At 44.7% G+C, this 120,485-nt stretch overlaps 1 protein-coding gene across 1 annotated transcript; it reads left to right on the forward strand.

Annotated features, from left to right (window-relative positions):
* The first annotated feature begins 18,645 nt into the window (after window positions 1-18,645).
* Window positions 18,646-99,870, forward strand: trim62.1 (tripartite motif containing 62, tandem duplicate 1). Its single transcript, XM_078558185.1, has 5 exons — window positions 18,646-19,616; window positions 81,742-81,837; window positions 85,831-86,087; window positions 88,050-88,165; window positions 94,483-99,870. Exons 1-5 carry the CDS (start codon window positions 19,212-19,214, stop codon window positions 95,031-95,033), a joined length of 1,425 nt encoding a protein of 474 aa, XP_078414311.1. The 5' UTR covers window positions 18,646-19,211; the 3' UTR covers window positions 95,034-99,870.
* The last annotated feature ends 20,615 nt before the right edge of the window (window positions 99,871-120,485 follow it).

The following is a 120,485-nucleotide window of genomic DNA, read 5'->3' on the forward strand; positions in this document are numbered from 1 at the left end:
CCTTATAATGGTGGACTACTTCTCCAGATGGATTAAGGTGAAGCAGCTGTATATGACTACCACAGAAGCTATAATTAATGCACTTAAAGAGATATTCACAAGACACAGCATTGCGGATGAGATGGGTCTGATAACGGCACATCATTTTCAAATGAATACTTTGTGCACTTCATCACCACAACTGGCTTCCACCACTGTACCAGCTCCCTAGATACCCACAGTCAAATGGGGAGGCTTAAAGAGGAGGCCGTACAGTAAGAACCCTCCTAAAAGGAAACGAGGGCTTCTCCACGGCACTGCTCATATACAGATCCATCCCTTTACAAGGGCGGCCTGTCCCCACCCAAACTGTTGATGGGCAGGAAGCTCTGCACACAACTTCCAATCCTGCTGAATAAACTAACAGGACTAACAACCAGGATTGGTAACCAAGGATTACCAGGACATCCAAGCAAGAAAGCAGTCCTATGGGCAGAAGCATTCTTCTGCCTACAACATAAGGTACTACACCAGACAGTTGCCACAATTACTGAAAGGTGACAAGGCCTGAATTAAAGGCCTTGAGAAAGAGGGTACCGTCATTAGAAAGGATGAGGACCAACCTCACTCCTACCTGGTTGGCACTGCAGAGGGCACAGTCAGGAGAAACAGGAAGAGTTTGAACCTCATCCTGTGACTGCCCTTCCCCACTATGCAATGGAAAGATATCGAGGAGCATACCCAGATGCCAGAACAACCTCCAAACCTATAGGAAGAACCAGCATTGACAGAGCATACCACTCCTCCGACAGTACAGCGAACGAGATGTGGAAGGGTTATGAGGCCCCCAGACTGCCTGAGCCTTTGAATTCAAGGACTTGAAGGGGGGAGATGGGGTAGTGATAATGTAGTAATGATAATGTGAATGTATGATAGCAATAACAATGTAAGACATAAAAAATCTATAATCAATTAAGATACATCAGATAAAGCCTTGGGGGGAGGTGTAGTATAAGGGTATGGCACATACAGGGTTAATGTGGGACAGAGTACTGCACCGCCCACACAGTGGTGTAAGAGAGCAAATGACCAGCACTCAGGGTCCGTGTGGCATTGGACAGAGCTACATGCAGACCCAAACATGGAAACAGCTCCTTCTTGTACCCTTGTAACTGGTTCTAGTAGTTAATAAAGACTTACAGTTAAACTACTTCAGATTATAAAGACTTCATTAAAACTGACTGAGATGTAACCAACACCTTACAACTGTGGTGAGCTGCCTTCTTCAACTGCTGCAGTCCATGTGATGTAGGTACACCCACAGTGCTGTTGGGGAGGTGGTTCCAGGATTTTGACCCAGCCTAAGTGAAGGAACTGCGATATAGTTCCAAGTCAGGATGGTGTGTGACTTGGAGGGAAACTTGCGGTGTTGGTGATCCATGCATCTGCTGCCCTTGTCCTTCTGGGTGGTAGAGGTCATGCTTTGGAAGGTACTGTTGAAGGAGCCTTGATGAGTTGCTGCAGTACATCTTGTAGATAGTACACTGCTGCCATTGTGCATCAGTGGTGGAGGGAGTGAATGTTCAAGGTGAGATGGGATGCAAATCAAGCAGGCTGCTTTGTCCTGGATGGTGTCAAGCTTCTTGAGTGTTGTTGGAGCTGCACTCATCCAGGCAAGTGGAAAGTATTCCATCACAATCCTGACTTGTGCCTTGTAGATGGTAGACAGTCTTTGGGGAATCGGGAGGTGAGTTACTCTCTGCAGAATTCCCAGCCTCTGACCTGCTCTTGTAGCCATGGTAAGATTGGCCCAGTTCAGTTTCTGGTCAATGGTAATTGACCTTGCTGTTGGTTCCTGTAATTCAGTCAGAGCCAAGAAGATATTAAAACCAGCTCACTGCTAGAAATTATATCCCAGTATAAACTGATACAAATCTTTGCTTGGACTCTGCTACCTCTGGGCATTTTGCTTGAGAGAGGAAGCAAGCAACACAGTTCAGGCAAAAACCGGCTATATGATGATTTCAGATTGTGTATCTGGTCCGTCTAAGTTTAAGTAATAAATTATGCAAATTGCACAAAGCTCCAAAAATGGCTTGGGAGTTGCTTACTAGCCTGGAGCTGTTCAACAATCTTTAAGTTCGAACTGACCCTCTGATTGGAAGGAAGCTATAGTATTTGTCATGCAATTAGCTAATCATTCACTTCTATTGTTGATGAGAATATAAAACAAAGCCACAAATATAAAAATTAAGTGTGTAACATGATTCAGAATAGAGATTGAACCATTTATTATTTTTATACCGAGCGTCAGCTTAGCGTACAGCTGTAAATTTTATTACTCTTATTTAATTTCTCATTCAGTCATATTCAATAAATTTTGGATGGTAATTAAAACTAAAACATAAGGTATCCTGTAGTTTCTTTTTGCTATTTCTTGTAGACACAAGAAGGATCATGAAGAGGCTTAGGCTATAGCCAGAATCAGAAGCAAATCTAAACAGGGTTTACTGTTATCCTGGACTTATTATTACACTAACCTAAATATCGGGACATGTGAACTCTGTTCAGAATATAAGGAGCAAGAAGAATCTTGTACGAGCAGTCAGAGACACAAAAATATGCCTACAATAAGTAGGATAAAAAGACCAAATGCATAATAGAAGTGTTTGATGTTTGGACCAGGAGATTCAATAACCACTGAAGAAATATTCTCTATCCAGCAAAATGATTGAAGGCATTCATTATGATGACAGATTTACCGCACTAGATTATGGGCATATTGATCTACTGGATGTAGTGCATACAATTGTTATTGCTACAGGAGCAGTCTTGCAAATGTGTATAAGCTGCTTTTATAAATGTGAGTTTAAAGCTTCAAGTCACCAAACAGATGCTGAAAGCAATGCTTCTGCATCTTAAATATATGGTGATATCCCACAACCAACTACATTGGCAATCTTAAGTATTGTGGGTTCACCAGTATGTCAGAAGTGGAGTGCTTGACTTCATGGTAGCATTGCTACCTCTGATTTGGAAAGTTCAACATTCAGACGCTGCTCCAAGCAGTCCTCAAGAATGGTGCCTTTAACTAGCTCCAAATTCTAGTTTGACATCCAGTGCAATACTCAAGGATGTGGATGGTTCTCTTTCATTGGATGGATTGTTAGAGTCAGTAAAACCCTGCCACTGTATAAGACTGACCACCACACCTGTTGGTGTGATGGCAGTTAAGGCCATGAAAGGAAGGTTAATGGTGACGGCCTGTCAGGCTGTTAATCAGCCTGCAAATCCTTCCATTATTTTGTCCTATTCTCCAAGGGAAGAATGTGAAGATATGATCAGAACCACCAGGGTGTCCAGTTCTTTATTAGCTTGGCTTTGTGTTGGGATCTTTATGTAGCGCATAACATCTCTCCTTCATAATATGATGTCCAATAGGTCCCATTTTTATGCTTAGGTTGGTGAGTGATTTATTGGTCTATCCACAAGAACTTATGAAGTAATCGAAAACCTGACAGAACTGAATGGTCATTAATCCAAGTGCAAATGCGACAGCAATTAAATCACTCACCCATTCAGTCCTTTCGCAGCACTTGGACTTTGAGATTAGCAACATTCCTCTTTAGGCCATTAGTTTTATAGTACCTTTCCTTCCTCCCCCGATTTTTCACTCCTTTTCTGAAAGTAATGGCTTTTTGCTCAGGTACAGTCCCATGGGTAGTGGCAGCTGTTCAGTACTACCTTCAAGTAGCCTTTTGTCATGCGTAAATTTAAATTGTGAGCATTGTCAGCCTATTCAAGTATCAGGGACATCACACCCAAGCAGGATTTTGATCTAATCTGGTGCTTTCACACTTGCACTTTCCTGAGTGACTGAATATTGACCAGAAGCAGCAAGAATGGCTGATTTCCACTCTCCCTAGCACAGGGGCAAATTGTAGCATCATTGCATCAATGATAATATTACATACATTGAGACTCACCAGTTCAGGGTTTGCAGCTGGTACTTCCGTCCAGAGCTTGCCTGTTCCATTGAAGAGTCATATGGACTCGAAATGTTAACTGTATTCCTCTCCACAGATGCTGTCAGATCTGCTGAGTTTTTCCAGCTATTTTTTATTTTTGCCTGTACAAGATTAGCTTGTTAAATTGCTGATTCCTGAATTAGGAAACTGGTGGTGAATCTGTCACACTGCCAAATAAACAGTGAAGTCAGGAGCATAGGAATATAAGACTTCCGAGGTCCTTCAGTTTGTTCCCAAAGTCCAAAAAATATTATGCCCCACTCTAATCCAATTTTGCTGCCCTTGAGGGAGCTCATTCCACACGTTCAACTCTCTGTGTAAAGTAATTAGGTCCACATCACTCAGCCTTCCTCTTCTGAACTTGAGTCCATGACCTTTGTGGAGAAGTTTTTTTTAGGATGAAGCAAGTGGTGGCAGGGTATCAGTACTGCTAGAACATTGGATTCAGAAGCCTGGGAAAAGCCATGTGACTAAGAGGACAACCATGCTTCTTGCTCCCAGGCCTCCCACATTGGTGGTCTGAACTGTTTGATCAGTGGTGTGTAAAAGTGGCTTTTTACATTTTCCTTCAACACCCAAGATGGGCTCCTGGCGTTGACGTGGTGGCTCCAGGGGAGTGCAGCTACCATTGGAACTCAGTGGCCAATTTGTCTTGCCATCTATGCCATGTTCTCATTGTCCACCACACTGTGTCACGTCACATCTCTATTCCTTTCAACTGGGGGAAATTCAGTAGTGTTTAAACTGAACTGCTGAAGGAGACATTCCCATGTCAATGACTTAATCATCTGAAAGGCATGAAATAATGTTGAGCCCTGTCCTGATGCTTTATACCTCAGGGGAACCTAGCTCCCAGTGCCTGGTTGTAGAATGGCACTAGTGCTGCTATGAGGGGTTGCATGTCATGGAACATGATCACACAATTTATAACTTTGAATTTATAGTTTAAATACCTGTGACCTGGGGATCGAGGCTTTGGGGAACCTGAAGCATTTTTAACAGAATTGTAGACTGCACATTCTTTTTTGCCCCAGTTATACCGCCTCTTCTACCAATGGGCACTAACTTCTATCTCAATCATGTTTCCATCCTTTATGTTTCAGCCCTATATTGTTAGGTGTTGGCAGTTTGTTCAACCATTGTGAATGTGAGGGCCCAGGAGAATGCATTACGTTCAAACCCACTTCTGCCTTTGTCAATGCCTGCAAATTGGTATATTTCAGCAGCGATTACTGGACAGTGACCAGGAACAAGAGGCTGGTTGACATTTTACCCTCGCTGCTGCTGCGACATCGAGACCAACCACATCGTCCAAGCCATTCCCCGGGTCTGAGTGATGAACTTTCACCTCATGTGGTGTGTGTGGCTCAGTTCAAACATCGGGCATTGCATTTGCTAACTGAGTAATCAGGGGAACCCCAGTTTAGTGGTTTAATCAAATTGTTAAGCTAATTGTATAACATCTTCTAGCTCCCCCATGTCACTGAAAAAGAATTGCCAAGATGAAAGATGCTCCCAAGCAGGTAAAGTATTGACACTGAAGTGAGATTGTAGAACACACAGGCCTTGGAGCTATTCCATCAGCTCTCTTATCTATGCACTACATGGACAGATATGTTATCTTGAGCTCCTCGAGGCCAGGCCTCATCCATCAGCTCCTTACAAAAAGTGTGTTTTATTTATAAGCCTCAAACCCTTAAAGGTATTCTACAGGATCTGATCTTGTAATGAGTTTAATTTGGTTTTGACATTTTAGCTTTGCTTCTGATCTACACGGAGGTCAATGTTCATGAGAGCAGACAGGAAAGTGGAGTTAAAGTCACAATCAGATCAGCCATGATATAATTGAATGGTGGAGCAGGCTCAAGGGGCCAAAGATCTACTCCTGCTCCTATTTCTTATGTTCTCATATTAACCTAGAGCATCATAATTTAATCTGAATTCTTTGTCTCAGCTCCAACCATGATCCCCATTGAGATCGATAACTTTTAGAAAGGGATTTGAATTCTAATATTGACTGACTCAAAGCATCAGATTTCACGTTTTCGGGCTTTTACTTTAACAATGAAATTGAAATCAACATCAACTAAACTTACATAGCCGGCAACTAATACACTAAACTACAGAAAAAAATAATCCCCTCTTAACTCCCTAACGCGACCGAAAATCCAACATCGTGTTTATACATTATACTGCACTCTCCACAGAACTTAGTCTCTACAGGCACCAGTCCAAAGTTACTCCCAGCTTCTAACAGGCTCACTTCTCCCTGTTTTGTTGAGTCATAACGTCCAGTGTCCGGTCAAAGTAATTTCCCTCAGTCTTCTGATAATCCTCGAATTGACTTCCAGCAGCAAGGCCCACTCCAGTGACTCCTTCTCCCACCATGCCAGGTAGAATCTTCCAGTGTCCTGAAATCTCTCCAGGCCCCATCTCTTTGACAAAGGAATGAGCAGATGCGTAATTGTTTTGGTCAAACAGTTAGGTTTTAAGGAGCATCTTAAAGGGGGAAAGTGAGGTAGAGAAGGCGAAGAGGTTTAGGAGGGAATTCCAGAGCTTAGGACATCAGCAGCTGAAAGCGCAGCTGCCAATGGTGGAAGGATTAAAATCAGGGATGCTCAAGTGGCCATAATTAAAGAGCTTAGATATTTAAGAGGACTGTAGTGACGGAGGGGTTCACAGAGATAGGGAGGGATGAGACCATGGAGAGATTGAAATATGGATGAGAACTGTAGAGTCAAGGTGTTGCTGAACCAGGAACCAATGCAACTCAGGAAGCACAGGATAAGTGAACAGAACTTTGTGCAGGTAAGGACATGGGCAGCATGGTTTTGGATGGCCTCAAGTTTAAAGGGGGAAGAACATGGGAGGCCAGCCTGGAGCGCATTAGAATAATCAAGTCTAGCAATTACAAAGGCTCAGATGAGGGTTTCAACAGCCGATGAACTGAGGCAGGGGCGGAGTCAGGCCATGCTACAGAGATCGAATCAGGCGGTCTTGGTGATGGTGCAAATATGTGATCGGAAGCCCAGCTTGGGGCCAAAAAAATTACATAAAGTTCACAAACAGTCTGGTTCAGCCTTAGACAGTTGCCAGGGAGAGGGATGGAGTAGGCGGTGAGGGATTGGAGTTTGTGTTGTACTATGCATTTAAGTGATAGCAGAATGCCATTGCTGGAAGGGAAGTGTGTCAAATGATCCAGTCTCAGTTTCACTTTGGCATTTGAGCAGACCACAGCACAGACAGCTCTGCTGTTGATGTCTTCAAGCTTTCTATTTTTGTATAAATGTTCCCATGTGCCTAGTTTAACGACATGAACCCACAACATGTTTACATAATCCCTAATGAGCAATTGCTGTTTTTATCATTATAACAACATGACATGGTGCTTAGTGGTGGTTAGATTGCAGTGCATAGCTTGTCAGTTCCGTGAGTGGAACAGTCGCTGAGAGGACCAACACAGGGTTAACTCAGTCGGGAAAGGCAAGGGAGGGAGAGTCAAACAAAAAAAATAAACAAAGCCATCATAAAAATTGGGACAGACTATGAAAGATGGTTTCAGGAGTTGCTGAACAATAAATTGAATAACACAAGGAGGAATGTCAAAGGGATATTATCAAAATGTCCACAAAATTCCCCAGATTGAATTGGGATGCAGTTGACCAAATGTCCAAATTCAAAATGTTTAAACAGCGCACAGAGCGATGGTTTCTTGATTCAGGTGTGTCTGAACCAGACAAGCAAGCCATAAAAATTCACATACCAATGGGAATGAAAGTCTACACAGGCTGAATACATCAGGATTAATAGAAGAAAAGCTAGAGATCCCAAAATGATATGGACTACATTGGAAGACCAGTTCAGGATCAAGTTAAGCTTCCATATTCATCGACTAGAGTTCATGTAATTTTGACAACAGCCTACAGAATCCATAAACCACTTTGTCAGCTGATGCAGAGAAAATATACGTACTATGATTTTTCAAACGCAGGTCTAGCAGACAGGATTGTTCAGTTGATGATCGCATCCACTCCCATGGAAGCATTCCAGAAGATCTGCTAGACAAGCCAAAAGCATATAGGATCAAAGAGCTACTCAAGCATGGACAGAAGTATGAAGTGATCCTCGCAGGTCGATGAAGCTTACAGGTCCTAAGCACCACCCCAATTGTTGACGCACTCACTAGAACATCTAAACTTAGCAAGAAGTGTGGAAGGTGTGGTCTTCTGTATGCTCCAAGGAAATGCCCAGCTTTCCATCAATTCTGCAAGTTATGTGGCAGAAAGGGCCATTGGCAGCAGCAGTGCACTAGAGCAAAGGCTGATGCAGCTACAAAGAGCCATGCAGTAATCCAAACAGACCATACACATCAGGTACCTTCAGGCAAGAAGAATGGCTCTCCGGCATCCTGTCAGAAACATATACATGAGATGATTGACAAACCAGAAAATGATGATGATATGAATGATGAGACGGTGAGTGGTGAACACAGGTTTCACACTACCAAGTTTGTGAAAAATAAAGATACTGTCACACCATCAGAAGTGTTTGCAAAGATTTAAATTATCTGCCCTAAGAAAATTGGCAACTATTCATTATTGGCCAAGATTGACACTGGGGAAGTGCTAACATCCTATTCCTCTGTTTCGAAAGGACATGTATCCACAGATGTGCAATGTCATGGCAAAACCTACTACTGCGTGACTTTCAGTGTACAACGGTTCATTAATTCCACGTGCAGGTTCCATAGTCCTGGAGTGCAAGTATGATCAATCCTCCAGGGTGTCATGTATGTTCTACAGCATGGAGACTAAAGGCCCAGCGATTGTAGGTCTATTGGCATTCTGTGACCTCACATTAGTGACAATCCATGGGATCAGTCAGACCTCACATGGCAGAGCAACCTCTGAGACCACTATACCCCTGACCTTCCCCTCTCCGACGCTGAACATTCAGTGTTCAGCAAAGGACTTAGTTTCATACGCTTACGCCCTCATCTCAAAGAATTTCGGGCTCGGCACGATGCTGAACTCTTCTTCCGCTGCCTTCGTCTCCATGCTCACTTCTTTGGGCAGGAGTCCTCTCCCCGTTCAATGGATCCTTTTACCCACCTCCAATATTCTCCCTCCACCTCGACCCCTCCCTCTGGATTCTTACCTTCTCTTGATCTTTTCATTGAAAACTGTCGGCGTGACATTAGTCGTCTCAATTTCTCTGCTCCTCTCACCCATTCTAACCTGTCTCTCTCTGAACTTACTGACTCCGTTCTCTCAGGTCCAACCCTAACATTGTCATCAAACCCGCTGACAAGGGTGGTGCTGTTGTTGTCTGGCGCACTGACCTCTACCTTGCGGAGGCTGAGCGTCAACTCGCAGACACTTCCTCCTACCTCTCCCTGGACCATAACCCCACCACTGAACATCAAGCCATTGTTTCCAGGACTGTCACTGACCTCATCTCCTCTGGAGATCTTCCTCCCACAGCTTCCAACCTGATAGTTGCCCAACCTCGGACGGCCCGCTTCTACCTCCTACCCAAAATCCACAAACAGGACTGTCCCGGCAGACCGATCGTGTTAACCTGTTCCTACCCCATGGAACTCATTTCTCGTTATCTTGACTCCCTTCTCTCTCCCCTTGTCCAGTCCCTTCCCACCTACATCCGTGATTCCTCTGACACCTTACATCACATCAACAATTTCCAGTTCCCTGGCCCCAACCGCCTCCTCTTCACCATGGACGTCCAATCCCTCTACACCTCCATCCCCCACCAGGATGGTCTGAGGGCTCTCAGCTTCTTCCTCAAAAAGAGGCCCAAACAATCCCCATCCACCACTACCCTCCTCCGTCTGGTTGAACTTGTTCTCACACTGAACAATTTCTCCTTTAACTCCTCTCACTTCCTCCAAATAAAAGGTGTGGCTATGGGTACCCGCATGGGCCCCAGCTATGCCTGTCTCTTTATGGGGTATGTGGAACATTCCTTGTTCCAGTCCTACTCCGGCCCCATCCCACAACTCTTTCTCCGGTACATTGATGATTACTTCGGTGCTGCTTCATGCTCTCGTCGGGACCTGGAAAAATTTATTAATTTTTTAACCGCTCCATCATTTTCACATGGTCCATCTCTGACACTTCCCTTCCCTTCCTTGACTTCTCTGTGTCAATTTCTGGTGATAGACTTTCCACCAATATCCATTACAAGCCCAACGACTCCCACAGCTACCTCGACTACAGCTCCTCACACCCCGCTTCCGGTAAGGACTCCATCCCATTCTCTCAGTTCCTTCGCCTCTGTCGCATCTGTTCTGATGATGCTACCTTCAAATACAGTTCCTCTGACATGTCCTCCTTCTTCCTTAACCGAGGTTTTCCACCCATGGTCGTTGACAGGGCCCTCAACCGTGTCCGGCCCATCTCCCGCGCATCCGCCCTCATGTCTTTTCTTCCCTCCCAGAAACATGATAGGGTCCCCCTCATCCTCACTTACCATCCCACCAGCCTCCGCAATCAAAGGATCATCCTCCGCCAACTCCAGCATGATGCCACCACCAAACACATCTTCCCTTCACCCCCCCGGCGACATTCCGTAGGGATCGTTCCCTCCGTGACACCCTGGTCCACTCCTCCATCACCCCCTACTCCTCAACCCCCACCTACGGCACCTCCCCATGCATACGCAAAATATGCAACACCTGCCCCTTCACTTCCTCTCTCCTCACCGTCCAAGGGCCCAAACACTCCTTTCAAGTGAAGCAGCATTTCACTTGCATTTCCCCCTACTTAGTCTATTGCATTCGTTGCTCCCAATGCGGTTTCCTCTACATTGGAGAGACCAAACGCAGACTGGGTGACCGCTTTGCAGAACACCTGCGGTCTGTCTGCAAGAATGACCCAGACCTCCCTGTCGCTTGCCATTTTAACACTCCACCCTGCTCTCTTGCCCACATGTCTGTCCTTGGCTTGCTGCATTGTTCCAGTGAAGCTCAACGCAAACTGGAGGAACAGCACCTCATCTTCCGACTAGGCACTTTACAGCCTTCCAGACTGAATATTGAGTTCAACAACTTTAGATCTTGAACTCCCTCCTCCATCCCCACCCCCTTTCTGTTTCTTCCCCCTCCCTTTTGTTTTTTCCAATAATTTATATAGACTTTTCTTTTCCCACCTATTTCCATTATTTTTAAATCTATACCTTTTATGCCCTTTTAGTCTTATTTCACCCCACCCCCACTAGAGCTGTACCTTGAGTGTCCTGCCATCCATTCTTAATTAGCACATTCTTTTAGATAATATCACCACCTTCAACACCTCTTTGTTCTTTTGTCTGTGACATCTTTTGATTATCTGCCCCTATCACTGCTTGCTTGTCCCTACAACCACCCACCCCCACTTCTCTCCCCCCCACCACCCCCACCTTAAACCAGCTTATATTGCACCCATCTCCTATTTTTACTTAGTTCTGTTGAAGGGTCATGAGGACTCAAAACGTCAACTTTGTTCTTCTCCGTCGATGCTGCCAGACCTGCTGAGTTTTTCCACGTAATTCTGTTTTTGTTTTGGATTTCCAGCATCCGCAGTTTTTTGTTTTTATCTCTGAGACTACCCCTTCACCTCAGTTCATGATGTAATATCAAAAAACCCAGAATGTTTCAACAAAATTGGCAGTTTCAAGGGAGCTGAAATGTTACGCTTGCAGGAGAATGCAAGTCAATCAATTGATCTGATACATTTTATGCAATGCAAATGCTGGCAGTTACAAGAAGAAACGGCGAAAGATTCACACTACAGAAACTGATGGAAACCATCATTGAAGGACAGCCTGATTCAATTCAGCATGTCCACAAACACATGAGACTATTTTGGCCTTATCAGGATGAGCGAGGCATCTCCCGGGAATCACTGTTAAAGGCAGGCAGGTCATCACATGGGAATCTTTGTGACCTGATATTCTTCAACAACTTCAGCATTCACACATGGGCATAGATCAGTCAAGAAGATTGCCAAGAGAGACAGTCTATTGCCTGGGTATGAACACTGACATTGTAGTCATCGTCAAGAATTGTGAGGCATGTCAAGAGTATATGCCAAGTCAGAACAAAGAACAACTGATTCCACATGAAGTTCCTATCCATTCTTGTTCCAAAATCATATCCGACCTCTTTCATGTCCATGGCACCGACTTCATCATCCTCGTCGACTACTTTACCAAGTACCCCATTATTTGACAATTGTACAATATGCCGAGCACACCTTCCACACCCAATCCAAGTGCTACCTTCAGTTTATTTGGTGTGCCTTAAGAGATTATTATGGATAACAGTCCATAATTTATTGGTAAGCCATTTCAGGATATGTGTGAGAATGGAATATCAATCACACTGCTTCTTCTCTCATTACCTGGGATCTAACGGCCTAGCTGAACAAATGACTCACATGGTGAAGTCCATAATTCTCAAGTGTAGAGAGGCCAAGCAAGATCTACACATTGCAATGTTACATCTGAGAGCAACATCTTTAAGTGCAACTATTCCATCACCAGCAGAGCTCATGTTTAGCAGACCAGTGTGTACCAATTTACCCACTCTTACTCATTCTACTCTCTCAGAAACTAGAGAACAACTTTTAAAACTGCGAGAGAAGATGACCAACATGCACAATAAACAAGCAAGTACAGAATTGCCAGGTTTACAGTTGGGACAACATGTTTGCAACCAGAATCTCACAGAAGGTATGTGACAACTAGCCAAAGTGGCAAGGATTTTTTTCGGAACCAAGATCCTGTGAAGTGATTGCACACAAAGGCGCAATGCTGAGCCATAACCAAAGACAAATCAGATCCATTCCAACTCCTCAACCACTGTACAGTCCTACTGCATCTAGGACAAGATCCCAAATGCAACCAGAAACAACATCCAAGAATGACAATCCGACAGATCACTGTGAGAAATTAAAGAAACCTCCAGATAAGGTTACCATTACAAGATCTTGGCATACCAGCAAATTACCTCTACACTTTAGAGACTCATAGATTCATCAGTTCTATACACTTATGTAATGGTAACTAAACATGAACATGTACTGTAAATAGTTCTATTTCATTGGTAGAGGGGAGGAAGAATTTTTAAAAAGAAACAGAGATGTTGTAATATGCCTTTAAGGGATAGCAGCATGACATCACTAGAAGGGAAGTGTGTCATGTGATCCAGTATTAGTTTCACTTTTGCTTTTGAGCAGATGCGCACACACACACACACACACACAGCTGTGCTACTGATGTCTTCAAGCTATCAGCCTTTGTATAATTGTTTCCATGTGCCAAGTTTAAATAAATGAACCCACAACATGTTTATATAATCCCTTATGAGTGATTGGTGCCTTTATATCACCATAAAAATGTGACAATTTATGGTGGTGACCAAAGACAATGTCTATCTAGGAGTGAGTTAGAGAGACCAGAGTCTAATTGGGGAGGAGAGTTCAGAAAGCTTATTTATAAAATAACGATACTCAACAGTGATTTATGCCTGAAATCTAAATGAGGAGTTCTGATGATTTATGTAAAAAGTAAGAGATACTTTGAGGAGCAAGGGAGATTACTTCTTCCCTACATCAACCAGCCATGACCCTTACAAGTGGACTTTATTTTATTCATTCATTGGGCATTTGGCAAGACCAGCATTTATTTCCCATCCCTAATTGCCCTTGAGAAGGTGGTGCTGAGCCACCATATGGAAACGCTGCAGTCCATCTGGTGTAGGTACACCCACAGTGCCGTTTCTAATGTCTACAGACCTATAGCAGGAAAAACATCCATAATTTGCCACATATTGATGCTAACCTAGTGTTACTATTCAGCAACATTTCAAGAGTTATTTGTGTCAAAAATTGTGCAGCAGCTAATGGTTTTAAGATGATTGTTCGGGCTGAGCTGAGGAGTTTTATTTTGCATTCAGATTATGCAGTGTCTGACCTGGGAATGTTACACATAAGCATACGAAAAATAATGGACAAGAAAAATGACATTGCTCCGCACAATGGCAGTGTCTTGTACATCATAATATATACACACCCCACTCCATGGTCCACCAGTTCATGTTTGATGAGTATTGTGGAGAAGCATTTATTAGTTTCTAACTTGAAAATCCTTGATGAGAGAAGAGAAGAGGGAACACTAAACAGCATCTTCACATTGGAAGTGCTTGATGGAACATTTTATAAGGCATTTTACCAAATATTTAACCCATGCTATATCTGTTCTGAGTGTTAGTTTGGATGATATGGTGGAACTTTATTCCGCATGCAACCCATAGGTAACCAGCTCCTCGTATTCCCAAGGGACAATGTTCTACTTTGAATAATCCAATGGTGGTAGAATTGGACAGAAAAGTCGATAAATGCCTCTTTCTCTTTACAAGGAATACAATCAGGAGGTTTTTTTGGGAGAAGGGAATAATAATAAATGAAATTACAATTGTTAGGTCAGGCCTGAAGTTTTTGGGAGGAAGACTGAAGATGTGAGGTTTTCTATACTTCTATAGAGTCCAGGGAAAGAATGATTAAGAGATACTACAATGAGTCGTAAGGGTGGAATTTCCTCATTGATGCTGCTGGCACGTGCCAGGAGACCATATCAAGAAAAGACAAACCCCAATGATTTTCTCTCTGTTAAAATTAATGGGCTGGAGATATGCAATTTCCTAAAACGCATCAAGAACACTGGAGTGGAAAACCTCTTCCTTGATTTCAAAATAGAGAAGTCGCAGAGAGATGAGAATTGGAGTTGGACAGTGCATTTGCAGCTAAGATTCTGCAAATGTATTTCTGCACTTAGTCCATGGGGATCCAAATATCAAATGCAAAGTGAGAAAAGCCTCCATTTCACAAGGAGATAGATCTTTACATCATTATGAGTGTAAATAGGGTAGAGGAGCAAAGGGATGAAGGAGTACAGAAGCACAATTTTACTAAAAGTAGTTACACAGGCTAATAAGCACATAATAAAAACAAAGCACTGGGATTCACTTCCAGAAGGAATGGGAGAGCTGAGATCTTATGTCAAACTTTTATAGAACATTAGTTAGGCGCACTTAGACTATTGTAAACAGTTGAGAACAATTCAACAGTTCAAGAACAGTTCTTCATATTATAAAAAAGAAAAGGTGCAAAAAAGATTTACAAGGATGATACCAGAACTGAGTATCTCACCAACAGCAATGACATTAATGACCAGGGTAACCTGTTTTAGTGACATTGCTTGAGGGATAAGTTTTGGCCAGGATACCAGGAGAACTCTTTTTCACCGAATAGTGCCATGGATTGTCTTGCATCCACCTGAAAGGCAGACATCTCATCCAATAGAAGACATCTCCAACAAGGCAGCACTCCCTCAGTCTCTAGAGTGGGAATTGAACCCAAGATCTTCTGATTCAGAGATGAAAGTGCTAATATTGAGCCAAGAGTGGCACCAAAACTTGAGGTTGATAATACCTAACCATTATTGTCTGATTTACCTTGTTTTTTCTCCTGGTTTTTCCAACTTTGGTGGTGCCCAGCCCAGTGCTAAGATCCCTGGCACTTCATTTCCCTTAAAAATAAATAAAAGCTCATGGTTTAGGGGGTAACTTATTGGCATGGATAGAAGATCGGCTAACTAACAGGAAGCAGAGAGTTGGCATAAATGGGTCTTTTTTCTGGTTGACAAGCTGTGATAAGTGGTGTGCCTTAGGGATGAGTGCAGGGGCCTCAACTTTTTACAATTTATATAAATAACTTGGACGAAGGTGACGAAGGAATTTTGCTAAATTTGCTGACCACACAAAGATAGGTAGAAAAGTAAATCGTGAAGAGTACATAAGGAGGCTACAAAAAGATATATGATGAAGAGTCATACGGGCTCGAAACGTTAACTCTGTCTTTCTCTCCACAGATGCTGCCAGGCCTGCTGAGTTTTTCCAGCAATTTTTGTTTTTGTTTCAGATTTCCAGCATCCGCAGTATTTTACTTTTATACAAAAAGATATAGCTAGGTTAAAGAGCTGGCAAATGGAGTATAATGTGGGCAAATGTGAAATCATTCATTTTGGCAGGAAAAATACAAAAGGAAGCTTATTATCTAAATGGTGAGATGGCAGAGCTCTGAGATTCAGAGGGATCTGAGTGTCCTAGTGCACGAATCACAAACGGCCAGTATGCAGGTACAGCAGGTAATTAGGAAAACTAATAGAATGTTATCATTGACTGTGAGGGGAATTGATTACAAAAGTAGGGAGGCTATGCTTCAGTTGTACAGGGCATTGGTGAGACCACATCTGGAGTATTGAGTACAGTACTGGTCCCCTTATTTAAAGAAAGATGCAAATGTGTTAGAAGCAGTTCAGAGAAGGTTTACTAGACTAAAACCAGGAATGGGCGGGTTGTCTTATGAGGGACTGGTTAGGCTTGTATCCACTGGAATTTAGAAGAGTAAGAGGTGACTTAATTGAAACCTTTAAGATCCTGAGGGATTTTGACAGGTTGGATATGGAGAGGATGTTTCCTCTTGTGGGAGAAGCTCGAACGAGGGGTCACGGTTTAAAAATAAGGGGTCGCCCATTTAAGACAGAGATGAGGAGAATTTTTTTCTCTTGGAGGGTTGTGGGTCTTTGGAACTCTCTTCCTCAAAAGGTAGTGGAAGCAGAGCTTTTGAATATTTTTAAGGCAAAGCTAGATAGATTCATGATTATCATAGGATGGAAAGGTTATCGGGTGGTAGGCAGGAATGTGGGGTTGAGGTTACATTCAGTTCAGCCATGATCTTATTAAAAGGTGGGGCAGGCTCGAGGGGCCGTGGCCTACTCCTGCTCCTAATTCGTATGTTTGTAAAATAATGCAGGGTTGGGCTCCAGGGACAACTTGTATGTGTTAGTCTCTGCTGGGTGTCTTGGTGGTATAATGTTGCCAGTATGTGGTGGCTATTAGACCATGAGAAGCTTTCCATGGCTAGTGACTAATTATTAGTATGAACTACATGGATGTTCCAGAGCACAGAGATCAGCCTTTTGGGATGGCAGGGGTTGGGGGTGGCGGGGGGAGGGGTGAGGTATCAGCTCTATCCACTGCTCAAACAATTCCATGTAGCCATTCAGGAGCTGACAGGAATGGAAACCGTAGTTAACACTTCCAATCCCTCACCTGAGGATACTGAGGCCAAATGCAGCATATTTTCTGCCGCTTAGCCAACTCAGCACAGACTAGGGATTGAACTAACAAACTTCCCTAACTCTGTGTCTCTGCTACATCCTGCTTTTAGCATGGGGAACAGCGTATTATAGGAGGTCTTGTGACACAATAAGTAGCGTCCCTGCCTCTAAGCCAGAAACTCTGAGTTCAAGTCCCACTCCAGGACTTAATGGCTAAGGAAGGTGTATTCCTTATGTGGCCAAACAGGTTGAGTACCTGCAAATCCTTCCACTGCACTTCAATAGCAGGCAGTAAGAGTGAGAGAGATTCCTGGTCAGCCATGTGATGGAAGGAACATTGGAGTCTCTATCATCACTATCTGTAGCTCCGGACTACAACGTGCATGTGCATGTTGCCGCAGCAACTCAGACTTCCTGCTTGTTATCTGCTTTTACCCATAGGAAAACATACACTTTATATGGCAAGAAATCCTGCTGGGCAAAGTAATTAATGTTTATAGCTTGTAAAATGTGCCTCTTAGATAAGAAGGGTCATGATGTTCTATATTAAAACCTCACTGTCCAAACCTGGTCTCCTTTTGTGGGCTATCAGTCAGGAATATCTCCAGCCAATTTAGGATGAAAATATTTAAATAAAATATTAATCAGCTGAGTCAGTGATCAAACTTTGTAGTGTCCTTGTCACATTGCATGTTGAATACTGTGGCCATCTGGTCATTAAGGAATAAGGGAAATTCTCAAGTGCCATGGGATTGATCTCAAGGAAGCAACTGAGATAATACATGGTAGATTCTTAAGGGAATGGGAAAAATAAACTCAGAGTATTACCTAAAATTAAATTGCCAAAGAGACACAGGTTCAAACTAGTAAAAAGTAAATTTAGAACTACAGCAGGTAATTCTTCTTCAAATTGAGAGTATTGGACATGTCTTAGCTATTTGGGAATTATTTTAAATATATCACGTCCTTCCATACTCTATTGTTTTCCAGCTGCATGTTTTTTTTGGGGGATGGTATTAAACTGTTCTAATAGAAGTCAGACCAGGGGTTAAATGCTGGCTTCAGAGACTCATCAAACGGGAGTATGATTGCAATAAAAACAGAAAATGCTGCAAAAACTCAGCAGGTCTGACAGCATCTGTGAGAGTTAATGCTTCGAATCCGTATGACTCTGTATGGGCTCTGAAAAAGGGTCATACGGACTCAAAGCTGGGGTTTTCCGGCATTTTCTGTTTTTATTTCAGATTTCCAGCATCCGCAGTTTTTTGCTTTTGTAGGAGTGTGATGGAACTGGGCTGTGATGCCTTCACAGTCGAATTGCAAGCCAGCACTCACTATTTGGCATCATCATGAAGAATGCTCCTTGGGAGTTCGGAAGCAGCGGATGGGCAACCCCTGTTTTGAGATTTTTTTCTCGCAAGAGGCAAGAGTAAAAAAAATCGGCAAAGTTAGTTGATCCGAGGAGATCCTATCGTATTGTTCCTGGGGCTTCCAAACTGGGAAGCGGGGACTCCAAGAGTGTGGAGTCATCGAGTCAGCCGCACATTCGCAGTCTGGGCTCGGACCCGGTTGAAGAATTATTTCTCCTTTTTTTTTGGAGGTAGCGAATCCGATTGCAACATTAATGTAACACAATAACACAATCGAGACGCAACCACTTCCTTGGGGGAGAGGGAAACGCAACCGAAGAAAAAGCCGCGGGAGTTTAACCTTCCAGCGCATTTCGTCCGGCTGGAAAGGGGAACTGTATCTGGCTTGATGAAGTTTACAATTCGAGCCTGAGATGATGCAAGAGGATGTCGTGGGGGTGCTTAAGGCTGAAGAGCTGGCTTCCCCACCTCACCCCCCTCTTCTCTGCTTCAGGTAGCAGTTTGGTGCTTCCCACAGGAACACTTCCTGGAATGAAATTGATCAGCAGTGAGGAGGATCGCGCGGAGAGAAATTGATACCAGACCGGGATAGAGGGAGAGCAGATCCTCACTTGCAGACGGGTCGAATAAACCAGCCGCCACCCTTTGTGCTCTTATGGCTTGCGGTCTCAAAGACGAGTTGCTTTGCTCCATCTGCCTGAGCATCTACCAGGATCCCGTGAGCTTTGGCTGTGAGCATTATTTCTGTAGGAAGTGTATCACTGAACATTGGAACAGACAGGATCACAGCTCCAGGGACTGTCCCGAGTGCAGGAGGATCTTCAGGGACCCTTTACTCTCCCCCAGCCTCAAGCTGTCTAACATCGTGGAGAGGTACAGCGCTTTCCCCCTGGACGCCATCCTGCAAGCCCAGAGGAACTCGTTTCCCTGTAAGGACCATGATAAAGTCAAGCTGTTCTGCCTGAATGACAAATGCCTGGTGTGTTTCTTTTGTGACGAGCCTGCTCTACACGAACAGCACCATGTCACCAACATCGAGGAATCCTTTGAAGAAATCCAGGTAAAGTTCGGCTAATGCCTCCGTGTTCCCCTGAATTGCCCAGTCTTAAAGGGGTTTCGATTTACAAAGGAAGGCCGGGTACTGTCACATGCAAGTGTCATGCTTTTTTCACCCATGTCGTTTGTAAATGTCATTTGTATCAGCTCGTTGTACAATATTTACTAAACAAAATCTAACTGGAGGGGCACTTTAAAACGCCGTCTTTTTGGGGTGAAGAGTCGTTGCCCAGAGATCCCTGGTAATCTGACGCATTGAATTGGGGGTGGGGTCGGGAACAAAGGTAACCCCACCATAACCTAAATATATCTTGTGAGGCAAATGTTTTACAGCCAGGGCTAACCGAGCATTGCAGAATCCAGCTAAGCCCATATTTAAAGGGGCAATGTCGCGATGAAAACTTGCCAGATTCCCCCCCGGAGGGGAGGAAGACTCCTGAATCAGATATGAGATGTGATTAGCAGGGTCAGCTGGGGATACTAAGTGACACTATACTTTGAGACACACTTTTCAGTAAGTTGCAACCTTTTTTAATGTCGCGTTTTGTTTGGATTTCTGCACAATTTCTGATCACTTTCATTTTTTGAACAATTATATGCCCCCTGTTTAGAAAATGCTGATAATTTGCTGGGGTGCTGTTTGTGACGGGGGTGCACAATGGAGAAATGATCACCTGGTATCTCACCCTGCTGGCCGTTTTTCGAGGCTGAACCTGTGGGTCAGGAAGCTACTTGAAATGGAGAGTTGTAAGCCCATTCTCAATCTCCTGTTCGTATCCAGGTAACCCCACATCAGGGATCATTGCACTCTGACCTTCGATGATTTCTCTTTTCCCTGCTCAAGGGGAGTTGAAGCCAATTGTGGTGCTTCAGCATTTGTACGGCCCCTTCCCTGACCCCAGGATGTCTCAGTGTTTCATAACCAACAAGGCACCTTTTATTTGAAGTGTAGTCACTGTTGTAATGTAGGGAATGTTGCTGCCAATTTGTGCACACAAACAGCAGTGCGATACAGAGAGAGATATCATAAAATTTTAGTGATTTTGGTTGAGGGATAAATATTGGCCAGGATACTGGGGAGAACTCTCCTGCTCTTTTTCAAAATAATGCCACGGGATCTTTTCCATCCACCTGAGAGGGCAGATGGGATGTTTAGTTTAACATCTAGTCAGAAGATATCTCTGATTATGTAGCACTTGATCAGCATCAGGCTAGATTTGGTGCTTCAGTCTCTTGAGTGGGGCTTGAACCCACAGCCGACTGACTGGAAAGCAAATGCTACTACTACTAAATTAGAGCTTTTTATTTATTCAGTTCATGGGATGTGGGCGTTGCTGGCTCAGCCAGCATTTATTGCCCATCCCTAAATGCCCTTGAGAAGATAATGGTGAGCTGCCTTCTTGAACTGCTGCAGTCCATGCGGTGTAGGTACACCCACAGGGCTATTAGGAAGGGAGTTGCAGGATTTTGACCCAGCAATAGTGAAGGAATGGCAATATAGTTCCAAGGAAGGATGGTGTGTGGCTTGGAGGGGAACTTGAAGGTGGCTGTGTTCCCAGGCATATGCTGCCCTTGTCCTTCTGGTTGGTAGAGGTCGCAGGTTTGGAAGGCTCTGTCGAAGGAACCTTGGTGTGTTGCTGCAGTGCATCTTATAGATGGTATACACTGCTGCTACTGTGCGTCGGTGTTGGAGGTGAGTAAATGTTTGTGGATGGGGTGCCAATCAAGCAGCTGCTTTGTACAGGATAGTGTCAAGCTTCTTGAGTGTTGTTGGAGTTGCACTCATCCAGGCAAGTGGAGAGTATTCCATCACACTCCTGACTTGTGCCTTGTAGATGGTGGATGGACTTTGGGGACTCAGGAGATGAGTTATTCACCACAGAATTCTCAGCCTCTGACCTGCTCTTGTAGCCGCAGTATTTATATGGCTGGTGCAGTTCAGTTTCTGGTTAATGGTAACTCCCAGGATGTTGATAATGGCGGATTCAATGATGGTTATACCATTAAACGTCAAGGGGAGACGGTTAGACCCTTACCTCCTGAAGATGGTCATTGCCTGACACTTGCATGGCACGAATGTAACTTGTCCTTAACAGCCCAATCCTGAACATTGTCCAGGTCTTGCTCTATATAGACACAGACTACTTCAGTATCTGGGGAGTCGCGAATGGTGCTGAACATTGTGAAGTGATCAGCGAACATCCCCACTTCTGACCTTATGATGGAAGGAAGGTCATTGATGAAGCAGCTGAAGATAGTTGGGCCTAGGACACTACCCTGGGGGACTCCTGCAGCAATGTCCTGGGACTGAGATGATTGACCTCCAACAACCACAACCATCTTCTTTTGTATCAGGTATGACTCCAACTGGCGGAGAGTTTTCCCGCGATTCCCATTGACTCCAGTTTTGCTAGGGCTCCTTGATGCCACACTTGGTCAAATGCTGCCTTGATATCAAGGGCAGTCACTCACACATCACTTCTTGAGTTCAGCTCTTTTGTCCATGTTTGAACCAAGGCTGTAATGACGTCGGGAGCTGAGTGGCCCTGGCGGAACCCAAACTGAGCATGTTATTGCTGACAAGTCAGCTAACTTGGCACAGACTGGAGATGGAGCCTAGGAATTTCTGAGCCCTGTTGCTGAGTTCTGCATTGCCTCTTTCTCTATGCACTTTTGAAAAAAAAAACTATTCTGTCATGGGATGTGGGCGTCACTGGCAAGACCACCATTTATTCCCCATGCTGAAGTGACCAGGTAAGGATGTCAGATTTCCTTTCCTAAAAGGCAATAGTGAACCAGATAAGATTTATAACTATTATTGAAGTTTCATGATCATTGTTACTGAGACTAGCTTTCAATTCCTGATTTATTTTTTATTAACTGCAGTTGAATTCCACCAACTACAGTCGTGGGATTGGAACTTATGTCCCCAGAGAATTAGCCTTGCCTCTAATTACTGGTCTAGGTGACATTACCACTACACCACCATCTCCTCCAATCCCTGATCTCAATTTCCACTGTATTAACCTTTTATTATTTTTAGTTTAATTAATGAATTGATGGGATTGGGTCATGGTTGATATTTTCATCTAGTTTTGCACTGATTCCATCAAAGTTACAAATTCTCTTTGGATCTTATTTTATGTCAGTAAAGTGGAATGTGCTGCCTGTTAATACCTGTAGTGGATGACACCAAAAAATTCGAATGTGGAATTTTACTTCATATTCATAACTCCTAAAAAATATATACCAAGGTATACCAGGTACATTGGAGTTACAGATAAATATACAAATAGAATCATGTAGCACAGAAGGAGGCCATTCTGACTCTTTGAACGAGCTATCTAAGATAGTCCAACTCCCCCTGCCCTTTCTCCACAGTGCTGCAGCTTTTTCCTTTTCAACTATTTATCCAATTCCCTTTTGAACGTTATTATTTAATCAATTTCCACCACTCTTTCAGATGGTGCATTCCAGATCACAACAACTGACTGCATTTTTTTTTTCCAAAAGAAAAATTCTCGTCATCTTTCCTCAGGTTTGTTTACCAATTACCTTAAATCTGGTAACTGATCTTCCTGCCAGTTCAAACAGCTTCTTCCTATCTGTTCTATCAAAACCCCTCATAATAGGGCAGCAAAAGACCACCACGTGCACAGAATCACAGAATTGTTGCAGTGCAAAGGAGGCCATTTGGACCATCACGTCTGCTCCGGCTCTCGAAATGAGTGTTATGACCTAGTGCCATTGCCCTGCCTTTTCCCCATACCACTGCACATTGTTTTATTCAAATAATCACCCAATGCCCTCTTGAATGCCTTGATTGAACCTGCCTCCACCACACCTCCAGGCAGCGCATTCCAGACCCAAACCACTCGTTGTGTGAAAAAGTTTTTTCTCACGTCACATTTGCTTCTTTTGCAAATCACGTTAAATCTGTGCCCTTTCATTCTAGATCCTTTTACGAGCAGGAACAGCTTCTCCCTATCCACTCTATCCAGCCCCCTCATGATTTTGAACATCTCTATCAAATCTCCTCCAATCTATCCTCATAGCTGAAGTTTCTCATCCCTGGAACCATTCTTGTAAAGGCACTAACTTGTTCGGTTCCATAGGTGTGAGCTGTCTTTGTTATCTTGTTATCCATTTGTCATGTGCCAGCCTGAATGATGAGTACTGGTAAATCATATGGCAACAGGAGACATTACAGTCGAACCTGATCTTAGTCTGTGTCCAACGAATTTTGGTTATTGATCTGAAGAGGAAAATCCCTGCCTATGTTTCTCTTAATTAGCCAAGAGCTAACAAATTTCAAAGGAGTGTTCTGATTATGGTTATGATTTAGATGAGCATTGACCAAGAATTGAGACTACTGGTCTGTATGATCCAGTTCCACAGCGGGCAGCACCAAGCCAATCGTGCCATTCGAGGAATGGTGCCCATTATATTTTGTAGCAGGTATCATAAAATTGTAACAAATTTCTTGGATTCGGGTGGTTAATGTAGGTGACCTTTTTGCTCTTTAATTGTATTATGTAAAACTATGAATGACCACTTCACTAGGTGCAGTGTTACCCTCCAGAATCACAGAATCACAGTGCAGAAGAAGCCCTTCGGCCCATCGAGTCTGCATTGACATGTGAGAAACACCTGACCTACCTACCTAATCCCATTTACCAGCACTTGGCCCATAGCCTTGAATGTTATGACATGCCAAGTGCTCATCCAGCTACTTTTTAAAGGATGTGAGGCAACCCGCCTCCACCACCCTCCCAGGCAGCGCATTCCAGACCGTCACCACCCCCTGGGTTAAAAAGTTTTTCCTCACATCCCCCTAAACCTCCTGCCCCTCACTTTGAACGTGTGTCCCCTCGTGACTGACGCTTCAACCAAGGGGAACAGCTGCTCCCTATCCACCCTGTCCATGCCCCTCATAATCTTGTACACCTCGATCAGGTCACCCCGCAGTCTTCTCTGCTCCAACGAAAACAACCCAAGTCTATCCAACCTCTCTTCGTAACTTAAATGTTTCATCCCAGGCAACATCCTGGTGAATGTCCTCTGCACCCCCTCCAGTGCAATCACATCCTTCCTATAATGTGGCGACCAGAACTGCACACAGTACTCCAGCTGTGGCCTCACTAAGGTTCTATACAACTCCAACATGACCTCCCTATTTTTGTAATCTATGCCTCGATTGATAAAGGCAAGTGTCCCATATGCCTTTTTCACCATCCCACTAACATGCCCCTCCACCTTCAGAGATCGATGGACACACACGCCAAGGTCCCTTTGTTTCTCAGAACTTCCTAGTGTCATGCTGTTCATTGAATACTTCCATGTGAAATTACTCCTTCCAAAGCATATCACCTCACACTTTTCAGGGTTAAATTCCATCTGCCACTTTTCTGCCCATTTGACCATCCTGCCTATATCCTCCTGTAGCCCAAGACAGTCAACCTCACTGTTAACCACCTGGCCAATATTTGTGTCATCCGCAAACTTACTAATCCTACCCCCGACTTAGTCATCTATTACGTTTATATAAATGACGAATAATAGGGGACCCAGCACAGATCCCTGTGGTACGCCACTGGACACTGGCTTCCAGTCACTAAAGCAACCTTCTGTCATCACCCTCTGTCTCCTACAACTAAGCCACTTTTGAATTCCCTTTATCAAATTACCCTGTATCCCATGTGCATTTGCCTTCTTTATAAGTCTCCCATGTGGGACCTTGTCAAAGGCTTTGCTGAAATCCATATAAACTACATCAACTGCACTACCCTCATCTACACACCTGGTCACCACCTCAAAAAATTCAATCAAATTTGTTAGGCATGACCTCCCTCTGTCAAAGCCATGCTGACTATCCCTGATTGAACCTTGCCTCTCCAAGTGGAGATAGGTTCTGTCCTTCAGAATTTTCTCCAATAGTTTCCCTACCACTGACGTGAGACTCACTGGCCTGTAGTTCCCTGGCTTATCTCTATAACCCTTCTTCAATAGCGGAACCACATTAGCTGTTCTCCAATCCTCTGGCACCTCCCCCGTGGCCAGAGAGAAATTAAAAATTTGGGTCAGAGCCCCTGCGATCTCCTCCCTTGCCTCCTTCAGCTGTCTGGGACAAATCATCCGGACCTGGAGATTTGTCCACTTTTAAGCCTGCCAACACCTCCAATACCTTGCCACTCCCTGTATCAATTTGCTCAAGAACCTCGCAGTCTCTCTCCCCGAGTTCCATATCTTCACCCTCATTCTCTTGGGTGAGGATGGATGTGAAGTGTTCGTTCAACACTCTACCGATGTCCCATAGATTGCCCCCTTGGTCCCTAATGGGCCCTACTCTCCATTTCCTGTTTTGTCTCCAGTACCAGATGCACCAACTGAGACAACCCTGTCATGTAAAGTATCCAGTATTAGAGCTGTCATTACTAAAAACCCTCCTCTGAAAGTACTTCCATTGGGTGCTTCTGAAGGAAATGAAGTTCCTGGCAAAGATAGACCCTTCTTAACAGAGGCACATGCCATGGGATCTGCCATTGTGGCACTGGCCACATGCAGGCTAAGGATTCAGTGTAGCCATACAGGCCAGTTATGCTCTTCTACCATTGCTAGCTGACAGAAACTTCCACCCTGATATTGAAAATGGTTTTGACCACAGAAAACAGCCACAAACACATTCTGCAATGCAAATTTGTGCTCTTTTTGCCAAATCCATCAGCATCTATTGTCGTCTTTTTTTTATTAAGGTGATGAACAATTAAGAATATCGGTAGATTTGACAGTTGGCTGCCTGTGTCCATCTTCTGATTTACAGAAGTCCTGATATAAGCAGATTATTTGCAGCTAAACTCTCTTGCCTAGCTCACATTCTTTCTTGATGCTGATAATCCTGAGATGTTCTATGTATGAAGGGAGGTTCATGTTAAAAATCAGTTTAGGGATGATGTGGCATGAATTTGCTGCTCTGCTACAAGGCACTTCTGCTGCCAACTCTGTGCCTCTATTGGTGCCCTGGAGCCAAATCTTCAAAGGTCCATTGTTGAACACAGTTGCAAAATGGTACATTAAGCCTTCAAAAGGTCCAGTGGGTGGAAGCAAACGAGCAAGACTGGTTTTTGTGGTTCATTCGAGCACTGCTCTCCTGATAGCCTAGTAACAATATGAAATAGTAACATAATCCTGCTACATTACTGAGTTGCTTCTAGTAGAAATGTGCCAACATTAAACAGGATCTCACGTCGCTCTTTGGACCTGCCCCCTTGTACTGCAACCATTGGAAGAATCTGACGTCCAAAAATAATAGTCATGAGTTGTCACTACTGAGGCCTCAACAATAATTTTCCACTGTGGAGGTGTGAAAGCTTTTGTTCTTGTGGGCTGCAAAGGCTGGGAGCCAGGGACTTTACACGCCCAGGCCCACACAAGTCAAACAGGCCAAATCAGTAAAACCTAACCTGGGCAAATTTGCTCTGTTTTTCAGGTTCCTCTCACTGAGAACATACCAATTCCACATTGTTTAATCTGCCAATAAAAAAGCCAGAGTTCGGATCTGTAGACAGGCCTGCAATCAGTATTCTTTTCAAGAGTTAATGATGCTCAGAGCCCCTACTTAAAAAAGGACACGCACCTACAGTCTATTTCCACACTTTTGACATCACACTTTTTAGATGCAGCATCCAGAAATCACAACTGTTGTTTCTTTTGCAAATAAAATATGCAAATCGTGAAAGCGAAGCTAATCATGAGCCTCTAATTGTCATCAGGATGTGCCTGATCATACTCCGTCTTGTGACTTTAAAGGGACAACTTACACTGCTGCACTTTAGCAGCCTAACAATAAACTGGGATATAATCCTCCAGTTGATTTTATTTTTAAAAAATCCTCCAGCTTTCTGTAAGCAATGCCACAGGCCATCCACGATATGAGCATAAGAATATAAGAACGTAAGAAATAGGAGCAAGAGTAGGCCATACAGCCCCTGAGCCTGCTCCGCCATTCGATAAGATCATGGCTGATCTTCAACATAAATTCCACTTTCTCATCCCCTCCCCATGTCCCTTGATTCCCCAAAGTCCATTGATGTCGTCCTTGATTATATTTAACTAATGAGCCTCCACAGCCCTCTGGGGTAGAGAATTCCAAAGATTCACAACCCTCTGAGTGAAGAAATTCCTCCTCCTCATCTCAGTCCAAAATGGCTGACCCCTTTTCCAGAGAATTGTCCTTCTAATTCTAGACTCCCTATCGAAGGGAAACAGCCTTTCAACATCTACCCTTCAAGTTCGACACTACAAGTTGATTCAATGTTTTCATAACTGTGCACGTGAGTGCTGCCAGAAAGGGTTCCTCCCCAGCTGGAGATTATCATTGAACCACTCTTTCACTTACCAATGATGAAATTGTTGACTTCCCCATTGCAGGAAGACTGAATCAAGTGGCAGGCCGCCCGGATACTAGTTCAGATCTGCTAATTGACGACTGGTTTATGTTGCATCAAATCAATTCCTCTTGGCTACGAGCACTGGCCCTGTGTGGACGGATTATGTACTCTTTCAACTGAGGCTCCACCTGCTGACAGGTGGTCAGAAAAGGTCCTGTGGTACTCTTTCAAAGATGAGTTATCTGCAGTGTTCTGGCCAATACTTATCCATCAAATCAAAGTCATTAAAACAGATTATCCAGTGATTGTTTCACTGATGCTTGTGGGAGCTTGCTGTGTGCAAATTAGCTGCTGCGTTTCCTGCATTACACTGGTGCCTATGTTACAGAGTAAGGTGGCTGTAAGGTGCTTCGGGGGCATCCTGAGGTGCTGAAAGGCACATATAAATGCAAATTTTATTTAGTTGGATCCCATGACTACACACACAGTGCATTCAGTAAAGGCTGGTTAGGTTGGTGCCCAGCTCCACTGCCTGTGGCAAGATAGAGAAAACCCTCCCATCAAGATGGTTTTCAGCATGACTTGTAACATTGGCACCATCTCAATTAACTTTTAGGGCCACTGGAAGTAATCGAGTTCTAAGATAGATGTCATATGATGACACTGCAACGTGGCCTGACTATTTGACATTTGCTGCAATAAAATTAAAGTTCTCTTTTCCTAATGGCTCATTTGGGAACCACAATATGGAGCTGAGCCACACAGACAAGGAAAGGCCCTTTAAGGTCACCAGTTTGTGCTCATTTATCTGATCTCAGCTGGAACAACAGTAATGAAGCTACAATTGATTTCAGTGCACTTGTAGCTAAGGGGATTACTAGCACTGGATAACTGTCCAGTAACCACTGCTGGACAGTTTTGCCTAAGTGCCAGGTCAGCAGGTGTAATGCCTTCAGTGATCAACATTGATTGACTGCAGTCACGTGGAAATTACCACTTGGCAGTGCACCACCTCCGTGCTTCTGGGAGCGGAACCCACATCTAGGGGAGGAGAATGGGGTTATAAAAGAAGAGGAAATTGACCCCCCACCCAGAAACGCTGCTTGGGCCCATGTGCTTAGAACATTGCTGGTTGGGCAAGTGTTTTTTTTCTTTGCAAATTTGTTTTCATTCAAAATCTCCAGGAGGAATTTTGGGGTCATTATATCGTGGAAGAAATTTGTACTTTGAAACCAGAATAGTGTTGACATTTTGATGTACCTGTTAGTTTGTGATTGTGGATTGATTCCAGCTGTTAACTGTACTGGAGGGTGCTTCTATGAGGTTTCCTGATGATGTACAGTCCTTTCTGTTAAAACGTCCTCGATGTGCTTTATTGTCAGTGTGATCTCTTTATGAGGGATGGAGGTTGCAGCCTTATAATTCCTCTGAGAAAGCCATAAACTGATACTTCTTGTTCTTTTTAATTACTCAACATTTGTAACAAAGTGCAACACAAAAATAACTGTGTTGCTCCCATCATTAGATTAAAATGAGAAAGAGACTTGTAGCCTTAAAACATCTCTCCAACAGCTCAAAGTGCTTTACATATGAAGTACATTGCAACATAATTGACTGTCTTGTAGGCAAAACACAGTCTTAAGTTGCAGTTAAAGCTCTACTCCAGGATTTGAGCGCGTCGTCTGGTTTAAGCTCCAGTGCCATTGGGTGGGAGTGTTACATTGATGACAATGCTTCCTTCGGATGAGACCTTAAACCAAGGCTTTGAGCGCTAATTAAAGTGGACATTAAAGATCCACTGGGATATTTGATAAGCTGGGCGAGATTGCTGATGTCCTGGCCAACATTCCCCCCTCAAACCACATCACTGAAAACGGATTTACTAACCATTTATCTAATTGCTGTTAGTGGGCTCTTCCTGTGCACTGCTGGGCTGTGCAGGAAGAAACATGGAATCTGCATGCAGGCTCATCACTGCACCAGGTTCCTTATCTAAGATGGATAAAAGTAATTTTTTTTGAAAGAAGACATTTTACGGTGATGCTTAATGATGTTGATTTGGTGCATAATATCTCTTTACCATATGCTGTGTCTGCTGTGCCAGAACTCCTGTGAGGCTACAGGATCTTGTGGGAGGAAGGGGGCGAACGAGCTTGCTCAGCAGGATTGTGTTTGTTTAGTTTTTTTCTCCCTCACACAGGCTGTGCTTAATCCTGAACATTTTCTTGTGCAAACAGCAGGTGTTTGGAATGAACCCTTGTTCGTTCTTGTGCACCGTACTGTGAGAGCTGACAGGAACAGGATACTCCCCAGTCTCTCATTTTCCCTCGAATTATTTATTTCCAATTTTCTCTGCCCCTCTGCTGAGGCCACTGAATCTTGCTTTGTCGGAATGCTTCCTTCTGTACTCGCAGCCCTTTTACTATCACAGCCAGGTGGCCATATGTGAACCGTGGCAATGAATGCTGACTGTGTAGGATACTACTGCCAAGAATGACCCTGTTCTCACCAAAAGACCACATCTTTCCTATCGCGGAGAACCTACTGTCTGCCAGCCCAAATGTATTACCTCCCCGTAGAGTGATGGGATTGAGGGATATGGAGTGAAGGTGACCACAAAAAGGAAAAACTTGCATTTATATAACACCTTTATCATATACTACAGCTGTCCCACAGCACTTAATCAGCAGGCCTCTTTTGAAATCACTTTTGTTTTTAAGTAGTTAGGGTCAGTAGTTAAGCCACAGTCCCACGAGGGACTGCAGACATCCCTCACCCTATTGGAGGGGGGCAATTGGTTACATAGTTTGAGGGGCACCATCCTGCATCAAACACAGGGTAGGCAGTGAGGTAGGTCTCAAATCTACCTTAGCCAGAACAGGAATTGAACTTATGCTATTGATGTTAATCTGAACCACACACCAGCCATGTAGTCAACTGAGCTAACCGGCCCCCTATGTAAGTGGATGTAGCCGCAAATTTGTTCACTGCAATGTACAAGGAGCTAGAGAGGAACTAATGACTAGTTAACCTGTGTTTTTGCAGTATTAGTTGTGGAATGAATGCCATCCAGGGAGAATACCTCGCTCTTGTTCAAAAAGCTCTTTTGCATCCAGTTGAATGGGCAAATTAGATCTCACTTTAATGTCTCATCTGAAGGATGGGACTTCTGTCGATGTAACCGTCCCTCAGTACTACACTGAAGTGTCAGCCAATAGCCGTAATGAAAATAAGAACTGGTGTGCTGGGTCTAATGCCCTGTTCCTATTCCGGAAAATTCTCGCGTTTTCTGTGGTGAAAGTGGCTTTTTTTTTTCGAAATGTAATGTCCTTGTTAGATAAATTAGAAATTAATTGCAAAACCCAGCTGCAATGCTGAGGGAACAACTGCCACTGTCTGTCTGTTATCATATTTTGAAAAGAATGTGGTTTGGAAAGAAGCAGTAATTAAAACTCAGGGAGCCAGCTGACATCCATAAACCATGAGAGTGCAGCTTGAGTGAAATAATGGCTTCTTTTGCGACCCAGCGATTAAATTAGGGCCTTGTCTCTAGCACTCAGGCAGACATTCCCTCTGTGTGCTCTGTGTCAAATACAGTGTTCCAAGTATTAAATTACTAAATGAGAGGCATTCAGCAGTATGGGAGAATGATTAAACAAATTGCTGTTGAAATGTTATTTTGTGAAGGAAATGTTTGATTCTGCATATGGGTTTTTCTCCTCCTTCCCTGATAGCACAGGCCTTCAATTGTGGTGGGGGTGTGGGGGTGGGGTAGTAGGGGTGTTGGGTGGGGGTGGGGAGGGGTGCCCACTTTCATGGATGACAGCTGCCCTCTGACACCCCACCCACTTGGCTATTCTTCCTACATGTTTGAAGATGGTGAGTGTTGGCAGGCTATTGGACCACGGGCAGCGCGGACAATTGGAGCTCAGTCTGATCATGGCCTCATCCAATATTTTTCAGTATTTTTTACAGTGGTGGTTCCCTGGATAGAGATTGGAAGTGGGGACCATAACTGGAATTCATTTTGGCATCCCTGACCAGACAGAGGGAAAGTGAGTCCTGCAGGAAATGGGTGTGGACAGGGTCGGAGTTAGTGCTATTCCTGATGAGGGTATACTTGCTGTCTAGATGGGCACTGAAGAATGGTATGTGTGTGAGGCGCTCGTGACTTACTGGCACCTGTGGAACCTGTACACAAGTGAGCATATCTGCCATCAGCAGAGGAGAGGAAATTGGAAGAAACAAGAAGAGCGGGATATAGTTAATAACCTTCCTATTGGGCCACTAACTGGGTGGTTGTGTTTGTGAATCTGCCTCCCTTTAAGCTCCGTTGCTCCAGGCAATGGAGCTGAAGTAATATTCCCCATGGAGAGAACAGAACAGCAGAGGGCAGGTCAACCAGAGACCTGCCTGCATAAATTGGCAGACCATGTCCCCGCTCTCTGAGTGTGAATGCATGAAGAGATGGGATGAAAGTAACAAACCCTAAGGGAGGAATCGTTCCAGATTTGCACTAAGTGTGGAAGCCAGCACGAAAACAGATGTTTTACCCGCTGGCCGCAGTGGTGGTTTTTCACGTCATATTGTCCCAATCCCGGCTCATTAGTCATGCATTCCCGGGAAGCATGCCATTTTGCTGGTGGGTGGCCTCCGAATTGCTTGTCATGCCAACACCTTACCGCTTCCTCCCACCTGGCACCACATTTAAAGTGCAGCCACACGCACACCGCTCGGTGCATTCAACCCAGGACTGCTGCACAGAAGACATGAAAGGCATGAAAACAGCAGCCTCCTGATTCAGTGATGCATCCCAGGGACACCTTCTGGACATGGTTGGAGCCTGCCGCGATCTCCTCTACCCCCGCTCTGACCGCAGGAGGCCCAGTAGTGTCACCACTCCTTGGGAGGCGGTGCCAGTGGTGGTCAGTGCCAACACTGCACAGAAGACGTTCACCATTCAGTGCAGAAAATGGATGAATGATCTCATCCATGCCGCCAGGGTATGGCAACCATCTTATCACTCTAAACTCACACACTCACAAGCCCATCACACATCCACTGGCATCTCACTTGCTGCCAGCTCAAGGGACATCGCCACCCATTCTCACACACGTACCCTCACATCTCCATCTGGCCTCGTCTCCTCTGGAGACTGCCTCCTCAACCCCCACCCTCTTGAGGCCACTTGCACAAATCAACATGTGTCTCACACACACACCCTGGGATACCCTCCTTCCCCAGTGGCCTCAGGCAAGGGAAGAGACGGTAGGATGAGGGCTGTGGGGGGATGATTCCAGCGAGCTGGGCTTATAATGATATGCAGATGTATTACAATGAAGTTCCCGACATGCAGCAGTGGGAAACGCGACCTGCCATTGACGGGCAGAGCAGATGATTGCAAACTGGTTTCACGATGTCCTGAAACCAATTTTTGGCCTTCCCGTCATATTGTCCGCTCATGCCCGCCATGACGCCCGACAACAGCGGGCACGGAAAATTCCGCCCTAAGTGTTATTACTCTGGGTTTCTATAAGATTTGATTTGGCACATGGGAAGGCCTGATATAGATGAAGATCATTGTCACCAGGACCACAATTTCCCGCCCCTTCTGGCATCAGGCGTCATGCGTCATGGCGGGCATGGGCAGACAACATGGTGAGAAGCCAAACATCGGTTTTACACCGTCATGAAACCAGTTTGTGATCAACTGCTCTGCCCATCAATAGTGGGCTGCTTTTCCCATCGTCCAGTGTCAGGAACCTAATTTCAATGCTTTTGCATCTCATCATCTTGCCTGCCCACTGGAATCATCCCCACCACGTTGAGTTTAGCCCCCAGGTCGGCGTGACTTCTGAATGATGAGATTAACAACAGCATTTAAAAAGTGTGCACCTGGCCAGGGCGCAGACAAGTTGCTTTTTCTTGGCTGGCTGACATTGTGGTGCCAGGGCACTGTGGTTGGGGTGAGGCAGTGGGGGCAAGGCAGCACGGTCTGATGGTTGTGCACAAGCACATGGGTTGTGGGGGGCGGAGGGAAGTGGCCACGCATTGGGGAAACCTAGTATAAAGTGAACATTCTTCCGCAGCTGAGACAGTTCAGGCGCAGCTACTTTGACATGATTGGAATTGGGCCTCTAGCTTATCTGCCCACTCAAGCAATGCAGAGGCATGAAAGTGTCACCAGATGCTCCTGAACTTTGCACCCCTTGAGCACAGACTGCAAACTAGCTTTTTAGGTGAGCTTTTTAGGGGGCTGCAGAACCATTGGGCGACTGGACAAGTTGTACAATCTCCTTGTGAAAGCTGGACATGGGGCAGTCACTGGTGAAGGCACCCGGAGCTCCTTGCAATGGCTTCAATAAGCTTTGGACCAGTATCCCCCGTGGTTCAAGCTAACAGTGCAGCCTTGCACTGCAGGTTTGGAGAATGCCTGCACCTGAGCTGAGAGCACAGCATCAGTCCAGTGAACAAAGCTCCCACTGATTGGTCAGGTGGAGTGGGTGGGGTTTCGGACAGCCAGGCAGCATACTGAAATCTGGTCATTCAAGTGGTGGCCAGCACTCTCCGGGATGTGCTAAAGAGTCTCGAGATGCAGCTGGAGCTACACACATAACCATGAGAGGTCTCTAGGAGACCAGTGCTAACCCACGCGTCTCTCTCTTTCATCCTGCAGGAGGAATACATCAGGAGCATGGAGCCTGGTGATCCAGCTGTATGCCTTATGGCTTACAGGGAGCAGAGACAAAGGAGAAGAGAGTGATGGAGGCGCCTGGCTGGGCAGAGGGAGGAGCAGCACCCTCAGGAAGAAGGGGCAGCTGGGGCTCCTGCGCATGCCAATGAAGATCCACAGTGAGCTGTCGCTGGTTGGTGCCTAGCTAGACCCAGAGTATACAGACGGTGCTCGTCATTCCTGCAGATGACTGAGAACCGGTGTTATTGAAGACTGCGTATGCCCAGGGAACTGGTCGATCACATATGTCACCTGTTGCAGGATTTGACGCCATGGGGACATGGAGGGCATCCACTGCCAGTGGCTGTGAAAGTGACCGTGGTGCTCAAATTTTACGCCAGTGGCTCCTCCTAGGACTCCACAGGTGACCTCTGCGGGATCTCGCAAGCCTCCACACACAAGTGTATCCAGGAGGTCATGGACGCCATATTCGCAAAGGCACAGAATTTGTGTATTTCACCCAGGATCAGGAAAGCCAGGAAGCAAGAGCGCTGGGATTTGCCCAGATCTCAGGTTTCCCACAGGTGCAGGATGCCATCGACTGCACTCACATGGCGCTCAGATCGCCAGGACAACAAGCTGTCAACTACGTCAACCACAAGGGCTTCCACTCACTGAATGTTCAGCTGGTCTGTGACCATCACAAACACATCCTACAGGTTTGTGCTGGTTCCCACTGAGTATCCACGACTCCTACATCCTCAAAGTCTCAGATCCCTGACAACTTCCAGGGTCCACAGAGGCTGCAGGTTTGGCTCCTCGGGGACGAGGGCTACCCACACAGAATGTGGCTGATGACACCTGTGCGGCAGCCTCAGACTGCAGCAGACAGAAGGTATAATGAGGCTTATGCTGCAACTTGCACTTTGGTGGAGAAAACCATTGGGATTTTAAAAATGAGGTTCTGGTGCCTGGATCCGTCTGGTGGGGCCCTGCAATACAGCCCACAGAGGGTGTCATGTATCATCATCCCCTGCTGTGCCTGTCACAACCTGGCGCTGCAACAGGGGGAGGAGCTCCCTGAGGAGGTGATGCAGGAGCTGCACGTCTCCTCCGATGAGGAGGATGCCGACAGGGATGAGGGTGATGAGGTTCTTGAAGGCGAGGATGATGGCAATGAGGCCATTGCGTTGTCCAGACAAGGCAGGCGCGCTTGGGAGGCCCTCATGGCCGCTAGATTCGTGGAGGATGATGACAACATGCAGTGAGCAGGCTCCATAGATCTCCATATTGCATCTGTGAACGTTTGATTCCTGTGTGGCTCATGGCAGCACACATACCCTCTGTGGTAAGGCTCCTGTCATGGAGATGCAGCAGGATACGTTCCAGGAGGATAATAATGCGTTGGGGGACACTCCACAGGTCCTCACAAAGCTTATGTGAATGTCTGACTCCTGTTTGGCTGATGGCAAATCGCTTGTGCTCTGCGAACAGGGTCATATCATGGAGATGCAGCGGGGAAACTTTAACTTCTCCTGATCCTATGGCATCCTTCATGAGCTGAACCCTTCAGGACCACGCTGTCACCGGACACAGATTGTCGGGGGTGGGGGGGGGGGGGCCAGCTGGATGACGTTATTTTCAAAGTGTGTGAGGACGTTGATGTCGGGAATTCCTCCACCAGTCTGCGACCTCTCCCTTTTATTGTGTGCCAGCTTGTCCTGCATGAATATAGATGGAGGGAGTGTAAGCAGGATGCCTGCCAGGCCAGGTGATAAAGATACCTGGCATGTGTGGGTGATGAGTGGTGCCATGGATGGGATGAGGACACGGTCCGTAGGGCTGATGAAGGTGTGTTTGAGAGAGAGTGAGTGGTGATGTCCCTTGAACTGGCAGTGAGTGAGATCCCTGTGGATGTGTGATGGGCTTGCAAGTGAGAGAGGTGGGAGTGATGAGAAGAGTGCTTTACCCTGGTGGAACAGAGGAGATCATTCATCCTCTTTTGGCACTGGGTGGCTGTCCTGTTTTGCAGGGTGTTGGTGTTGACCATCACTGCTACTGCCTCCCATGCTGTATTGGTGACCTTGCTTGCTGGTCTTCACCCAGAGCGGGGGTAGGGGACTTCATGGAGGGCCTCGACAACGCCTAGCAGGCGGCCGAGCAAGGCGTCACTAAATTTGAGGGCAACATGTTTCCTCCTTTTGGCAGCCATGAGTTTCCAGTAGCTCCCGATGCCTCCGAGAGTGCTAGCTCTGTGCAGGGGCGCCCTTTAAATATGGCATCCGGGTTACTGAAGGCCTGAGGTGATGGTGGGGCGGGCAAATCAGAGGAAGCCCTGCCAGTGATCTGGCATGTTTCCCAGAAATGCATTATTAATGAGACAGGATGCGCCGGGAATGGGATAACACGGCGTGAAAAACCACCAATCCAGCTGGAGGGTAAAACGTTCAATTCTCCTTCCGCTACCGCACTTAGTGCAAATCTGGGACGATTCTGCCTTAGGAATTCAATGAAGTGTAATGGTAGACTTGTATCATTTTAAACTGTAACCACATAATCTGTGAAATGTCCAGCTGTGCAATTGTAAATATTGCAGATGTGTGAAATTGGAAACAGAAAAAAAAACCGCAGAAAATGCTAGAATAATCCGCAAACACGTCACTCGCTGGCTGTTTCACCATTTAATTAGATCTTTGCTGATCTGTAGCTCAGCTCCATTATCCCTAATACAAAATCTGTTGATCGCAGGCTTGCAATCAGCATTTGTGCAATTGAAGGGGAAGCTTAAAAGTTTCAGGTCATGACTTCTGACAGGAAAGAGAGATGTTACAGATGAACAGCTTGTAACGAAGGACTAAGCCAGGGAAAAGAAGCAGAGCACTTAAAAAAAAAACGAGTAGTTTGTGATTAGGTAGAGGATAGCAGATCACTAAATGATTGATGATGGTGTGAGACAAAAGGAAGCAAAGACGATAGGAATTAAAGAAACAAAAATTTATTCAGGGGACGTGTGAATCGTTGCAGCAGACCAGCAGAGGAAGAGGGAAGCATGGTAAAGACTTCAGCGGCCAAGAAGTCATAACAGAAACAAAATGCAGGTAGATTACAACTGCTGTCCATTCAAACCATGTTATAATTATTAGAAGAGTGCATTTTGAGCTGTATACCACTATGGAGTACAGGTGGTTTGCAGGTCTGATACTGACTGAGAATAATCTGTGGTGATGAATTAAGAGTATTATGCAAGTGACTCAAGTGTGATGCGTTCCCAATAACGTATTGGCACAAATCACTCCTTTGATGGGTTTGATTCATCATTAATTGTAATGGTGGGCTGGATTGTATGGTGAGAATAACTTTTGAGGTACTGTACCGAATATGCATTAGAATTCCATCATTGTGACCATACTAAAACCAAAATTAGCTCAAGTATGAGTCTTCATTTTAAAATTGAGTGGCTTGATCAGTACAATTACTACCCAACCATTCAGTATTTTAAAACCTATTAAAACACATGTAGAAGCCTACATACTACATAAGGGAGCTTAAGTGTGCATTGTTGCACAATCAAGTTATAATCAACTGTTGAAGGGTTCAATGTGAAATAGTTCTTAATAGGACAATAGGGTTTGATTTTATTTGCCTCCTTTTTTCCCTGTCTCGGGACAATTTGATTATTTTGCTTTAAAAGCGGTGCACTCTGGTTATACTTTATAATTTACTATTTTTCTTAGGTTCATAGTTTGAGTTGCGTTTGAATTTTCAGCGCAGCATAATTTGTCCAAAAGCTACCTCACTGTTGCTCTGCCACATTGATCCCCTTCACTCCAGTTTACAGGCACTCTCCCCTCTGCCAGTCTCCCAGGGCATCCTGCACTCTTCCACCTCTTCAATTCAACATGATACTCTTCTTCACCTCAAACTCAATTCAACAGGGCCCTTCTCTCCCCACCTCCTACTTTCCACCACCCCCCCTCCACCCTCCCCTGCCAAAGTAACTACCTTGGCTTTTCCCCTCCCACCTTCCCCAAACTTCACTTTTAGTGTCTTCACTCCTTTTATCTTCATTCATTTTATCCCCTTTGCTTCCCTGTCCCCTCAATACTAATCTTGACAACCTGCAAACAGTGAAGGCAATTTAGCGGCTGAAACCTTTCCCAGTAGGAGTGTGACTCTGGTGAGAGAAATGTTGAGGATAGAGGGATGCTGCTCTGTGCTTATTGTCATCCACAAACGTAATTCTGGCCCTTAAGACTCTGATCATCAAATTCAAGTGTGGATGCTTGGCATGCATCCCAGAGTTGCACATGAAAAATGACCACTTGCTTGGGGTACTGGGGGCAGTTGGCATGTGGAAATGGGAGCCCAATGTGAGAAAATATGTCCAGGAGAGGAGGGAAACAGGAGAATAGAAAACCAGTGGTCTAACACAACCAGCCACAATTGTAGTCTCTACAAACTACCAGTAACCTGGAAACTGGAGTCAATAGATAGATGGAGCTGAAAATTCAGGTATTTTGTGTTTTTTGATTCTTTCATGGGATGTGGCTGTCACTGTCAAGGCCAGCATTTGTTGCCCATCTAATATTGCCCTTGAGAAGGTGGTGGTCACTGCAGTGGCATAGTAATGCCCACAATGCTGTTAGAAAGGGAGTTCCAGGATTTTGACCCAGTGACAGTGAAGGAACGGTGATATATTTCTGAGTCAGAATGGTGTGAGGCTTGGAGGGGAACTTGCAGGTGATGGTGTTCCCATGTATCCGCTGCCCTTGTCCTTCGAGGTGGCAGAGGTCATGGATTTGGAACGTGCTATTAAAGGCAGCTTGTCAAGTTGCTGCAGTGCATCTTGTATATGGTATGCACTGCTGCCAGTGTGGCGCCGGCGGGAGTGAATAGCGATGGGGTGTCGATCAAGCAACCTGCTTTGTCCTAGATGGTGTTGAGATTTTTGTTGTTGGATCTGCACTCAAAGTGGGCTGCTTTGCCCAGGAAAGTGTCAAGCTTCTTGAGTGTTGTGGGAACTGCACTCATCCATGCAAGTGGGGAGTATTCCATCACACTCCTGACTTGTGCCTTGTAGATGCTGGACAGGCTTTGGGGAGTCAGGAAGTGAGTTACTCGCCGCAGAATTCCCAGCCTCTGATCTGCTGTTGCAGCCACAGTATTTATATGGCTGGTGCAGTTTAATTTCTGGTCAAAGGTAAACCCCAAGATGTTGATAGTGGGGGATTCAGTGATGGTAATGCCATTGAACATCAAAGGGAGATGGTTTGATTCTCTCTTGTTGGAAGTGATCATTGCCTGGTGCAAGATGTTGGTAGATCTCTATCACTTCATTCAAACGTCTGATCGTAGGCAGCGAGTGTCAGCAGGGTATTCTGTTATGATAAGTAACACAGTCGAGCTTAAACATGACTTAATATTCACAGCTATTAGCTTTCCAGCAAAATAAACCCTGGCTGATTTGTTCGCTGTTTAGTTAAGAAGGCGGTGACCAATTATAATGCTCAACTACTGTCTTGGCTGAGATCAGATAATACTGTACAGCTGGGAATCAGGTCTGAGAGCCTCAGATCTGCAGGAGTGCATTGCTTTTGCTCCTTTTGAAGGTTAATTATAACCCTCATTGTGTCGATCTTCTCTTTACTTTCTTGCCCTGGAGAAATCAATCAGGTCCTTTAGTTTACAGTAATGTTAATGGATTCACATGATCAATGACTTGGCCACCATGAATAATGCCAACTCCAGCTATAAACTTTGTGACCTTTAGTGCATCAAGGCAGAAGTTTTGATGTTGCATCAGCTATCTTCCCTCTTTTCCTCTTCAACTTAACGATCATTTTGGCAGGAAATGCGCACTGCTTTTATTGAAACTCTTTCGAGTTATCAACAGTCACAGATTGCAACTCGTTCGAGTACAATCACAGTTCTTGGTTTCCGGGAGTGGGACATGAACCCACAACCCTCTGATTCAAAGGCGAGGGTGCTATGAACTGAGCCACAGCTGACACCTCCTGCTTTTATTGAAGTGGGTGGGAGAGGAGATCACACTTTATTGGTTCTAAGTTCTCACACCTGACTGGCTCCATTAAATTTTCTTCTGTGGAAAGGACACAAGAAAGATTTATTGCAACTAGCATAGAGCACTAAAATAAAAGCAAAATACTGCAGATGCTGGAAATCTGAAATAAAAACACAAAATGTCGAGAGAACTCAGCAGGCTGGCAGCATCTGTGGAGAGAGAAACAGAGTCAATGTTTCAAATTTCTCTCTCCACAGACGCTGCCAGACCTGCTGAGTTTTTACAGCATTTTCTGTCTTTATTAGCATAGAGCACTATTGGTTTGTAGGCAAGTCAAGTATGCCAGTGACATCTATAGTCTATGGGGGAGGTGGTGACATAGTGGTATTGGCACTGGACTGGTATTCCAGAAGATCCAGGGTAATTCTCTGGGGACCCGGGTTCAAATCCAATTTTATTGAATTTGAATTCAATAAAAATCTGGAATTAACAGTCTGATGATGACCATGAAACCATCGCCGATTGCCATAAAAACCCATCTGGTTTACTAATGTCCTATAGCGAAGGAGATCTTACCTGGTTTGGCCTACATGTGACTCCAGACCCACAGCAAATCCCCTCTGAACAGAGCAATTAGGGATGGGCCAGCAATGCCCACATCCCATGAATGACCTGATTTTGGCTGGGCTTTGTGTGCCTGGACAGGGAGAGGGAGAGAGAGAAGGGAAATCAGGCAGGATTCCTAAATGTGATTCAGTGGTTCAAATGTGATTCAGTTGTTCCTTGCTGAAAGATGGGGACAGATTCAGGCTGACCTACTTCCCATGGTTGAATAGCTTTCTGGCATTCACTGTCTACACTCATGTGCGGCTTGTCCACTTGAGTAAGTTATTGGTGGGCGGTCCACTGACTGAACTAGAGCAATCCTGGCAAGGTGGAAACCAGGAAAGTCATCTTGAATCTTAAATAGGTATTGGCTCTTTATGTTATTAGGTGATATGCTACTGCTGTCAGGCTCCTCATTTGCCATCTATCCCCATAATGTTTCATATACTTCAGAAGCATGGAATATGGTGTTTTTTCCCTTTTTTACCCTTACATGGGATGTGGGCATCACTGGCAATCCCTAGTTGCCCTTGAGCTGAATGGCTTGCCACACCATTTCAGAGGGCAGTATTGGCTGCCATATTGCTGTGGATCTGGAGTTACATGTAAGTCAGACAAGGATGGCAGGTTTCCTTCCCTAAAGGGTATTAGCAAACCAGGTGGGTTTTTATGACAATCAACGATAGTCTCATGGTCACTGAGACTAACTTCCCATTCCAGATTTTATTAATTAAATTTAATTCCACCAGCTGTTGTGGTGGGATTTGAACCTGTGCCCCGAGAGCACCAGGATTACTTTACCACTGTGCCACTATCTTGCCTATCATCGATTGTATATCCGTCATTAGGCCCTTTGTTAACTGGGCCATTATCTTAATGAAAATTTGTTTCTATAAATAAGGATTTGCCAATAAACAGTGTAACACTGTCAATCACATTGAAATACATCACTTCATTATTCAAGCACATGGCTGTGGCAAAAATGATTCAAGAGCCTTCATCTGCTGAGGAAGGGGTGGGGGGGAGAAAAAAACAGTAGTTTTACTGTTCCACAGCTGCAACAAGCCATGTCTGGTGTAGCGAACAGTTCAGAAACCTTATTGCAATGAAGATTATTGCTTGTGAGAAATAAAACTGCTGCAGTCCTTGTGCATGTGGAGCATTTCTCTGGATGGTGCTCTGTCTCAAGGCCAATTTCAGTAACATAAATTGTGCCTTGGGGGAGGTTTCACATTCCATCCTGTGTTCTCATTCTGGTTTCTGCCGTTCCAGTGCTGTAATTGTTAATGTCTTCGCCGAGGCTGCATTTTGCCATCTTCTCAACCTCCCTCCACCACCATTGATATGAACAGGTTGGGCCATGAATGTTCCTCTCCCCTGTTTAATTGAAGCAGATTGCTCAGACTCGCACATGAATAATGGAAACTTGGGTGATGTACTTACAGGATTGCCATTGCCTATTGGCACCACACGGCAGCCTGAGTCGACACCTTCAGGACAGGGGGTTAGAACATTGGTTAAGTAACACTGGGCGGAATCGTCCCAGGTTTGCACTAAATGTGGTAGCAGGCAGGTAAAACGACATTTTACCTGCTGGCCGCAATGGCGGTTTTTCACGCCCTATTGTCCCAAACCCGCCGCTTTAATTATGCATTCCCGGGAAGCACGTTATTTCCATAACGGGTGGGCTTTCATTCACCCACCATGCCATCACCTTGCCACTTCATCACGCTGGGCGCCATATTTAAAGTCTAGAAGTATGCACACCTCTCAGTGCTTCAAGCCCACGATTACTGCAAAGAAGACATGGCCCTGAAAAGTAAAAAGGCTGCAGCCCTCGGGTTCAATGACACGTCCCTCGAACGCCTTTTGGATGCAGTGGAGGCTTGCCGTGATGTCCTCTACCCCTGCACTGGCCGCAAGATGGGCAGTAACATCGCTAATCCGGCTTGGGAGGTGGTGGCAGCAGTGGTCAGCGCCGATGCCCTGCAAAAGAGGATAGCCACCCAGTGCCGCTACAGGATGAACGGTCTCATCCATTCATCCATTCCACCAGGGCAACTCGCTCTTCTCATTGCTCTCAAATCACACACTCACAAACCCATCACACATCCACGGGGATCTCACGCCTCAAGGGACAACACCACTAACTCTCTCTCTCACACACCCTCACATCTCCATCAGGCTCATACCTCTCAGAGGCTGTCCTCTCCCTCTGGAGCTCGTGTCCTCATCCTGTCCATGGCTCCACTCACCACACAACATTCCACGCAGTGCCATGTGTCCTGCTCACACTCTCTCCATCTGTTTTCATGCAGGAGAAGCCTGCTCACATCAGCAGGAAGAGGTCCCAGACCGGGGAGGGAGTGGCCCACATTAGGCCCCTCCCTCACTTTGAGGAGTGTGCCATTGTAATGACTGGTGAGGATGTGGACCGTGACTACGGTGACAGTGAGGTCGACGGTGAACACCCACGTGAGGATCCTGCACCACATCATCCCTCTCTCAACACAACTGTGAGTGCTCTCTCTCTTGCTTTTGACTCTGCTGCCATGCACTAATTATCTCGACTTTGATTCACAGGGAGCTCTGCCCAATGACCGACACCCTCAGCCAGCCAGTCCCTCAGCTCCATCCAGGTCCTCACCTCCAGCCAAGAGGACACCTCCTCGATTGAAGAGCTGGAAATAAGCAGCCTGGAAGACCTGTCACAGCGCTTACTCACACCCTCCACCAGTGCAGAGACACACACCTCAATGGGACCTAGATCTAGAACAAGCTCAGGTTCATAATCTGGTGGTCACCGCACAAACACATGTCCACAGCAGGAGGAGGCAGGTTCAGCCAAGCTCCCTGTCCCTTGGAGAACTGCTGGAGAAGAGGCATCTGTGAGGTTAGAGTCAGATGACGAACCTCTACATTCGGCCTTCCAACTCATCCTGGGGAGTCAGTAGGAAAAGTGGGAACATCACGCAGAGCTGTTGAATGCCTTCAACAGAGTGGCATGTGAGTCGGAGGAATGCATCCATCTGTTCTCTGATGAAGTGGTGCCCACATGCCTGTATGGAGGCCTCTATGGGGAGGATGGTGGACGCCATGGAAATCCTGGTCCAGTAGAACGGGGAGATGTATGCAGACCGGCACTCCATCGCTGGAGCCATGGGTGAGTTCCTGCAGTGGCAACGCGAGGGGGAAATGGGGCACCTCGACATCCCTCCAGGTGCTCCTTCCCCTCAAGGAGTCAGGCTGGGGCCCCCAGGCACCCGATGGGAGGAGGAGCGGCAGCTGGACACCCCTGGGTCATCCACTCAGGAACCTCCAGAGGCTGTCCTTTTATTCCGAGTTCCCTTTGTCTGTGAACCCCTCGACCTCGTCCTTTGTCACCACAGAGGGAGCAGCTGCCCACCGAGTGATTCTGGAGGGGGAAGTGTGAGTGTGGCAGGGCATTTCGGAGCCTTGTGCAAGCACTCTCCCACACATATCACACTCACTTTTTAAAGTCCTGAGCATTTTCAATGCTGCCTGCTGGGGTTCACTTCCGGTTGTCCATCTGAGCTGACCTGCATATCTGCCCACCCAGTGGTCACACTTCCATGGAGCACCTGATCTCGTCCACTACGACTCTCATTTCACTTTTGATTTTGACAGCATGGTCTGGATTTGGTTTTTCGTGTGCTTCCCCATCTTTTCCCCTCCCCGAGTCACCCATTTCCTTTAACTTATCACAACTGATCCCCCTGGCATCACCTTCCACCTCCCCTCCGTCACCTACCAGCCACAACCCTTTTCCTTCGGGGATGTCCAGGTGAATGCGCACATTCCCCACCAACCACCCTCGCTGCCCCTTCTACTGCTACCGTCCAACCCTCACCCTCCCAGCCTACTGCCTCATTCTGCCCTCGGTCATTTTCACCATTCCATTATACTATGTCCACCCTCAGTTTGCTTCCCAGGAGGCAGCCATGGACCCATCAGATCCCTCCCTTGCATGTTTACCTGGATATACACCCCCCCTTCTCCCACCCACCCCGGACCCCTTGCCCTCCAGAAGCCCTTACGCCCGCTCCTTAGTCCTCTTAACTCCTCCCAGACTCCCCACCCCGCTTAGTCCCTCCCCCTTCCTGACTCCCTCAGATACCCTTACTTCTTCCTCCACCCTTAGTCCTCACCCCCCCAACTCTTTCCTCCAGCCATACCTCTTCCTCTTCCTGTCTCCCTCAGACATCCTCACTTCTTCCTCCAGCTTTACTCCTTCCCCCTTCCTGACTCCTTCCTCCACCCTTACTACTTCATCCATTCTCAGTCCTTCCCTTCTCTGCACTCCTTCGCCCCCTCCCTCGGACTCCTTCCCCTCTATGCACTACTTCCCCCTTCTCTGCACTACTTCCTCCCCCTGGACTATCTCCCCTCTCCGCACTCCTTCCTCCCCCCTCCCCCAGACTCCTCCCCCTCTACGCATTCCTTTCTCCCTCTCTGCACTCCTTCCTCTCCCTGGAGTCCTTCTCCTCTCCGCACTCCTTCCCCCCTCCGAACTCCTTCCCTTACGCCTTCCACCCCCATACACCTACCTCCCCAATTGCCATCTTCTGCCCCCAGTCGATTCTAGACCTTACTCTCCCACCCCTTCGCCCATCGTCTGTTGTGAGCAATCACAACAGAGGTGACTTTCCACCTTCCGTGAGCTGCATCGCAGCAGAGCCATGTCCATGAGAATCCACCCAGCATGCCATGGACGTTCCGCTGGGGTCCCCTTGCTGTCAGGCTCCAGCATCTTCTGCTGCTCGAACACCAATGATGTGAAAGGTAAGTCCCGACTTTTGCACGTCGCAGTTGTCAAGACGTGTTCTGCACCGGCGTTTCTTCCTGCCGATGTGGGCGGACGATCCAGTGGGGGGTTTGGTGGGGGGGTGGTTTGTGTCCAACGGGCTGGCTTGATAATGATATGCTGATGTATTAGAATGAGGTTCTTGAAGTCCGATGGTGGGAAACGAGGCCTGCCATTGGTGGACGGATTGGATGATCCCAAACTAGTTTCATGACGTCGTCAAAACCGATTTTTTGGCCTTCTTGCCATATTGTCTGCTCACGCCGCCGAACATGCCTGACGCCAGTAGGCACGGAAAATCCCGGCCACTGTCGGTAGAGGCCTCAGGCCTGGTTAATTGGCTGACAATCATGGAATGAAATGGAAAACCAAAATAAAGGAGAATTATTCATGTATAGCTTTCAAAAGCATAAAATGGAGAAATGTGGAGGCATGTCAATTAATTGAAACCAATCCCATCACAATTTGGGCCTGGTCCAGGGTTTGTTGTCTCTTTGCATTTTACAGGACAGTTAAGGGTGTGTTGTGCATGTGGTTCATTTTTGTGGTTTTTAAAATATTCCTTGATTAGGGAGAAAATACCAGTTATGTTGGTATTTTGTGCTGCAAGTTGATGTATTGCAAACATTCCAGTACTGAATGGCATTGATTACCACAATTATGTAAATGAATAATTTTATAAATGGATTGCAGGAATGCAAAGAGGTGATTGAATAAAATGAGGACATTTAAACAGTCTCTCTCAACTCATTCTATTTTTGGGGACTGAAACTTGTGGCCGTGGGCGGAGTTACTCCTGAAAGGTCACCTTTTTCCCTCCCTGGATCTCCTAAGTGCAAAGAGTCACAGTCGAGTCCAATCCTGCCCTCCTCTGACAATCCCCAATGCACATAGAGCTGGATGTGCCGGAGTGGGCAAGATGGCGGGCGGTCACGGAGAATTGCGTGGGAGGCTCGCGGGTCAGTCTCCCGGCAACGGGAAGATTGTCAAGGATTAAATCAGCAGTGGGAAGGTAACAAAATGGGGAAGCTCGCCTGTTAGGCATAGGAAGCTCATTGATCTGTTTAACTGCCCCTTGCATGTAATTTAAATGCAATTCGACCTGAGTTAATCCTGCCCGCAGTATTTAGTAAAACTCTCCCGTGTCTCTATTGCCTTCAGTAACCCGTCCACTGAAAGCTGGTGACTTTTATATGTGGCATCCTTGACTCACAAGACAGTCCTTCTGAACTTCAAGAAACTGATTCACAGGCCACTGGATTGTCCTCGGAAATGCTTTCCCTGTGTAGAAACGTGCTGAGCTAGGCACTCCGACTGATGGAGCCTTAGGCAGGAAACTCCAAAGTACTGGGTCCAAAACAACTGAAGTGCAGAGGGGCCATCCCTTAACGTGGCATCACAGATCCTAGTCCCTAAGGGGAGGGCACCTCCTGAGGGCTGCCTGCAAGGAAAGGGAGAGGTAGTGGCAGCATGAGAATAATCCGCCCAGCCCTCCTTCATCCTTGAGCATTGGAGGGGAACCCGGCTGTGACATCTTATACCTCAGTTCAACCTGTTGATGCCACTGAATGATTTTGTGTGATGGTGAAGGAACCTTCTCCCCGGACTTTTGGGACACCTTTTTGAGCTGGAGCAACAGATATCCAGGTGCTGGAGATTTAAGCTGCAGAGCTTTCTTAAAAAGCCTGCAAGGCATTTGCCAACTCTAACACAGGTCTGGCTGCCCTTGAAATATGGCGCCAGTTCCTGTATGGCCATCAGGTGATGCAGGCTGCCTGATGTCAGAGCTGCATCCCCACAACGTGATCCAGCGGCAAGCCCATGTCACGCACATTTATGAGCTTTCAGCCACGTAATCGGGTTCCGCTGACTTCCACAGACCCGTGCCAGATCCCTGACAGCTTCCTGGCCCACTGGCAGGTGCCAGGACGGTCTGGCTAAATCCAGCCCATATTTTCTGGGGGAGGTGATGGAGTGGGGGGGACAGGGCTGGATGGGGGTGAGGGACATTATAAAGGGATCAGGATTTGGATCCCTAACAAATTTCATTCTCTTGTTCTAACCCCACTCCCTTCTTTATTACCAGGTCACTGAAGTCAATTTCAATGTCCTTATCACTAAAATCAGGCAACATAATTCAGACTGAATGTAGAACCTAACCCACGTGGTTCAGAACTGCACTGGTTAGTATGTAAGAACTGGAGGAGGCCATTCAGCCTGTTCTTCTCTTATGGTGATTTGTACCTCAAAACCATTTTCTTGCCTTAAATCATTTCCCTTGATGGCCATCCATATCTATCAAAAAACTTTTACTCGTAGCCTAAAGCTTCAATTTATTTAGCATTCACAACCACTTAGGGAGAGAGTTCCACATTTCCATTACCTTTTTGTGTGAGGGAAAGCGGTTTTCTATTTTCATTCCTGTATGGCCCAGCTCTTACTTTAAGGTTGTGCTGTCTTTGTTGTGGAGGAAGGAAGAGGAAATAGTACCTAGCCTTTATAATTTTAAATTCGATCACCCTTCAACCTTGCCCGCTCAAGGGAATACATTCAAGTGTACGCTTTTCTTTCTGATTTAACCCTTTCAGACCCGATATCAGACTGCACCCCCCCCTCCACCTGAGGCCAATGCATACATCCTAAGATGAGGGGCAAACTGAATACAGGAGTCCAGTCTAGTCAAGGCTCTGTACAGCTAAAGCATCACTTCCTTCCCTTTGTATTCCTGCCCTTTTGGAAAGGTCAACATTCTGTTAGGCTTTTTGGTCTGTAGTATATAAGAATATCCAAATCGTTTTGCACCTCTCCAGTTTCTAGTCTCTCACCCTGAAGGAAATATTAGTTTGTCTGTCTTGGATCCAGAGTGGATGACCTCTCACTTCCCCAGATTGAACTCCATCTGTCACAGTTTTTCCCACACACATTATCTATGTCCCTTTGCATAGGTGGAGCAGTAAGATACAATTTATGTACCTCTTAGCATAGTGCCATCTGCCAAATTAGATACACAGCACTCTATTCCTTCATCCAAATCAGTAATGTATATGGTGAAAAGCTGAGGCCCCAGTACGGATCCCTGGGGAACACCACTTGTCGGATCCCACCAAACAAAGTATCCCTACTCTCTGTCTCAATCTGTGTCACAAAGTTATCCCCAATCCTGTCCTTTAGCAATATTGCTGCTTCTCCTTTCCCCATTTCTGTGTCCTTTATAAAGACGCTATTGCCTGGAATATTTAGCTCAATGTCATGCCCAGCTTGTAACCAGCCCTTTTTGTGCTTTCTACATCATAACATTTAAGCTGAATTTGTTTTTCTTTTAACTCATTTTGTTTTATTTCTTAAGCTGTGTGCACTTGTGTAGAAAATTCTAATTTGGAAACGGTTCCCACCCTGGCTACTTGGCCTGGTGATGCTTTTCTTCCATATTTTGTCTTCTCACACTTTTACTGGTGATAATTTGCACACTGTGTTATAAGAAATTTAAAATGTTCTTGAAGTAAAGCAGGGGTGATGAAAATTAACAGTTATTTTATTGCTTCCTATAACTGTGTCTGTATGCTAAGTGTTTGCATGCATACATAAAAACAAATTAGGAGCAGCAGTAGGCCACTGGGCCCCTCGAGCCTGCTCTACCATTCAATAAGATCTTGGCTGATCTGATTGTAACCTCAACTCCACATTCCTGCCTACTCGCAATAGCCTTTCACCCACTTTCTTATCAAGAATCTATCTACCTCTGCCTTAAAAATATTCACTCTGCTTTCCACTGCCTTTTGAGGAAGAGAGTTCCAAAGGCTCTCAACCCTCTGAGAGAAAACATTTCTCCTCATCTCTGTCCTAAATGAGCGACCCCTTATTTTTAAACAGTGGCCTCTAGTACTAGATTCTCCCACAAGAGCAAACTTCCTTTCCACACCCACCCTGTCAAGAACCCCTCAGGATCTTATATGTTTCAATCAAGTCGCCTCTTACTCTTCTAAACTCCAGCAGATACAAGCCTAGCCTGTTCAACCTTTCCTCATAAGACAACCCACCCATTCCAGGTAGTTACATTATCTTGGTCACTTTTAGTGCTTTTTGCTTTTCTCTTACCCCATCTTTTTTTCTTGTCTTTAGATTGTGATTATTTCCATTTGGGTCCCTCTCCAACTTTAAACTAATACTGTAAAGTCTTTTCTATGATCCTGCTTATTCTCTCCACTCAGGCCATGGTCCCAGACTCAAGTGCAGCACCTCCCAACAGTACAGCTCCTTCCTGTCCCAGCACTGCTGCCACGATCTCATGAAATGGAACCCCCTCCTTTTTGCATCAATCTTTCAGTCACACACATTACTTTCCTGGTCTGTTTTTCTGTATGTCAATTAGCAAGTGGCTTGTGTGGTATTCCAGATATTACCACCCTCTGTGTCCTGCTTTTTAATTTACAGTACCGCATAGCTGCTGCTGTTCCCTTTAGCAGGCCCTCCTCCCTGGTTCCAATGTCATAGGATTCTGACATGGATTCTGACAACTAGTTTGTCCTCTTTCCCATTCCAAATTGCTTTCTAATTCTTTTGAAATTTCTGTGAAACTGGCAATGGTTATGCAACACACATCCTGGACTCAGCTCTGACTATAACTACAACACTTCTGTTCTGCTTCCATCCTTGGACTGCCTTCTGCTTCACATGCCTTGATTAAAATTCTGGCTATTTTCCCTTTAGTTTTCTTCCTTCTCCCCACATCAAGTACATCATACCTGGCTGACAAGGTCAGCTAATGCGTTTCCTCCTTTCCTATCTGCACTATGTTTCGGCTACCTTGTAACTGACGGCCGTCCCTGTATCCCTCTATGTGGTCTGTCCAGATATTTCAGTGGAGTAATCTATCCAGATATTTCATCCTATTTCCTACATGTCAGTGTGTCTCTAGCTCATGCTTTAGTTTAATGATTCTGAGTTAGATATGAGTCAAGAGATAGACATTGACCACAGGTGTGATCATCTGGGACAGTCTCGTGATCATCTGAGACAGTTTCAGCCCACAAATTCCCACGTTCTGCTGTCCTGACACTCTGCTCATGCTGCAATTATCTATTCTACGTTTATTATGTAATAGCTATTTATCTATTTTTAGAGCTAACTGATTCACCTTTAAATCCATCTGAAAACCATAATTTAAATATTAACTTGCTTTTGTTAATCTTGTTGTTTTAGCCTGTCATCTCTTTGCTGATATTAGTTTTTATTTATTTAATTTCTACTGCTTAAAGCTGCTGTTTTGATTTTCACCCTAGATTAATTTTTTTTGAAGTTTAGTAGTCTCTTAAGTCCCTATATAGTTAGGTATTATAGAGTGAGCAACTAATTAAACTTTTGTCCCTTGGCTGATTTATTCTGTTTCCTTCCTTCTCTGTACCAAATACCCACTCTGTTCTCAGCTCACTCCGCTGCCAGCTCATTATGTCATGCTCTTGGCTAAATCCATCATGTTCCTGAATGGTCTTTGTTTGCTATTTGTAGTAAAACTGCAAATATCGCCCAGATTTGGCAACATGATGGTCCTTGCTGCTGGCCTCAAAGAACAATGCCCACTGAGATCTAGCAATCTTTGGGACATGGATTTCATTTATACCAACATTAATTTCAGTCTGGCATGAAATATTGGGGATCTCGGGCATCCAGCAACAGTGCTGTCATCCAACAGGGTAAACAGCGAATCACATTTCAGAATTCTCACGGAGAGCAAACCAGGAAGTAAGAAATATTGATTATCTTTGGCCTATTGACCATTTTACAGAGAGCGAACTAAAGGTTGGCTTTAAGGTAGAAGCTGAGGAACTTATGTTTATTGCTGAGAAAAGAGACATTTTTGTCAAAGCTTTTCATCTTACACTCATCAGGACATTTCACAAGAAAACATCCAAAGGAGACAACAAATTTATACTGTTTGTTTGAAATTTAAACCAGGCAGTGTGGCAGTGCCTATCACACAGATGAGTAATGTGGTATATGAATTTCAGTGCCAGTGTGATGCTAGGTATGTAGGCCGTACGTCCCAAAGACTGGCAGATCATAACAAATAGCACATCCCATCTGCGGTCCGCAAAAGGCAAGGTACAGACCTTACCCAAACAGCCGGTGCTTGCAAAACTCAAATCACAGTGTCCAACATTAGATGTGATTCTGTGATTGGATAGCATTTTCAAAATAATCCTCAGTGTGCTAAGAATTATGCTGACAGCCAATTTAAGATTGTGTTAGTTGGGTTCGTAGTATGGTGCATGTGTGTGTACTGGAAGCTACATATATTAATACATGGGGCCCAGTTCTTTGCAGACAGAAAGAACATGTGCACACATTGCACCTATTTCAGCAAAACAAAATAAGTGATGGCCATTTGCTGGTTCATTCTTCAGAGCAATGCCTTAACCAATCAGAGTCACGCTACCTTTGCACTTTTGGCGAAACCTCATCCACGGCCAGGATGAGGTCTCAACCAGTGATTTTAAAAAAACCTTTTACCATTCATACCTAACATGTCCCACCTCATATGACAGAGTCACATGGAGGGGCATGTTTTCATTATTTTTAATATCTTTATTTTTTATTAAAAAAATTTTCAGCTCCCTGAGGCAGCTCCCTGCGCGAATTTCCGCGCTCGCGCTCCTCCTGCCCCCACCCCGACAGCGCTGAGCGCTGCACCATTAATTGGCCAGCCAGCGTGAAATCGCGGTCGGGGCCCGATCGTGGGTGGCGATCGGCTTCCTGACCACTCCCAGGCCCTCCTGCCCACCGAAAAATCCTGGCCTATGTTTTACATTTAGTTAACATTTCATTGGCTGGATATGAACTCCCTGTGCTCTTAAGAGATTAATCTATGAGCCAGCGTGACTCACCTCCTCTGTCAGTGCTGCCATCTCACAAGCATCCTGTGCTTATAAACAAACAACACGTCAGACATTCCAAAAAAATCTCCAAACCTCAAGTTTCCTGGCAAATGGATTAATTCCAGTCAAAGCAATGTAGCAGTAATGACTTTAAAGCACAATTTTCATAAAAATTGGCAAACCATTTCAGTAGTTAACTGAATTTTCACCTGATTTTCTTTCCCTGTTAACAGAAAGACAATGAGTGTTATTAATTTGGGGCTGAAGTAAGAAAGGTTCAGTGATGTCTGTTGGCTCCCTTAAGTGGTCTGAACATCTTACTGTAACAGGCGTGAATTAATCTGAGTCACAGTCACTTGTACAATAGCATAACCCAGGGATATAATAATAGCATCTGCTTGTGATCTGGATCAGATATTCGTGTCTTTTCTAAAAGCAAAATACCGCAGATGCTGGAAATCTAGAACAAAAACAAAAATACCTGGAAAAACTCAGCAGGTCCGACAGCATCTGCGGAGAGGGACTCACTTGACGTTTCGAGTCCGTATGACCCTTCAATGGAACTAAGACATATAGAAAACGTGTGTTTTACGTATATATTTCAAACTGTCTGATGGTGGGTGGATGGAGTGAACATTTGGTGAGACGAGGCATCATATGGATTGTTGAACTGCCTTATTTGCAGAACAGTTGCAGTCAAATACACTTTGTTCCATCAATACAACTTGTCTGTGTAATAATATAAATGGTGCCATGCCAATCCACTGCAGTGGGTCATCTTTGCTTGATCTAAAACTAACTTTCTATCTTGCCTCCTCAGTATTGCATTCCTCTCAGTCCTTTGCTGTTTGTCTGTCTCTCACTTTTGCAACTCTCTGTGCTTTTTTAAACAAAAAGACCAGCTGCAATGTCTACTTTTACAGAAGCCGATACCCAATCCCTCCTTCCCCAGAATGGAAGCCACTTTCCCGCCTTGGCAATGACCCTTGCTGAGTTCGAGTGAATAGAGTTGCTGCAGCAGTGATAAGTGTGAAAGATCACAGGAATGTCGAGCTGTGCTTCATTGTCTGCAGCGTGCTGGTTTAGATACCCTGTTTGAAACATAACCTGCTCTTGGCTGCCCCGCTGCCCTGTGATTTTAACCCCTTTGAAGCCAAATTTAGCTGCGTGGTGATATTTTTATCAGGGATCACATCAAGACTGTTGCCACAGTCTGAAATCCTGAAATGTTACAACAGCTAATGAAGTCCTTATTTCAGGCTGATTGCCCGTAAAATGCTGGCACAGTAACAGATGGTTTTACTTTTAAATCACCTGGAATTACAGTATGCCCCTGCCAGAGCTGTGCTTACTGACTACCTTTCAATGCAAAATGCTGTACTTGAATTCATTATCAAAGTGACATCCTTCTGCACTCCTCAGCAGTCACCCCATGTGTGAGTCACTGTGAGTCAGTTCTGTGTATTTGCTGCTCCCTGCACGACTCCTGCGCTTGTGAAAACTGCACAGCCATTGATGGATGGCGACCGTCATTGATAACTGGTCCTCTAAAGTCTCTCAGATCCCTTGAGTTCTGAACTGGAGTCTCCTTGGCGGCTTCTCAGACTCCTGTGGCAATTCCATTTTCTTCTGTGAGCAAGGAGAGGTCAGTCAGTCGTCCGCTCCTGTTAGAGTAACACCCGAGGAAACAATGAAATTAAAATTGAAAACTGTTATAAAGTTTTCATTTTGTGCAATAGTGGAAAACTGGTGATAGTTAATCAGCATCTCTGCCGATGCGTTGACTTCAATGGAAATAAAAACTGGGGTAAATGTAAAGCAGGCTGCAGCCTCCCTATCGTCCATTTTACACTGCCACACAAAATCCAGATCTGCCCCAAAGTGTCACTACCATCCTCCAAATCAATGTCTATTTTTGAGCTGGGAAACCAAACTGTGCCATATTTTCTTTATAATACCACCTGTGTTTCAGTATCTCGTACCTGCAACATGACTGGCTTGTATTTTTAGGGTCAATTCTTCACAGCTCGTGTTTGTCTGCCCACATTTATGGAGCTGCCAACATCTGATTCCAATTCCTGGCACTGTGCTAAAAGCACCCTGCCACTTGCTGTAGTTCAGCATTAATGTGGTTCAGCGTTAGATGGGATACGATTGGAGACCTGGTGGAGATTCTTTCAGAGTGAACTATTTTCGACTTGAAAGATTGAATTAGATTTTCTGGCATTTTAGGATCGACTGTATTAAATAACGTGCCATAAAATAACTTCTTGGAGAGCCAGAGCACGTCCCCAGTGTTCAAAAAGATGAGCCCTCCGACCCCTTTAAGAAAAAAAATGATAAAGGCACCTCTGCTCATTGACTGTGACTTTGTGTACTCCCCGCCCAGCCCCCCCATAATATGAGTAATGGAATATTGGGCATACCGACTGCTTAAATTACAAGTCTGTGTCCCACTGCACTTTTTCATTGTATCAATCTGTTTTCATGTGTCAATAAGATCACATTCAGGCCTGTTTGGTTGTCAGTTTTTTTTCAGGCGAGTGGGGTTGAGTCAGTCTTTTCGATATGGCTCATCAGGTTTTACTAGTTTCCTAAGCTGTACAGCATAGTTTATTCAGATCACATTCACAATTTCACCATAAGTGGAGCAGGGAATATTTTCCGTTCTTACCTTCTAGAACTCTTTACCAAACAGTTTTGTCGTCTTGCCTCCCTCCATGCACTGAAATGCTGCTAAAAATCATCCTCCTTGTGCTTGACCATTTTTCTCATCTGGCCCTGCTTTATCCTGCTTCTGTGATTTTCTTTTACTTGAGGAATGCTCTGTAATGGGGGGGAAGGAGATGAGCAAAGGTCAGTCAAACAATGTTCCTCAGCTGTGTTTATCTTGTAATTGAATGATGTAAGTGTTGTTGATCATTGCTTTTCTTGTCATCGCTAACCGTCCCTACTCTATATCCATGTCTTGACTTGCTCCAATTCCTCTGTTTTCTCCTCCAATCCATCCCAAACCAGTCTGCTGTGCTTGGCAAATATTTCAAAGTATTTGCAGCCCAGTATCCCAACCTCATTTAGCTTGAATGATGTCTGTCATTTCTGCTCCCAAATCAATCTGTTAATTCTGAACTCTGGCCTTCTTTATCGTTAACCATTGTTGGAAACCAATTATTTTGTTAATTATTCTTTGCCCTTAGCTGTAGTTGGGTAAAACCTAGATACCATCACTTCTACTATTTCTGTCTTGTAGTTAGTTACAGGAACACCATTTCAGAATGAAGCCTGGGCCAAGCCTCTTCCTTACAAAATGATAGTGTTAACTCAGTTGGAACTATGTGGCATAAAGTCACTACCTTCAGCCAACCAGAAAGCCTGACAGGAGGGTCAAGGGCATAGCTAAAGAAAACAATAAACACCACTTTAAAAAGAAATCAATTATTGTGTTTTCCTCACCTTCAACTGGTACTGGAGCACATTTTATTTCAATGCTCTGTTCACTTTCTCTTCATCTTATTTCTCTGTATGCATGTCTCTGTATCTGCCTTTCTTCTTCTACTTTTCTTTTATTTTATTGGTCTGTCACTGTTGAGTCCTCACTCTGTGTGTTTGTGTGTATATTTGTGTGTGTGTGTGTGTGTGTGTGTACCGCTCTCTTAAACTACCTTTGCCCTTCTGTCTGTCTCTCGTTCTGTATATATATGTGTGTGTTTCTTATCTGCTCTATGTCTGCCTGTGAAGAATTTGGTGCCAATTTCCCAGCTCTTTAGTTGCTGTTTTTGCAGTTTTGCACTTGTCCCTTGGTGAATAGTGTGACGTAGTGGAAGGATTTGCAGGCTGCAATGTGAACACTCCTTCCGGGACTGTAGCTATCTTTAGAGTAGCTGATTAGGTTGGTTAGTCCTATACAGCTGGTAGGTTTCATGGGGGAGAATCTTTGGCTTGGCGAGTGGGGGCGGGGCATGCTCACTGAGGCGTAAAATGTCGCGGGGTGATGTCGGGTGTGCATCCTGATGTCACAGCGCGTCATTTAGATTTTCGGTTCGGCGGGCGTGCAGCCGAGTTAGCTGTGTACCCACCGAACTGTCAAAGGCCTATTAAGGCCATTTAACTAACAGTTAAAATAATTAATGGAGCTGCCCGTCCAACCTTAAGGTTGATGGGCAGGCAAAGAGCCCAGGCGGCCTTTGCATTTTTCATGGAACCTCATCTACAGGCGGGATGAGATTTCGTGAATGATTTTAAATTTTCTCAAAAATTTTTATTAAAATCATTGCACATGTCCCAGCTCATGTGACAGTTTCACATGAGGGGACATGGCATAAAATTTTTTTCAACACTTTATTGAACTGTTAGAACTTAAAACTAATCTCCCTGAGGCACCTTTGTGCCTCAGGGAGATTCCTGCGCTCTTTCACGCACACGCGCGAAACAGCGCACTCCCAACTCACGGAACCCCCCTCCCCCGCCTGCACAGGGAGCGCTCAGCGCTTCCAGGTGCGCGTCACGCTGGGCAGGCCTTAATTGGCCCCCCACGTAAAATGGCAACTCAAATTGGACCAGTGTTGATTTTTATTGCAAATTTGAATAGAAAGTCAATCCTAGAGAGGTAAGACTTGCAAATATCACAACAAAAGTGCTGCTTGGCTTTTTGCCTCTTGTTCATTTTGGAACAAAGATTTAATGACATTTTCAAAAAAAAAAGATGCTGCTTGTTTTATGTCAAGTTCTATTTGTGTAGTATTTTGAATCTAATAAAATATCCCAAGGTACTTTTACAGGCAGCAAATTTGAAGGTTGGGTAGAAAGTAAAAGAGAAATTCTCCAAGGCTCCTTTGACAGCACCTTCCAAACCTATGACCACTACCATCTAGAAGGACAAGTGCAGCAGATACATGGGAACACCACCACTTGTACGTTCTCCTTCAAGTCACTCACCATCCTAACTTGGAATTGTATCGTCGTTCCTTCACTGTCGCTGGGTCAAAATCCTGGAACTCCCTCTCTAAAAGTAGTGTGGGTGTACCAATACACAGACTGCAGCGGTTCAAGAAGGCAGCTCACCACCATCTTCTCAAGGGCATTTAGGGATGGGCAATAAATACTGGCCCGGCCAGCGAAGCCCACATCCCGTGAATGAATAAAAAAAAAAATTAGGGGAGATGACAAGAAAAGTGTTTGTTTTTGGGGAGGTTTTGAAGGAACAGCGAAAGATGGCAAGGCAAAAGAGGGCTAGGAAGAGAATGTCAGGTATATGGGGGAAAAACTGAATGAAGATGCTGATACCAACAATAGAGTAGAGCTGGGAACTTGGGTTGTGGTGGTTCTTTGTGGTGAGTAGATACATAGCACACATGCACACCGCTCCATAAACAGAAAATAATCAATTTGATCAACAGTAGAATCAGTCCCTCAACCTGCTTCACCACTCAGTTAGGTCACAGCTGATCTGTATCTCAACTCCATTTTCCCATCTTTGTATATTCCTTCCCTAACAAAAGTCTATCTACCTTGATCTTTGAAAGCCAGTTTTTTTTATTGTTAACACTCTCAGCCTCTTGGGGGTGAGAATTCCAGATTTCCACAGAAATTACAAAAAAATCAAATCCGAGTGGAAAGAAAAGAAAGCCTTGCTTTCACAACCATAGGATGTCTCAAAGCACTTTACAGCCAATGAGGTTCTTTTGCAGTGGACTCACCTGATAATGAATTGATAATGTTGTGCATGTCCGTCTGTGCGTGGCAGGCTCCTCCCATCAAATTAATCCACTGCCCAATCAAAATAGTGTGGACAGACAAAAACTATTTATTATTATTATTATTATTATTGTGGTATGTAGTTTGGAGACTGGAAAGACAAGCTGTTTGGCTGATCGTCAAGCATCATCTTAATTAGGGAATTAGAGCTTGTTTGCCTTTCCAATTAGTGCAGGAAGAAGGAGCGGCACAACAATGGTCATGTGGGATGACCAATAGTGGATGGAGGCAGAAGGTTGTGTGATGAAAGCCCCAGGGTGAAATCCAAACAGTTAACAAACCTTACTACCCCTTCCTGTAGTAATCTGTGACTAGCACCACAAGAACCCTAACAGCAGTGTTGATTTGTTAGTGTGTACCGGATCATCAAAAGGGAAGCCTGAGGTGTTTTAAGTTGAAGATCATCAGAGGAGGTCTGGTGCTTCTTGCCTTGAGGGATCATTTGGAGATGACGTGATGCCCCTCATATTCACGAGTGCACCACACCACAGGATATTTGAGATTGATAGAGTGCAGCACCCTCCACTTAGATGACATGAAATACAGATTGCTGTAGATGACCTGAAATGAACAGAAGCAGACATCGCCTACAGTACTGTTGTGCTTTCCAACTCAAATTATTTGCAGATCAGATAAGCACCACACATTCCTGTTTGAAGGCCCATTATTTTCTTTGCCAAGTCTCTAATGATGAGAGTCAGGACTGCAAAGACACTTTTATGTTCTTTTATGGCTAGTTGGAAGGAAATTAAGTGGCCACTCATACTATATGTGAAGCAACAGGAGGTAGGCAGACTGGAAGTACACTGCCTGGCTCCTGTCCTCCTCTCTCTGTCCTGAGACAGTAGAGCTTTCTCAGTGTGGAGAACCTTACTCAGTGGTATCCGAGTGCTGGTAGCGTCTTAAAATTACAAGAGAGGAGACTGGACAATAAGCTCTCTGACATCAATGCTCATCCAATGGCTCTGCCGGCTCGGTGAGTGGATGAGCCATGCAGACCAGGAAGGCCCCCAGGTTTGCCCTCTGGTCTGGGCTGAATTAGCTGATCTCAGTTGGGGAGGTGTCACATCAGTATCAAGTAACATCAGTGCCTCTGGATTAGGAAGAGCAAAAGTGACCAAGGTTCCTGTTTTATGTGGATGTCTGGTGAGCCATGATTGACCTTAGTTATCATACTTTTAAACAAAATGTTTTAAAAAGCCAAATTTTCCATGTTAATTGGCCTCACACTGTGTTCACTTAACAGCAATTTAAATTTTGTGACCTTGAAAGAATGTACCTTCATCTTATGAGGAGAAATCAACAATGTACATCATGTGGTATAATATTCATGTTCTTATAAAACAATGTATCATCTGGCTTGTCATGAACAACCCCACCGAAGGCATCCTGGTACATTAAATGTAAAAAAAGTCTTGTGCCTGCCAAAGTCCAGATGCTTTGTACCAAAGTCAAACTTTATATAGACCCAAAGCATTTTTTTATGAAGTGAGAATAGAGTAATTAGCTTGGAGTTTGTAATTTTATTGCCTCCTCTCTTCTGCTGAAGTTACATTTGGGATAATGGCTTCATGTGTTCCAGTATCGTCACATAACTGAATGAGGTTGGCTATTCTTCACACCTGTACCTAGACTAGGATTATGGTCAACCAGCTCAATAAGGAGGTAGAGCCCCATGGTCGACAACCAACCTGCCTTTGCTCAACACCCAACTTTTCACTTTCTAGTAAGAATCGTTGGTTAATAAGTTTGGAATGGGAGCCTTGTTAATTTGACTTTTTCCCTCCCTGGTCTGAGGATGCTAAAGGCAGATGAAGCATTCTTACAGGGCCCAGGCTGAGATCTGCCAAATTAGTGGAGACCAGTGATGGATGTTTCCTATTGGTCCAATTTCAGACTTAATTGACTCAATGAACTGGAATGACCCCTTAAGGAAAAAGGAGAATTTGATTCAGATTAATGAATGAAGGATCACTTCTGTTAATTCATTTTCTCTTGTTCGCACCAGAAGTTTGTGTTGGAACAATAAAGCAGAATATTCCAGTCCTGTTAAATGAAAAACCCATCTGGGGGCAATACTGCAATTGCCTAATAACTGGTGATTTAGGGGAGAAAAATCAATGGGAACCTTCTCCCACATGAGTTCATCCTTGGGGATAGAAAAACTTCCGTTACAAAAGAAAAAAAATGACCAAGTCTAAAGAGCTTTTTACAGTTTGGATATTGAAAGGTACCATGTGCCATTGGCTGTGAGCCAAACAGGATGGTGTCATGCTCAGCTCTTGGCTGTGTTGTGTTAGCTTGCCTAAGCAAGGGTTGCAGTACATTGAAATTAGAGTAGGGAGAGGAAGTTGTGCTGGTTCGCAAAGAAATAATTTGCATTTATATACCGTCTTTCACATTTCAGGATGTCCTAAAGCACTGCACAGACAATGAACTAGTTTGTAAGTGAAGCTACTGCCGTGTAGACAAAGGTGGGAGCCAGTTTCATACAGCAAGATCACCAGACATCAAATTAAGGCAGATGACAGGTTAATCTGTTTTGGTTATAATGGTACAGGGAAGAATATTGGTCAGGATGTTAAGAAAGCTCCCAGCTCTTCTTTGAATAGTCTCATTAACTCTTTTGCGTTTGCCTGTGTAGGCAATGGGGCCTCAATTTTACATCTTATCCAAAAGGCGGTGCTTCCAACAACACAATACTGTGTTGTCAGTACTGAATTGCAGCGTTCGCCTAGTTTGTGTGTTCAATCCCTGGGTTGGGGCTTAAAAATAAAATTCAATGGCAAAAGTCTAAACTGAGCATGGATATGGTGTGTTGCAAGGCCTACTTCTGTGCTGTAATTTCGTTGGTTTTCTTCAGTCGGTACTGTATATATTTCCTTTCTAGCATCCTTTTATCGTTGTCCTTTTTCAAATGCTTATCCATGCTCAACTGATGTTAGACTCTCTCCCTCAATGACTATGAAAGAATACATAGGAAGTAGGAGCAGGAATGGACCATTCAGCCATCAGGTCTGCTCCAACATTCAATACGATCATGGCCGATCTTCTCCCTCAATTCTACTATCCCACACAATCCCGGTATCCCTTAATATCGAAAAACCTTGACCTCTGTCTTCAATATGTTCAATGTCTGAGGATCCACAGCTCTCTGGGATAGAGAACTCCAAAGATCCACAACCATTTAAATGAAGAAATTTCATCTTGGTGCTAAATGGCTGACCCCTCTGTATTGAGACTGGCACTCCCTTAGTTTAGGCTCCAGGGGAGATACCCTTCCAGCATCTACCCTATCAAGCTCTTTAATAATTTTATGTGTCTACACGATCTCTCCTCATGGTCAAGCCCCTCAGTGAACCTTTATTGCACCCCCTCCAAGGCTAGTATATCCTTATTTAGGTAAGGAGACCAAAACCTCTACATTAAAAACAGAAAATTCTGGAAATATTCAGCAGGATGGGCAGCATCTGTTTAGACAGAAACAGAGTTACTCTTTCAGGTCGATGACCTTTCATCAGAACTGGGAAAAGATAGGTTTTGAGAAAGGTGGGTGGGACAAGGACAAAAGGAAGGTCCGTAATAGGGTGAAAGGCAGGAGAGATTGGAGGACGGAAAACTGTACAAGTACCCCAGGTGTGCTGTCTCCAAAGCCCTATATCATTACACTTGTGACTAACTACATTCCAATAACAGTAAAGAAAATGCTTAGAAACTGTCCCTTTTGCTTTCTTATCGATAAACATCAGTCAATACAACAATTGGCCTCAGGTCAACTGGGTTAGATAGAGAAAGAATATCATCCAAGGTTCCTACTACTGATCACAGACCAGTCACCCGCAATAATCTCCTCCCCCGCCACTCATCTCTTTTTATCGGCTTGGGGGTGGAGGAGGGGGTCATTTGAACTCTATCCTGGAGAGTTCAAAGAAGCTGTTCCACAAGTACCAATTCTGATCAGTAGTAACCCAGACTCTCTTTCCTCCAAAATAAAAGCAAAATACTGTGGATGCTGAAACTCTGAAATAAAGAAACAGAAAACGCTGGAAAAACTCTGCAAATCCAGCAGCATCTGTGGAGAAACATTTGCAATTTTTCAAGCATTTTCTGTTGCTCTACTCTCAGATACACTCCTTGTGGGGAAGGGACGGGGAGCTGTGTTAAGGTAGATGAAGGGTGCATAATCCTGTAGTTTGCTTGAGATCTAGGGGTCTGCAGAGGTGGTGTTCAGTCAACATGAATAACGAAGAGGCTTTTTCTTAGAATCTGGGACAATAATTAACCAGAATATTCTGGTTAAACTCTAGCAGGGCAATTATTAGTAAAATACCAGATTACAGGAGCCACTCCATAAGCATTTGGCGGTGTGATTTATAACATATTAACACCTCCAATACCTGCACTACAATTATTGGATGTCCCGATTATCGAGCAGAATTTTCACAGGGTGAAACCTGGTGAGGTACATCACCTCATTAAGTGGCTATTTTTTGTTATTGTTTTTCCTCTTTTGGCGAATAAAACTGCATCCTGTTTCTTTAGTTATTTATACTGTATTTTTTTGTTCCTGTGCACAGTGTATGGCTGGTCTCCGCTTTGTTGGGAGGAAGGAAGGAACCCCTCCACTCTTCCCCTGTCTCCCTCCACTGTCTCCCCCATTCTTTCCCCCATCCTTCATTCTCTCTCCTCCCCCCACTTTCAATCATAGGCACATCAATTTAGTCATTCTATTATTTCCTATCAATGGTAGCTTTCAAAATATAGTTGAACAGGAACAATTGCAGGGCTGTGAGGAAAATCAGAGGGATGGGATTAATTGGATAGCTCCTTCAAAGAGCCAGCAGTGGGCATGATAGGCTGAATGACCTCCTTTTGTGCTTCAGGGTTCTACCCAATGACTCAGGTTGGAAAAAGAGAGCCACTTTGCCACCCCCCGCACCCACCCCGCCGCAGCCATGTATCAGGCACCATTTGCTGCCATGCGTGCATGGGTGACGTGAGGGATATGGCTTGCAGCAGAAAATCTCACACGTGGGACTTGTCCAGTGTTGGCAGCACTGACATATATTAAAGGATGGCTGTGTTATTACTGTGAAGGAATTGACCTCTATCTGCATTCACTGTGGCAGGTATCAGCAGCAATCGTGCTGCACGCAGTTAGCCTTCTGTTCTGGAAACCAGGGCGAGTTAATCATCTAAGAGCCTTTGAGACTTGCTGCAGCATAGAATATCTGTCGAGCCTTGAATTATTGACGGTCGTAAGTCTTAGCTTGAAACCCAAACAAAGCGGCCACAAGAACTGGAAATAACTGAGCACGCGAGGAGGCAGAGCTCCCAGTTTGAAAAGCTGTGGGGCAGAAAATTTTACTTGTTAAACTTAAAAGCCAAATAAGTAATTTTTTTTGCTTCCTGGCCCCGTTCCTTACTCCATGTTTTGGATCTGATTTTGCTGACCAAGGCCACATGGTTATTGGTCTGAAGCCTCATCAGCCCAAAACAAACATTGCTGGTTCAGCACATTTGCCTCTACATCCTTTTTTTTGAAGGAAATAAGCCACTATCCACCTAATTAACTAATTGCTCAGACGTTAATCAAGCTATACTGCTGGTTCTTTTTTACCTGCCTAGACTGTGTGGCTTTAGGTAATTTCCTGTGCAATTGGCACCCACTGACCACAAGAACATAAGAAATGGGAGCAGGAGTAGGCCATTTGGCCCCTCAAGCCTGTCCCGTCATTCAATAAGATCGTGGCTGAACTGCCCCAGGCCTCAACTCCTTTTTCGTGCCAGCTCCTCATAACCCTCAACTCCCCAATATTTTAAACATCTATCTCCTCTTTAAATACTTTCACTGCTTGGGTGGCATGGATTATGTGCGTCACCCTAGGCCCAGTGCCTGTGTTGTGTGTTAAATGTATACACATCCAGTTTGGTTTCAGCTCTGGCAGAATTCAGCAGTCTGCAGCACCTTCTGGGCAAGAAAAGGAGGCTTAAATTAAAAAAAATAGCTGGAATTTCCACTGCTCAGTGACCTCCCTTGGAACATAGATATGTACGAGTGATTGCTGAAGACAGGAGTCGATCATTTCTCCTGCTTCTCATGGTGGAATGTCTGCGAACACCTGAAGAGTAACCCTTGAACAAGGTATCCGCAAAGTGGGAAAAAAAAAGACTTGCGTTTATGTACCACTTTTCATGTCCACCGGACATCTCAAAGGTATTTCATTGGCTGTAATATGGGAAATCCAGCAGCCAATTTGTGCTCAGCAAGCTCCCACAAACAGCAATGTGACAATGACCAGATAATCTGTTTTTTTTTGTGTGATGTTGATTGAGGGATAAATATTGGACAGGACACCAGGGATAACTCCCCTGCTCTTCTTCAAAATAGTGTCATAGGATTGTTTACATCCACCTGAGCAGGCAGATGGGGCCTCAGTTTAATGTTTCTAATGTTAGCATTCCTCAGTACTGCACTGGAGTGTTAGCCTGGATGTTTTTTTTGTGTGTTCGAGCCCTGGAGGAATTTGAACCTGGAATCTTGTAATTCAAAGGCAAATGTGTTACCAACTGAGGCCAAGGCTGACGCTGCGAGTGTATTAATTGAATTGTACCCTGGCAGGAGTCAGTGTCTGAAGGAGAGAAAGGAAGTAAGTGGCAGGGAATAATAAATAAAATGAAGGCATCTGGTGTACTGGCCCTGAGGCTCTGCCTTCAGAGAAATTAAGGCATTAATGCCAACTCTGTGACCTGTTTGTCACAGTGGCTGAGGGCAAATTGCTATTCAATTTGTTTTGACCTCTTCCTTTGTTTCCTGATGGCATTGAATGTCCCTGGGGTAATGTTCTATGGGTGAAGATGCCCTCTTGGCACCTTCGATGTGTGAACCTGGATGTCAAGCTCCTAATACTATTCCTGACCTTGACAGAGTCATGGTCTAACCCAATTATATTGTCACCAAACTTCCACGTTATATGCATATCCAGTGAGACAGGGTAGAGGGCAGTTATTGTAAAACGACATGGAATAAAGCTCCGGCTTTTTGTTTCTTCTTCTCCAGGGGCACAAAGGACCATAGTAGTGGTTCTGTTATCAGCCTAGACAAGGCCAGCTTTTTCTTATTCTTTCACAGGATGTGGGCATCGCTGGCTAGGCCAGCATTTCTTTCCCATCCCTAGTTGCCCTTGAGAAGGTAGTGGTGAACTTGAACCGCTGCAGTTCACGTGGTGTAGATACACCTACAGTGTGGTTAGGAAGGGAGTTCCAAGATTTTGACCCAGCTAATTCACCACAGACTCCAGATTGGACCTGAGGCCTTCCCCAGGTCTGCATGCAGTTTTACATCCAGCCGCCAAATTACTGAGTGCTCAAGGGTGCTATTCCTCTAGTTGTAAACCTGACCACAAATTCAGAAATGCAATTATTTAACACATCTACATTTTGTTACAGTCCCTCAAAATCCCCTCTCCCCGAGTCCATGCAATTATCCTTTGTTTTGTGATTTTCCTGCTGCCCCTCAGGATCTGAGGAAATTTGCCTCACTCTCTCCAAGAGGGCAAGTGTGCCAGAAAAGCCTGTCCTATAAATGCCGTCTCCTCTCCTTTGTCCTTGTTAACCTTTCTCTTCTCTTTCTCTCATATTTCTCTCACTGGAGAGTGGCATAGTGATTTATGCTTTCTAAAGCCTGCGGCTCCCAGTCTTCAATTTAAAGTCGGGGGCGAAAGCTCAAAGGACCTGTAATTAATTCCAAACTCCTACAGTTCTGCTGCACAGCAAATGCTTGAGGGCATTTCCGTCTCCAAAGGACTTCAATACCATTTTGATCAAGTGCTCATTTCGAGTTGGATTTTGCTTTTGGGAGGAGGCAATCTGCGTGCGAGGCAGCCTGAGACAAAGTGACACTTGCTGCAGATTTTTGGCTTCCAACCTTGTTTGCGTTGTGTCTGCTGCTAGGAACACCAAGGGTTAGAATGGCATCAAATTGCTGGGTGTATTATGCACCTTTGGTTTCTCTGCTTCTCGCTTTTTGAGAAAAGCAGTGACAGGCTGAGGGAGTAGGGGAGAAGATGAGGCAAATCATCAAACCTGTGGTTAAGTGACTGGATGGCAATGCAGATGTATACCAAGTATAGACTGGAGGATAGCTTAATTGATCCCAACTGTAAAACTTGCAAATAGAAAGGCCTGAAAAATTGTCATTATGCAAATCCAGGTAACCTGAAGCTGTGGGCAGAATTTATTGTCCCTCAGTCTCACCCCCCCATGGCAAGCTTGTTGTGGGAGGGGCATTTAATCTGATGGTAGCATGGCAGACAGACACCCTGTTGGTTTTCTTGCCTCTGCCCTGATTTAAGTCCATGGTGGGACGGCCATCCCATCCAATTAATGCCCACTTAAGGGCCTCATCCTGCCGTCACTGGTATTCACCCAACGCTGGGCGGGGGACTCGCCATGCTGGAGGTGCAAAAAGCAAACCCTGTTGGTGTTGTTTGGCGGCTTCCACGGGAGATCCCTCATTCACAGGCACTCAGTATCTGATCGAGGGACCCAGCATCGGAAAGGATGGGTGGGGGCAGAGGGGTGCTGCTGTGAGTGAGTCCCTGCCTTTGCTGCCACTCCCCCCCACCCCCATCCCACCCTGCAACCCCCTCTCCTGCTATCACTCACCTGTGGTTTGCGTCCCTCAGTGATCCTGGGCCTCAGGTGGGTGCATTACCAACAGCAGCCACTGCCTCCCTAGTGGTGCTGCTGAGCAATGAAGATTGGCCGGCAGCTCTCAGCAGGTGGGACTTCTTCTCCTGGGGTCCTTGACCCTGGGCAAAGCCTGCTACTGCTCAGTTAAATGCCAGATTGGCACTTTATATGGCAGACCTTCCCGAAAAGAGATGAACAATTCTGTGATTCTGTGACTCGAGCTGTCGCTGGCTCTCCAGCTGGTGGGCGAGACCCCCATTACCTACATTTAATTCCGCCCTGTGTATGCCAAGTGAACGACTAGAGACCTGGCCTGGTCTTTTTTGGATAAGGTAGACGAGGAAGAACTTCCCCATGATGGTACATGAACAAGGGGGCAAGAGATGCAGAGGGAATGTGAGGAAGAACTTTATACTCCTTTGAGTATACCAGTATAAAAAAAATAAACTAATTATCAAATTAACAGGTGGACAGCCCCTTAAAGGGGCACTGTAACAAAAGACAAAACTTTAAAGGAAACTTATTTGGTTAAATTAAAATTGTGCTCCCAGCACGGATGATGCCCTTCAGCCCCTGTGGTGCCCACCAGTCACAGAAGGACTGAAGTGAACTGATGGACACTGCGTGCTCCCTCTCCAGGGACACCCCAGGTGTGTACGTAACTGCAGAGGAAGGGCAGACAGTTGGGCCGAGCGACCCCCAGCTCCCCTCCACAACCACCTGCTGCCTGGACCTGTTAATGGCCACCTTGGCTAGGCCCAGGAGCAAGCTTAAGCGTAGGTCTTCTGCCCTGCCTGCCCACCTCTGCACCGGGGGCCAACGATCAGGAGCGTGGGGCTGAAGTGCAACCAGCATTTGAGGAGCAGCCCCCTCAAATAATCAGAAAGGGGCTACAACCTCTGGCAACCTATGTACACATGGAACACGGACTCCTCGAGGCTGCAAAAAATACAGGAGGCCTGGGAGTCCGTCCATCTTAACCTAATGTTGCACGGCACGGCTGCATTCAACACCCTTCATGCCAAACCTCTAATGGTAAAGGGGAGGACTACCTCATGGGGAGCCCTTCACTGGGAGTCCCCACCGCCCCTGGATAGCAGGACAAATGCTATGGTGTGAGGAAAACCTTTATTACGCAGCGGGTGCTAATGACCTGGAACTCACTGCAGAGGAGGGTGGTGGAAACAAAGATGATGAATGATTTCCAAAGGAAATTGGATGGACACTTGAAGGAAATAAACTTGCAGGGCCATGGGGGTAGAGTGGGGTGGTTGGGTGGTGGGGGGGGGAATAGGAAATGGGACTTACTGGATTACTATATGGAGCGCTGACATGGACTCAATGGGCTGAATGGCCGCCTTCTGTGCCATAAAAGACTCTGTGACTGTCTCCCATATCCTGGCTCCTCCTCCCATTCCCTCAATAGGGTTTGCAGTATGCTTGTTGATAGATAGAGCCAACAGGGATATGGTTTAGGGATGGGCTAGTGTTTATTTTTAGAAATGTATGAAACTGATTTAAAGTTTAAGTACACAATAGGAAATGGCAGTTTCTATTAATATTGGACCTTAAATTCCACATGTGGTGAATTTGCACGGTCAGTGGAAGGGCATCTTATTTGCATTGGAATGTTTCTTTGGCACCTGCCTGCCCCATACACCAGAGAAGCATCCAAACTTTGTTGTGGGACAGGAGAGGTAAAAATTTCCCAAGGCTCTCCCCACCTTTTCTGCCCTCCCCCCCAAACTCCTACCACAGGTCTAATTGGCCCTCGAATGTGAAGGCTGATCCAGGAAATGATCTTTCTGGAAAAGGAATCTTCAAGATTTCACACCCCATGCCAGGTATGGGAGCCCAGTGACTGATCGCACAGTTGTTTTTGTGGAGGCTTGAATACCTCATGCCTCTCACCATATCAGCCTTCACTGAAACACTGGACGGAATCTTATGGAGGCAATGGGGGTCTCGACCGTCCGCTGGAGAGAAGGCCCACCACAACTTGTCAAACTTGACAAACTAGTGGCAGGCCTTCCCCCAGAACCAAAGACCCCGGGGGCAGAAGTCCCACCCACTGTTTGTCTGCCAGCTCTTCCTTACTCAGTAGTGCCACTGGGGAGGTGGTGGCCACTCCCAGTACTACACCCATTGAGACCTTCGATTGAGGAGGGAGCTGGGCACAGGTGATTGATGGCGGGAAAGGGGTCATATGGTGGAGTTCATGGGTGAGGATGTTGGCAGCAAGGGTTGTGGGGTGGCTTTCAGTGAGTCCCCCATTCCCAATGCCAGGTCCCACGATCAGACACCATGTGCCTTTGAATGAAGGATTCCCCGCCGGGAGCCCACAAGCAAAAATGCCAGGTATTCCCACAGCATGATGAGTCCCCCCCACCCACCTCTGGGTTAGTACCAGCAGCGGTGAGAAGAGGCCCCTAAGTAGGTATTAATTGCCCACTGAAGGGCCTCAATTAGTGGTAGGGTGGAAAGTCCATCCATAGGCCTTCCCGCCATTGACATAATCGGGGTTGGGGGGGGTGGTTGGAGAGGCAGCAGGGTCCCCACCTCCCGCCCAATTAAATGCCCCCTGCCACCAAAATCGCCATGGGGGAGGGCACAAGATTCTGCCCACTGAGTCCCAACACCAGGCTCGTAACAGAAACTGCAGCTTGGGAGTTCCCTCCCATTACAAGTCAAATCAGAAACTATCGGAAATGGAGGTAATCTGCCAGTATCCAATTAGTATTCCTGGAATGTGGGAACAGCTATATCTGAACTGAAGAAGGATCTATGTTTTAAAAATCATTTGTAAATTGTGTTAGTGTAGAGCTTGTGATGTTATTGATCATACACAGCTGTTGGGTATATTCAAGATGGAGATCGATAGATTTTTGGATATTGAGGGATATGGAGCTGGTGCTGGAGGGTACAGTAGAAGATCAGCCATAATCATATTGAATGAAGGAGGAGGCTCGAAGTGGCCTTCTGCTCTTAGTTCTTATGTCTGATGCATGAAATATTGGTGAGTACTTCAAATTAGCAGTGAATTGATGGGTGACTGTAATCTCTGTCCACCTGTTTATATATTAGTAGAGAAACAAAGTGTGTGGACTTCCTGACATGTAAATGCTAAACTTACTGGTTTAACTATATACAGGTTAACTTGAGCAAAGTGCTTAGCAGCCCCCTTGGAATGTGGAGAAAAGTTCTGCTGGGCCATAAAATACCAGGGCCAGAATATCTACAGCTTCTGAACTGATGACCTCATCTTAAATCAATGCTAAGGTTCTTATCTCCAGACTGAACAACAACTAACCTTTGAATTAACTCTCCCGGTGTTAACTTAGCATGAGTTTGGCTTTGCTGTCTCAAAAAAAATGGAGTTCCATCTTAGCAGCAGAATTGTATGGTGCATGGTATAATTGATTTGCTGTGAGTAACACCTTGGGAGATCAGCCAATATTAATAAAAGGGTACAAGTACTATTCTTTTTCCCCTGCCTCCATTGTGTTTAAAGCATAAATTTGTCTATTCCCAGTGATGTGTTACTTTTTAGTAAATGAGGGAGTTGGGGGCCATGGACCATAAACAACTTTTGCAAGCGATCTCTCGGATGAATACTTTTCTCCCTGGCGTACATTTTTCTCCCCTTCCTACCTGTTCCTCCAAAAGCTCAGTTGTAAAATCACCATAAGGGAGACCCCCCTTGAGTGTGCCACCTTGAATGACCTCAGCCAGTTGCTGTTTTGATGGTTGAGGGATTGGAATATTTTCCGGAGTGTGCCTGATGGCTAGCCAGTGACGCCCCCTACTGCAAATGTGCGCGTGAACATTGTGGGAGTACCGGACGGGGCTTGTCTGTGATACCTTCCCAGGGTCCATACTATGCAGATGCTTGCTATCAGGACGCGCAGACGAATGATGACCGCGAGATATCAAGTGTGTTTATGGACCATACTGCAGTATGGAAGTCAAGAGAAGAAACCTTTTTTTTAAAAAAAATACCAAAAAATTATGCTGCTGCCTCAGAATACTCCCAGCAAGTTGACCTGTGCTAGATTGCAGAGGGTCTCAAGTTACAGTATAGCCCACAGATTTAAGTTTGGCCTTCATGACTAGAAATAGATTTTAAGAGCTTGTAGATTGTGGGAGGAAGGAGGGGCTGAGGGGAGGTAAGGAATTTCACAGCTTGTCAATGCTGGAAAAGAATCGAGGCACAATCAATCTTGAGTGAGAATGCCAGAAGGAGGAAAAATCAGTGGAATACCTTTGGACCTTGGAAGGAACAAAAGGGGCTGAACCATACAGACCAGGAAGGAAGGCCCTAAATTCAATTGCTGACTTAATTGATGCAGCTGGCCTGCTCAAATTGGCTTTGACACTTCTAGGCTAGAAGGAGGAAATATCCACAATGTTCCTGCTGCTGATCATCATCTAGTGTCCCCTGCTAGAATGTGCTCATTTATAAAAGTCAATTGAAGATCAGATCTGGGCTAATTCATGATTGAAAAGCTTGCTGACCGCCATTATTTGGGTTCATGTATTAAGAAAGACCCCTCAGATGACATATTAGATGGGGCCTCACAGTACTGTACTCGAGCATTAGTGAAAACTTCGAGAAGTGGAGGAAAGCATATTTGGCGGGGTGGGGGTTGTGTGGGGAAAACCTTTTTTTAAATAAATTAAATTCCAGTCAGGTCTCACTTCCAACCCAACCTGAGTGACTGCATTTCCTCCTCTTAAAACTCTGCTCGAACAGCAGAAGCAGGTGTTAGGCTGGGATAATTCTCTCATTGTGTATTTTTGGAGGAGCACTGTTTAAATAAGCAAGGAGCTGCATGAACATTCAGCCGTGACCACTATTTTTAAAAAGAATGTACGGGGAAAGGGTGCCGCCAAATTCCAAGAATTTATCAGTGACTTTTTTAGTTGTCTGTCTCTCTCTCTCTCTGTCTCTGTGCGTCTCTCTCTCTCTCTTTCCACTCTGTCCTCTGCCTCTCTCTCTCTCCTCCACATCTCTCTCCCCTGCTTCTCTTTTACCCTCTCCCCTAGGCTCCCCTTCCTGTCATCCACCCCTCTCCCTTCCTCCTCCCGCGGAGGCTTTGTTTTCTGAATAATTTAATCTGCTGTGCGGATGTTAAACAAGAATTGTTTCTGTTCGAAAGATCCTGGGCACATTGCATTCGGCAGCAGAGAGACACACAGTGACATGATTGTCTAAGAATATGTCACTGTGTTGCCTGTGGGGGGTCCTTCTGCTTTTTTAAAAAAAGTGTGTTGCTCTGCCTTTAATTGGGGCAGATGGAGGATTGAACCTGTGCTATCTGTGGTCTTTTTGGTTTCATCCCACACTGGACTGTACAGTTCCCAACTGAACTATCAGGATGGGAAAGAAAGTGAGGGGTGGGTGAGGGGCCTCCAGGTTTCCTGAACGTAGCGATCTTCAATGCAATTGTTCTTGGCACTTCATATTCTTTCCAGCTAGTTCCATGGGTGCTGGCTGCCTTCTTGTTCTGCACTTAAGTAACCATTCTTCATGTGCGAGCCTAGGCAATAGTTAGCATTCATTCACTGGGGGCATCATGGGTGAATCCAAATCTGGCCTTGCTGACATCCACAAATGCACTCACTATTAGGAGATGCCGGATGGCAAAAAGCCGTGGGAATGGATTTATTTTTGCCCTCTCCCTATTCCAGGAACAAAATTGTGGCAACCATACAAATAGTCTCGCGCATTTCTTCCCTAAACCCCTTCATCTTGCTAATTCTCCATGACACACCTCCTCCCTCAACCATCCTTTTTTATTTTCAAAATCCTACCTTTTTAACTGTGTCTTGACCCAACTCTCTGAAATATTTAACCACTCAGCCCATCTGTACCCTAAATCCTTCACTGCTTAGTCCCTCTCCTCAATGTGAAGCATCATGAAACGTTTTATATTCAAGGTTCCATGAAAATGCATGGAGTCATTGATGGTCCGTATAGTGGTCTACACTGGCCCCTGCACCTACTAACTTAAGACATTACAGGACAAACATGGATGTAAAAATTCAGGGGAGGCATTTAGGGCATTGCAGGGGAGCAGTGAGCACTCACTGTGCCATAGTAAGGCCTGAGGCGCCCCCAAATTTGGACCTGGGGCTCATGTCTCTCATGATTTCGAGTTGTGGAGTGAAATGGGCGATCGTGGGAGGAATGAGCATTAGCAGGTAGTGATACCTGTTACTTTGAATGTGGGATCAAGAGGAGCTTCCTGCTTCTCCCAGCTCTACATTCAGGTCATTATATTTTAAATGACTTGTCCTGATGGTTGCGGCCTAGCATGTGCCCTATGAGGACTTCTTGTTAGGTTGGACAGGTTTTCCTGATTGCAGTGGGCCCCATGGTAATCTTTCAGTGGGGGGCTTCAAACGGGTATAAGGCCTCATTATTTGCATAGGGAAAGGGTCGAGCTCCTGTTTTCGGTGTAAACTTGACAATTTTTAGGCCTTTATCAACATTGCTGGAGTACTTATGGCATGTGATGAACAGGCTCCCTGCCTGCTATATTGGATACTTAGGAAAGTGTTTAGCCTTTAAAAAATGGCCTAATCCCTAGGCCTCCGCTGTTTCATTCTGTGCTTGAGGGGTGAAGTATGTGTTTAAAAATTCTCTAATTCTTAATGCCATCTTGAAAAAAAAACACTATTTGAAAATATGTAGTTCAACCCACTCTCTCCAGAATAAAACTGCTGGACCAGATGATTCCTTCTAATCTCACTTCTTCAGGAATGCCAATCCTACTATCTCCTAGTGACAGCGCTACAGCATCCAGCTGCAAGTGGGAGTTTGTAGGACTGGCTGCGCATTTCCATTGTCTCAGATTATATTACAGTATTCTGTAGCCACCTCTATATACACACTGTGGTTAAAAGCCATGCTTTTGTTGCTGCTTGGTATATTTCACACATCCACATTATATTCAGGCAGTTCGTGTTTTGGAGTCATTGCCTGAAAATCTGTGCTTTCCTTGGCTTCTGCTATCATGTTTCTGCTCCGGAGAACGGGACTGTGTTGAATGCTGTGGCTGGGACGTTTTTTGGTGATGGTGTCCCCCCAGTGTCGGAAATTCCCAAATACAGCAAGCAGCAGAATTCCATCTGTGTATGTTTGCGGGTGAAAACCAGGGAGCGATACAGGAGAATGCCATAAAAAGGGGAAGGGAAGGAGAGTGCTCTAGGACCTGAGTGAGGAGAAGGCTGCCAACATCGGAGGAGAGAGGAGAGGAGTGCCAATGTGAGCTGAGGGGGAGGGAGAAGAGTGACAGCATAACCGGGACTGGGTGTGGGGGTTGGTGAGGGCCGGAATGGTGCGAGGGCAAAATCCCGTTGTGAATAAGGAGGAAAAGTAATGCCTTTACAGAGCTGTGATAATATATTAATTTTTAAAAAAAATTAACAATTTGCATTAAGAACAAAGTTCACAAATATCTACAAGAAACAAAGATCGATCGCCACTGTTCCACAATCTCACGCTGTATTTGTGATAGTCGGGTGTACCACCTGCCATTGTTAAGCCTGTCTCCTGTTTCATTTTTGTAGTTACAGGCCTATATTCAAGGTTGTTTTTCAAATGTCAGGCTTTGCTCTTAGGCTGTCCGCTTTTTGAAGTTGTTGGTCAGCTCCTGTCAATTTTTTAGCCTGGCTTGTGCTTTCCCTCGCTAGTGAAGCCTAACTCGCGCACAGTGGACGGGTTATTTAGCAGTTGCTCACTTTGCACTCTCCATGTTATTGCTGCGATGCCAGAGATTTACACTGGAGTCCAGCAGCAACATCACAGGGCCTCGTATTCAGTTATGTTGCTGCTTTGACTGTAAGGTGAGATGCTGTGCACTCCAGCTGAAACCTATATTCTTATTGATTGGAGTGCAATGCATCCCTTGCCCCAATGTTTCTTGAATAATTGGCAGCACTTAACGTGCTCCTTAACCTCTTGCCTGGCAGTGCCAAAGACGGAAAAATAGGATGAAGGTGGCACTGAAGAATAAATAACCAAACTAACAATGTATTGAGAAAGGCTGTGGCATGAGGCATAGGCCAGGATTTTCCGTGTCTGCTGGCACCAGGCGTGTTTGGTGGCATGAGCAGACAGCATGGCGTGATCGGTTTCACAACGGTGTGAAACCAGTTCGCAATCATCTGCTCAGCCCGCCAATGGCAGGTCGCGTTCCCCACCATCGGGTGTCAGGAACCTCATTGTAATACATAAACATATCGTTACTAGGCCTGCCCGCCGGAATTGTCCCCCTCCGCTGGGTCATCCGTCCACGTTGGCGGGAAAACACGCCGACGTGTTTCACAACAGCACATAAGCGACGTGCACCTGGTGAGCTGCACTTCACTCGGGACTTCAAGGTTTGTTTGCCTACCTTGCTCCGGGCAGCACTCGCAGTCATCAGCGCCAGGCTTCACCGACAGCACCACATCACTTTTAGGGGGGCTCATGGGCAGGTCTCTACCTACCAGACCAGCCACATGTGGGTGGCTTTTCAATGGCTGCAGGGCTAGGGCTTGCCTGGGGAAGGGGGAGAAGTGGCCTCAGGCAAGGGAAGAGGCTGCAGGACAAGGGCTGTACTGGGGAAGGAGGGTAACCCAGGGTGTGTGTGTGGGCACATGTTGATCTGTGCAAATGGCCTCAAGATGGCGAGGGCTGAGGAGGCAGTCTCCAGAGGAGATGAGGCCAGATGGACATGTGAGGGTGTGTGTGTGAGAATGGGTGGTGATGTCCCTTGAGCTGACAGTGAGTGAGATGCCAGTGAATGTGTGATGGGCTGAGTGTGTGAGTTTAGAGTGATGAGATGGTTGCCATACCCTGGCTGCACGGATGAGATTATTCATCCTCTATCTGCATGGGATGGACAACCTCTTTTGTGCAGCATTGGCACTGATCACTACTGCCATCACCTACCAAGCTGAAGTGGTAATGTTGCTGCCGCTGCTGCAGCCAGAGCAGGGATAGAGGACATCACAGTGGGCCTCCACGCCGTCCAAAAGGTGCTCTAGAGCTGCAGTCTCCTTGCTTTTCAGGGCCACGTCTGCTTTGCTGCAGCCCTGGGCTGGAAGCACTGAGCGCGGCTGTAGTTTAAATGTGGTGCCTGGCGTGATGAAGCAGTGGGGAGATGGTGTGGCGGGTGAATCAGAGCCCGCCCACCATCGAAACGGCGTGTTTCCCGGGAATCCATAAATAATGTAGCGTGTCCGGGACAATACAGTGTGAAAACCCGCCATCGTGGCTGACGGGTAAAATGACCTTTACCCGCCTGTTACCGCACTTCGCGCAAATCTGGGACGATTCCGCCCATAGACTCAAAATGCATTTCAATAAATGCCACAGAAATATCCATTTCTTAAGGCTGATGAATTAAATCAAAAAGTAAATCCAAGCCACTACCTTCTCCATTTTACACAATTAAATACCATCCATTCCTATCTTTTGTTGGAGACCTATATCATCCTCAACAACTATAAATAAATATTCAGTATGAAATTCAGACCAATTTCAGGACCTTTGTGTAGTATTTGAAGGCTGTTGGTGAAATTTTCCACAGCAGTTTCTCTTTTGTGCTTCTGGTTTGTGTTTGACATGTGGGCTCGAAACTTCTCCTGATCCTAAGTGGTCTCCCCTGTGGGAGAATGACCTGCTCCAGCTGGCTGGACAGTTCCATTGACTGCCTCCTGTCATTTGTGTGATCACAACTCCCATGTGACATGCATTGCAACATCGCTGTGCCTAAATCAGCCGTGTCAGGTCCTGTAACTGGCTGTACCCCTTTTTGTCACATTTATTGTCCCTTGTAAAGAGGGATGCTTGACAGGCTGGATGTGAGATTGCCTCGAGGCTCAGCTGTTGTATATTTTATCTATTTCTCAGCAATACAGAGATGACACTAGCTTCTAAGTGTGCAACAGGTTTATTTACAAGAGTTTTAAAATCTCTCTGCAATCACAAAACATCTGCACTCGTGCTTGCAGCTCAGCTTCTCGTAGCTTCTGTGGTGTCTGTGTCATTTGCTCTGAGTCCACACCCAGACTTAACCAATCAAGCACAGTTAGCCTGGATCAGTTACCAGACTTGTATAATCAAACACAGAACAACTGAACACTACAGCAGCCTCTGAGTCATTCCTGCTTCAAAGGGATATCTTTGCTGCTGGACACTGATCAGCAGAGGTTTGAACAGATATGAAATCTGTGATTTCCTGCCTCAAGGTTGTCGCTATCTGATTTTTATTTCAGCACATTAAAGCTAACCGAGACAGCATTACTAATATAGGAGTCCTAGGCCACGAAAAGCAGCAGTGAGTTCATTCGTGACAGATTGTGCCTGGGATCTCTGCAACTGAGGGCTGTTTCTAATGTGACTGGAATCGTCATATTCCCCATTGAGGACTGTGGGGCAGACAACAGTTAGTCATGGATGGGTACGTCTGGGTCATGGACTTTTTGATGCACCCAGCCCATGCAGTGTATTCTACACAAACACAAGCGTAGATGGTTTCACTCAGCGGGTAGAAACTTGTCCTTAGCAGGCCGTGAGGTCTGGACCCCAGAGTCTGTGTACAGGGCGGGAACCTTGAACAACCACCAACACATGTTGCTCTTTGCCCATTCCCCGTGAGGTGCTCAGGGCAGAATGTAATGCCCTCCACCAAGGCAAATTTGGAGGCGGGAGGCATTTAATCAGGTAGGAGGGTGGCAGATGGGAACCCTGCTATCTACTCGCCTCTGCCCTGATTAAGTCTGGGGCGGGAAGGCTCATCGATGGCCTTCTTGCCACGGTGCCAATTGTGGCCCTTAAGTGGGCGATTAATACCCACTTAAAGGCTTGATCCTGTTGCTGCTGGTATTCGACCAGCTGCAGGCGGGGCAATCGCCACACAGGAAGCCCGAAAAGCAAACCCTATCGTGTTTGTTTGCCAAGCTCCAGGTGTGGTTTGGGGGGGGTCACCTGTTAAAAGACCTGATCGAGGGTCCCAGCATCCAGAAAGTTCGGGGGGGTGGGGTGGCACTGAGAGCCACCACACTGCCTTTGCTTCTAACCTCTCCTCCCCATCCTTGTGACCCCAATCCCGCCCTCACTCAGTTGTGGCCTGGGTCCCTCGCTGATTCTGGACCTTTGCTTGGTGCATTATTAGCAGTTACCACCAGTCCCTGTGGCGCTATCTGCATGAAGAGCCGTCAGGCTCTGATTGGCTGGCAGCTCTTTGGGGGAGTGGGGGTGATTGCTGCCCTGAGCCCTTGATCCCAGAGAAGGCCCGCCGCTGGCCCCTTAAATTTCTGGTTGGCACTTAATATGGCGGTGCTCTCGCCGGCTCTTCAGCTGGTGGGCAAGGCCCCCAAAGCTTGAATTAAATTCTACCCACAGTTTGTAACCTCCTCCACCTCCCTATGCAGGATCTGCAGGACTTGTGTACCTATGCTGGTGCTTGACTGAGACCAAGATGGTGGTACAGGGTGTTGTGAAGGTGCTGGTTTGTTTTGGGTCAGCACCTGTGGCTACAGTCTGTTCTTCCATTACTAAGGAAGCAGAAAGGAACAAAATGTCAAAATTCAGTTTCAAATAATCATCGTTAAGAACTGTTCCCATCGGGCAAGACTCTACTGTGTGGAAGTCAGTCAGTAGGATATGAAGTTATGATACTGGCTCTGAGCTTGGGGGATGTGGTAAAGTGGAGTACCATGTACCGTTCAGATAATGCAAGTGGACTAACCATGTGACAGTACTGACCAATCACTGTGCAGCGTAGGCTACTGGTTAACTGTAAGTCTAGAGCTGGAGGTGGTTGTGGGAACACGCAAGGATTTAGTGTTCTGCCTTCTGTTGCAATAAACAATCACAGTTTGTTCTTATGTAGGTCTCTCTCCATTATTGATAGCGAGCATCAACTAACAAGTGTGTATGAAGGCGTGCAATTCGAGTTTACTTGACTAGTGAACTCATAGGCTCAAGACATAAAAGGTGATAAGCTTCGGGTTGCTCTGTTCCTTAATCCCTTGATGATATCTCAGCTTCTCTGAAAGAATCTAATAACTTAAATTGCTATGGACCATCTCCTGTTTCATGTTTGTCATTACAGGACAAGATGGTATTTGATTGGCAATCTGCAAAACAGGATGGGCATTGAAACTATATAGAACCAGTGCCCAATGCCATATTGCTTCAGGAGCACACTGCATGATGCAAAATAAGGACACTTTATTCAGAGACTTCAACACAAAATCCAGGCTTGCACCTCAGTGCTGTACTTGGGGAGCGCTGCACAGTTGGAGGCTTTGACTTTTAGATGAGATGTTAAACTGAGGCCCTCGCCTGCCCTTCCAGTTGGGCATAAAAGATCCACTGTGTCTCCTGCTAACACAAGATGGCCGCTGATACCTGTCTGCGCGTGCGCATTTGTCTGCGCATGCGCAGAAAACCAGATCCACTGTGCCTCCTGCCAATGCAGGATGGCCATGCAAGATGGCCGCCGATACCTGTCTGCGCGTGCGCACTTGTCCGCGCGTGCACAGAAAACCAATTACGTCATTGGCCTGAGACACAGTGTCAGCAAAACCCATCTTTAATCAAAACTAAAACTAAAAGCTAAACAATTTGAGTTCGGAAACTATAATTGTATTCAAATCTCTTAGAACCTGAATGTATAGATTCTGCTTTTAATAAACCTCTGTGTTATATCAGGTTCTTTACCATCTGGTTATGTATGAACTTTCCAGATAACCTAGAGTTAAGCCAACACAACATTATATGCTGAATCTGAGGATTGTCTATTCAGTGTCTGAAGGCTTTCATATTGATTTGTAAGTGTTTTTGAATTGTTTCATACAAAAGTACATTAATGCTTTAATATTTAGAAAACAATGAGATTGCATAGAGATTTGCTACTTTATCAGATGGATGACCACTATCGTTTTAATTTAAAAATACACTACATTCATTTATTTTTGATCACAAACAAAAATCTTAGGCCTGTGAGTATCTAAGGAACTGAGAAGTATAATTGGTATGAATTCTGATCTCCATCGCATGCAGTGATGTCACTGAGTAAAACGGTACAACTGTGCATGCAGCGCATTGGCAGCAAACGCAGTTTAAGAGATCCCATGATATTATTTTGAACAAGAGCAGGAAAGTTCTGGTGCCCTGGCCAATATTTATCCTTCAACCAACATCAGTAAAACTGATTACCTGGTCATTATCAGATTGCTGTTTGTGGGAACTAGTTTTGTGCAAATTGGTTACAACAATTACTATATTTCATAAGTATCTCATTGTCTGTAACATCCTTTGGGGTCTTCTGAGGCAATGAAAGGGGCTATATAAATGCAAGTCTTTATATTTTTCATGTTGCATGATATGAAATGAGGATACGTACTCCTTGTGTGAAGTCCTTTTAAGAATTGGTGCTGTGCCAACCTGCACTTTGTAGTTAGCGCACATCATGCACGTCCGCAGTTAATCAAAGCATATCTAGACTTGGCTCTGTCGTGACAGGACTGCAGCTAGGTAATCTGGTCTCCCTGCTTAATGTCGTTCAGCGCTAAACGATTAAACTATTGGGCCGTAGTATTTGTTTTTAACATTTGCATATAGGCTGGTGCTTGTCATGTAACAAAATAATTAGTTTGCATAACCAATATCTTGAGGACCAGCTTCTTTTCCCTGATGTCTTTCCAGCCCTTGTTGGGCACTGGACACCGCATTTGCCCTTTCAGTCACCTCCTTTCATGTCTTCTTGGTGTTTTGGGAGATACAGGCTCACTTTAGTTTCCTCCTCTCTCTGGCTCTTCCCAGCAAGACACCAGGCCAGCAAACCCTGGCATTCCTTACCCTGCTGCCCGCCGCTCCAAGCAGTTTCTGGTTGGTTAACACCTGTCCCATTTATGTCCTTTCCGATGTGTTTGCTGCTGTTTACGTAGCTGTGAAATGCAATTAGAAGCTGATCATCTGTACTATTGACTTTGCCACTTCATCTAATGATCCGTCGTGCACATATTTAAGTATGTCTATCAAATTCTGGAATAATCCATATTAAACAGCCTTCTTTATGACCTTGAAAAAGTAATGTCAGTCAACTACTGAGGAAAAGACCCAAAGCAATTTCTTAACCCAAAGGGTTAGTGTCTCACTTAAGGGGAGGCGGTGGGTGAAATTGCATTTGTTTGACTTTGCAGCATCCTGTCAGGATCAGAAACTCCCAATCCAACTTCCCCTGACAATATTGTTTGTCTGCCAATCAAACCTATTTACATTTTTTAATTGCAGAGGGAGTTGAAGGATCAATATGACGTTTTGCAGGACAGCGAGCACGGGCATGTGAAGGCCCTACAGCTATTGAAACGCCAGCTCTCCGAGACAAAGGTAAACCTTTCAAGAATACATTTTCACTTCCAATTTTCTTCTGTCCTCTCTTGAGGCTCCAGGCCTCTGCTGTGCCAGCAATTCCAATCACATCTGTCCTCTCAATAGGAGGCAATTTATTGCAGAGTTATATATGGACTGTCTTGCAAACTCATCTCAGGTAAAGAGAGAACTTGTATTTATACAGCAACTTATTATGTGCTCAAGACATGGCAAAGAATTTCACACCAGATGAATTACTTTTTATGATGGATAACCATTGCTAGTTTGTAGGCAAGCTTGGCAGCTAAACTGTGCTCACAAAATCCTGCAAATTGCAAACGAAATAGGAACAGGAGGAGGCCATTCAGCCCTCAAGCCTGTTCGGCTACTTAATTAGATCATGGCTGATGTGTACTCCAAATTTATTTGCCTGTCCTTGACACACACATCCTTTGATACACTTAACTAAGCGTCAGCTGTGGCTCAGTGCTTTCACATTTTTCTCCAAATTGGAAGGTCCAGAGCACAAAATCTCGGCTGATGTTGCAGCATAGCACTGAGTATCACACTTGTCGGCAGGACTGGCTTTCATTTGAGGCGTTAAACCAGGGTCCTGTCTGTCCTCGCAAATGGACATAAATGATCCCCGAGCACTATTTTGCAATGGAGATCTCCCCAGCTTCTTGGTCATCGTTTAACCATCAACCAAAGACACTTAGAAAAGATTATCTGGTCATTATTTTATTGCTGTTTGTGGGACTTTGCTGTGTCTTTCAAGAAGTACAAGAGTGGCCATGCTTCAAAAGTACTCCTCTTCTGAAGGGGACGACTCTGCACTGGATGGAGTTCCACAGACACTGGTTCCCATCTGGTACTTTGCCCAAGTGTTTGTCTGGATCCAGGCATAAAGAATAATGGGTCCCAGCAGGGTATCCAAGTGTTTCAGGATCAGATCACAACGGAGCCCAATCCTCTCCCCATCGCTCCTCAGGGCATTCCCTCCATTACTCCTCCCTCCCCTCGCTCCAAAACCCCACACTAGTGAATATAGGGGCCAGTGAGTGCTTAGGCTCTGGAATGCACTGCCTGAGAGGGTGGTGGAGGCCGATTCAATTGCGGCTTTCAAAAGGGAATTGGATAATCATCTGAAGAAGAAAAATTTGCGGGGTTATAGGGGAAATGATAGGGAGTGGGGCTAGCTGAGTTACTCTTACAGAGAGCTGGCACAGACACAATGGGCTGAATGGCCTCCTTCTGTGTTGGTAACCATTCCATATTGTCAAAAAGGCTTGTCTACAATAATTGATCAACCTTGCATATGCAGAATGAAGTAGTGTAGGATTGCTAGTCTCCATTGTTTGATTTGATAGATTTTTTTCTTAGATAAGGCATATGGGTCAAAGGCAGGTAACTGGAGTTAAGATACAACCAGCCATGATCTAATTGAATGGTCTATGCTCACGTTTTCCTATTTTCTGATCTGGTGCTTCCATGAAAAGAAAATGTAGCAATGGGGAAATGGTTACTACATAGACAGAATCTGGGGAAGTGCTACCTAGTGCACTGTACGATCAGTTCAAAATATTTGTTGGTAAAGAGATTGAATTGAACTTTGGGAAATTGGAATAGTATGGATCAGTATATAACAGTTGCCACTGAGGGAGAGAGAGAGTACTGGAATCAGGTTAATTATTCGAGATAAAAGCAAAATACTGCGGGTGCTGGAAATCTGAAACAAAAACAAAAAATGCTGGAAAAACTCTGAAGAAGGGTCATATGCACTCGAAACGTTAACTCTACTTCTCTCTCCACTTATGCTGCTAGACCTGCTGAGTTTTTCCAGCATTTTCTGTTAATTATTCTAGAATCTAATTTTTTTTTGTGTATGTGTGCATTCCTGACCTTACAATTTATTCCCCTCCTGAAGGTGCTGGCACACAGTTTAATGAGTACCCAGTGGTTATTTGTGAACGATGGCAGACTAAAAACAACTGAGCCCAAACATATCCTCAACCATAGTCTGCAACATGTACTGTCCAGTAGGGATCACTGCATAGCGACCAGGAGCAGGATCCTTGGGTGATTTTCCTCTTACTTCCTTGCGTAGATGTACTGAGGCCAATTATAGTGCCCCAACAGCTCAACTGAAATCCACTGACTCAATAAAGACCATGGATTAAAGTCAGGACTTCCAGGTGTTTATGACTCACTTATAGACTGACTGTACCACCGAACCACGGGCCTGCTAGGATGTCAAGTTTATACATGAGCCAAATTGAGTTTGATTTTTTTTTGTGTAACTGCTGTCTACCTCTTGTTGGGGCAAGTCTTTGTGAGCGGTAGCAGTGACTTGGAGCAGAAGGCTCGATTCCTGCACATTGTACTCTCAGTTTAATACCTTTAGAGTCTGTTCTGCTTCCGGCCCACTCTGTGTGCGCGCGCACTATCTACACCATGGGCAGTCCCAGAGGTTTGTTTCTTTGCTTGACTCTCCTGGCATCTCATGAGGAGGGGGCTAACACATGGCTATGGCAGACAGATGCCTCTTGCAGCTGGTTGCTAGGAGGTTCTAGTCACCTTTTCTGATTTTTTTCTCCATTCCCCCCTCCCCGCCCCACCTTTCAGTTGGAACAGATGACGGGTGTCTCCTTACAGTTCAGATTGTCATTTGCGCAGAGCAGAATCCAGAGTCTCTCTATTACTCTCTCCCACCATGTTCAGGGTCTACTTAAATCATGCAGAAGTTGAGCATTTTTCACGTGTCTGTCACAGCATAAATAGCAAAATTTGTGGATATTATTCTCCTTGAAGCAAAGGAGGTTGAGGGGAGATTTGATAAGAGGTGTACAAGATTATGACAGGTTTAGATAAGATAGGCAAGGAAAAACTATTCCCATTAGCTGAGGCACAAGGACAAGGGGACACAGATTTAAGGTTTTCGGCAGGAGGTACTGGGGGGTGGCGCACAGCAAGTGGTAATGACCTGGAACTCGCTGTCTACAATGGTGGCGGGAGCAGGGATGATCAACGATTTCAAAAGGAGATTGAATCACAGAATCTTTACAATGCAGGCGGAGGCCATTTGGCCCATATGGTCTGCACTAGCTCTCTGGTAGAGCATTCTACCTAGTCCCACTCCCCTGCCTTATCCCCATAACCTTGTACATTCTTTCTTTTCAGATAGCAATCCAATTCCTTTTTGAATACATTGATCAAACCTGCCTCTCCCACCCTTTCAGGAAGTTTGTTCCAGACTCTAACCACCTGCTGGGAGAAAAAAAGCTTCCTCACATAATTTTTACTCCTTTTGCCAATTAGTTTGAATCTGTGCCCTCCAATTCTTGGGGCTCCCTTGAGTGGGAACAGGTACTCTCTATTTACCCTGTCCATGCCCCTCAGGATCTTGAATACCTTTAACAAGTCTCCTCTCAGCCTTCTTTTCTCCAAGGAAAACAGTCCCAACCTCTCCAATCTATCCTCATAACTACAGTTCTTCATCCCTGGAATCATTCTTGTGAATCTCCTTTGTACTGTCTCCAATGCCTTCACATCCTTCCTCAAGTATGGTGCCCAGAACTGGACTGGATGGACCTTTAGGAAAATAAACTTACAGGGTTATGGGGATGTTGTGGGTGAATATGATTGACTATCCATGTGCAGTACAGAGAGCCAGCATGGACTCAATGGGCTGATTGGCTGCTTTCTATACCATTATGACTCTTATGACCCATACCTATCTCTGTTCCGAGCTGGAGCTTTGCGTCCTTTGAATTAACTTTTAACAGTAGGTATAGCTTCTTTTAGTATACCTCTTCATCTTTAATTCTGCTGGATAGCCATTGTGATAACAGCGTTTAGAATAATCAGTCGACAGAGATAACTATAAGACTCCTCGCGGCCAACTCCAATTATGGCAATATGAGATTCTGGCTGGTGTGTGCCTAGAGTTTGATCAGAGCTTTGTTGATGTTTCTTGGTTTAGATTTTTCTTCTGCTTTTTATTTTGCTCAGTCTTCTGCAAAGAGTCTTCGAGCGACCATTGCGGAAGCTTTTGAACGCCTGCACCGTTTCTTGAAGGAGAAACAGAAGTCAATGCTGGAAGAGTTGGAGACCGACACAGCCCGCACCCTGAATGACATTGAGCAGAAGATCCAGCGCTACAGCCACCAGCTGCGCGAGGTGCAGGAGGGGATGCAGATCCTGCAGGAGAAGCTTATCGAGGCAGACAAGCTGCTCTTTCTAGAAGGCATCAACACTACTTTGGAGAGGTAGGGTCTACATTAACCGTTCAATTGCTCCAGTAAAATGTTTGCATGTCCTGCTTGTGTCTTAACATTCCATTTCCTTTATCTCGGTATTATACAGACCATCATGTTGAAGGCACACTTCCAATCAATTTCCTGCTTGAGAGGCATTCCCAGGGATGCTGCATTGCACTGCTCGATGGAATGATAGACACAGACCTCTGCCTGTGATTCCCCATGCAGTGCCCTTCTAATTTTACTCTGGACAGTTACCAAATGAAGGGCAGAGATTATCCAACCTGTAGAGTAACTAGAGAGGCACTCATTCCATTTTAATAGAACCTCAATGGATGCTGGGAAAACCTCCTATCTATGCCAACCCAGGAAACTAACAAAAACTGACCAACAACTTCCAAATAAGAACCAAAAGCTGACAAGTGAAGAATGGCTATGATAATAACCCCCTGACATGAGGAAGTTGCATGGGCTTTGTGACCTAACCTGTTGGCGCACAAAATATTTCTTCATTTGTACAAAAGAGAGGTTTTAAAAAAAAGCTTAAGTACATGAAAGTCAGAAGGGGGTAAATCCAAATGTTCCAGTCACAAAATTAGTGGTACAGCGATCCCAAAAACCAGTTTACCTAGAAAATGTTGAACTTTGCCTTGAAAATTTCCCCATCCTGCTTCATTTTAATCAATCAGGCTGGAACTAAAGGTTTTGAACCTTCAGCGATTATATTGATTTTCGACAGACCATCACTTCCCCATTACCCAATGTCTCTTTCCCACTTTCAACCCTCCACCCTAGATCAGAGGCAATTCACCCCCTGCAGAGACAGTTCACTGAGATGCCTTTGATGGAGACACTCTCTTGCCTCTTTTAATTGTTTCAATTCATACTGGCTGCTGCTGGGTGCTTTTTAGCAGCCTGTTAACAATTGTTGGTTCTCAACATCGTCTATTCTTTGGCATTCAAAGCCATTCAAAATTTTAACAGACCCTGCCCCGCTTTGCTGAGTGCTTTACATCATTATTGGTTAATTTAAAAAAAAGACTGGATTATGAGCAGTAAGTTTTAGGGGGGAAACAGGCAACCTGAATGACTGACTGTACACAGTGCTTCCCATACTGTCACAATCATTTTCTTCAAACACTCCTGGCTGGTGACAATGGAAGTGAAGATCAGCGCTGGCACTATTTCCATCTCCTTGAAGTGGAAGGTTTGAAATTTGGTCACCTTGGCTGTCTTGCTGCCTTCTGCTTTGCTTATGCTGTGTACTAGTAATCCAGCTAATGGGACTGGTCCTCCACAATTTACTCAATTAGGGAGCTGTGGCTCAGTGTTAGTTGACAGGACTTTTCTTCTCATGGAGTTGGTGGTACTTAAGTTGCCCCATTTAATTGGTAGCTTCCTTGAGTTGCATTGTCTGAAGTTAGTGTGTTAATTTGTGTGATGCTACTTTAAGAGGGAGGGATTGTGGTTAGTAAGTGATACCAAGGCAGCCTTCCAGTAGGTCCCCAATGACCCCTCTCCTACCCATCAGGCACATGAGCCAGAGGCCTGTGTTTATTCTGACTGTTAACTATATATGAAGCGACCTGATTTGATGCCATCCAGTTCAGTTTATTTGGTAGTTTTTCTTTCCTCCCCTTCATCAAAGATTGCTTGACTCAGTATCACGTGGGCGTTACACTTAACGGACGTTACACTTACTAAGTCACCAAAGGAGCTACTGTAATCATTTCACTCCGCTTTGGTCAAAGCTGGCATGTTATTAAATAGATTCTGCAATCGATGAATATGTAAATCTATACTCAGGGGAACTGGTGATGTTTGACTAAAAATGTGGCCTGCAACACCTCATTATGTTTTGCTGGATATAGACTACGAAGCAGTTTTTTGATCTCTGGTGGGCTATGCGTGGCCTGGTCCAGCCTTATACATATTCATTTTCTGTGCATTAAAATGAGCTTTCTCTTCCAGGTTAAAGGGAAAGATCCACGAAACCAATTTAACATACGAAGACTTTCCAACCTCCAAATATATGGGCCCCCTGCAGTACACCATCTGGAAATCCTTGTTCCAGGATATTCAGCCAGGTGAGTTACCAATAAATGAGGTTTGCCAGGCCTCAGGGAGGTCTACTCCCAGCCATAGAACCATAGAAAAGTTACAGCACAGAAGGAGGCCATTCGGCCCATCTTGTCCTCATTGGAATGCTGCTCCTGGCTGCTGACAGCTCAGCTAGAGGAACTCTGAATGAAGTCTGTTTGTGTTCTCTCTCCTGAAGATGCTAACTCCTTGGCAGGACAGACTTCCATAGGTACTGACTGTCCAGTACCTGTCCCAAGTGGCATTCTTCATGTGTAAGCCGCAGAATGGAATGCTACAAGGGCTGTTTTACTGAGGATGGGCTGGAATGGTGCTTTGTCCAACCATAGTGACTGGACAATGAGTAGAAGCAGATGACCTCTGCCTGTTTTTTTTTAACCCCCTTTTTTCTTGCCCAGAGGTACTGAGGTCAATTGTGACATACTTCCACCTTGGCTGAGATCAGCAAATTCAGCATAGAGCCAGGATTGAACCAAAGACTTTGCTGGCTTGTAGGGCAGTGCGTTTACCAATTAGCTACTGAGAGTTTTTGTTTTATTCTGACGAATGTCTGCACAAACTAAATTTCACCATGAATTCCGTTTCTAAATTTCTCCACTAAACAACCTCAAATGCCACATGACCACAATCACCTATACCCACTAGTCACCGTCAACCTGATCCGACATTCACCAATCGACCACAACCACAACAAACCATTATAAAATTAAACCATTAAAACCATTATATAGCACATTTAAAGCAACAAAATGTCCTGTACAAGGTGTACAGATAACCAAGCAAACCTTAAGAGTCAAGTGAGGTGATCAAGACATGGTTGAAGAGATTAGTTTTGTGAAGGCTTTTTGAAGGTTGGAGGAGAGGTAGCAGGGCAGAACAGTGTAGGGAAGAGCCCCAGGAGGAGGGGAATGTTGTTTGATGGCTCTGTTGTTGATGACGCACTTGAGACCAGGTGAGACGTTCAGAGTTAAAGTCGACAGCCTGAGTTGAAGTGTAGAGCTGGTGTAAGTTGTTAAGTTAGGGTTGGGTGGGACCAAGGAAGCTCTTTGGAATGAATGGGCTACCATTTGGTAAGGTCAGTGAGGATGAAGAAGGGGACAGGCGAGCAGGGCCTAGCATTGGATTGGATGCAAGCGGCTGACTCTTAGGTGGGTTAGGGTTTATGGTGTGTGCGGGTCAAAAGAGGGAGTAGCCCTGCCTGAAAGTGAAGGTGGAGGAAGGTGATGTTCCATAGGTGAAGTTAGATGGATAACGTAAAGGATTTGCGGCCCATCTCAGTGTCAAACAGAATATCAAGAATGTACATTGTCTGGCTCGATATGGAAGTGTGGCTGGGGCATCAGAATAGCACTGGGGCAATAGAATTTCTGGAAGATTTGAGTGGTCAAACCGCAGCTTGTATAAACATAGTCCAACATCACATTGCATAGATTAGGAAAAACAATGCACATGTCAGACCTGTGCCAGTATTATATTTATCTTTAATCGTTGTTTTAAAAGTCCAACAGGTTTCCTTGTACTTGTGTCATTGAATGGGGTAGGTGGGTTACCCTGAACACCAACTCCGTGAAGACTCCTGTCAAATTCTGGCCGAATTGAAAAAGCAAGTTCCACATCCAACCTTTCTCTACTAACACGCAGTTAGGTGCTAACCAGACAAAGGCCTGTCTAACTAGCCCTACTCCATAATGGTCCAGTCAAGTCACAGGCTGGTGACTGGATCTTGTTTCGTTTTTTAGAAAAACTCTATAATCAATCATTTTAACATTGTGACACATGTCTGCCAGACACCTGAGTTTTTAATTTTAAATATATTACAATAATCTGAATATAAAGCATTCCCTGCTTTTCACCATTCTAACTAAGTATTAGTGCAAAATCGAACAATAACTCTGGATTGCTGTACAGGCTGTAGCCTAGAGCTGATTGAAGAATTTGACAAACTGCAGAGGGGAATGGTGGGGAACGATGACGGATACAGTAAAATCACATCAGGGAATGACCAGCCGTTAAAAAGCTGCAGTATGCTCTGTAATATCTGTGGTTTATTTTTAAACCCGGGGTTCAGGGAATTGGGAAACTCCGCCTGGTTTTCCGTAAGTCCACATCTAGCCCAGACACACCCCCATCTCCGCTCACCCCCCACCGAGGTTCAGCTACCTCAGGGAAGATTAAATCTGGAGACCTTCCTAGTCTCTCTGTGGCTCAGTGCCGCACCAGGCTGTGCATACATACACTGCTGTTAAATTGGATAGGTTGGGCAACCGGCCAAACTTGCTGCTCAATGCGAGGTGAACTTTAACAGGGATGCCCAATCTTTCGTCTTTATGCACAGTTGGATACCATGAGAGGTCTTGGAGTCCCATGTGACGTTCGAGCTCAAGAACACGTTTTTGTTTTGTATATGCTTTAAGTTCGTTGATGCCAACAGATCTTGGATGTTCTGATTTTAAGATTTATCCATCACTAAACACAGCCGTTTTCAAACTACCAGGATCACAAGGTGCTAACAGTGAATGGGAGCTCTTGGTCCAAATAAGACTGAGTAACCTAGGTTTCAACGACCTTAGAAACAGGGCTGAGGAATTACAAGTGGCTCTGTTGTATAATAATAAATGGAATGAAAAGAAAATCACAATCAGAGGTTCAGATGACCAGGAGAATGCAGCTCCCTCTAGTGATAGGTGTGTGTGTGTGCGTTCATCTACATCTTGCTTGATTGGTCTGGATTTTGTGGTATGAATAACCGTGAAGCTACCAGCACTCGCTGTTGTTAAGGAATAAAATCAGTCAAGAACAGGGGTTTGCACATCCACAATTAAATGTGGAAATTGGGAAGTTGCTGCCCTTGTTGCCCTGCTCCTTCAGGAGCTTCTTTCTACCAGTATTTTGCTGAGAGACTTGGAAATCACACACATGAAGGGAGTGAACAAGTCAGAAAAGGTTTAAGCTTCTCCATTTAAGTGCAAGTGAATTTTTAATGGTGTGTCAGGTCTTAATTCCTGCCCAAAAAAACACGACCTGGCACTGGAAATTTAATTCTTTTACAAGTGCGGAGTCTCATTCTGCCAGAATATAATACTTGTTGGAGATTTTAAAAAAAACTTTTACTTTTTCCTTGTCTCCTTCTATCTCTCTCTTTCCCTCTCTTTTCCTCCCATCTTTCTTTCCCTCTCTATTTTGCTTCCTCTACATTGATTTTACATTCAATTAAATACTTTCCTGACACTTCCTGATTTCGACTCTGCATGTCTCAGTAAGGGTTTTTCAATCTGATTGGTTGGGGAGACATGCTATTGCCTGCCCTGTTCAGACAGGACCCTGGTCCACTGAGAAGGGTGCTGTGCTGTTTTGACTGTTTAATTATTGTAAATTGCAGTGCAAAGGCCCACAGAAAATCTGTGAGTAAGAGTACAGGGCGGCCACAGTTCATTCGCCCCTGACTGCAAAACCCGGGCCAACCTTAAGTTTCAGGATTGTTAAATGATTGATCATTATCACATTGTGGACTTCCCTAAACTCACCTCAGCATTGTGAGTAAACACTCTGCCAGATCAGGACTTAGCTAACCAGAGAGTGAAAAACACCACGAGCCACTCTCTGGCACCTCAGAATTGCATTTGCAGAATATTGCCGGCCCCTGGGTAGGAATGCTATTGAGATCCAACCTGGGGACAATGGGGACCAGCATTTATTAAGATATCTTGAAAGATCAAAGGGAAAGAGGTTAAAACTGATATAAAAATATAGGACAGATGTCAGGACAAACTTAATCATACACGGTAATTTAGTCCCTGTGTGGTCTTCCTGATAGACTAGTAGAGGTGAAAACCGTAAACTCATTCAACAGTGAAATGATATGATGAGGTCTTTTGTTGGGATGAATGAGGTCAATGACTTTTTGCTCTTGTCAGAGAAGTGTCCATTGACTCTCTCAATGGGTCAGAAAATAAACACACCATCCAGTGTGAACTCACTCTAACACACTTGGTGGGAGGGTGGGGTGCTGGCCAATATCTTACTGAGTCAGCTGGAGTGCTAGCAGGGAGGTAGCATTACCACCTCTGTCCTAAGGAGAGGAAAAATCTCCCATGGTAATGCACCAACTTGGTGTGGCCTGATTTTTAAAAATTTCCGAATATATACTTTATTCTTAAAATTTGTAAAAGTACATTACAGAATATTTCAACTTGAAAATTACAGGAAGTGCCATAAAATTCAGGACTTGCCTCCAGACAGTATGTTCCAATCCTTGGTGCCTCTATACAATTGAAATTCTCTTGATCTTTCTCATGTACAGTCCATGTCACACATGCAGCCTGAGGGCAAAACATTTCAAGTAAAAAAATTACAGAAAGTGCAATAGAATTCAACTTTTCTTCACACAGCATGCTCCTCCCTGAGGTGTCCCCAATATAATTACAATACTCTTGTATTCGCAAAGTACATTCAACTTCAGGCATACAGCTCCAGGCGTTCTACAAATCTTACAGGCCCTCGGTGTACTATGGCTGAGAGACTTTAGACAGTGACCTTTCCCTTGGTGTAGCCTGGTAACTTTCCAGTGACATCTCCTGGAAAGTGCTCATTCATTAGAGGTTGGATGAGGTTTGAATGGGCTTGGCTGGGAGGTATCCCATCCTAGAAATAGACTATAACTGGCTTGTCCAACACGTGGCTGGATGTGGCCTGCGAAGCTCCCAATGTGACCCCCGGAGGTAGTTTTCAAAATGCCAGTAGCGCAGTGGAAGATTCTGAAAGAAACTGCTCCTTCAATCACAGGCCGGTCTTCTCCTGTGTTTGCTGCTGATTGGTTCACTTGTGAGCCTATCAGCAGAAAATGTGGGAGGGAAGCAGCCTGTGATTGGAGGAGCAGCAACACTGATGGCAGTGAGTGTGCTCTGGGAAAAGAGGTATTGGTGGGGAGGGGAGAGAGGGGCTGCCACGCCATGTTGGGTGGGGGAGGGAGAGACTCGCTGTTGGGCCCAGTGGGGGAAGGAGAGACTCACTGATGGGCTAGAAGAGGCTGGATGTGATAGTGTGGGTGGGGGCAATGGGGGTGTGCGTGCTAAGGGTACTCGCTGCCCAGGGATGTGGGAAAGAGAGAGTGTGGGAGTGGGTGAATGAGCGAGTGAATTTGGGAGAGTGAGTGAGTGTGGGAGAGAGAGTGAGTGAGTCTGGGAAGTGCGTCTGTATCTGGCTCACTCCCAGCCTCATGATTCCCACTCACCCTCACCCCAACACACCAAGACACAATCACACTCACTCACACGATGGCTGAGGGTGAGTGAGTGAGCATCAAGAGAATGAGACTGAGCCAGGCAAACAGACTCTGTCCCTCTCACACTCTAATGGTCACCTTTATTAATTATTCTTTTTTACTTATCAATTTATTGCTTTGACATTGCATTATTTTTGCTCAGCAAGTTGCCTCTTTTCTTCATACCTCAACTTTATTTTGAAATTCACGTTTAAGGTTGAGCCAAACCTTATCTTTCTGAAATTCGCTCATCAGCCCCTTTGCGTGAGAAGGAAATGAAAATGTGCTTCCTCCCCCTCACCAAGTGAAAAGGTCGGACAAGCCTGATCTATAAGCTCACATGTGGAAAGCAGTCAGTAGAGGGAAGCTAGCAGCTGGAGAGTTAAATCCCAGCAAAATAGTGACTTGCCAGCTGTGGCCCAGAGGTAGCACTCAGGCCTTTGAATTAGAAAGTTGTGGGGGGTTCAAGACCCACCCCAGAGTCTGGGGTACCTAATCGAGGCTGATGCTTCAGCGCAGTACCGAGGGAATGCTGCACCGATGGAGGGGCTGTCTTTCAGAGGAGATGTTAAACTGAGGCCTTGTCTGCTGTGTTGAGTTAAGAAGCAGCAACACCTGGGTGCTCGGTCACCTGTCAGGGGGACATGAAAGGTCCCACAGTGCTCTTTTGAAGAAGAGCAGGGGAGATCTCCCCGGGGTCCGGGCTAATATCAATCCCTGAGTCAACATCCTTTAAGATTACCTGATTGTTATCACATTGCTGTTTGTAGGAACTTGCTTTGCTAAAATTGGCCACTGCGTTTCCTACATTCCAACAATGACTGCCTTTCAAAAGTACTTAATTGGCTGAAAAACTCTTGGGAATGTTGTGAAAGGCAGTGTATAAATGCAAGTTCCTTTTTGAAGACAGGGCAGGAAAAAATGGAGACAAATATTTACAAGAAGTATATACAATACAGGTCATTTAACATACTCTAATGATTTTGTAATTGGTGCTTGGCATTTTGAAAAGATGATGATGATTTTAATTCCCTTTCCTCCCAGTCCCAGCAGCGCTGACGTTGGATCCTATAACAGCTCACCAACGCCTCATCCTCTCAGATGACTGCACCATTGTGGCTTATGGTAACCTCCACCCACAGCCTTTGCAAGACTCTCCCAAGCGCTTTGATGTGGAGGTGTCTGTCCTGGGGTCGGACGGCTTCGACAGTGGCGTCCACTACTGGGAGGTGATGGTGTCCGAGAAAACGCAATGGATGATTGGTGTGGCGCTGGAGTCCGTTAACCGGAAAGGGAGCATCCAGATCCAACCTTCGAGAGGTTTCTATTGCATTGTAATGCACGACGGGAACCAGTACAGCGCCTGCACTGAGCCCTGGACCCGGCTGAATGTTAAGTCCAAGTTGGAGAAGGTCGGCGTGTATTTTGACTACGATAAAAGCCTCCTGACCTTCTACAATGCTGACGACATGTCCTGGCTTTACACCTTCCGGGAGAAGTTCACCGGGAAGTTCTTCCCATACTTTAGCCCCGGGCAGAGCCACGCCAATGGGAAAAATGTTCAGCCATTGCGAATCAACACTGTCCGAATCTAAAAATACGGGAAAATTTGCAGGGCTGGAATCAGAGTTCCCTTTTTGATTCTGTTATTCTCTCCCGCTCCCCTTATTTTAACTTACGATTAAGGCCATCATTTGTTTTCCCAGTCTTCTGGTCTCCTTGGGTCATGGCATTAACTGTTGAGAGGGCACAAGTGGGTAAAATGTCGTCAGTGTTTTTGGTTGTGCCATTCACAAATGGCCCTCCAGGGAAGTGCATCATAATGGGCCTGTGGTGCCTCTTTCCTTTTTATTTTGCCCTGTTCTTCCCACTTTATTTGGGACTACCATGTCTTGACTCTCTCTGCTTCCCCACAGTAACAAGGCAGCAATCAGGAATTTAGTGGATGGGCGTGAGTGCCCTTTTTTTAATCACTGCATTTTGCCACCTCATTGGTTTTATACCTTAGTCGTTATATATTTTTTCTTTTTGTTTCTTTCTCTCTCTCTCTCTATTCTACCCCATTCCCGTTTGGCACAGTGCCTGAAACCCGACGTATCTCAACTTTAACAGCCAACAAAGGTTCAAACGTTGGCGTGTTATGCAGAAAGCATAGCAGATGGCTTTCGCTCGGAATTCTGTTTTGCACGCCTGTCTGTGTGCCTTCGTGCTTCTTTCCAGATCAGCCATCTACAATTCCCACCCACGAGGGCGGGTCAGCAAGAAATTGAAACTGCAACTGACACAAAATTGACGTGAATGGGACCAGACGCGAAATGGGCTCTAAATGGGGATTTTTAGCTGGACTGCAAAATAATAATCGACAACCTGAGATGTCTTAAAGACTCTTTCACAATAACCAGCGGGCTTTGGTATTTTGGCTGCGTGTACATTGATCGATGATTTTGGGGCTCTCTTTGTTTTGTGATTTTTTTTTTTAAACGTGAATTTTGGTTGATGGAAGAAGCAGCAAAGGAAAAGGTCCATTGATGCTAGACACATATGTGGTTTGGCCTTGGGCACTGCTTTACTTCAGGCAGTTTGTGTCTTTAATGAAACACAAGTTATTTATGAATGTTTTATTTTGGTTAGGGATTGGGTGGTGAACGCAGACTGTTCTTATCTGTCAGGAATCATTTAGACTGTAGTTTTAATGCTGACGTGAAGCAGTTTTCCTGAGGTGGGGGACCCACTCAGCTTTGGAGTCAGATTGGGCCCTGACTCTGGATTTTTATGCTATAAGCTTTGACCTGCGGCAGAAGCTTGACACATACATGGTATTAAGGTTATACTGTATGCACACCCTGGGACTGGGGTTCAAATTCAACAGGGACTTCGATGGGATGAAAGTAATTTCTCTTGGCTAGCCATTCTGGGCGGCCTCAACCCATTGAATGTGGTCAGAAACACAAAAATGTTTCCGAAACGGTGCTCAGTTGGTATTTGCGAAAAGGGCTTGCAGGGATGGGAATAGAAAAGTTAAGTGAGTCCACCTGGGATGCTGTTTTGAAGTTGGGACACCACAGCATGTGAAGTCCCTGGCCTGTGAGTGCTTGATCCTATGATAAAGAAAGTGCTTTGTCCTCTCTCCCCTTCAGCACTGATCACCTGCCATGAGCATTTATATGGAACAAAAAGATGGTGGGATGTGTTGTAGCTGTTTTGGGGGGAGGGGCAGGGGAGCTGGTTTGGCGGGTTAGGACAAAACAAGACACAGTACTTAGCTCTACGTGATATATCTGCAACCCGACGGACTCCTGTCAGTCCTGCTATAGTGCTTTTTTTGGATAAGCCATATTTCTGCATGGAATCTTCCAATGGAAAAGTCAAAAATGACATTTTCTTCTTCTGGAGAAGATCTCCACACTGTATATTCAAAAGATGCAATATTTAACTCCACTTTCACCATCTCCCCACCCTTTTCCTGTCAATTCTTTCTGCCCTGTAGTGGCTGACTCCTAGTTGGGCACAGTTCCACAGGCTCTAGGCCCAAGCCAGTCCTTGGCAATGCATTCACGTGTGAGCTCTGGCTGTGAGTGTTAGACTATTTGACATGGAAGGCTTCACAAGTTGAACCCATTCTTGACTTTGCCCAATGTCGCAATAAGCAGCACTTGCAGCAGAGGTTGTTGGATAGTAACGTGATGCATGGGCCCTGGCTGGTTCCTTTTGGTGTTCTGCCCCTAGAACTCTTAGGCACTGAAATGTGTCAAGAGTAAAAATCCCCATTCAGTGCTGAGAGATTAGATTCAGGACCTTCCTGGTCAGTCTGGCTCAGTCATCTATTGGACAAACTGAACTGCTGGGGAAAGCTCGCTGCCAAGATTTTCCAGTTTAGCAGTTTGACTCGAATCTGGTAACCTGGGGTTACGAAGAGTTATTAGACCCATCATTTACCACCTTCCCTTTTTCACTTGAGTATTTATTTTTAGGAAGTATAATTATTCATTTTATTGCTTTGACTTCTATGTACTGGCTCAAGGGAAGCCAGAACTTAAATGGTAGCTGCTATGTGACATTAAATTGATTTTCTTGGAGTTATGATTAATTTAAGTGCGCTGTTGTTAAGCCTTGTTGCGGTGTGTCTGATAATTACTCTTCCTCCGCCCATCACACCTCCAAAAAATTATTTCTGGCATCCTGCAGTTCCAGTGTGATGCAAGCCCTCCGTCTGATGCAGACACTGCCTCGTGTTCTCTGTGTCGATGTAGAGACTGTCTTCAATCACCCGTGCCACATAAAGACAGCAGAACCAAATTCAGTGGAAGAGAAGCAGCTGGAAGTGCAGCTAATGATGTGTCAATTCCTTTTAAGCGTTACACTCCGAGGACAATTCAGGATCATTAATCCAAAGTCTTTTATTTGTTCCTTGCAAGGCTGTTTCGCTGATGTAAAGTGGAATTTTCTGCTGACGGGTGTTTCCTAATTTTAGAGCTGGCAAAACGTGAATTGCTGCTAATTTTACCTGATTTTCTCTGTTTGGACTGCAGCTCAGGGAAAAAAAATAAAACCTGGGAATTCTGAGAGCCTCTGTCCATAGTGGATTTTGGCTGCTTCCTGTAGTTTACCTTCTAAGTCCACTGGCCTACTAATCGATTTTGAAAATTGGCCATCTTTATATTCAATGTCTATCAATACTTCTCTTGTTGGGTTTTCAGGCCCTGATGGTTTTGCCACCTTACTGTTTATTCCATGGGTGCCTGTCACAATCCAGTACCTCACCCAAGTGGCCAATGTTCTGTGAGCCCAGGCTATGGGGTGGGGTTTTCTGGTCCCGCCAGTGGTGGGCATCATCACGGGGGGGTCATTTTGGCCTCTCTCCAAAATTTTCCCATCCCGCCCATGACGATGCCCACCGCTGGCGGGACTGGAAAAACCCAGCCTGTGAGTGTTTGGAGGTTATTTGACTGCAGGGGGCATCACAACTGGGCTTGGTCCTGTCCTCACCCAGAATCCATATATACGCACTTACCAAAAGGATGCAGTGTTTCCTGAACAGGACAAGGAACTTGGGAGTGAGGAATTCCTATCATCCCACTGCCCCCTCCCTCTTTTTTTTCTCCTGCCTCAGATTGCTGATGTGAGTTGAGGTGTCCTAACTATGGACGAGGTACAGACCAAGAATTGAATCCTGAACCTTCTCGCCTGTATGGCTTGATGCTACACTGGGTAGACCCATTGCTTCGTTGAACACTCCTGGGCAGTCCTTGTTCTAACTCCCCATCTGAGCAAAGCAGCTCCTAACCAAATTAGGGGAACAGTTTTATGTTCATTTAAGGTGTGATAGTTTGTTGAAGTCCAAATGTTATGTAGTCAAAAATTGAGGACACGGCAAATTCATTCTCGCTGACCTCCACAAGCTGAACCACCTTGAGTAATCCTACAAAATAGCTGATTGGATGGTTTTAGCAGCTCTTAAAGGCGCCTCTAATTGGAATGCAAATTGTTCTTAAATGAATGTTTCATTTTATTAAATTTATTAATAAACAATGGTGACATGAGGAAAAGCTTTTTTGCGCAGCGAGTGGTTAGGATCTGGAATGCACTGTGGTGGAGGCAGGTTCAATCAAGGCATTCACGGGGGAATTGGATTATTATCTGAAAGGGAAGAATGTGCGGGGCAACAGGGAGAAGGCGGGGGTGGGGATTGGCACTAGGTGAATTGCTCCATCAGAGGGCCAGCACAGACACGATGGGCCGAAAGGCTTGCTTCTGTGCTGTAATCGTTCTCTGATTCTGTACTCTGATTTGTCAACTGTAGCCTTCTCTGTGATCTACTGGTTTGTGAAGGTTGCTCTTGAAGCAGTGGATGTTGTGGTACTGGACTTGACGGCCCCAGTTGGTCACCTGTAATGGGTGACGTGGGTCAGGCAGCCCAGGGACAAGAATGCAGCGGCATTCGAAAGCCAGTGAAACTTTGATATTTGTAACGATAGGAGAGTGAGCTCTCTGCTGGAATTAAAACAAATGGAAGATTTCAGAAAGTTCCCGGTCCGCCCAAAAAACTTCTAAAAGTTTTGTTTTTTACGTCCTGCTGCAGCCTGTGTGAAACCTGAACAGTATTTGAAAATGGTCAAAAGGTGTATGGTCTACATTGTTGTGAAGTTGGAACCTACCTCACATCAATACAACCTATACCACCAGCTTATCTATGAGAGATCCTTTTAAGAACCTTTATTTCTCAAACTTCTCATCAGGATTATCATCAAGCCCAAGGAATATTAAGATCGTCCGTCGAACTTTTGAAGGGTTTTGATTTGGCTCTGGTGGGATTATTGGGCGGTGGGAGATGCATGATAGGATTCCTACCATTTTGGTTTTGGACCTCCAGAAGGTAAAGTGCATAGTTTGTTTCCTCCTTGATGATGTCTTTAATAAAATTGTCGGATGCTGCTTACACGTTTGGTATACATTCTTTTTATGGGACGCATCAATGACTATTCATTTTGATTGAGCCCTTTGGGTTTAAAATGCCTGGATTGGATGAGAAAAGATCAGTAAGCCGATCAAACTCACTGTTTCCCCCCCTTCAATTTTCTCTCCCTTTCTATGCTAAAAGGCACTGAGTGTTGCCGAGGTTCAGTTTCAAGGGTGCCAGCTGTCCTTTGGCACCTCAGAGTCAAGCTGTTTAAACAGTGAGTGGTGCCTGGATATTCATCCATGTGAGGCATCACAGCTGACCTTGCTTCATGAGACAGACGAGCACCATCCAGCAGGAGTCACTCAGTGATGAAGAAGCAGCCCAGGCGAGCTGGGATGAAATGCTACTGCCATAGTGTCAGCCCAACTGAGATCAGCAAACACTTAAATTGGTGCCTGAACTGGGATCTTCCCAGTGTCTGCGGCTCAGTCTTAGCCCCCTATTTCCAATGTGCAGCTATAAACTGACCTCATCAATGATAAATGTCCTGAGGAAACTCCGCGTCTCTGTGATTTCCAGTGCAATCGAGCAAAAGCATCCATTACCATCCCACTGTCTAATTTATCATTCAGCTGGGAGAAGTTCTAAAGATGATGATGGCCACGGTCTCATCAAGATCATAAGAGTTCTGCGGGTGCTACGCTTGCCCTCAGTGCTCTGAATGTGAAAGGCTAGAAAAATCAGTCATACTCTCGCTGCTGATCTCCGCCAGCAGACTCTCGCTGGTAATGTTTGTATTTGGTGATTACAGGAAAGGCTTCCATTTTCCTTCAACCGTGACACACCTCACAGTCGAATACTTAATGACCTGGTGAAGAACGTTCCCATTGGTGCAATTCCAGGAAGCTTGCTGATGCTTGTGAAACCTTAGCCGGCATTATTTAGTGCATGCAGGGCAGGGTAGGAAAGGAATGCTCACAAACAGGCCAGAATAATTAAATGGGATGGATTTCAGATTAATTCTGGAAAGTTGAGGCATCAGTTCTTGACTTTATAAATAAACATTGCCCTGAGGTGTATTGCACATGGGCATATTTGATTGCCACAAATTGCTTCACTGACACCAATTAGTAAGAGTTGAATATGTGGTGAGTTGAAACCAGCACTTTAATGTGTAACAATCTTAAGACTACAGTATTCAGCTTCTCCAATGACAACTTGCATTTATATAGCGCCTGCAACATCAAGAAATGTCCAAAGGCACTTCACAGGAAAACTGACGGTGAGCTGGGAAGGGAGAAATTGAGGAGTATGGGCAGGAGTTTTGTCAAGTAGTTGGATATTAGGAAGGTTTATGGAGGTGGAGGGTGGCAGAGAGCTTTACGGTGGGAGTTCCAGACAGTAGGACTGAGGCAGTTGAAGACTCTTATCAATTGTGGGGAATGGAAAGCCCTGAATCAAACTGAGGTATGCTGAGGAGTGGATATGTGCCTGGAGAAAGTGGAGCAGCGATTGGGTGAAGCGAGCCAGGATAAGATTTATGTAAAAGTTCAAGGCTAGCAGAAGAACCAAACCCAATTTATGCTGAGTTAGCTGATTTGAGCTGGGCATAATAATGGGCCTAGTGCCTCTGGTCTTCGAAGTCAGGTTGCCAACTGTGATTAAATGTATTCCTGGAGATTTCATCACATGACTTGCCCCGCACTCTAGCCATTCATCAGCCAACACATCCATCCTTGTGATGTACTGCCTTCCTACGCCAATTGCAAAGCAAAAAGAATCATTACCCAATTGGAAGCTGCACGACAGTCAGCCAAACAGCTATTCCCCCCCCCCCCCCCCCCCCCCCACCATCCCCAACCCCTCATTTTCAATACTTGTATATCTGGTAAAGAGAAATGTTAGAAGAAATTTATTTTTTTTAAAAACTATCTTTTTTAATGTCACTGATTTTTCTCCAGGGTTGCACACAACAGTGTCCTGAAGATTGATTTTCAATTCCTGGAGACTCCAGGGTTGGCAATCCTACTTGGAAGTGTGTGTGTAAAGAAAATGAAACAGGTTCATGCTTCTCGTTGTTATCTAGTGACCTCTACTGGAAAATGTGTGTATGACTTTTGAGACCAGAATCAGGCTGAGCAATGATGTCCTCCACTGTCACATGAGCTATTGACATTCAGCTGTCAAGGCACACGAGTGGAAGAATGGCCACTTGGGCAAGAGGATAGCCCATGGCTGTGAGACTGTATGTCTAGCACATTCTGAAGAGAATGGAAAAGAAACAGGTACACAGCTAAGATAATAGGATAGATATTGGTTCCTGCTTTCAAAGAAACAATGTAAAGTGGATTGCAATGTCAGTATACATAAATTGCTTCACCAATACCCATTAGTCAAGGTACACTGTCTTTCAGCTGAAATTGATACTTCAATATTAATGATTGGATTTGACTATTCTTTCAAAGATTGCAGTACTCCAAAGGACTTAGTGCACAAATTATTCCATCAAATCGGTAAGATGGTGAGAGGGACAACTTTAAAGGGAGGCCTTTAATATTATATGAGAGTGATCTATCTGAGACACCCATGCTGTATTCGTTCTGAAACTTGGCGGCAGGATGGGGGTGGGGGGGTGGGGGGGGGGGGTGGCGGTGGGCAACGGGGTCTGTATATTGTAGTGACATGGACATTAGGGTTTTACCGCAGGAACCTAGGATTAAAGTCAGCCAGCCTGATGGGACGACCCTACTGTCTATTAGTTGTAAAGTTCATACCCAAAATGAGCTCGGCCAGTTGCAACCTTGGGTTAACAGTGAAAAACTGTCACATAGTCTAACATTCATCGACAATATCACTTATTGAAGTTACAGGATGGTTGGTGTGAGAAATAGTAAACTGCCAGATTTCCACATCTTGTTTTTTTAAGGAGAATGCTGAGACAACTTGCTTGGACAAAATAGAGGGAGCCTTACACTGTGATTCAAATCTGTTCCAATTGTCCTGGGAGTGTTTATCAGTGATACTGGGCACTTGAAATGGAAAGTGTTCTATCTCCCAGCCCTGACATGCCGTACTTAATGCACGAATATTTTCAGTTTTTTTTTAAAAGGAAACAAATGTAGTCTTTATATTAAAGATCAAAGCTGTGCAATTAACGTTTATCCAGTTATACATCTTGTCAGCATAGACACTTTGCAGGTCTGTAACATATGAGAGTGATGCATCTGATATGCTCATGCTGTATGTGTTCTGAAACTTCATTCATTCTCTCCTTAGCCGCTTCTCTCAACTCCACCCTCTATTCGACAACCCAGCCATTAGACCAGCATTCCAACACAAAGCAAAGAGATCCATGCCTCCAATTTCTTTCTCAGCAAGCTGTGAATTTAAATTGTGCTATTTTGGAGAGTCATTGAATGGATGAATGTTTTAGAATGGAGGAAATTGGTGTACCAGGTGTTAATGTTAGGCTGGCAATGGCAGGAGCGATGGATGAATGGTACTTGGTCCGAGTTAGGTGAAGGGCAGCTGAGTTTTACGAGCTCGAGCTTACAGAAGGTGGAAAGCCGGGAGACATTAGAATGGTCAAGTCTAGAAGTAACAGAGACACGGATGAGGGTTTCTGCAGCGGATGAGCTGAGGCAGGGATGGAGGCAGAGGTGGGACTAGGCAGTCTTGGTGATGGAGAGGATATGGGTTTGGAAGCTTAGCTCAGGGTCAGATAGAATGGTGGGATTGCAAACCATCCAGTTCAGTCTTAGACTGTGACCAGGGATGGGGATAGAGTCAGCGCCGAGGGAACAGAGTTTGTGGCAGGGTCAAAGGCAATGGCATCAGTGTATTAGCAGCTGTTTAGCCCAGACAATAACACACACACTTTGTAGGAACACTCCCAGGCACTTTTTAATGAGTGGAGGCCCACAGAGATCTGTGACAATACATTTTACAGAACGTTTTACAGAACGTCTCGTCGGGACCTGGAAAAATTAATTAATTTTGCTTCCAATCTCCACCCCTCCATCATCTTCACATGGTCCATCTCTGACACTTCTCTTCCCTTCCTTGACCTCTCTGTCTCAATTTCTGATGATAGACTGTCCACCAATATCCATTACAAGCCTACCGACTCCCACAGCTACCTCGACTACAGCTCCTCACACCCCGCTTCCTGTAAAGACTCCATCCCATTCTCTCAGTTCCTTCGCCTCCGTCGCATCTGTTCTGATGATGCTACCTTCAAAAACAGTTCCTCTGACATGTCCTCCTTCTTCCTTAACCGAGGTTTTCCATCCACGGTCGTTGACAGGGCCCTCAACCGTGTCCGGCCCATATCCCGCGCATCCTCCCTCACGCCTTCTCCTCCTTCCCAGAAACATGATAGGGTCCCCCTTGTCCTCACTTATCACCCCACCAGCCTCCGCATTCAAAGGATCATCCTCCGCCATTTCCGCCAACTCCAGCATGATGCCACCACCAAACACATCTTCCCTTCACCCCCCCTTGACGGCATTCCGTAGGGATCGTTCCCTCTGGGACACCCTGGTCCACTCCTCCATCACCCCCTACTCCTCAACCCCCACTTATGGCACCTCCCCATGCCCACACAGAAGATGCAACACCTGCCCCTTCACTTCCTCTCTCCTCACCGTCCAAGGGCCCAAACACTCCTTTCAAGTGAAGCAGCATTTCACTTGCATTTCCCCTAACTTAGTCTACTGCATTCGTTGCTCCCAATGCGGTCTCCTCTACATTGGAGAGACCAAACGCAAACTGGGCGACCGTTTTGCGGAACACCTGCGGTCTGTCCGCAAGAAAGACCCAAACCTCCCTGTCGCTTGCCATTTTAACACTCCACCCTGTTCTCTTGCCAACATGTCTGTCCTTGGCTTGCTGCATTGTTCCAGTGAAGCCCAACGCAAACTGGAGGAACAGCACCTCATCTTCCGACTAGGCACTTTACAGCCCTCTGGGCTGAATATTGAATTCAACAACTTTAGATCTTAAACTCCCCCTCCCCCCATCCCCACCCCGTTTCTTTTCCCCCCCCCACCCGCTTTTTTTTCAATAATTTATATAGATTCTTCTTTCCCCACCTATTTTCATTATTTTTAAATCTAAAACTAAAACCTTTAGTCTTTCCACCCCACCCCCACTAGAGCTGTACTTTGAATATCCTGTTTTCCATTCTTAATTAGCACTTTTCTCAGACAAAGACCACCACCTTCAACACCTCTTTGACCCTTTTGTCTGTGACATCTTTTGATTATCTGCTCACACCACACCCTCAATGTGTCTCTTCCACCACCCCCCCCCCACCCACCTTAAACCAATTTATATTTCTCCCTTGTTGAAACTATGCTGCAGTTCTGCCGAAGGGCCATGAAGGCTCGAAACGTTAACTGATTTCTTCTCCGCCGATGCTGCCAGACTTGCTGAGTTTTTCCAGGTAATTCTGTTTTCATTTTACAGAACGTTGTGTGAAGCTACTTAACTGTTTTGAATAACCACATTGAATTATAAGAGGTTCCAGCTGGATATCCAGCATTAGCATGTGATACCAGTTTTGTTTCATACAGAAATGAGAAACTAATCTCAGTAGGTATTTTTTTGGGTATTGCAGTGCCCATTCATGTGTTCAATACAATAGTACATTGGCTGGATGCAGAAACCTTAGGATTTTGATGGGGCTTGACCTGAGATTTCTTTTCAAGGAACATTAAGAACAGTTGCATGGTAATACAGAACATGAATATTGCTGAAAAGAGAGACATGTTGTTGAAGCTTTTCGTCTTGTTCTTTTCAGGACAAATGCAAGAATGCCAAATTTCAAGGGATCACAACAGTATAAATTGCTGTGGTCGTTTGAAATTTGGCATTCTTGTGTTTGTCTTGATGAGTGCAAGACAAAATCTCCAGGAACCTGTCTCTGCTATAAAAACAAAAAACTGCGGATGCTGAAAATCCAAAACAAAAACAGAAATACCTGGAAAAACTCAGCAGGTCTGGCAGCATCGGCAGAGAAGAACAAAGTTGACGTCTCGAGTCCTCATGACCCTTCAACAGAACTAAGTAAAAATAGGAGAAGGGTGAAATATAAGCTGGTTTAAGGTGGGGGTTGGGGAGGGGGGGGGGGGTGGGGAGAAGTGAGGGGGCTGTGGTGGTTGTAGGGGAAAGCAAGCAGTAATAGGAGCAGATAACCAAAAGATGTCACAGACAAAAGAACAAAGAGGTGTTGAAGGTGGTGATATTATCTAAAAGAATGTGCTAATTAAGAGTGGATAGCAGGACACGCAAGGTACAGATAGCTCTAATGGGGGTGGGGTGAAATAAGACTAAAAGGGCATAAAAGGTATAGATTTAAAAATAATGGAAATAGGTGAGAAAAGAAAAATCTATATAAATTATTGGAAAAAACAAAAGGGAGGGGGAAGAAACAGAAAGGGGGTGGGGATGGAGGAGGGAGTTCAAGATCTAAAGTTGTTGAACTCAATATTCAGTCCGGAAGGCTGTAAAGTGCCTAGTCAGAAGATGAGGTGCTGTTCCTCCAGTTTGCGTTGAGCTTCACTGGAACAATGCAGCAAGCCAAGGGCAGACATGTGGGCAAGAGAGCAGGGTGGAGTGTTAAAATGGCAAGCGACAGGGAGGTCTGGGTCATTCTTGCGGACAGACCGAAGGTGTTCTGCAAAGCGGTCGCCCAGTCTGCGTTTGGTCTCTCCAATGTAGAGGAAACCGCATTGGGAGCAACGAATGCAGTAGACTAGGCTGGGGGAAATGCAAGTGAAATGCTGCTTCACTTGAAAGGAATGTTTGAGCCCTTGGACGGTGAGGAGAGAGGAAGTGAAGGGGCAGGTGTTGCATATTTTGCATATGCATGGGGAGGTGCCGTAGGTGGGGGTTGAGGAGTAGGGGGTGATGGAGGAGTGGACCAGGGTGTCACGGAGGGAATGATCCCTATGGAATGCCGCCGCGGGGGTGAAGGGAAGATGTGTTTGGTGGTGGCATCATGCTGGAGTTGGCGGAAATGGCGGAGGATGATCCTTTGAATGCGGAGGCTGGTGGGGTGATAAGTGAGGACAAGGGGGACCCTATCATGTTTCTGGGAGGGAGGAGAAGGCGTGAGGGCGGATGCCCGGGAGATGGGCCGGACACGGTTGAGGGCCCTGTCAACTATCATGGGTGGAAAACCTCGGTTAAGGAAGAAGGAGGACATGTCAGAGGAACTGTTTTTGAAGGTAGCATCATCAGAACAGATGCGACAGAGGCGAAGGAACTGAGAGAATGGGATGGAGTTCTTACAGGAAGCGGGGTGTGAGGAGCTGTAGTCGAGGTAGCTGTGGGAGTCGGTAGGCTTGTAATGGATATTGGTGGACAGTCTATCACCAGAAACTGACACTTCCCTTCCCTTCCTTGACCTCTCTGTCTGCAATTAAATTTTCTTGTCCAGTCACATGTATAATCTATAGATTGAATGGTTGCAGTAATAAACTCCATTTGAATAGCCTTGCACTTCTATCTTGGAATTTGTCCAAAACTATAAAGGATTGTGGTCTGTATAAACAATTGTTTATTGTTTGCAACATAAATCTCAAAATGCTACAGTGCTAACACCAAACCCAGAGTCTCCTTTTCGATCGTTGAATATCTCCTTTGTTATACATCCAACTTCCGTGAAAAGTTTGATTTCTCAATTCCAGTGTCATCTTCTTGTAATAGCACAGCCCCAATGCCTATATTGCTTGCGTCAACGGCCAACTTAAATTGCTTGGCATAATTGGGTACTGCCAAAACTGGTGTCATAGTCAATACAGTTTTCAAACTGTCAAATGACTTCTGACACTCCTGTGTCCATTGAAACTTCTTGTTCTTTTTTAATAGTTCAGTCAATGGAGCAACCACACTGCTAAAATTTGGTACAAATTTCCTGTAAAACCCACTCACGTCCAAAAATCTCAAAACTTCTCATTTTGTTGTGGGCACAGGGAAATCCATGATAGCTTTGACTTTCACATCTCTCAGAGCCACCTTACCATGTCCAATGGTATGGCCTAGATATGTAACTTGTGCTTTTGCAAACTCACTTTTAGCCAAGTTCATCATCAAATTAGCTCCTTGTAAGACAAAATAATTCTTCCAGATGTTATAAATGCTCCCCCCACGTTTGACTGAAAACTATCACGTCATCAATATAAACAGCACAATTGCTCAGTCCTTCAATTACTTTGTTTGTCAGTCTTTGAAATGTTGCAGGTGCATTTTTCATACCAAATGGCAAGACTTTAAACTGATATAGTCCATCTGGCATCCCAAAAACTGATATCTCCTTTACTGTCTCTGATAACGGTACTTGCCAATATCCTCTTAGCAAGTCAATCTATGTGATAAATTTTGATTGCCCCACTTTCTCAAAGCAATCTTCCAACTGTGGTATAGGATATGAATCCACTTTTGTCACTGCATTCACCTTTTGATAGTCCACACATAGTGTTTGTGTTCCATCTGGTTTCAGTATCATCACAATAGGCGAACTCCAGTTAATGTAACTAGACTTAATGATGTCATTTTGTGACATGAATTCAATTTAATTCTGTACTTGTGATAACTTTGCTGGATTTAATCTTTAAGAATGTTGCCTTATTAAAGATGAAACTTCTACACACACATCGTGTATTGCTAAATTTGCCCTCCCCAGCTATTCCCACATATATCTTTGTGTGACCGCAATAGCTTCTCCAAATCATGTTGACATGTGTCTGGAGGGTAACTGAATGTCACATTTAAATTTTCAAGTACCCCTCATTATCCAATTTGATTAGAGGAAAATCAATTTCAGAATCCTTCATTTTTACCTCTTTCTCCTTACCTACCATCGCTAATACCTCCTTTTGGTTGTCTTCCATGTCCATGTACTTTTTAAGCATTATTACATGACACATCCTCTGCTTCTTTCTTCTATCTGGAGTATTTATTAAATAATTTATTTCACACAGTTTCTTTTCAACCATGTAAGGCCCACTAAACCTTGCTTTAATGAGTCACCCAGTACTGGTAACAAAACTAGCACTTTTCCCCCAGCAACAAAACTACGAGCTGTAGCTTTCCTGTCTGCCTTCACTTTCATCCTTGCTGTGATATCTTTAAATGTTCCCTAGCTAATTCACATGCTCTATCCAATCTTTCTCTGAAGTTTGAAATATAATCCAGGAGAGTGGTTTCTGAATTTTGACCCACCAATTTCTCATGAATCAATTTCAGTCGTCCCCTTACCTCATGACCATAGACCAGTTTGAATGGACTAAATCCAGTCAATGCATTAGGAGCATCTCTAATAACAAATAATAAGAATGGAATCCCCCTATCCCAATCCTTTGGATAGTCATGACTATACATCCTCATCATAGTTTTTAAAGTTTGATGCCATCTTTCCAAAGCCCCTTGTGACTGAGAATGGTAAGCTGTTGACTTAAACTGTTTTATCCACAAACTGTTCATTAATTCCTTACACAACTGTGACATGAGATTTGAACCCTGATCTGATTGTATTTCTTTTGGTAAACCATACCTTGTAAAAAATTTAGTCAACTCTTTCACAATTCTCTTTGTTGTAATATTTCTCAAAGGTATTGCTTCAGGAAACCTTGTGTACACATCCATTATTGTAAGTAAGTACTGCTTTCCACTTTTAGTCTTAGGAAAGGGTCCTACATAATCAAGCATGACCTGAGTAAAAGGTTCTTAAAATGCTGGAATTCGAATTAAAGGTGCCGGCTTAATCATTGCTTGTGGTTTCCCTATCACCTGACATGTGTGACATGTTCTACAGAATTTGACTACATTTCTATGCAGTCCAGGTCAATAAAAATGTTTTTGTATTTTCGTCTGTGTCTTTCTCATTCCTTAATGACCCTCCATTAGAATTTCATGACCTATTCTCAGGATCTCATTTCTATATCCAAATGATATAACAATCTGATGTACTTCCCTCCAGCTTTCATCTCCTGAAACATGATAAGGCCACCAATTTCTCACTAAAACATTACTCTTAAGGAAATAACATTCTGGAATACATTCTGCCTCTGTTTCTGAGTAAGCTGTCTGATATAACTGTCTTATTTGCGTATCCTTTTTCTGTAACTCTACCAACTGCCTTGAGCTAAATACCTCAGCTGAATTATCCTCCATTCTTTCTTCCTGAACAATCTTGTAAACAACAGTGTCAGCTAATTGGACTTCAACATATTCTCCTTGCCTTTAAACTTCCTGTTTCAACCTGTGAGCATGTGATCTTGTTACCACACAATCTGGAAACAATCCAGGATGCTCTTTCTGCAACACGTCTGTTGAAAACACCTCTACAGGCTGCTCAACTATTATAGGCATCACTCACATCTGTGACCCAGCTATAACATTAACTAAAGTAAATTGAAGCCCTGCAATGGGCAATTTTTCCACTACTCAACAATCACCTCACCTGTTTTCCACTTCCTCTTTAAATTTACCTTCCACAATGGAATAAGTTTAGCATCTCCATGAACCCCACTTATTATCACCTGTTCCTGCAACACTCCCTCTGAACAACAAATATTATTATCCCACAACATTAAGGATTGACTAGTCCCTGTGTCTCTTAAGATTTGAATATCTTTACCTACTCCACCCTGTACACATGGAAAGACTTCCCCTTCACATACAAAATCTTTAAACATTTCTGCAACCTGCTGCTCAGAACTCCCATGGGTAAATTGTGAACACATCCCCACTTCTTTACCTATCACTGATTCTTCCTGTTTTACCTGCACACAAACCACTGGTTTTTCCTGTGCCTGAACTCAGAACCAACAGGACTTTTACTTCCAGAATTTTTCTGCATCCCAATAATGCCAACATAAATGATCTAGATCTTGGGTGCAGGGGACAATTTCAAAGTTTGCGAGGACACAAAATTTGGGAGAATTGTAAACTGTGAGGAGGACAGTGTAAAACTTCAAAAGGACATTGACACATTGGTGGAGTGGGCAGATAGGTGGCAGATGAAGTTCAATGTGGAGATGTGTGAAGTGATACACTTTGGTACAAAGAACATGGAGAGACAGTATAAAATAAAGGATGTATTTCTAAAGGGTGTGCAGGAGCAGAGAGACCTGGGTGTATATGTACATAAGTCATAAAAGGTGGCAGGGCAGGTAGAGAGAGCTGTTACTAAAGCATACAGTATTTTAGGCTTCGTTAATAGGGGCAAAGAGTACAAGAGGAGGGAGGTTATGATGAGCTTATATAAGACACTGGTTAGACCTCAGCTGGAGTATCATGTACAGCTCTGGGCACCACAGTATAGGAAGGATGTGAACTTACTGGAGAGAGTGCAGAATGGGTTTACGAGAATGGTTCCAGGGATGAGACACTTCAGTTATGAGGAAAGATTGGAGAAGTTGGGACTGTTTTCCTTGGTGAGGAGAAGGCTGAGGGGAGACATGATAGACGTTTTCAAAACCATGAGGGATCTGGACAGAATAGATGGGGAGAAACTGTTCCCGCTCATAAATGGATCGAGAACCAGAGGGCACAGTTTTAAAGTGTTTTGCAAAAGCAGGAAATGTGAGGTGAGAAAAAACATTTTCACACATCGACTTGTTAGGATTTGGAATGCACTGCCTGGAAGTGTGGTGGAGGCAAGTTTAACTGAGGCATTCAAGTGGGCATTGGATGATTATTTAAATAGAAACAATGTGTAGGGTTATGGGGAAAAGGCAGGAGATTGGTACTAAGTTAAAAAACTCAGAGAGCCAGTGCAGACACGATGGACTGAATGTCCTTCTTCTACATTGTAAGAATTCTGTGATTCTGAGATTTTCCTTGTAATTTCCAACACACTGACATCGTGGGCCAACTTTATTACAATGAAAATACCTCAATTTTTGAGTGTCACTTCTACCCTCAGCACCTCCCTTTTTATTCTGAAAGAAAAACTTCCTGGGAATTTCCACCTACTCCTTCTCTTCTCTGACTACCTACCTTCCTTACACCATCCCACTTTATATCCTTCTCGGATTTTAAATGGTGACAAAAAAAGGTTTAGCTATATGAACTAACTCATATCAACTATCCCTGCTGCTTGTTTCACCATTTTAACCCTCTGTTCCTCCATATTAGTTCTCACTACCGAAGGAATTGAATCTTTAAATTCTTCCAGAAGAATTACCTCTCGAAGTGATGCATATGTTGTCTCTATCTTTAATGCCCTTATCCACTGGTCAAAATTACTTTGTTTAACTCTCTCAAACTCAATATAAATTTGCCCAGGCTGTTCTCATATTTCTAAATTTCTACCTGTGTGTCTCAAGAGCCAACTTTATATGCACTCAAAATAGCCTTCTTTACACATCTTAGTCCACCGACATTTCTTCTGACAATGAAGCATAAACCTCATGTGCTCTACCCACCAACCTAGATTGTAACAACAATGTCCAGCTTTCTTGTGGCCATTTCATCTGTTTAGCTATCTTCTCAAATAAAGTAAAGAACGCCTCCACATCTCTTTCTTCAAACTTCAGAACAGCTTGCACAAATCTAAACATCTCCCCACTAGGTTTTAGGTTAAAGGTTTTCTCATCTTCAGAACCTTCCTCAGCATCTGATGTCTCTTTTTAAAAATCCAGCTTTTTAAGCCAGTACGCTATCTCTTTCCTTCATTTCCGTTGCTAACTTTTCCCTCTGGAGGTCAAGTTTTTGCATTTCCATTTATTTTTGAAATAACCTCTCTTTTTCCCTTTCTGAAGACTGAAGGTATGATTGTGAAATTTTCTTTTCCTGCTACCTCTAGTTCCAGTTTTCTCATTTCCAACTCTTTTTCCTTTTTTAATTCAAGTTTTCTCAGTTCCTTTGCTTGTTCAAGTTCAAGCCTCTTCATTTCCAGCAGAAGTCTCACGACCTCCAGCTGTGACTCACTAGCGTCAGGTATCCCTTCCAACTTTAAATGCTGTGCTATCACTTCAACTCTGCCTGCTTTCTTTGCCCCTACAGGTAACCTCAACTTCAACTTATCCACCAACACTGTTAAATTACCCTTAGGTACATTTTGTAACCCAATCATAGTCATATCTTCTACTCCCAAAAAAGTTTTAGCCATGGATACAGTCATTTTGCAGTCTCACCACTTTAAAAATACCTCACACCAACTCCTGAATTCAAAGTGCCCCTCGTGCTTATAACCTTAAGATTCACCAACTCCAAACCAATCAAGAAATTTCAAATATATCCTGAATGAGCCCCAAGTTGTTATGATGTGGCAGATGATATGTGCCAGGTGGATCAAATCTATGAGGGAAACTTGATCACGCGGTCACAACTGTTTTGCATTTTGTATTTTCTTTTGAGATGCGTGCCTTGAATTCAGAAGTAATAAGACTACCGCGACCTGAAGTTTTTAGAAAACTAAACATTTATTAGCAGAAGAAAAGATTTCAAGCACATACATTGGTCTACAAATTACTATTACAATAACTCCTAAAACCCCTAATTAATCTAGCTCCCAGTTACACCTCTGTTTAGGGAACAGTAAAACAGATAGATTTAAACAGACCCAGGCAAAATGACACAATACCCTGGACAGTCACATTCAAAATGAGTTTTCTCAGCTTTGATTCCTGTAGACAGCAACTTGATGCACAGAGGCTGGAGACTTTTCACACTTATGTTAGATCTTAGAATGCCTTCTCCTCTTACACATAGCCTCATCTTTATACATGTTTCTCCATTTTTAATGCAAATTCCATTGTTCTAATATGTCTTTACAACTTTACTTTTCTCATAATATAAATCTTTCATAGTACTAATTTTATCAGTAACCTTTGGGAAAAATAAACACACTGTTTGGCTTAGTTTCTTCTGGCTAGGTATAACATCTTACCATCTCTTTGAAATTCAAACTACTCTAATTTATCTAAAATGCAAATTTTTCTTACACTTCACATTCTAAAACTTCAGCCATGTTTACGTATTTAGCATTTCAAACCTAGTTTCTTGTTGACAACTCAAAACCTCCAGACCAGCTGTCTCCAATTCATTTAAATCCCCCCATCCCCCATACACATACAGAGAACTAATCTAAACCTCACTATTAACCCACTTTTACAATAAATCACAATAATATTATGAAAATTATTATATTTTCATGACACTATATAAATGCAAGGTCTTCCTTTTAATGCTGGAAATAAATAAAACAGAAAATGCTGAAAGGACAGAGCTCACCATTAGACTCAGAAAAAGACCAGTTATGGTTTCAGAAGGAATTCTTCGCAAGAACTGTTCTGATGAAATATTAACAAATTTTTGCCCCCTTTTCTCCCTTCCTCACCTATAGATATTGATCTCATTTACTGGCGTCTGCTGACAATCCTCTGGAAATTCACTCAAGTAGCTATTTAGGTACAACCTTGATAACAAGTGGCAGCAAACTTTTTAACTATGTAAGACATCAGAATTAAGCCGGGTGCCTGCACACTTCCAGTGGAAGTGGCTGCCTCAACTTTTTACAATTTATATAAATGACTTGGGATAAAGGGACTGAAGGTATGATTGTTGAAATTTTCTGACGACACAAAGATAGGTAAGAAAGTAAGTTGTGAAGAGGATGTAAGGAGGCTACAAAGTGATATAGATAGGTTAAGTGAGTGGGCAAATAAAAGGTAAATGAAGTGCAATGTGGGCCAATTTGAAATTGTCCATTTTGGCAGGAAGAATAAAAAAGCATATTATCTGAATGATGAGAGGTTGCAGAACTCTGAGATTCAGAGAGATCTGGGTAACCTAGAACATGAATCACAAAAGGCTAATATGCAGATGCAGCAGGTAATTAGGAAAGCTAATAGAATGTTATCGCTTATTGTGAGGGGAATTGATTACAAAAGTAGGGAGGTTATACCTTAGTTGTATAGGGCAATGGTGAGACCACATCTGGAGTACTGTGTACAGTATTGGTTTCCTTATTTAAGGAAGGGTATAAATGCGTTAAAAGCAGTTCAGAGAAGGTTTACCAGACTAATACCTGGAATGAGCGGGTTGTCTTATGAGGAAAGGTTGGACATGTTAGGCTTGTATCCACTGGAGTTTAGAAGAGTAAGAGGCGACTTGATTGAAACCTTTAAGATCCTGACAGAGTGGATGTGGAGAGGATTTTTTCCTCTTGTGGGAGAATCTAGAGTTAGGGGTCACAGTTTAAAAATAAGGGGTTGCTCATTTAAGACAGAGATGAAGAGAAATTTTTTCTTTCAGAGGGTTGTGAGTCTTCGGAACTCTCTTCCTTAAAAGACGGTGGAAGCAGAGTCTTTGAACATTTTTAAGGCAGAGGTAGATAGATTCTTGATTAACAAGGGGGTGAAAGTTATCAGGGGTAGGTGGGAATCTGGGGTTGAGGTTACAATCAGATCAGCCATGATCTTATTGAATGGTGGAGCAGACTTGAGGGGCCAAGTGGCCTACTCCTGTTCCTAATTCATTTGTATTATTCTTTCATGGGATGTGAACATCGCTGGCAAGGCAGTTTGTTGCCCTAATTGCCCTTGAACTAAGTTTCTTACTAGGCCATTTCAGAGGGTGGTAAAATTCAACCACATTGCTGTGGATCTAGAGTCACATTCAGGCAAGGAAGACAGATTTCCTTCCCTAAAGGGCATTAGGAAACCAATCAATGATAGCTTCATGGTCACCATTACTAATGGCAAGCTTTCAATTCCAGATTCCAATAATTGAATTTAAATTCCAGCCAGCTATCAAAGTAGGATTTGAACACATGTCACCAGAGCATAGCTTGGGTCTCTAGATTACTAGGTCAGTGACATTACCACTATACCACTGTCTCCCAATATAGTAATCTGGAGTGGGAACAGTAGCTGAATTGCCATTTTTTAACCTCGAAGTATTGCAGCTAGTATAGTTAATGCAGGACAGTCTAGAACTTGGGTCATAGTCTCAAGAGGTCAGCCACTTAGGACTGGGATGAGGAGAAATATCTTCGCTCAGAGGGTCGTTAATTTTTGGAATTCTCCACCCCAGTGGATGTTCAGTCATGAGTATATTCAAGACTGAGATTGATAAGATTTTTGGCCACTAAGTGAATCGAGGGACATGGGGCCAGGTGGAAAGGTGGAGCTGATGTAAAAATCCAGCTACAATCTTATTGAATAGTGCAGCAGGCTCGAGGGGCTGAATAGCCTACTCCAGCTCCTACTTCTAATGTTTCTTATTCATGACCCCAGGAAGAAACCACCTAACTCAACACTGAGTGAAGATTGAACCTGGGACCACCACCAAATGCATGGGGTAGAGAAAGTCTTGCCTCAGAGTCTTGGGGAAGCAATTTATCGTCCTCTCTTCAATGCTGATCCTGTGTGCTTCTTACGACTACCTGTACTGGTGGCTTTGAGCTCCAAAATAGCATCTGTCTGTGAACTGGCACAAGATCTTTTTTGACTTCCACGTAACATAATGGCAAATTGCAGTCAGCCGATAGATTGTAATCTAACAAGATGTTAATGGTTGATCAGTGCAACACCAACAAGATCCCATACATCTGATCAGCAAATGTCAATTTTCCTATTATTTTGCATACCCGAATTTGATTAATCATTTCAACAACATATTGGCTGACTTGCATCAATTCAGGAAGAGTAGATCAGTGTAGAGGTCTATCTTCTACAAGCTTTTCATGTAAATTTTTTTTTCTAACATTAGGCAAAAGAATAAAATTATACCATCATTATCTCAATTAAAAGTTAAGGATAGAAAGAGGCATGTGGCTTCTGAGCTTTGAAATGAGGGCAAAACATTTCAATTTGCCCCCATTCGTGCTGCCATCAAAGGAAAAGGCTTTCATTTAGTACTTTTAATGCAGGGAATAGTTAAACAGGGGCAAGGAAAGGTGGGGCGGGTTGTAGTGGGGGAAGGGGGCGGTATGTGAGGTAGTGTGTTATAAGCTACTCTAACAACCAGGTTAAGATAATCAGTCGAGCTCATAATGTCATAAAAGTCATAATGCCTCATCTTCCGACTAGGCACTTTACAGCCTTCCGGACTGAATATTGAATTCAACAACTTTAGATCTTGAACTCCCTCATCCATCCCCACCCCCTTTCCGTTTCTTCCCCCTTCCTTTTGTTTTTTCCAATAATTTATATAGATTTTTCTTTTCCCACCTATTTCCATTATTTTTAAATCTATACCTTTAATGCCCTGTTAGTCTTTCCACCCCACCCCCACTAGAGCTGTACCTTGAGTGTCCTGCCATCCATTCTTAATTAGCACATTCTCTTAGATAATATCACCACCTTCAACACCTCTTTGTTCCTTTTGTCTGTGACATCTTTTGGTTATCTGCTCCTATCACTGCTTGCTTGTCCCTACAACCGCCACACCCCCAACTTCTCTCCCCCCACCTTAAGCCAGCTTATATTTCACCCCTCTCCTAATATTACCCAGTTCTGTTGAAGGGTCATGAGGACTCGAAACGTCAACTCTTTTCTTCTCCACCGATGCTGCCAGACCTGTTGAGTTTTTCCAGGTAATTCTGTTTTTGTTTTGGATTTCCAGCATCCGCAGTAGTTTTTTGTTTTTATTCGAGCTCATAACGTAGCTCATTTACGCTTGTTAGAAGCAACATGCATTCATATGCAGGGACCTGTTCTCTGCAAAAAGAAATATGTTCAAGCTTTGTCCCTGTTGCTCTCTCTGTGACAACACCTCAGCCAATCAGACTTCAATCATCATGTTGCATAGCCTCCCCACCAGGACAGCTCTGCCGACGCTCACTGCATGCTGCACCCTGCAGTAATTGTAGCTTGAGAGCCAAAGCAGAGCTGACTTCATTGCCAATCTTGCCTGTGGTATGTTTATTTTTTTATTCTTTCATGGGACGTGGGTGTCACCAGCAAGGCCAGCATTTGTTGCCCATCCCAAATTTCCCTTGAACTGAGTGGAGGGTGGTTGAGAGTCAACCACAATACTGTGGATCTGGAGTCACATGAAGGCCAGACCAGGTGAGGATGGCAGATTTCCTTCCCTAAAGGGTAATCTTGAACCAGATGGGTTTTTACAACAATCGGTGATAGTTTGGTGGTCACCATTACTGAGAATAGCTTTTATTTCCAAACTTATAAATTGAATTGAAATTCCACCAGCTAACGTGGTGGGATCTGAACCCATGTACCATGTAAGAGCATTAGCTTGGATCTCTGGATTACTAGTCCAGTGACATTAACACCACACCACCATCGCCCCTTAATGCATCTTGGGCTGGCTTCTAGTGTGGTGTTTTTTAAACTAGCACAAAAAAAATCACAGAAATTCAAGCCACCGTAAACATAATTTGCACTACAACGCCACACTCAATTGTAAGGGTTGTAAGGAGCTTTGAGGCTTTGGCTCGAGAGGCTTCAGCGAGCAGAGGCTGAGGACGAACTTGCTCCCAGTGGGGTAAGGCCGGGTAAGTTCCTTTAATTAAATTAGGAGTAGGTAATGGAGGCAGCAGTTAGGGCAGTCGAGTGCTCCGAATGCAGCATGTGGGAAGTCTGGGACAGCACAATTGTCCCTGGTGACTACACCTGCAAAAGATGCATCCAGCTGCAGCTCCTGACAAACCGAGTTAGGGAGCTGGAGCTGGGGCTGGATGAACTTCGGATCATTTGGGAGGCAGAGGCAGTAATAGACAGGAGTTTCAGGGAGACAGTCACCTCTAAAAGTCAGGAGGCAGGTAGCTGGGTGACTGTCAGGAGAGGGAAGGGGAATAGACAGAAAGAGCAGAGCACCCCTGTGGCCATTCCCATCAACAATAGGTATCCCGTTTTGGATACTGTTGGTGGGGACGACCTACCAGGAACATGTTGTAGTGGTCGCGTCTCTGGCACCGAGGCTGGACCCTCAGTTCAGAAAGGAGGGAGGGAAAAGAGGAGAGCAGTAGTGATAGGGGATTCGATAGTTAGGGGGACAGATAAGAGGTTCTGTGGGAGAGATCGAGAATCCTGGATGGTCTGTTGCCTTCCTGGTGCCAGGGTCCGCGATATCTCATTTCGAGTTCTCAGTATTCTCAGGAGGGAGGGTGAGCAGCCAGATGTCGTGGTCCATGTAGGGACCAAAGACGTGGATAGGAAGGAGGAGGTCCTGCAAAGAGAGTTTAAGGAGTTAGGTGCAAAGTTGAAGGACAGGACCTCCAGGGTTGCGATCTCAGGAGTGCTACCCGTGCCACGTGCTAGTGAGGCTAGAAATAGAAGGATAATGCAGCTAAATATGTGGCTAAGGAGATGGTGCAGGAGGGAGGGCTTCATGTTTCTGGACAATTGGACTCTGTTCCTGGGAAGGTGGGACCTGTTCCGACGGGACGGTTTGCACCTGAACAGGAGGGGGACTAACATCCTTACGGGTAGGTTTGCTAGTGCTGCTCCGGGGGGTTTAAACTAGATATGCAGGGGGAGGGGAACCAGAGTGTTAGAGCAGATAGTGAGGTGGAGGAGGATAAAGGTCAAGCGAGGAATGCATGTATAGGCAGAAATCAAAGATTTGTACGGATAGAAATGTTCTCAGGTGCATCTATTTCAATGCAAGGAGTATTGTCGGAAAGACAGATGAGCTTAGGGCGTGGATTGGCACGTGGGATTACGACATTATTGCTATTAGTGAGACTTGGTTGTGGGAGGGGCAGGACTGGCAGCTCAATGTTCCGGGGTTCCGTTGTTTCAGACGTGATAGAGGGGGAGGGTTGAAAGGGAGGAGTGGCATTACAAGTCAGGGAAAATATCACAGCTGTGCATAAGCAGAACAGCCCGGAGGGCCCGTCTACAGAGGCCATATGGGTGGAGCTGAGGAACGGGAAAGGTGTGACCACACTAATAGGGTTGCATTATAGACCACCCAATAGTCAGAGAGAATTGGAGGAGCAAATCTGTAGGGAGATAGCAGACCGATGAAAGAAACAGAAAGTTGTGATAGTAGGAGATTTTAACTTTCCATATATTGACTGGGACTCCCATACTGTAAAAGGGCTGGATGGCTTGGAGTTTGTCAAATGTGTTCAGGAAAGTTTTCTAAATCAATATATGGAGGTATCAACGAGAGAGGATGCAATACTTGATCTCCTATTAGGGAACCAGACAGGACAGGTGACAGAAGTATGTGTAGGTGAACATTTTGGGTCCAGTGACCACAATGTCATTAGTTTTAATTTAATTATGGATAAGGATAGGTCTGGTCCTCCAGTTGAGATTCTAAATTGGAGAAAGTCCAATTTTGTGGAAATGAGAAAGAATCTAGGAAGAGTGGATTGGGATAAGTTGTTTTCTGGCAAGGATGTGTTCAGTAAGTGGAAGGCATTCAAAGGCGAAATTTTGAGAGTGCAGAGTTCCTGTCAGGATTAAAGGCAAAGTTAACAGGCATAGGGAACCTTGGTTTTCAAGGGATATTGGCGATCTGGTTAAGAAGAGAGAGGTGTATAGCAGGTATAGGCAACAAGGAGCAAATGAGGTACTTGTAGAGTATAGAAAATGTAAGAAAATACTAAAGAAGGAAATCAGGAAGGCAAAAAGAAGACATGAGGTTGCTTTGGCAGATAATGTGAAGGTAAACCCGAAGGATTTCTACAAGTATATTAAAAGTAAAAGGATAG

This window comes from Cetorhinus maximus, chromosome 15 (assembly GCF_964194155.1).
Source record: "Cetorhinus maximus chromosome 15, sCetMax3.hap1.1, whole genome shotgun sequence".
NCBI lineage: Eukaryota > Metazoa > Chordata > Chondrichthyes > Lamniformes > Cetorhinidae > Cetorhinus > Cetorhinus maximus.

Excerpts from the sequence above, each read along its gene's own strand:
- trim62.1 (XM_078558185.1), top strand. The coding sequence starts at position 19,212 with ATGGCTTGCGGTCTCAAAGACGAGTTGCTTTGCTCCATCTGCCTGAGC. Across the intron at positions 86,088-88,049 it reads ATCAACACTACTTTGGAGAG|GTTAAAGGGAAAGATCCACG; the intron begins GTAGGGTCTACA and ends TTTCTCTTCCAG. Across the intron at positions 88,166-94,482 it reads GTTCCAGGATATTCAGCCAG|TCCCAGCAGCGCTGACGTTG; the intron begins GTGAGTTACCAA and ends CTTTCCTCCCAG.